The sequence below is a fragment of the Perca fluviatilis genome, chromosome 1 (genome assembly GCF_010015445.1).
Source record: "Perca fluviatilis chromosome 1, GENO_Pfluv_1.0, whole genome shotgun sequence".
Classification (NCBI taxonomy): Eukaryota; Metazoa; Chordata; class Actinopteri; order Perciformes; family Percidae; genus Perca; species Perca fluviatilis.
In genome coordinates this window covers 2,990,309-3,134,487 of record NC_053112.1, presented here as the reverse complement: position 1 = coordinate 3,134,487, position 144,179 = coordinate 2,990,309, and the positions used below count along the sequence as shown (strand labels likewise).

Genomic DNA, 144,179 nt, shown 5'->3' with positions numbered 1-144,179 from the left:
AAGGGAAGCTAAAATTGGAGTGATGTGTTCGTATTTACGAACGTCCTTTTAAAAGTCTTGGCCGCCGCATTCTGGACTGTTTGAAGACGTGTTAAAGTTGTAGAATTTATTCCGTAATATAAAGCATTACAGTAGTCCAGTCGGGAAAATGATAAAATTCTATGTATCCCCCCCCACAAAGCTTCAGCTGGGGGGGAGAATAAAAACGGCTTAACTTTAGTCAGCATACGTAAATGAAAGAAACACGAACTAACAACAGAGTTAATTTGTTTATCCAATTTCAAAGAACTATCTATTGAAACACCAAGATTTTTCACACAAGTATTTGTAGGTATAGAGAGTGTAAACGCTTCAGGGATATGATTTAGGCTACTTTTAGGAGGACCAAAAAGTATAAGTTCCGTTTTATTATCATTTAATTTTAAGAAATTTGTAGACATCCACTTCTTTATTTCGTCTAGACAAGCCGACAGATGCTCAGGTGAGTTTTTTCCTACCCGTTAAATGGGAACCTTTAGTGTTGTCCCATTAAAAGATACAATGAAATATTTACTAAAATGTGAGGGGTGTACCCACTTTTGTGAGATACTGTATACCCGTAGATACTTCACTGACCACTGCAGTTCATTACAGTGATACGTCAAGGTGGTCGTCAGTTTGGGACGGACATGTCGCGCCGCTTAATGCATGCAAGTCTATCGAGGCAGGGGTCTATCCACAATGAATTTCGAATAGATTTTCAAATGGTTTGCTTTGCTACAAATACCAGACATGTATTTATGATACAGGATACTTTGTTAAATAAAATATCCGGGTTTTCATACTGAAATACCTAATCTTGTGTAGATAGTAACAGTATGCAGATTTAAGCCTTAAAAGGTCCAATATGAGACACAGCCAGTAAAGTGATCCCGACTGGTGCTGGCTAACACCCCCATGCTAACTGCTAATGTTACGGGATGACCAGGCAAGCGGGCCATGGCTGTTTACAACATGTAGCCTGTTCAGCAGCCATAGCCAACAACGGTGAGTTATTTGAAGCCAAAATAGGGGGGCTGTAAATCAGGAAGAGAGGACCGTGGGTTTGCAGTGTGTTTAGCCAATTTTGATGTAATTCTAACACAAAGTGTGTTCAGTCGGGTGGAGAAAGCGGCAAGGTAGTGTCATTTGTAGCAGTTCTCAACGTAATTCTAAGCCGAGGAATCGTGTCTGTCCGTCGAGTAGAGAGCTCCGCGTGAGCACGGGCTTTTATGACATGTCAATATAGCCAGCATCTAACGTTAGCTACTCAGCTGTGCTGTGGAGTAATGTCCGGCTATGTGAGACTAACGTCTACCAACATTGTTTTGGATGCCGCGGTCTCAGGCTGGCAACCTCCATGAACTTCGAGTCTGGGGAGGAGGGGGCCAGGGAGACGACTCTCTCCAGTATTTTGAATTTGTACTGCAATAACTATTTTAAATACTAGCTGTCAGTATTACATTTTGCATCTTTAATATAATAACAGGTGAATTATATAAAAATGCAGTCATGAAAAAGGAATGTCTATAGCGACTAAAACGTTTGTTTTGTCCCAGGCTGTAAACACGTTAAATTCTCCTGTGAAGTTTGGATGGGGAATGACTCGCCTCAAGCAGCCGCTTGAGGAACTCCTAATATCTGAAATAAAATAAAAACATTTCACCTGGCACAAGCTAGCATTAGCTTAATTCAGTATCTGGACTGCTTCCCCATCCTTCAAAATAAAAGTTGGTTCAGAGCAGAAGATGGTGTGCAGGTGGAGCACAGACAGGAAGTGATGTCATACCATGGTAGCTGTCATGAAGAAGTTCCAGGGCAGCAGCGTTCCCAAACCGAGCATGAAGAAAATCAGCCAGACGCCAAAGTACCTGCAGAAAGACATTTTCAAAGTAAAAAAATAAATATTTTATTATTAAACACATGAACGCCTGAGTGTTTGTCTTTGTTCTGCAGGCGGCTCCTTATCTTCATATTTACAACCATCTAACCCTGAAATATTAAAAACATCCTAATATGTGTAGTTTACTCTGAGCAGATAGAAGGCTGGGTATCTGCTCTTTCATAGGGGGGCACATGAACTAATTTCACAGCATAAGTGAAATAACAAACAACACATCAGTCAATAATTATCAGTCAGTCAGAGTGGCAGGAGAGTCTGATCAGATTTGATCACAGATTTTGACATTGAAGAGAACGTCTCTGCGTCACCCTGTCGTCGATGTATTTGTGTCCGGCTCGCTCTACATTATGCCCGTTATTACACAGGTACCTACCAAATAAATCAATACTACATTATCCCCGTTATTACACAGGTACCTACCAAATAAATCAATACTACATTATCCCCGTTATTACACAGGTACCTACCAAATAAATCAATACTACATTATCCCCGTTATTACACAGGTACCTACCAAATAAATCAATACTACATTATCCCTGTTATTACACAGGTACTTACCAAATAAATCAGTACTACATTATCCCTGTTATTACACAGGTACCTACCAAATAAATCAGTACTACATTATCCCTGTTATTACACAGGTACCTACCAAATAAATCAATACTACATTATCCCCGTTATTACACAGGTACTTACCAAATAAATCAATACTACATTATCCCTGTTATTACACAGGTACCTACCAAATAAATCAATACTACATTATCCCTGTTATTACACAGGTACCTACCAAATAAATCAATACTACATTATCCCTGTTATTACACAGGTACCTACCAAATAAATCAATACTACATTATCCCCGTTATTACACAGGTACCTACCAAATAAATCAATACTACATTATCCCTGTTATTACACAGGTACTTACCAAATAAATCAGTACTACATTATCCCTGTTATTACACAGGTACCTACCAAATAAATCAGTACTACATTATCCCTGTTATTACACAGGTACCTACCAAATAAATCAGTACTACATTATCCCTGTTATTACACAGGTACTTACCAAATAAATCAATACTACATTATCCCTGTTATTACACAGGTACCTACCAAATAAATCAGTACTACATTATCCCTGTTATTACACAGGTACCTACCAAATAAATCAATACTACATTATCCCTGGTATTACACAGGTACTTACCAAATAAATCAATACTACATTATCCCTGGTATTACACAGGTACCTACCAAATAAATCAGTACTACATTATCCCTGTTATTACACAGGTACTTACCAAATAAATCAATACTACATTATCCCTGTTATTACACAGGTACTTACCAAATAAATCAATACTACATTATCCCTGTTATTACACAGGTACTTACCAAATAAATCAATACTACATTATTCCTGTTATTACACAGGTACTAACCAAATAAATCAATATTACATTATTCCTGTTATTACACAGCTACTTACCAAATAAATTAATACTACATTATCCCTCTTATTACACAGCTACTCACCAAACATATCAATACTACATTATCCACATTATTACACAGCTGCTGTAATTACCAAATAAATCAATACTACATTATCCCTGTTATTACACAGCTCCTACCAAACATATCAATACTACATTATCCACATTATTACACAGCTACTGTACTTACCAAATAAATTAATACTACATTATCCCTGTTATTACACAGCTCCTACCAAAAATATCAATACTACATTATCCACGTTATTATACAGCTACTGCACTTACCAAATAAATCAAAAGATTTGACTCAAAATATTGCTTTTGCTAAAGAAAATACACGGTTGAAAAAATGGAGCCTACTCATAATTCACATTAAACTGAAAATGTTTTGACGTACTCCATTTAATGTTTGCTACATGTCTGTTCATTTCTCGGTCATCCAGCTGTGTCTGGTAACCTCTCCTCTGCATTTTCTGGTTCTCCATTTTGTTTCTTTACTTTTTTTGCCCCAGCTGATAAATTACTCAAACTTCTGTGGATTGACAGATGTCCTCCAGAGTGATCATAGCTGTGTCCATAGCAATGGTCTGTTATAGAGAATTACACAGCTTTGTTAAATACTTGATTCTGATTGGTCAATCATGGCATTCTGCTGTACTGCTTGTTGCCATGGACACAGTTGTGATCATAAAGTCTATGAAAGGACCATTTTAAAAATCAATAAAATAATTTTGTATCAAATTATTTATTTCTTCAGTAAGTAGTTGTGTAATAAACATAATGTAGAGGGACCCGACACACAGCGAAGGATTTATGGAGCCAATAAATCTACTGAACACTGAGAATATGAAAAGTTGTTTTTGACTCACTTATCTCTTGGGGAGCTGACGGCCATTTTCCTCTGAAGAACTGATGGACTGAAGAACTGATCAGATTGAGATTTTCTCTCGATGTTCTGCAGATATTTTTCTCGGCAGTCAGAATCTGCTCCTGATTTTTAAACTTCAACACCAACCAGCTGTTCTCTCTCTCTGTTAAATTATTCTCTAACTCTTTAGTGTGTCAGGAGTCAGTTTGTTAAATATTCTGTTTATATTCTGTCCATTTGTTGAATATTCTGGCAGTTAAAGCTTTGTCTCTTTCAGTCTCTTTCCAGTCAGTTGTGAAATACTTCTTCCTGTATCAGTCACGTTTTAAATAAATCCTGCTTCCTCTCTCTTCCTGCTGTGGTTCGTCTCTCTTCTTTCTGCAGTTTCAGCAGAATCAGTTCTTCAGCCAGCAGAGACCTTTGACCTCTGATATCAGTTCAGTGGACTTTGTTACTGTGTAGATGGTGACAATGCAATAACAGAACAACACCAGTTCAGTTACTTCTTTAGAATCTAATTATTGTCAGATTCAAAGGAAACAACTGATTTATTATTCATGATATTAAATGTTAAACTGTTGGTGATCTTTAAATGTCACACAGAAGGTGGAATAAAGGTTTGTCTCATGTTATTAATGTTGAATAAAGTTGTTTGTCTCTACCTGCACATTGATCTGTTTCACCTGTGTGACTCAAGTGGGTTTTATAAAACTAAAGAAAAAACTACAAAAGTACTTTACGTCTCTGTATTTCTGTGTTTATATCTTCATGTTTATATCTTACTTACATACTCATTATCTAATAAAAGACTAATCCTGCAGCATTTGCAGTTTGAGTCAGTATTTGTAATAAAAAGAGAGTTAACAATATCTAACTGATCAATAATTAACAGCAGATCAATGTGATCAGATCATTAATCATTAATGAGAGGGTGAGGCTTCGCTCGGCTGTGTGTTCACTGGGCTCTAACAAACGTGGTCAAAGTGTTTCATTGTTTTGGTTTGAGTTTTTGTGTTTGGACCCTAAGTCACAGAGACGGAGGCGGAGCTGGTTTTAGGGTGTTCATTGAAGAAGAAAAAAAAAAATATTGAGTTTCTGGGGAATCGGCTGGAGGCACTTGGAGGTAATGAAGTCTGTCTGGTGTAGCAGGAGGAGATAGCGGTCCAACCAGAAGACTCAGTCAGGCTGAAAGCTGGGGAACACTGGAGACATGGTGGCTCAGTGGTTAGCACTTCTGCCTCACAGCAAGTTGGCACTGCAGAGTTCAATCCCCAGTCCAGGCAGCGCCTTTCTGTGTGTAGTTTACATGTTCTTCCCATGTTTGCGTGGGTTCCCTTCAGCTGCTCTGGTTTCCTCCCACTATAAAGGCATGCATGCTGGGTAACTAGGACTACAGATGAAAATTAGCCTTCTGGCTAACTGGTGCATTTACAGAAATGTGCATTGTCCTAATAACATTAATAAATCATAAAAGAGTGCTGGCTTGAACAACACTTGTTAGTCCAGAAATCCAAAAATACATAAACAAAAAGTAGAAAACACAAGCGCCACTGACCTCTATCAACTGCAAAAGGATAATGTGATACAGGAGTGGAGTCTGGACCAGGCTTTATCGGAGAGATAACGAGATGAATATCAGGTGTGCCTCATTACACAGTCCCAGCTCCGCCAGCCAGCCACAGACTGCCAGGGAGAGAAACTGAGTGATAAGGAGAGAAATGCTGCAAGGTGTGCCTCGTTACAGAGACTACGCCCTCTGCTGCACCCACTGACTGCCAGGGAGAGAAACAGGAAAACCCACCAAACAGCAGAAAGAAACACCACCATGACACCTTTGCATGAAAGAAGAACTGTTTGAACTCTGTATTGTTTCCCAGGCATCAGTCTGTATTTTCTCTGCCGTGGTCAGTGCATTCCTGTAGATCTCTGAGTGTCTCCTGTAGATTAAACTGAAGTCTTTTATTTCAGTAAGTCAGACTGAAGTCTTTTATTTCAATAAGTCAAACTGATCTTTAATTTCTATAGGTCAAACTGAAGTCTTTTATTTCAATAAGTCAGACTGAAGTCTTATTTCAATAAGTCAGACTGTAGACAAGACTCTCAGTTTGAACAGGAGACAATACGACATGAGGGGGGGTAATATGTGAACTTTTCTTTATTGTCGAGAAACAAAGTGAATAAAACAAACAACCAGCTTCACTTTTGTTTTCTTATCAGTCAGCAGCTGATTTTTTTACAGACGGACCAATCAGAGCACAGTGCGCGGGTCAGCTGGTCACTCAGCTTTGGATCTTCTCACAGCTCCAGGTAACCGGTCCTGCACCCTGCAACACACAGAGACACACACACAGAGACACACAAACACACAGAAACACACACAGCGACACACAGAAACACACAGAGACAAACAAACACACACAGCGACACACAGAAACACACAGACACACAAACACACACACAGCGAAGCACACAAACACACAAATACAGGCATACACAGAAAAACACAGAGACACACACAAACCGACATACATACACAGAGACACACAGAAACACAAACACACTCTGTTAGGGTGGAGCAGCTACACCTGTCTGTAAGACCCCCATTGCCTGCAGATCTGATGAGAACTTACTTCTGCAGCGTCTCCTCCACTCTAGACCGAATCAATTCAATGTACTGATCGATCTGTGTCTAAACACACACACAGAAACACACACACAGACACACACATTTGAATGTTATAATAACTTTTCATTCACAGAATTAGTCAAATGTCTTCAGGAAAGAGAACAACACAACAGTTTATCAGGAACGCCCGTCTAAAGGCCTTTACACAACAGGGACATTTTGTTTTTGTGTGATTGATTCGCACGGCATTATCTTTTTCCGAACTGTTGTTTTTGTCACAAGTACTTTCACACAGAACACAAATATTATGTGCCGATAACACAACGTAATTTTTTTCTGAAACAAGGTTGATTTTTCTGAGCTTTTTGCGATGCCAATAAAGACATCAACCAATCCCGTTGTTTACTTATGAGGATCATGATATAACAACACAGAGGCTGCTGTACGAACTACAGATTGGACAGACAGCTAACTTTATTACTCTTTTCAACATTACAAAGGCAGCGTTTACCAGAGGCAGTCCTTCCTTTCTTACTTTTCACAAAAATAGGCCCTAGACATATGCTATCGAGCTAACTCAGTAGCCAAGGAAACAAGCCAGGACACCTCCAAACTGCAGACTCTAGCTGCTGAACAATCACTGGATATCTTTAGCAGCGTCTCCCGTCTCATACTTTCTCTCTTCAGAAGAACCTCAAACTGTCCCACCAACACCGCAGGTGAGCTGCTGCCAATCTCCAAAACTTTTATTCAAAACTGTTGCAAATGCACATCGTTGCCAGTGTGAATACGTTCGATGCAAAATATTTGCAGGAAATTATTTTGCATTTTAGCGTCACTTATTCATCCGGCCCTGATGTGTAACAGCCTTAACTGTGAGGCTCTTGGTGTTCAGCTGTTATTCAGAACAGGTGTTTCCAATATTTTGTCCATCTCAGGAATGTAAATGTGTGTCAGTGTTTGCCAGCCCAGTATATCCTCTGGTGTGATTCACAATTCATGCAGGTGGAGCTTTAAGAGCTTTAAGAGGTTTATAAATAAATCTCAGAATGTTAATACATCTCCACTTCAAAGAGAAAAACAGTCCGCTACATTCTGTAGGTTTTCATTCTGGATCACCACTGAAAACTGTTTACAAACAATACGCAGATTCTGTTTGGGCTGAAGCTGAATTTTGAATGAGTGAATCACCTGAGCATTTGTTTTAGTAAACACATATATGAGTATTGGTATGGGTATTAGTATACATTTACTTCCTTGTTTTAGTATATATGAGTATGGGTGCACGCTTTGGGAGATGATGCTGACAGAAAGCAGACAAAAGTTCTTTTAATAACATTGTTAATGTTTGTGTCATTATTCTGCCGTACCTTCTTCTTCTGGTAGATGAGCGGTGTGCTGAAGAAAATAATGTCCGCTGGAAACAAGAGAATGGGCATAGCATTAGTTAGAAGAAGAAGTCAGTTTGGGTTACAGACTTAAATCCACAAGTCAGAGAAAAAGAAGTCACACCGAGGATCAGGATGGAGACTCCGTTAAAGATCGCTCCGACGTACGTCATAATCCACATAACCGCAGCAAGCTGAAACATGAAGAAGACATACAACTGAAACATGAACACATACAGCTGAAATATGAAGAATACACACAGCTGAAAGATGAAGAAGACATACAGCTGAAACATGAAGACATACAGCTGAAACATGAAGACATACAGCTGAAACATGAAGATAACATACAGCTGAAACATGAAGAACACATACAGCTGAAACATGAATACATAAAGCTGAAATCAGAAGAATACATACAACTGAAAGATGAAGACATACAGCTGAAACATGAACACAGAGCTGAAACATGAAGATAACATACAGCTGAAACATGAAGAACACATACAGCTGAAACATGAAGAACATATACAGCTGAAACATGAAGAACATATACAGCTGAAACATGAAGAACACATACAGCTGAAACATGAAACATGAAGAACACATAGCTGAAACAGAATACATACAGCTGAAACATGAAGAACACATACAGCTGAAACATGAAGACATACAGCTGAAACATGAAGAACACATACAGCTGAAACATGAAGAACACATACAGCTGAAACATGAAACATGAAGAACACATAGCTGAAACATAAAGAATACATACAGCTGAAACATGAAGACAAAGCTGAAACATGAAGAACACATACAGCTGAAACATGAAGAATACATACAGCTGAAACATAAAACGTGAAGACAGAGCTGAAACATGAAGAACACATACAGCTGAAACATGAAGAACACATACAGCTGAAACATGAAGACATACAGCTGAAACATGAAGAACAAATATAGCTGAAACATAGCATTAACTGCGTGTAATACTTCAATACTGTAAATACATTTGACTGTCTATTCTCTTTACTTATATTTGTTTATTGCTTGTTTATCTTTAGAGTCTTGAACGTTTCCCTCTAACAGCGTTGCTGACAGTGTGCGTGTCCCTGTGTGGTATTGATAAAGGTTTTTGAATCTTTGAGTCTAACATTTGAACCATTAGCATTAGCAGCGTGCTAACAGTTTGTGTGTGAAACCTTGAGAGAGTCGAACATGTCTTCCACCAGCAGCAGCTTCCTCATCGTATCTGTGAAATGATTCAGGAGGACCAGACAACGATCAACGAGCAGACGGATGGCCTCTGGGGACACAGAGATGTCCCTGTCCAACAGAGACCTGGGGACATATAAAGGGTTAAATATAGGGTTATATACAGGGTTATATACATATATACAGTGTTATATACAACATTATATACAGTGGGGGAACAAGTATTTGATACACTGCCGATTTTGGAGGTTTTCCCACACAAAGCATGTAGAGGTCTGTAATTTGTATCATAGGTACTCTTCAACTGTGAGTGACGGAATCACATTGTATGATTTTTAAGTAATTAATTTGCATTTCATTGCATGACATAAGTATTTGATACATCAGAAAAGCAGAACTTAATATTTGGTACAGAAACCTTTGTTTGCAATTACAGAGATCATGTGTTTCCTGTAGTTCTTGACCAGGTTTGCACACACTGCAGCAGGGATTTTGGCCCACTCCTCCATACAGACCTTCTCCAGATCCTTCAGGTTTCGGGGCTGTCGCTGGGCAATACGGACTTTCAGCTCCCTCCAAAGATTTTCTATTGGGTTCAGGTCTGGAGACTGGCTAGGCCACTCCAGGACCTTGAGATGCTTCTTACGGTGCCACTCCTTAGTTGCCCTGGCTGTGTGTTTCGGGTCGTTGTCATGCTGGAAGACCTAGCCACGACCAATCTTCAATGCTCTTACTGAGGGAAGGAGGTTGTTGGCCAAGATCTCACGATACATGGCCCCATCCATCCTCCCCTCAATACGGTGCAGTTGTCCTGTCCCCTTTGCAGAAAAGAATCCCCAAAGAATGAGGTTTCCACCTCCATGCTTCACGGTTGGGATGGTGTTCTTGGGGTTGTACTCATCCTTCTTCTTCCTCCAAACATGGCGAGTGGAGTTTAGACCAAAAAGCTCTATTTTTGTCTCATCAGACCACATGACCTTCTCCCATTCCTCCTCTGGATCATCCAGATGGTCATTGGCAAACTTCAGACGGGCCTGGACATGCTCTGGCTTGAGCAGGGGGACCATGCGTGCGCTGCAAGATTTTCCATCCATGATGGCGTAGTGTGTTACTAATGGTTTTCTTTGAGACTGTGGTCCCAGCTCACGTCCTGCCATGTAGTTCTGGGCTGATCCCTCACCTTCCTCATGATCATTGATGCCCCACGAGGTGAGATCTTGCATGGAGCCCCAGACCGAGGGAGATTGACCGTCATCTTGAACTTCTTCCATTTTCTAATAATTGCGCCAACAGTTGTTGCCTTGTCACCAAGCTGCTTGCCCATTGTCCTGTAGCCCATCCCAGCTTTGTGCAGGTCTACAATTGTATCCCCGATGTCCTTACACAGCTCTCTGGTCTTGGCCATTGTGGAGAGGTTGGAGTCTGTTTGATTGAGTGTGTGGACAGGTGTCTTTTATACAGGTAACAAGTTCAAACAGGTGCAGTTAATACAGGTAATGAGTGGAGAACAGGAGGGCTTCTTAAAGAAAAACTAACAGTTCTGTGAGAGACAGAATTCTTACTGGTTGATAGGTGATCAAATACTTATGTCATGCAATAAAATGCAAATTAATTATTTAAAAATCATACAATGTGATTTTCTGGATTTTTGTTTTAGAGTCCGTCTCTCACAGTTGAAGTGTATGTATGATAAAAATTACAGACCTCTACATGCTTTGTAAGTAGGAAAACCTGCAAAATCGGCAGTGTATCAAATACTTGTTTCCCCACTGTATATATATACACAGTGTTATAAACAGTGTTATATACATATATACAGGGTTATATACAACAGTGGTTCTCAAACTTTTTTCAATAATATTCCCCTTTTGAATTGTTTCTTTAAAGGGATACGCCACCGTTTGTTGAAATAGGGCTTATCACGGTCTTCCCTTGCTGTAGATAGGTGGGCCAACGCATGTTTTGTCTCACTGCAAGTAATTAGGTTGTTATTGTTTTTTTGTTGGCTCACTTTTACTCACAACATGCTAACCGGCAACATAGGATTCCATTCACTACGCTGAGCTAACTAGCGGCGGCGCTGCCGGTGTTGCACCGGACTAAAACAATGCATGCACAAAAAATGCGTTGGCCCACCTATCTACAGCTAGGGGGGATCGTGATAAGCCCTATTTCAACAAATGGTGGCGTATCCCTTTAAGCCATGTACTCCCTGACCAGCGCTAAACATTTTCAGTAGAAAAATTGTATATAAAGAGGAACAGTACAGTGCTGTCAGCGATAGATTTACTAAACAACAGCCTTGTAACTGAAAAAAACATTTAAAGGATAATTAGAAAAGGAGACAGAAACTGTAAAAAAGACAAAATCTTGGAAAAATATCAAGGAAGTAAGGCAAGAATAGGTCAAAATAGTATCAAAAACTTCAAAAACAGTGACATAGGAAGAAAAAAGCGAGAAGTAAAGTAGAAGGACAGTAGAAGGAAGGATAGAATAGGTCCAAAGAAGGAGACACAAATGTCACATTTTTGGAAGGAAAAAAAAATTCTACATAAAGAGGAACAATGTTCTGGACAACAGCCTTGTAAATATTAAACATTTAGTTAAATATCTCACGGTACGGAGGACTGCAGGGGGTACCCTTGCAGTCCTCCAAAGTACCCCTAGAGGGACACGTACCCCCATTTGAGAAACACTGATATATAGGGTTATATACATATATAAAGTGTTATATACATATATAAAGCTTAATATACAGCATTATATACAAATATGCAGCATTATATACAGTGTTATATATATATATATATATATATATATACTACTGGTGAAAAGTTTTAGAGAACACCCCAATCTTTTTAGTTTTTCATTGAAATTTTAGTAGTTCAAGTCCAATGAATAGCTTGAAATGGTACAAAGGTAAGTGATGAACAGCCTGAGGTTAAAAAAAAAGTAAGGTTACCAAAACTGAAAAATAATGTACATTTCAGTATTTTACAAAAAGGCCTTTTTCAGGGAACAAGAAATGGGTTAACAACATAAAGCTGTTCTGCAGCAATGGAGGTTGATCAAGCTTTGAAAGTTGGTGCTACCAATTCCCACAGGTGTTCCAACTTGTCTGGATTACTTACAACCCCCTCTGTTTCTATAAAAGTATTGTTGGAACACACTGTGGTACCATACCCTCGTGAGCATTATTTGAACAGTATTGTACTGCAGAAAGTAGTGTGTTGCTATAAAAATGGCGGGAAAAAGGCAATTAACAATGGAAGAGAGACAGACCATCATAACACTTAAGAATGTTGGTCTTTCCTACAGAGAAATTGCGAAGAAAGTCAAGGTGTCAGTGAGCAGAGTATTTTTCACCATCAAAAGGCACTTAGAAACTGGGGGAAACTCTGACAGGAAGAGGTCTGGCAGACCCAAAGCCACAACAGAATCAGAAGACAAGTTTCTGAGAGGCAACAGCTTGCGTGATAGGCGGCTCACAGGACAACAGCTTCAAGCTCAGCTTAATAGTGGTCGTAATAAGAAGTCTCAGTTTCACCTGTAAAGAGAAGACTTCAAGCTGCAGGTTTGATAGGTCGAGTTGCAGCAAGAAAGCCATTACTAAGATGTCACAATAAGACAAAGAGGCTTGCCTGGGCCAAGAAACATTGTCAATGGACAACTGAATACTGGAAGAAGGTGTTATGGACTGATGAATCAAAAATGAAATCTTTTGTTCATCACGCAGGATTTTTGTACGGTGTCCAGTAGGCAAAAGGACGGTTCCTCAGTGTGTGACATCAACTGTCAAACATGGAGGAGGAAGCATGATGGTCTGGGGCTGTTTTGCTGGATCCAGGGTCGGTGATTTGTACAGAGTGAAAAGCACCCTGAACCAAAATGGCTACCACAGCATTTTGCAGCACCATGCAGTACCCTCTGGTATGTGCCTAGTTGGTCAGGGGTTCATCCTACAGCAAGATAATGACCCAAAACATAAGTCCAAGCTATGCCAGAACTACCTTAGCAAAAAAGAACAAGATGGTAAGCTTAAAAACATGGAGTGGCCAGCACAGTCACCAGACTTAAACCCCATTGAGCTGGTTTGGGATGAACTGGACAGAAAAGTGAAAGCAAAGCAACCTACAAGTGCCACACATTTATGGGAACTTCTGCAACAGAGCTGGTAAGAACTTTCTGAAGAATATTTGATTTCCATTGTAGAAGGAATACCACGAGTGTGTTCAGTTGTTATATCTGCCAAAGGGGGCTACTTTATATGAGTCAAAAATGTAGGATACATTTTGGTTTATAAATTGATTCCATGATTTCTTTTTTAACTTCAATTGTTCCTTTGTTCTATTCTTTCATTTCAGAGTACAATAGGATATTGAACTGCATGAATTTCAATAAAACCCTGGAAAAATTGGAGTGTTCTAAAACTTTTGACCAGTAGTGTATATAGGGTTATATATAGGGTTATATACATATATACAGTGGGGAAAAAACGTATTTAGTCAGCCACCAATTGTGCAAGTTCTCCCACTTAAAAAGATGAGAGAGGCCTGTAATTTTCATCATAGGTACACTTCAACTATGAGAGACAAAATGAGAAAAAGAAAATCCAGAAAATCACATTGTAGGATTTTTAATGAATTCATTTGCAAATTATGGTGGAAAATAAGTATTTGGTCAATAACAAAAGTTACGGACTTTCAACTCCCTCCAAAGACTTTCTATGGGGTTCAGATCTGGAGACTGGCTAGGCCACTCAAGGACCTTGAAATGCTTCTTAAGAAGCCACTCCTTCATTGCCCGGGCGGTGTGTTTGGGAACATTGTAATGCTGAAAGACCCAGCCACGTTTCATCTTCAATGCCCTTGCTGATGGAAGGAGGTTTTCACTCAAAATCTCACGATAGATGGCCCCATTCATTCTTTCCTTTACACGGATCAGTCGTCCTGGTCCCTTTGCAGAAAAACAGCCCCAAAGCAGGATGTTTCCACCCCCATGCTTCACAGTAGGTATGGTGTTCTTTGGATGCAACTCAGCATTCTTTCTCCTCCAACACGACGAGTTGAGTTTTTACCAAAATGTTCTATTTTGGTTTCATCTGACCATATGACATTCTCCCAATCCTCTTCTGGATCATCCAAATGCTCTCTAGCAAACTTCAGATGGGCCTGGACATGTACTGGCTTAAGCAGGGGGACACGTCTGGCACTGCAGGACTTGAGTCCCTGGTGGCGTAGTGTGTTCCTGATGGTAGCCTTTGTTACTTTGGTCCCAGCTCTCTGCAGATCATTCACTAGGTCCCCCCGTGTGGTTCTGGGATTTTTGCTCACCGTTCTTGTAATCATTTTGACCCCACGGGGTGAGATCTTGCGTGGACCCCAGATCGAGAGAGATTATCAGTGGTTTTATACATTTTCAAATAATTGCTCCCACAGTTGATTTCTTCACACCAAGCTGCTTACCTATTGCAGATTCAGTCTTCCCAGCCTGGTGCAGCTCTACAATTTTGTTTCTGGTGTCCTTTGACAGCTCTTTGGTCTTGGCCATAGTGGAGTTTGGAGTGTGACTGTTTGAGGTTGTGGACAGGTGTCTTTTATACTGATAACAAGTTCAAACAGGTGCATTAATACAGGTAACGAGTGGAGGACAGAAGAGCCTCTTAAAGAAGCAGTTAAAGGTCTGTGAGAGCCAGAAATCTTGCTTGTTTGTAGGTGACCAAATACTTATTTTACAGAGGAATTTACCAATTAATTCATTAAAAATCCTACAATGTGATTTTCTGGATTTATTTTCTCATTTTGCCTCTCATAGTTGAAGTGTACCTATGATGAAAATTACAGGCCTCTCTCATCTTTTTAAGTGGGAGAACTTGCACAATTGGTGGCTGACTAAATACTTTTTTGCCCCACTGTACAGCGTTATATACAGCGTTATATACATATATGCAGGGTTTGGGTTATATACAGGGTTATATACATATATACAGCATTATATACATATATGCAGGGTTTGGATTATATACAGCGTTATAAGTAGAGGACACAGATATTTCTCTGTCCATCAGAGACCTGGGGACAGAGTTAGTGTGAAAACAGCACCAGTCTTTCATGTCCAGCTCTATCTGCACAGCGCTGTGGAGGAAGGTTTGGCTACACCACAGATGCATTCTGGGATAGTAGAAAAAAACACTCTGGGTTGGTTGCATTTCTTTCGACCAATCCCAATGGTCTTGGACAGCGCTAAGCTCTGGCCCCAGCGACGGTGGCTCTGATAAGTAGTCTCACACACACAACACAAAGGTCTCACACACACAACACAAAGGTCTCACACACAACACAAAGGTCCCTTAAATGAAACGTTGTCAATATACACAGGGGACGAAGGACAGGCCGCTTGTTACCTGAACGGATGTCCTTGGTCTGATTTCTGGACCGCCTGGATCACTGATTTATAAACCCTACAGACAGGAAGCAGAGGGCTGTTAGGATGACATCACTTCCTGTTTCCATGCTTGGTTCATGGACCTCGGAAAAAACGTTTTTCCGAGTGAAAACGTCACCATTCACGTAACGTCCTGTGGGAATCAGAGGTGGTAAACTCGGGCTGGATTTTGATACCCGAGTTTCCCAGTTGGTGACGCGTTGTTGACAACTGACGTTTGATGGAGGCGACTTTGGTTCACTAAACATATTTCAATGACAATAAACTGTTTATTGTGGACAAATGCCTCTGCCAAGAAACATACACAGACATAATATGTTTCAAATTATTCATAAATAGGCCCATGTATAAAAAAAAAAAACACATTATCCGTGTCCTTTCCCGTTGGTTGTCCTGCAGATAACACAAACAGACACCTGGCGATGTGCTGTTTGGATGCTCGCATAAGAAAACAGCAGAAAATCTTCTGTTATTGTGGCCTCCATGTTTTTAAACACCTGATGCTCTCGACTCCGGCCAACCATTGGTGGCAGTCATGCAAAAAGTTGTTATGCCAAACGCCAATATAACAGAAGAAGAAGAACACGCATCCCGACCATGTGAACGCTGCCAGTCAGAAAAACAACGTAACCAGGGGGGCGGTGCCTGTTATTCCGAGGTGGCATGAACGCAGGGTGATTCCCAGTTTGTGCTCTGCTTGTGTTTTCTGTCTTTCTTGTTTCTTTGTATTTTAAAAAGCCTTTAAACCATCCAGGCCAGGGTCTCTGAGTGTCTCTGAGTGTCTCTGAGTGTCTCTGAGTGTCTCTGATTGACTCTGCTTTTGTTTTCTGTCTTTCTTGTTTCTTTGTCTTTTAAAAAGATTATAAACCATCCAGGCCAGGGGACAACAGAAGAAAGAGTTTTTGACATTTTTAATCCGTGTTTAATCATGTGTTTTACTCATTTAAACTGTCCACTTGTTAAGTTAACTGAACTGAATAATAATAATAATAATAATAATAATAATAATAATAATAATAATATTCAGTCATAAACATAAACTTCTTCTGAGGCCCGTTCCAGAAAGCAGGTTTAGTGAAAACTCTGAGTTTGTTAACCCTGAGATGAGGGAAACTCTGGGTTTTCCGTTCCAGAAAGAGAGGTAACTTCACCTCAGAGTCAGTTACTATGGTAACTGAGTCTGTGAACCTAACCTGGTCGGGAGCAGGTTTTCTTCAAGAAACCTCGAGTTTCTCCCTCTGAGAGGGAGGAGTCTGAGAGAAACGGGGAAAAAACCTCGAGTTTCTCTCATTCTCCTCCCTCTCAGAGGGAGGGGAAACTCATTTCCTCATTCATTCATTCAGTCTGTATCAGGTGCATTTTAATGCAGTTTGTTATCTGCATGAATAGAAAAACGTATTGGTTTATGTTAGGCAGACTATAAAATGTTTTTTTTCTCAAACATGTCATGTCCTTTTGTCGACGATCCTGTTGATGAAAAAGCTGTATTAATTCAGAGAGTTTACGTCGGGAGATGATATTGAGTCCCGACTAGATGTTTTTTTCATTTCCACGTAACCGATTTGAGAGGTATTTTTTATCACAGTCTATTAGATATGTAGATTTATCCTTCCACTAGTTCAACATCGTGGACAGGCTTTAACATCCCAGCAGATTCTTTGTGTCGCATTACGTTTTTTGCAAACGGCAGTTTTCTTTATAACAGCAGCGGATCATACTGTAATAGTAAAGCCACTGTATGTAGAGCCGTCAGAAAAGTGTGATCGCTCTGAAACGTTTTTTAACGTGTTCCCTGGACACAAACCAGTGAGAGCCATTAAAAAGAAAGAAATGATTATACTTATAGTTCTGTTAATGATCATGTTGCTGCAGCCTCAGAATGGGATTAGTATAGTTTACTTTTTCGCCTGCAGGATTGCATCTGAATGAAATTATAGGTGTATCCTACAATTCCAGTTTTCACCAGTAGCCTAATATTATAAGTTAACTGTGATTAAATATGAAATTAATACACTGTTAATGCGTACGCATTGACTCAAGCAGCAATTTTCTCCCACACCAATTCTCTCTTTTGCAGCAGCAGCCGCTGTCTTGCTTTTTTAATGAAAGGCATGTTCAAACTCGCTGTTTGTGAGCATGAGTATTTCCGCCGACCCGTTTGTTTGTGGTTGTTGCCATGGTGAATCGTAGAATCATGGCTCCATTCATACTGCCTTATGTGCACGCGCGTAACCCTGAGTGAACATACTCCGAGTTGATTGAACCAACTCAAATCAGCTGTTCTGGAACTGAAAACTCAGAATTTCCATCTCAGGGTAAATCAACTCAGAGTTCAGGGTTAGACTCAGAGTTTGTTAAACCTCCTACCACCAACAGCTGACTGGGGTGCATTGTGGGAAACACAGACTGTACGTTAACAGAAACAGCAGATCCTGTCTCTGAGTGTCTCTGATTGTCTCTGTGTGTCTCTGTGTGTCTCTGGGTGTCTCTGATTGTCCCTGAGTGTCTCTGATTGTCCCTGAGTGTCTCTGAGTGTCTCTGAGTGTCTCTGTGTGTCTCTGTGTCTCTGAGTGTCTCTGTGTGTCTCTGTGTGTCTTTGGTTAGTTCTGTGTGTATCTGAGTGTCTCTGTGTGTCTCTGATGTATCTGTGTGTCTCTGTGTGTCTATGATTATCTGTGTGTATCTGAGTGTCTCTGATGTCTTTGTGTGTCTCTAAAGTCTCTGATGTCTCTGTGTGTCTCTAATGTCTCTGTGTGTCTCTGAGTGTCTCTCTGTGTCTCTGTGTGTCTCTGATTGTCTTTGATTGTCTCCGTGTGTCTCAGAGGTCTATGTTTGTCTCTGTTTGTCCCTGTGTGTCTCTGTTTGTTTCTGTTAGTCTCTGGTTTTCTATGTGTGTCTCTGTGTGTCTCTGTGTGTCTTTGTGTGTCTATGATTATCTCTGTGTGTATCTGAGTGTCTCTGTGTGTCTCTGATGTCTTTGTGTGTCTCTAATGTCTCTGTGTGTCTCTGTGTGTCTCTGTGTGTCTCTGATTGTCTCTGTGTGTCTCTGTGTGTCTCTCTGTCTCTCTGTGTCTCTGAGTGTCTCTGTGTGTCTTTCTGGGTGTCTGGGTGTCTCTGTGTGTCTCTCTGTGTCTCTGTGTGTCTCTCTGTTTTTCTGAGTGTCTCTGTGTGTCTCTGTGTGTCTCTGAGTGTTTCTAATGTCTCTGTGTGTCTCCCTGTGTCTCTGTGCGTCTCTGATTGTCTCTGTGTGTCTCCTTGTGTCTCTGAGGTCTCTGTTTGTCTCTGATTTTGTCTGTGTGTCTCTCTTTTTCTATGAGTGTCTCTGTGTGTCTCTTTGTCTCTGAGTGTCTCTGATTGTTTTTGATTGTCTCCGTGTGTCTCTAACGTCTCTGTTTGTCTCTGTTTGTCTCTGTTTGTCTCTGTGTGTATCTGTGTGTCTCTCCGTGTGTCTCTCAGTGTCTCTGAGTGTCTCTTTGTGTCTCTGTGTCTCTCTGTGTCTCTGTGTGTCTCTATGTGACTCTGTGTGTCTCTCTGTTTGTCTCTCTGTGTCTCTGTGTGTCTCTGAGTGTCTCTCTGTGTCTCTGATTGTCTCTGTGTGTCTCTGATTGTCTCTGTGTGTCTCTGAGGTCTCTGTTTCTCTCTGTGTGTCTCTGAGGTCTCTGTTTGTTTCTAGTTTTCTCTATGTGTCTCTCTGTGTCTCTCTTTGTCTCGGATTGTCCCTGTGTGTCTCTGATTGTCGCTGGGTTTCTCTGAGGTCTCGGTTTGTCTCTGATTGTCTCTGTGTGTCTCTGATTGTCTCTGTGTATCTCTGAGGTCTCTGTTTTTCTCTTATTGTCTCTGTGTCTCTGATTGTCTCTGTGTGTCTCTCTCTGTGTCTCTGAGTGTCTCTGTGTCTCTGAGTGTCTGTGAGTGTCTCTGTGTGTCTCTGAGTGTCTCTCTGTGTCTCTGTGTGTCTCTGAGTTTCTCTGATTGTCTCTGTGTCTCTTATTGTCTCTGATTTTCTCTGTGTGTCTCTGTGTGTCTCTGAGTGTCTCTCTGTGTCTCTGAGTGTCTCTCTGTGTCTCTGATTTTCTCTGAGTGTTTCTGATTGTCTCTGTGTGTCTCTGAGGTCTCTGTTTGTCTCTGGTTTTCTCTATGTGTCTCTGTGTGTCTCTCTTTGTCTCTGATTGTCTCTGATTGTCTCTGAGGTCTCTGTTTGTCTCTGATTGTCTCTGTGTGTCTCTGAGGTCTCTGTGTGTCTCTGTGTGTCTCTGAGGTCTCTGTCTCTGTGTGTCTCTGAGGTCTCTGTGTGTCTCTCAGTGTCTCTGTTTGTCTCGGATTGTCTCTGTGTGTCTCTGTGTGTCTCTGTGTGTCTCTGAGTGTCTCTGAGTGTAGAGTGCGATATTCCCACTGCTGATGCTATGACTGTTTGAAATGATCCTGATGCCAATATGTGTAATGTAGCGAGGAGTTTAACTGCTGGAATGGGATGTGAGTGCTGAGTGGGAGATCAATTTCATCTTTGAGTTCTTCCAGTAACTCTAATATTGCATGGCTGCTTAATCTGTAATGCTAAATGATGTTGTGTTCACTGACAAAGTGTGATTCTTGTGTTAAAAATATTTTCAGTCAGGCCTATGTCTTCGTCTTGCTCAAATTACTGTTGCCATTTCACCAGCGGCATATAAAGCTCTACGAGGAAACTCGACTGCGGCTGGTTTAGACCTGCTTTAAAGAGGCGGAGAATTTCCCCCGCAGAATAGAGGCGCGCTCTTACTGACAGTCTTTGTAAATACCACGGGATATATAGTTAGGGGCACTTTGCGCTTATCCTCCCACCTTGTTGGGTGGAACTCCCACTTTCCTCACGACCCTCCCCTTGTCTCTTCTCGCTCATGTGGCAGACAATCTGCGACTTTACCCAAGTGCGCCCTGTTTGTAAATAGCCCGCATCGGTTACGTCCGTCTTTGCGACCAATTAGCACCTGGAAACAGGCGCAAACAGCTTGATAAATCTAGCCCTGAGTGTCTCTGTGTGTCTCTGAGTGTCTCTGAGTTTCTCTGTGTGTCTCTGTGTGTCTCTGTGTGTCTCTGGGTCTCTGTGTGTCTCTGAGTGTCTCTGATTGTCTCTGTGTGTCTCTGTGTGTCTCTGAGTGTCTTTGTGTGTCTCTGAGTGTCTCTGTGTGTCTCTGGGTGTCTCTGAGTGTCTCTGAGTGTCTCAGTGTCTATGATTTTCTCTGAGTGTCTCTGTGTGTCTCTGTGTGTCTCTGATTGTCTCTGAGTTTCTCTGCGTGTCTCTGTGTGTCTTTGAGGTCTCTGTTTGTCTCTGGTTTTCTCTATGTCTCTGTGTGTCTCTCTTTGTCTCTGATTGTCTCTCTGATTGTCTCTGTGTGTCTCTGTGCGTCTCTGAGTGTCTCTGTGTGTCTCTCTGTGTCTCTCTGTGTCTCTCTGGGTCTCTGGGTCTCTGGGTCTCTGAGTGTCTCTGTGTGTCTCTGTGTTTCTCTGGGTGTCTCTGAGTGTCTCAGTGTCTATGATTTTCTCTGAGTGTCTCTGTGTGTCTCTGTGTGTCTCTGATTGTCTCTGAGTTTCTCTGCGTGTCTCTGTGTGTCTTTGAGGTCTCTGTTTGTCTCTGGTTTTCTCTATGTGTCTCTGTGTGTCTCTCTTTGTCTCTGATTGTCTCTCTGATTGTCTCTGTGTGTCTCTGTTTGTCTCTGTGCGTCTCTGAGTGTCTCTCTGTGTCTCTCTGTGTCTCTGGGTCTCTGAGTGTCTCTGTGTGTCTCTGGGTGTCTCTGGGTGTCTCTGAGTGTCTCTGAGTGTCTCAGTGTCTATGACTTTCTCTGAGTGTCTCTGTGTGTCTCTGTGTGTCTCTGATTGTCTCTGAGTTTCTCTGCGTGTCTCTGTGTGTCTTTGAGGTCTCTGTTTGTCTCTTATTGTCTCTGGGTGTCTCTGAGGTCTCTGTGTCTCTCTGATTGTCTCTGTGTGTCTCTGTTTGTCTCTGAGTGTCTCTGTGTGTCTCTCTGTGTCTCTCTGGGTCTCTCTGGGTCTCTCTGGGTCTCTGGGTGTCTCTGGGTGTCTCTGCGTGTCTCTGTGTGTCTCTGATTGTCTTTGTGTGTCTCTGATTGTCTCTGTGTGTCTCTGATTGTCTCTGAGTGTCTCTGTGTGTCTCTGATTGTCTTTGATTGTCTCTGTGTGTCTCTGGGTGTCTCTGAGTGTCTCTGAGTGTCTCAGTGTCTATGACTTTCTCTGAGTGTCTCTGTGTGTCTCTGATTGTCTCTGAGTTTCTCTGCGTGTCTCTGTGTGTCTTTGAGGTCTCTGTTTGTCTCTGGTTTTCTCTATGTGTCTCTGTGTGTCTCTCTTTGTCTCTGATTGTCTCTGGGTGTCTCTGAGGTCTCTGTGTCTCTCTGATTGTCTCTGTGTGTCTCTGTTTGTCTCTGAGTGTCTCTGTGTGTCTCTCTGTGTCTCTCTGTGTCTCTCTGGGTCTCTGTGTGTCTCTGAGTGTCTCTGTGTTTCTCTGAGTGTCTCTGTGTGTCTCTGTGTGTCTCTGTGTGTCTCTGGGTGTCTCAGTGTCTATTATTTTCTTTGAGTGTCTCTGCGTGTCTCTGTGTGTCTCTGATTGTCTTTGTGTGTCTCTGATTGTCTCTGTGTGTCTCTGATTGTCTCTGAGTGTCTCTGTGTGTCTCTGATTGTCTTTGATTGTCTCTGTGTGTCTCTGAGGTCTCTGTTTGTCTCTGTGTGTCTCTCTTTGTCTCTGATTGTCTCTGTGTGTCTCTGATTGTCTCTGTGGGTCTCTGAGGTCTCGGTTTGTCTCTGTGTGTCTCCGATTGTCTCTGTTTGTCTCTGTGTGTCTCTGAGTCTCTCATTGTCTCTGTGTGTCTCTGATTGTCTGTGATGGTCTCTGTGTGTCTCTGATTGTCTCTGATTGTCTCTGATTGTCTCTGTGTGTCTCTGATTGTCTCTGATTGTCTCTGTGTGTTTCTGAGTCTCTGATTGGCTGCTGCCAGACCATGTGACTCCTACCTGAAGGTGATGGTGATGCAGAGGACAGTGAGCAGCAGGTAGGACACCACGCTGATGACGGACAGCGTCGCCACGGAGACCAGAACCAGCAGCGACACTCCGAACGCAGCCGCCGACTTCTTCGGTTCTTTCCAGTGCACGAGCTGCAGCGCTGGAGAGAGACATTCATATTTTTATTCATTTGTTCATTAACATTTAGGCATTATAAAAACATCTAACTCTAACCGTGAGTTATAAGCCTCACAGGCTCACCAACCCATCTGCCTGGGGGGGAGGGGTGTTATTGGTCCAAAGACATTGTAAGAAGCTACAAAAACCTAAAAAAACAGCAACAGAAACCTAAAAAACAGCCTCATAAGAAGATATTTTTAGAGCTTTAGAGGAATAAGAAGCTTGTTTCGGCAGCTCTAAATAGAAGGATTTGAAAGCCCCCTAACCCAGTAAAGAGAGATACCAACATGTTCATCAGACACAGCTTTGGTTTAAAAGAGAATTCCGGCCGAGTTTTACTTGAATTTTGATCGCTATATATCTCTGAGTTCTGTCGATAGGAAGAAAAACGAGCACAATCGGTGCTAGGAAACTGGAGTTGCTGCAGCTGTCCAGAGCTCCCAGTTAGCTAAAATGCCAGTTGGCAGGGCATCTAATAAAGAAGTGCACAAATGCAATTAAAATGTCTGGGCAACATGAACAGGCCCTTACGTGACAACAAGATGCGTTTTCAACTCAGACATTGTGAAGAAACCGTTTAAATAATAGCCGCTAGCCGGACACCGATAGCGTTAGAGAAGGCTAGCTGTAGTCTCGCGCTGAAGTCCTGGTGGAATTCACTTTTGCAGGAAATATTAAACAAACAAACGTGAACCATTTCTTTTCCACAGTAAATGAACTTCTGGTTGTCCTCCCACAAGGAAGTTTTGAGCATCAACGACTTAATTTCCTTTGTTCTGATACACTTTTATGCACCATTTTACGGTGGAAATCCCTTTATTTAGCCTATGTGAAGAAGAAAATAACAGATGACAATTCAAAATATATCAAAAATATAATGGAAAGTATGTTGGTGCATATCATTGGGCATTTTTAAGTGGGTATATGTAAATCCTGGAGCTTTCTTAGTGGGTATACTGCGTATAGCTGCGTATCACGTAGACTACACCGCTGGTTTAATTCAGGATATAAAGCTGAATATGTTTTCTGTTAGGGTTAGGCTTATGGGATCAGAATAATTCACTCTTTGTTTCTTTACACGTTGGACTCTGTCTGATGTGAGCAGCACAGCCACTAAATTATAATTCATATATCACTTTTTACAAATCACAACAAAACACTGGATTCACCAAAAAAAAAGCATCTTTCAGCAGATAAACTCTGTGACATTCAGGGTTAAACACAAAGAGACTTAATTAAAATCCTTAAAAACAGAGTGTCATGCTCCCATAACGAGGCCGGTAACAATAGGCGGTCTGTAGCAGAATAATCCCCGTCACCATGCTCAGATCTCAGTCATGTGGACCTCATTAGCAAATACCAAACTCAAACGCTGAGTTCACTCTCACAGGCAGTGTGTTCATCGAAGGAAACCGAGAGTTCATTTTAACTTTACAGAACCAAACACAGCTACGTCACATTCCGCATCACACGGTAACCTTGGTAACCTAAAATGTTAACCCAAACCACCATATGTTTCTTAACTTAGTGGTATTGGGGCCTAAACTTAACCAAACTGGCTGCCTGTTGATCAAACAGCCCATCAGTTGCTGAGCTCAGCTGATGGGTGATGTCATCATGTTACCTGAGTGTGTAAAGTCTCTGATGGAGGTAGACGAGCTGGAGGAAGAGCTGCTGCTGGAGGCCTCCATCTTCTTCTTCTGCTGCTGCTGCTCCGTGTGTTCACAGCTCAGTTCCTCTGCACTTTAAACCTCCCAGCGCAGTAACGTCATCACAGGGCAGGGCCTGAGGGAAGGGGGCAGGTAGAAATGTTTTTATTAAATACATACAGACATACAGACATACAGACATAAAGACATACATACATACATACAGACATACAGATATACATACAGTACAGGCCAAAAGTTTGGACACACCGTCTCATTCAATGTGTTTCCTTTATTTTCATGACTATTTACATTGTAGATTCTCACTGAAGGCATCAAAACTATGATTTAACACATGTGGAATTATGTACTTAACAAAAAAGTGTGAAATACCTGAAAACATGTCCTATATTCTAGTTTCTTCAAAGTAGCCACCCTTTGCTCTGGTTACTGCTTTGCACACTCTTGGCATTCTCTTGATGAGCTTCACGAGGTAGTCACCTGAAATGGTTTTCCAACAGTCTTGAAGGAGTTCCCAGAGATGCTTAGCACTTGTTGGCCCTTTTGCCTTCACTCTGCGGTCCAGCTCACCCCAAACCATCTCGGTTGGGTTCAGGTCCGGTGACTGTGGAGGCCAGGTCATCTGGCGCAGCACTCCATCACTCTCCTTCTTGGTCAAATAGCCCTTACACAGCCTGGAGGTGTGTTTGGGGTCATTGTCCTGTTAAAAAATAAATGATGGTCCAACTAAACGCAAACCGGATGGGATGGCATGTCGCTGCAGGATGCTGTGGTAGCCATGCTGGTTCAGTATACCTTCAATTTTGAATAAATCCCCAACAGTGTCACCAGCAAAGCACCCCCCACACCATCACACCTCCTCCTCCATGCTTCATGGTGGGAACCAGGCATGTAGAATCCATCCGTTCACCTTTTCTGCGTCGCACAAAGACACGGCGGTTGGAACCAAAGATCTCAAATTTGGACTCATCGGACCAAAGCACAGATTTCCACTGGTCTAATGTCCATTCCTTGTGTTTCTTGGCCCAAACAATTCTCTTCTGCTTGTTGCCTCTTCTTAGCAGTGGTTTCCTAGCAGCTACTTGACCATGAAGTCTCCTCTTAACAGTTGTTCTAGAGATGTGTCTGCTGCTAGAACTCTGTGTGGCATTCATCTGGTCTCTAATCTGAGCTGCTGTTAACTTGGGATTTCTGAGGCTGGTGACTCGGATGAACTTATCCTCAGCAGCAGAGGTGACTCTTGGTCTTCCTTTCCTGGGGCGGTCCTCATGTGAGCCAGTTTCGTTGTAGAGCTTGATGGTTTTTGCGACTGCACTTGGGGACACATTCAAAGTTTTCACAATTTTCCGGACTGACTGACCTTCATTTGTTGAAGTAATGATGGCCACTAGTTTCTCTTTACTTAGCTGATTGGTTCTTGCCATAATATGAATTCTAACAGTTGTCCAATAGGGCTGTCGGCTGTGTATCAACCTGACTTCTGCACAACACAACTGATGGTCCCAACCCCATTAATAAGGAAAAATATTCCACTAATTAACCCTGACAAGGCACACCTGTGAAGGTAAAACCATTTCAGGTGACTACCTCATGAAGCTCATTGAGAGAACACCAAGGGTTTGCAGCGCTATCAAAAAAGCAAAGGGTGGCTACTTTGAAGAATCTAAAATATAAGACATGTTTTCAGTTATTTCACACTTTTTTGTTAAGTACATAATTCCATATGTGTATTATTCATAGTTTTTAAAAAAAAAAAAAAAAAAAAAAAAAAAAATTTTTTTTTAAATAATGTATATTTAATACAATTAACTGGATCATAATATAATAAATATAAAATAATATATATAATATATAAAATATATTACACTGTATGATGAGCACTTTTACTTTTGTTACTTTAAATATAATTTGATAATACTTTTGTACTATTACATAGGGAAGATGATGAATGCAGGACTTGTAACTGACAAGTAATCAGTAACTCTACAATACTGGTTTTACTACTTGTACTGCAGTACATGATGGGAGTAAGTCTTCCACCTCTGGAGACACACACACACACACACACACACACACAGTGTATATATATATATATATATATATATATATATATATATATATATATATATATATATATATATATATATATAATCTCCTGATATTTGGGTAATAATTTGTGGATCTGTTGCATAACGTCAGACATGTGAATCATTAAAATAACACATCCCATAATCACACATTATTTAAAAGGAAAGCTGCCGTTTGTTTTTGTCAAACACCTTTCAGTTTAACGAATGAACTCAGAGTTCATCTTCTGTTTCTATCTTCCTTTTCTTTATTACCGTAGATGTGTTTGTGTTCAGCGAAGTTATAAATAAAGTTGTTTTGTTCCGGCGGAACCTTTGTTCCAGCCTCGTGTTTCCTCCGGAGGGTTTAAAGCTCGTGCAGCAGTCAGAGCACGGTAAAGTTCCTCTGTATGGAAGCGTCTCTGTTATTAGTCCGATAGTGTCATTAGATCGATAGATTACTGTATTCCCGTGATGCAGTGCGGCTGGTCTCTGTTAGGTCCGCTGCAGTGGATCCGTTACATCAACAAACAGGTGAAGGTGAAGACGGGAAAAGATGAAGAACACCGCGGCTGGCTGCTCACCGTGGACCCGGTGTCCGCGAGGTAACACGCACGCACACACACACACACACACACACACACACACACACACACACACACACACACACTCACACGCAGAGACAGACACACACACTCACACAGAGACAGACAGACACACACATTTGAATGCTTTTATTTGCATCTAGAAGGCATCGCAAGAAAACATTCCAGATCCTATGAGAAGAGTGATTGACGAGGTGACAGGTCTACATGGTGACAGGTCTACAAGGTGACAGGTCTACAAGGTGACAGGTCTACATGGTGACAGGTCTACATGGTGACAGGTCTACAAGGTGACAGGTCTACAAGGTGACAGGTCTACATGGTGACAGGTCTACAAGGTGACAGGTCTACAAGGTGACAGGTCTACATGGTGACAGGTCTACAAGGTGACAGGTCTACATGGTGACAGGTCTACATGGTGACAGGTCTACAAGGTGACAGGTCTACATGGTGACAGGTCTACAAGGTGACAGGTCTACAAGGTGACAGGTCTACAAGGTGACAGGTCTACAAGGTGACAGGTCTACAAGGTGACAGGTCTACATGTTGACAGGTCTACATGGTGACAGGTCTACAAGGTGACAGGTCTACAAGGTGACAGGTCTACATGGACACATACTGTTACAGCTCTTTCATTTATAATACTCAACACATTAAAGGGGTGATAGAATGATTATATAGGGTATTTATCATGTTAAAGGGGTGATAGAATGATTCTATAGGGTATTTATCATGTTAAAGGGGTGATAGAATGATTATATAGGGTATTTATCATGTTAAAGGGGTGATAGAATGATTATATAGGGTATTTATCACGTTAAAGGGGTGATAGAATGATTATATAGGGTATTTATCATGTTAAAGGGGTGATAGAATGATTATATAGGGTATTTATCACGTTAAAGGGGTGATAGAATGATTATATAGGGTATTTATCATGTTAAAGGGGTGATAGAATGATTATATAGGGTATTTATCATGTTAAAGGGGTGATAGAATGATTATATAGGGTATTTGTCATGTTAAAGGGGTGATAGAATGATTATATAGGGTATTTCACACTGTTCCTTCTGGTCTCCTAATGGGGTATGTAACATTGGTTGGGCTGAAAATGGCCTGGTTGATATTTTATTGGCCCTTATGCATCCCTGTGTTTTGGCCCTATTTGTAACAAGAGCTTTTCTTCCAAATATGGTATGGTCATGAATATTTAGATGAGCTGCGCGCTGATTGGTTGAGCGACTTGTCATACGCACATATTAGAGACCCGCGCTGATTGGTTGAGCGAATCCCCAATACACATACATTAGAGAAGCGACAGAATCTCATATTCCAGACACTGCAATGTTTCATTACCAAATTCACTTCTGAGACTTTTTTAAGCGAGAAATAGACTATATAAAGCTGAAATATGGGCCGTTTTACAAAAATTGATGGCTAATTGCAAATTTGGTAAGACGTGTCGGACTTTAGGAGCTCCACACAGTCTGACGAGAAAGCGGCAGCCTGCTGGGCTCCATACCCAGCGCAAAGTCACCCTTTGTGGATACTGCATACGGGGCTCCGCGGCCAGCTGCCGGCATAACTATCATATATTTACGGTTTGAATTTCGTCACCACTTTGATTTTAAGGCATTTTTATGAACGCGGTAGCCTTTTTAGAGGACGGCAGCTGCTTGCTATATGTCCCATTCATTACAATGGGGAAATACCGCAGCTAGCTAGCTACACTGTCGCCATAAATAAATTATATTTACTGTTTGAATTTTACACGCCACTTATACAACATCATTCCCCAATGTCTTATAAAGCTAACCATTGTGTCCGATTTGATTTTAAGGCATTTTTATGAACGTAGGCGTCTTTGTAGGACCAGCAGCTGCTTGCTATATGTCCCATTCATTACAATGGGGAAATACCGCAGCTAGCTAGCTACACTGTTGCCATAACTAAATTATATTTACAGTTTGAATTTCGTCACGCCACTTATACAACATCATTCCCCAATGTCTTATAAAGCTAACTGTTGTGTCCGATTTGATTTTAAGGCATTTTTATGAACGCGAGGCGTCTTTGTAGGACGAGCAGTTGCTTGCTATATGTCCCATTCATTACAATGGGGAAATACCGCAGCTAGCTAGCTACACTGTCGCCATAACTAAAGTATATTTACAGTTAGAATTTCGTCACGGCATGAATATTACAGGTTCCTCAAGGTCTTACAAAGCTTAGCTAACACTTGTCCGATTTCGGATATCAATTGAATGTATTTTTGTGAATGTCAGAGTTAGGAGGAGGCTAGCTAGCTCTCATTGATGGACTCCATCTCACCGCGGCTCTATCAATGAGACTCGCGGACAAGAGGCGTTTATTTCCCCGATTGTTTGTTTAAATAACTCAACACACATACCCATTATAAGATTAACTGGAACCTGCGGGCTGCGGAAAAGATTGCGGGTGAACAAGCTCGCTGACACTGCGGTCAGGGCGGCGATGTAGCAACCCAGGCAGCACCAACACCGGCACTAAACTCCGACACACAGTCGGAGAAAATTTGCAATTAGCCATCCATTTTCGTAAAGCGGCCCATATTTGAGCTTTATATGGTTGATTTCTCGCATAAAAAAGTTTCAGAAGTGAATTTTGTAATGGAATAGCAGAGATCTGCGTGACCTAGATTCAGAAGACTACCTGATCTCAGGTCAGTTGTGTAGTCTATGTAAATGTACTACCTGATCTCAGGTCAGTTGTGTAGCCTATGTAAATGTTCTACCTGATCTCAGGTCAGTTGTGTAGCCTATGTAAATGTTCTACCTGATCTCAGGTCAGTTGTGTAGCCTATGTAAATGTTCTACCTGATCTCAGGTCAGTTGTGTAGCCTATGTAAATGTTGGGGCGTGACTGTTCTCTTAAGGTTCCGGATTTTGAGACGCTTGCGTAAGCAACTCAGCTTTGTTGGGATTCGCCCGTTTTCAGCGGCAGTTTCAAAATATGAAATTTTCATAGTAAAGGGGTGTCAGTGGGACTTTGAGCTTCTATGTATGTCCTATTTACCCACCGAACTGTCGTTATTCAACTATGACAGGGTAAAATCGGTTTTGCATTCTATCACCCCTTTAAGGATAAACTAAGCATCTCCGTCTCCATGGTTACATGCTCCCTATGATGGCTGAAACAGAGCAACATTTTGCAAGTCTTTTTGCCTCCTTTTTTTTGCAGCCCCCCTAGCTGCACCCCCCTGACCACATTCTTATGGACATGTCCCAGACTTCCAAATACCAGAGTTATTAATTTGCACTTGTATCCACGTTGGTGACTGAGATCTACCCAAGATTGATATTTCAGTAGTTTGGAATAGTAACAGATCTAGATCAATATACAGATCAGAACAGCAGCCCACCTCAAAGATACATACAGACCATAACCTCAATTACAATTACCATGTCAGGAGTGTTTGGGATGTTTCTGAAGTAGTCCCTGTCAGATGTGTTATGATGGAACCAGTTATATGTTACAGAGCTGTGCTTGTAGATGTTATCATGTCCATAGTTTATCTTTTGCAACCAGATCAACCAGCCGGTCATGTCTGGCCACATACAGTCCTTTATAGTTGAAACATCTGTTTAGTATGTGTGCAACAGTTTGATTTTCCTGTTGAGTTGGATGTTATATGCAGTAGGGTTGGTACTTTGATGGGTACCATGTTGCCAGAGTATACCTGGTTGGGAAACAGTGTAATCTTACTTTAATCATGAATATTAATATGTCGCCTGAGATTGAGAGGTTTGTCAGGACAGAGTGGTCAGCAGACTGGAGTAATGAGTTTTCCTTGTAGTCTGAGGCCCGTCCAGTGCTGTCCATTTTGGGTCCGTCTAAGGTGAAGAATTGAGGCTCTTGCACGTTTAATCTGTATCTGGGGGGATGTATTGTCTTTATTGAGGATCGCCAAGGTGGGTCGGTGATTATGTTATCGTTGAGAGCGACTGCTGCTCCGTGGGGTCGCAGCCAGGACAGCTGGATTCCTGTGCAGAGGCAAAGATCATTTAAATCCAGCCAGTTGGAGCGCACTCCGAATCCAGCTGCTCTGCTGTCTAGCTTTCCGTTCTGCTTTAGTTTGAATCCAAGAAACTGGGGCTCGTTTGTGGAAGCAGCAGGGATTTTGCCACGCTCTAGATGTAAAAACAGCGATTGGCGTGATAGCTCTCTAACAGTTGTATCGTCATTGTTAAGCATGTTGAGAAGGTGCCCTGTTCTGGAAGCGGTGTAAAGCCATTCGATGTTTGGAACGCCGAGGCCCCTGTCTCTGCGCGGCTGGAAAATAATGTCATGAGTTGTGTGAGTATTGAGACAGAGCCATTTCCTCAGCAGCTTCACCGTTTCACTGTTCATCGCCAACAATGTGTGTTGTGGAATATGTACATTTGGAAAAACGTGTTGGATTTTAGCCACTGCAATCAGCCTGATGGCCTCAATCTTCATCATTATGGGGAGGGGGGCAGAATCAATCAGTCCAAGTCTTTGGGTGTACTCGTGACACAGTTCTGTGATCTGTTCCTCCCAATCGCCACTGACATTAAATTTATGACCCAGATAAGGATATGTTTCGTGGCGTTCATACAGTCAGATAGGTTTCTGCCTTAATGAGAAGGCGGGGGGGTTGTCAGACTTTGCTTTATACCATCTGTTTCCTCCACTACGTCTTTCATAAAATGCAGCACGTTTTGTATGCTTGCTGTCCAAACCTGACCACTCTATGAACTGATCATGTTGGAGATTACACTTTCATCTCTTGAGATTTCCACAGCGTCCGCGAAGCCTTGCATTGTGTTTGGGGATCGCACATCTGCTGGTGGGCACTGGCACATCCAAATCATCCAGGAGTTAATCACCAGTATAAAATGAATGGTGCTCCACAGACAAAGACACACACACACACACACACACAGACAAAAACACACTCACACAGACACACACACACACACACAGACAAACACACACTCACACAGACACACACAGACAAAAACACTCACACAGACACACACACACACACACACACACACAGACAAACACACACTCACACAGACACACACAGACAAAAACACTCACACAGACAAACACACACACACACACACACACACAGACAAACACACACTCACACATACACAGACACACACACACATTCCTGTGACCTTATTTCAAAGTGCTAGAGGTGGAAGACTTACTCCCATCATGTATTGCAGTACAAGTAGTAAAACCAGTGTTATAGAGTTACCTGATTACTTGTCCGTTACAAGTCCTGCATTCATCATCTTCCTTATGTAATAGTACAAAAATATTATCAAAATATAAAGTGCTCATCATGCAGTGTAATATATTTTATTGTATTATAATCCAGTTAATTGTATTAAATATGACTGATCATTTAAATAAAATGTTTTATTTAATTCAATTAGCCTACTTGAACATTAGTATTTTCTAAAAGCCCGTACACACCGGGACGAATATCGGCGCGCGTTATTCGCTAACGTTTTTCAGGGTGTTCACACCCAAGCGATTTTCGCTGATGATGAGCCGAGTGAACATGCAAATTCATTCCCTGACGTTAGATGCCGCTTTTTCTTGTATACGTATCTCGCAGGCTTTTCCATTTCTGTTTTACCTCCTCCACTACAGCACACAAACGATGGCGATTGTCAAACGTTTGTGGGAAAAAGTTACAAGCCTATGTACATGAAAGACAATTAAGTGAAATGAAACTCACCATCAAGGCCCATTTGCTCTGCAATACCACTCCATAAGCAGTTCTCTTTTGTCAAGATTTTTGTTTGCGTTTGTCATAAAGCGCTTTATGTTCCGACACCAACGAGACCAGCAGCTCTACATTCATCTTATTTCTTCCCGGCAGTGTAGACGCTACTTGGCGTATATCTTCTTCGCCGTTACGTATGTGTGCTCGGCAAGACCATTTTGTGTTTGAGCGCCCCCAAGTTGTGTTTTACTGTAACTTCAGAAGCTCCAGACACGTGAGCAAAAGCGCCAATCTCAAAAAAACGAACCCGAGACGTTTAAAAAAAAAATGACGCTTTTACGCGTGGCGTTTTTCGCATCGGTGTGCACACTCCCATTGGCGTTAAACGTCGGCGAATATCTCGTGCGAAATTCGTCCTTGTGTGAACAGGCCTTAAGGTTTAAAATGTATACAGATGTGACATTTAATGGCACATTACTTCAACCAGAACTTCACCAAGAAATCAGCAAGTTGCTACTCAACAAAAGGTTTTCAAGGTTGGCAGGTCTCCTATGCCCATAACATAAATATATATATATATATGTATGTGTGTGTGTGTGTGTGTGTGTGTGTGTGTGTGTGTGTGTGTGTGTGTGTGTGTGTGTGTGTTATATGTATGTATATGTGTGCCCATAACAGGGTCCAATATTAAGGGCTGCCTAATATTCCTTCAAATATCATTTTTAAATATTCAAATTATATTCGAATAACGAAGTTCGGAGTCAAAGCCCTTCTGTGTGTGTGTGTGTGTGTGTGTGTGTGTGTGTGTGTGTGTGTGTGTGTGTGTGTGTGTGTGTGTGTGTGTGTGTGTGTGTTAACCTATGTATTGATTAATGATCCAGATGTTCTGTGTGTTGCAGTCTGGTTCTGGTGAACTTCCATGACGATGCGGTTGGGGGGGGCCGGGCCTCGGTTCAGGTGGTCATGGGTCACGCTGTGCAGGAGGTGCAGGTCCTGCAGGATGCGGACCAGGAGACCACGGAGCGCCTGCAGAGCTCCTTCCTCCCCCCGAGGGCCCGCCCCCTGGCCCCGGAGCAGCTGGGCCAGCGGCGGGCCGGCGTGCGCCGCTGGCTGGAAGAGAACCGGGTCCCGGTGCAGGAAGACGGAGAGGAACTGCTGGTCGCCGGCGCTCTGACCATAATGGCGCCGTATGGACCCGAGGACTGCTGCAGCTCCAACCAGATCATACTGGACCGCGTCCAGAGACTGATCCAGAGTCAGCCGGCAGCAGCACGCCGCGCAACACGCAAGCGCAAAGCGCAGCAGCACCGAGCGCGCGCCAATCACGCAAGCAGAGCACAGCGCCGCCACCACGCGGCGCAGAGCTGCCCAATCATGGCGTAGAGTCGCCCAATCACAGAGCAGAGGCGCCCAATCACAGCGCAGCTCTGCCTGCCAATCAACCCATTCAGAGACTGATCCAGAGTCAGACGGCGCCACCAGCCGACCAATCAGAGCGCAGCAGCTGTGACTGACTGTCTGGGACAGTTTGAGTTCAGATTAAGTTTTGTTTTCTGTCTTTTGTCCAATAAAAATCACTGAAGGTTGAAGTCCCGCCTCCTGCCTGCTGATGTCATCAGTCTGATGAAAGTTACAAAATAAAAGTGTTGTTTGTGGTTTACAGGAAGGTTCAAAGTTTAATATTTAAACCAGTCAGATTATGGATGTTTTTGTTTAATAAAACACTGAAGCAGCAACAACTGGAAACATGAATATAAATATATATATATGTGTATATATATATATATATGTGTATATATATATATATGTGTATATATATATATATATGTGTATATATATATATGTGTATATATATGTGTGTATATGTATATATATGTATATATGTATGTATATATATGTATGTATATGTATATATGTATGTATATATATGTATATATATATATATATGTATATATATATATATGTATATATATGTATATATATATGTGTGTATATATATATGTGTGTGTATATATATATATATGTATATATGTGTGTATATATATGTATGTGTATATATGTGTGTATATATATATATATGTGTGTGTATATATATATATGTGTGTGTGTATATATATATATACAGTGCCTTGCGAAAGTATTCGGCCCCCTTGAACTTTTCGACCTTTTGCCACATTTCAGGCCTCAAACATAAAGATATAAAACTGTAATTTTTTGTGAAGAATCAACAACAAGTGGGACACAATCATGAAGTGGAACGAAATTTATTGGATATTTCAAACCTTTTAAACAAATAAAAAACTGAAATATTGAGGTGCAAAATTATTCAGCCCCCTTAAGTTAATACTTTGTAGGCGCCACCTTTTGCTGCGATTACAGCTGTAAGTGGCTTGGGGTATGTCTCTATCAGTTTTGCACATCGAGAGACTGACATTTTTGCCCATTCCTCCTTGCAAAACAGCTCGAGCTCAGTGAGGTTGGATGGAGAGCGTTTGTGAACAGCAGTTTTCCGTTCTTTCCACAGATTCTCGATTGGATTCAGGTCTGGACTTTGACTTGGCCATTCTAACACCTGGATATGTTTATTTGTGAACCATTCCATTGTAGATTTTGCTTTATGTTTTGGATCATTGTCTTGTTGGAAGACAAATCTCCCCGGTTTTGTTGTTTTGTTGTCTTGTGAATCTGTCCCAGTCTCAGGTCTTTTGCAGACTCCATCAGGTTTTCTTCCAGAATGGTCCTGTATTTGGCTCCATCCATCTTCCCATCAATTTTAACCATCTTCCCTGTCCCTGCTGAAGAAAAGCAGGCCCAAACCATGATGCTGCCACCACCATGTTTGACAGTGGGGATGGTGTGTTCAGGGTGATGAGCTGTGTTGCTTTTACGCCAAACATAACGCGTTTTGCATTGTTGCCAAAAGTTCGATTTTGGTTTCATCTGACCACAGCACCTTCTTCCACATGTTTGGTGTGTCTCCCAGGTGGCTTTTGGCAAACTTTAAATGACACTTTTATGGATATCTTTAAGAAATGGCTTTCTTCTTGCCACTCTTCCATAAAGGCCAGATTTGTGCAGTATACGACTGATTGTTGTCCTATGGACAGAGTCTCCCACCTCAGCTGTAGATCTCTGCAGTTCATCCAGAGTGATCATGGGCCTCTTGGCTGCATCTCTGATCAGTCTTCTCATTGTATGAGCTGAAAGTTTAGAAGGACGGCCGGGTCTTCGATTTGTAGTGTTCTGATACTCCTTCCATTTCAATATTATCGCTTGCACAGTGCTCCTTGGGATGTTTAAAGCTTGGGAAATCTTTTTGTATCCAAATCGCGCTTTAAACTTCTCCACAACAGTATCTCGGACCTGCCTGGTGTGTTCCTTGTTCTTCATGATGCTCTCTGCGCTTTACACGGACCTCTGAGACTATCACAGAGCAGGTGCTTTCTATAACGGAGACTTGATTACACACAGCTGGATTCTATTTATCATCATTAGTCATTTAGGTCAACATTGGATCATTCAGAGATCCTCACTGAACTTCTGGAGAGAGTTTGCTGCACTGAAAGTAAAGGGGCTGAATAATTTTGCCCGCCACTTTTTCAGTTTTTATTTGTTAAAAAAGTTTGAAATAGCCAATGAATTTCGTTCCACTTCATAATTGGGACCCACTTGTTGTTGATTCTTCACAAAAAATTACAGTTTTATATCTTTATGTTTGAGGCCTGAAATGTGGCAAAAGGTCGAAACGTTCAAGGGGGCCGAATACTTTCGCAAGGCACTGTATGTGTATGTGTATATATATATGTGTATATATATATATATATATATATATATATATATATATATATATATATGTGTATATGTGGATGTATGTATATATGTGTGTGTGTGTATATATGTGTATATATATATTGTGTGTATATGTATGCAGTACTGTGCAAAAGTCTTAGGCAGGTGTGAAAAAATGCTGTAAACTAAGAAATGCTTTCAAAAATATAAATGATTGTTTATTTTTATCAATTTAAAAAATGCAAAGTGAGCGACCAAAAGAAAAATGTAAAATCAAATCAGTACAGTAGTTAAACTGCATCAGCAAGGTCTCTCCCAGACTAATATTTCAAAGCAGACTGCTGTTTCCAGATGTGCTGTTCAAGCTCTTTTGAAGAAGCACATGAAATGGGCAACTTGAGGATCGTAGACGCAGTGGTCGGCCAAGGAAACTGAATGAAAAACACATCAAGCTGATTTCCCTTCGAAATGGGAAGATGTCCAGCAGTGCCATCAGCTCAGAACTGGTAGAAACCAGTAGGACCCAGGTACACCATCTACTGTCTGGAGAAGTCTAGGTAGAAGACCTGCGTGAAGCTGGCCCCCCCATGTCATCCAAAAATGATTAAAAACACTGCTATATTGTGCTGTAAAAGTTATCGTTTGTGCTGTTAAGGGTTTTAAGTAATTCAACTTTACATTTTCTGGCCAGTGACATCACCCAGCCCCCCACTAATGTCCAAAATGGTCTCAATCGTTTGTGATTGGCATGGGGTACTTTCCATAAAATCATCTCTCAATGCAAATCAAACCAGCTATTAGGCTAACTGACATAAAACCATGCCAATCTCTAGGTATGGTGAAGGGTATGTGATGATGTGGGGCTATTTTAATTCTAAAGGCCAAGGGAACTTTATCAGGATGCATAGTATCCTGGTTCCATGAAATAACTGGCCTTTAAAATAAAAATCTGCCTGCCTCTATGGGAATCTAACATAGGGGTGGACTGACTTATGGCCCCTGTATTTTAAGGAAGAACATTTATTTATTTCCGATACATTATTCATTCACAAACAAAATTGGTGTCCTTAAAGGTTGGATTTTTCCTCATTTCTTTAATTAAAGCATTAAGATCAATTTCCAAAAGATTATTTTTTTCTTTTTAGTCAACTTTAGCATGGGTGTCCTAATTTTATATATATATACATATATATATATATATATATATATATATATATATATATATATATATTAATCAGGTTTATAATAATATTATATATGTCTGCTGAAGAAAACAGAGGGATTAATTTATTTATTATTTCATCTTTAAATGGACAGCAGATGGATTTAATTTGTTTGAGTTAGAGTCTGAACTTTAACTTTGTATTCCACTTCCTCATCATCACTTAAATAAACAGAAAGTTGAATTAATGGACGTTTTCTCCACAAACACAAACTAAAATATGAGGTGAAAAGTCACTGTTCCATTATCTTTATTGTGACTGTTATTGCCACTGTTCATCACACCCCCAACCGGCACCATCAGACACTGCCTACCAAGAGCCTGGGTCTGTCCCGTCAGACACCTCCTATCAAGAGCCTGGGTCTGTCCCGTCAGACACCGCCTACCAAGAGCCTGGGTCTGTCCCGTCAGACACCTCCTACCAAGAGCCTGGGTCTGTCCCGTCAGACACCTCCTACCAAGAGCCTGGGTCTGTCCCGTCAGACACCGCCTACCAAGAGCCTGGGTCTGTCCCGTCAGACACCGCCTACCAAGAGCCTGGATCTGTCCCGTCAGACACCGCCTACCAAGAGCCTGGGTCTGTCCCAGGTTTCTTCCTGAGAGGGAGGTTTTCCTCGCCACTGTCACACTGAATGCTTGCTCTTGGGGGAATTACTGGAATTGTTGGGGCTTTGTAAATTACAGAGTGTGGTCTAGACCTGTAAAGTGTCCTGAGATAACTCCTGTTATGATTTTATACTATAAATAATATTGAATTGAATTTAAAAAATGTTTAGTATATAGTACCCATGTTTAGTATATAGTACCCATGTTTAGTATACTGGAGCTGTTAAGTCTCATTTGAGGGGCTAAGACATTTGGAGCATAGAAAAAATAATTCAGAATGTAAATTATCCACTATTCACCCTATGATTATAATGTGGAATGTAAACCCTAACACTATTCACCCTATGAATATGTAGGTGTACGGTAAGTGTATTGTCACTTCCGGTGTTCCCGTGTTCCAAACGCTAGTTTGCTGCTCCAGCAAAAACTTACTCAACTCTGCTTTATTGTCTAAATTAGCGGCCATTTGCCTGGATTGCATTTTAATTACAATTGTTCTACTCAAGCACTTATACTTCGCTTCCCTTACAGCGACTGCCTCGCTTATCTTACAGTTGTTAAAACGCTGTTAGCTACTTTAGCTTAGCCATTAGTAATGGCTAATTCCTCTCCCTCTCCTGCGCTCTCTTGCTCTGTGTGTCAAATGTTTAGCTATTCCTCTGCCTCCTTTAGTGATAACGATACATGTAATAAATGTAGTATATTCGCTGCTCTGGAGGCAAGGCTTAGTGAATTTGAGGCACGGCTCCGCATCATGGAATCAGAATCATATGCTTCCGTAGCTAGCCAGTGCCAAGTAGCTGAAGCAGGCCAACAAACTGTAGCTTCTGCTAGCTGTCCCCCAGCAGACCCCGAGCAGCCGGGCGAGTGGGTGACTGTCCGAGGGAAGCGTAGCGTTAGATCTAGACCAGGGAGTGCACATGATGACGGTCGCTCTAAACCGGATCATCTTCGCCTCTCTAACAGTTTCTCCCTACTCAGCGATACACCCGCTGAGAAGCCAATTCTGGTTATTGGGAGCTCTATACTGAGACATGTGAAGCCGGCGGCCCCAGCGGCTGCGGTCATATGTGCCCCCGGGGCTAGAGCGGGCGATATAGAAACCCATCTAAAGCTGCTGGCAAAAAAGAACCGTAAATACAGTAAGATCATACTTCACGTAGGTGGTAATGGTCGTAAATCGGAGATCACTAAAATTAATGTTGAGTCACTTTGTGCATACACAAAGACAATGTCGGACTCTGTAGTGTTCTCTGGACCCCTGCCAAACCTGACCAGCGATGAAATGTACAGCCGTACGTCGGGGTGGTGCCCAGCTAATGATGTGGGCTATGTGAATAACTGGAGGGCGTTCTGGGGAAAGCCTGGTCTGATTAGGAGAGACGGCATTCATCCCACCTGGGACGGAGCCGCTCTCATATCAAAAAATCTGACTGAGTCTATTATCGGTCATAAACTATGACAACCCAAGTTTGATATTAGTAATCAGAGGTTCAGTGCTACGCGCCCCTCTGTGCTTCTGTTGGAGCAGTCGCCCACTCATGGTCTAATAAGCACGGTGTCTGTTCCCTGACTCAGATCGGTTAAATCAAAGGTAAACAAAAGATGCGCTATACTTAATAACGTAATTAAAATTAAAACGACTGCAACGATAGAACAAAATAGGAAAATTAGATGTGGACTATTAAATATTAGATCTCTGTCTTCTAAAGCAGTATTGGTAAACGATTTGATATCAGATAATAAAATTGAATAATTTTGTCTTACTGAAACTTGGCTGGGCCAGGAAGAATATGTCAGTCTAAATGAAGCGACTCCTCCCAATCATATTAATACTCAAATTCCTAGAGGCTCAGGCCGAGGAGGGGGAGTTGCAGCCATCTTTGATTCAAGCCTGTTAATTAATCCTAAACGTAAACTAAATTATAACTCGTTTGAGAGTCTTGTTCTTAATCTTCAACATCCAAAATGGAAAACATTACAGCCAATTATATTCGTTGTTATTTACAGGGCTCCAAGTCCGTATTCTGAATTTTTATCTGAGTTCTCAGAGTTTTTATCATGTGTAGTCCTTAAATCAGACCAAGTACTTCTTGTAGGTGATTTTAATATCCATGTGGACGTTGACAATGATAACCTTAGTACTGCTTTCAACTCATTATTGGATTCAATCGGTTTCAGTCAGAGTGTGCACAAGGCAACGCACTATTTTAACCACACCCTCGACCTTGTGCTGGCCTATGGTATTGAAATTGAGGATTTAATAATATTTCCGCAGAATTCGGTATTATCAGATCATTCTTTAATTACTTTCGAATTCTTACTACCTGACTATACTAAATTAGATAAAAACTTCTACACTAGATGCCTATCTGACAGTGCTATAGCTAAATTTAAGGAAGATATTCCAACAGCATTTGACTCTTTGTCATGCCTTAACATAACAGTGGACCTTTATGTAAACTTTAGTCCCTCTCAAATTGATACATTTGTAGACGGTGCTACGGCCTGCCTACGGATGACTTTACACTCCGTTGCTCCCCTGAAAAAGAAGATGATTAAGCAAAGGAAATTAGCACCTTGGTATAACTCCCAAACTCGCAAATTAAAACAAATCTCGCGAAACCTCGAAAGTAAATGACTTTCCACCAAAGTGGAAGAATCTCGTTCGGATTGGCAAGAAAGTCTCAAAACCTATAGGAAGAACCTAAGAAAGGCCAGATCAGACTATTACTCATCACTAATAGAAGAAAATAAGAACAACCCAAGGTTTCTTTTCAGCATTGTAGCCAGGCTGACAGATAGTCACAGCTCTACTGAGTCATCTATTCCTCTAGCTCTGAGTAGTGATGACTTCATGAGCTTCTTTAATGATAAAATTATAACAATTAGAGGTAAAATCTATCACCTTTTGCCGTCAACTTCTAACGGTTCATCTTTAAACGCAGGAACTCTAGAAAGAACGACTATTCCCGACATATACTTAGACTGCTTTTATCCTATAGACCTTCAACAATTAATGTTAAAGATATCCTCAGCTAAGCTATCTACCTGTCTCTTAGACCCCATCCCAACGAGACTACTCAAAGAAGCGTTACCCGTGGTTAACACTTCATTACTAGATATGATCAATATGTCCTTATTAAAAGGTTATGTTCCGCAGTCATTTAAAATAGCTGTGATAAAACCTCTTCTGAAAAAACCCACCCTCGATCCAGAGGTCTTAGCAAACTATAGACCTATATCTAACCTTCCCTTTCTAGCCAAGATCCTTGAGAAGGTAGTTGCTAATCAGTTATGTGATTTTCTACATAGCAATAGTTTATTTGATGACTTTCAATCAGGATTTAGAAAGAATCATAGCACAGAGACGGCACTGGTGAAAATTACTAACGACCTTCTAACTGCTGCAGACAAAGGACTTGTCTCCATTCTTGTTTTACTAGACCTTAGTGCTGCATTTGACACTATTGACCATACCATCCTGTTACAGAGACTTTAATGCCAACACTTAGTTGGCATTAAAGGAATTGCACTAAGATGGTTTAAGTCCTAGTTCTCTGAGCGATCCCAATTTGTTAACATTAACGATAAACCCTCCAAGCACGCTAAAGTTAGCCATGGCGTTCCTCAACGCTCAGTGCTTGGACCAATTCTATTTTCCTTATATATGCTTCCTCTAGGTAATATTATTAGGAAACACTCAATTAACTATCACTGTTACGCAGACGACCCCTAATTATATCTGTCAATTAAGCCAGACAAAAGTGGTCAGTTAGCTAAACTTCAAGCGTGTATTAAAGATATAAAATCCTGGATGACCCACAATTTCCTGATGTTAAACTCAAACAAAACTGAATTTATTGTGATGGGACCAACGCATCTCCGAACTTCATTACCTAAAGATATAGCTATTCTGGATGGTATTGCCCTGGCCTCCAGCACTACTGTCAGAAATTTAGGAGTTATTTTCGATCAGGATATATCCTTCAATGCCCACTTAAAACAAACCTCAAGAACAGCCTTTTTCCATCTTCGTAACATTGCCAAAATTTGGAATATCCTGTCTCAAAACGATGCTGAAAAACTAGTCCATGCATTCGTTACTTCCAGGCTAGACTACTGTAATTCCTTACTATCAGGTTGCTCAAATAAGTCCTTTGAGACTCTCCAGCTGATCCAGAATGCTGCAGCACGTGTTCTGACGAGAACTAAGAGAAGAGATCATATTTCTTCTGTATTGGCTTCTCTGCACTGGCTTCCTGTGAAATCTAGGATTGAATTTAAAATCCTCCTCCTGCACTACAAAGCTCTAAATGGTCAAGCACCATCATACCTAGAAGAGCTCTTAGTACCTAGTTGAGCACTACGCTCCCAGAATGCAGAGCTACTTGTGGTTCCTAGAGTCTCTAAAAGTAGACTGGGGGCCAGAGCCTTCAGCTATCAGGCTCCGCTCCTGTGGAACCAGCTCCCAATTTGGCTTCGAGGGGCAGACACCGTCACCACATTTAAGAGTAAACTGAAAACCCTCCTCTTCGATAAAGCTTATAGCTAGGGAGTGAGGAGTTGCAGCGTCCGCCTAACCCGGCCCATCTGCTTTTCTCCGTAGTCATCAGTTTTATTTATTATATAATCAATAATATAGCGAGAGTAGAGGGAGGCAGGCCAGTACAGCCCAATCCGGTTGGGGAGAGTTCTAGCCCGACAAGGCACCTCTCTTTAACCTGCCTCTCTTAGTTATGCTATTATAATTCTAGACTGCCGGGGAAGTTCCTTCCTTCCTATGACACACTGAGCTGCTCTCTCATCTCTACTTGTTTCCTTTTGTAGGCATCCTGTCCGAGAAATGCTTGTTACTAACCTAGCTCTGGGGAGTTTACTCCCCGGAGTCCTTATGTTTCTTCTTCGCAGAGCATAGCTCTGCGATTCTCTGCAATTCACCGCCTACCAAGAGTCTGGGTCTGCCGAGGTTTCTTCCTAAAAGGGAGTTTTTCCTTGCCACTGTCGCAACAGCCACTGCTAATGCTTGCTCTTGAGGGAATTACTGTAATTGTTGGGGTTTTGGAATTCATAGAGTGTGGTCTAGACCTACTCTATCTGTAAAGTGTCTCGAGATAACTACAGACCCTTTCCAAAAAATTAGAATATCATGGAAAAGTTTATTTAATTCCATAATTCCATTCAAAATGTTAAACTTCCATAGATTATAGATTCAGGGCCCACAACTTAAACGATTTCAAGTATTTAGTTGTTTATTTGTACATAATTTGGGATTCCAGTTCACAAAACCCACGAAAACAGGATTTCAAAAAATTAGAATACTGTGAAGAAATCACCATTTACTTCTCAGTTTTTGCAGAAAAAAAAGAAATTAGGATCACATCAAATCAATCAAAATATGGTACTTTCAAAACGATACGTCAATCTTCAATACTTGGTAGGGAATCCCTTTGCCTTAATCACTGCCTCTTCGCGCGTGCATTGAGGCAGCCAGCCTGTGGCATTGCCTGGGAGTTATGGAAGCCCAGATTTCCTTGATGCTTGCTGTCAGCTCTTCTTTGTTTTTGGGTCTGGTGCCCCTCATTTTCCTCTTGATAATACCCCATAGATTCTCAATGGGGTTTAGGTCCGGCGAGTTGGCTGGCCAGTCAAGCACTGTGATGGCATGGGCATCAAACCATGTTTTGGTGCTTCTGGCGGTATGGGCAGGGGCCAGGTCCTGTTGGAAGATGAAATCTGCATCTCCATACAGATCCTCAGCAGAAGGAATCATGAAGTCCTCTAAAACTTTCTGGTAGACTGATGCGGTGACCTTGGATTTAAGAAAGCAGAGTTTACCAACACCTGCACTAGACATTGCACCCCAAATCATGACTGACTGTGGATATTTCACACTGGACCTCAAGCAGCTTAGGTTCTGTTCCTCACCCGTCTTCCTCCAAACCCTTGGACCTTGATTCCTGAATGAAAGGCACACTTTACTTTCATCGGAAAAGAGGACCTTGGACCACTGGCCAACAGTCCAGTCCTTCTTCTCCTTGGCCCAGTTGAGATGCTTCCTACGTTGGCTCAGGCTCAGAAGCGGTTTGACCCGAGGAACCCGACAGTTGTAGCCCATCTCCCGGATGAGTAGTGTGTGACACTCAGTTTAAAACATTCATGCCCTGTAAAATTTGGGCTGATTTCTTCACAGTATTCTAATTTTTTTAAATCCTGTTTTCGTGGGTTTTATGAGCTGGAATCCCAAATTATGTACAAATAAACAACTAAATACTTGAAATCGTTTAAGTTGTGGGCCCTGAATCTATAATCTATGGAAGTTTAACGTTTTGAATGGAATTATGGAAATAAATAAACTTTTCCATGATATACTAATTTTTTGGAAAGGGTCTGTATGTTATGATTTGATACTATAAATAAAATTGAATTGAATTGAAATGATTATAATGTAGAATGTAAATTATCCACTATTCACCCTATGATTATAATGTAAATTATCCAGAAGACTGGAAAAATGTTGCCTGGTCTGATGATTCTCAATTTCTGTGGAGACATTCAGATGGTAGAGTCAGAATTTGGCATAAACAGATTGAGAACATGGATCAGTCATGCCTTGTTACCACTGGGTAGGCTGGTGGTGGTGGTGTAATGGTGTGGGGAATGTTTTGACACACTTTAGGCTCCTTAGTACCAATTGGGCATCGTTTAAATGCCAGACTACCTGAGCATTGTTTCTGACCATGTCCATCCCTTAATGACCACCATGTACCCATCCTCTGATGGCTACTTCCAGCAGGATAATGCACCATGTCACAAAGCTCAAATAATTTCAAATTGGTTTCTTGAACATTACAATGAGTTCACTGTACTAAAATGGCCCCCACAGTCACCAGATCTCAACCCAATAGAACATCTTTGGGATGTGGTGGAACAGGAGCTTCGTATCCTGGACGTGTATCCCACAAATCTCCATCAACTGCAAGATGCTATCCTCTCAATATGGGCCAACATTTCAATTGGTCTATATAATAAGATCAGTCTATATATATAATAAGATCGGTCTATATATATATATATATATATATATAAATATATATATATATATATAAATAAGATCGGTCTATATATATATATATATATAATAAGAGTTTTCTATATAATAAGAGTCATCAGTTGGAGCAATATAACACTTAGGAAGTTATTGCTATATATATGGGTGTATATAGTACTCATGTTTAGTATACTGGAGCTATTAAGTCTCATTTGAGGCCATAAGACATTTGGATCATAGAAAAAATAAGAGTCTGTCTATATATTAAGAGTCTGTCTATGTAATAAGAGTGTCTATATAATAAGAATCTGTCTATATAATAAGAGTCTGTCTATATAATAAGAGTCTGTCTATATAATAAGAGTCGGTCTATATATTAAGAGTCTGTCTATGTAATAAGAGTGTCTATATAATAAGAATCTGTCTATATAATAAGAGTCTGTCTATATAATAAGAGTCGGTCTATATAATAAGATTCTGTCTATATATAATAAGAGTGTCTATATAATAAGAATCTGTCTATATATTAAGAGTCTGTCTATATAATAAGAGTCATCAGTTGGACCAATATAACACTTAGGAAGTTATTGCTATCGACTCCATTAACCATCAATAAGAGTTGTCTATATAATAAGAGTCTGTCTATATATAATAAGAGTCTGTCTATATATAATAAGAGTCTGTCTATATAAGAGTCGGTCTATATAATAAGAGTCTGTCTATATATAATAAGAGTCGGTCTAGATAAGAGTCTGTCTATATAATAAGACTGTCTATATATTAAGAGTCTGTCTATATAATAAGAGTCTGTCTATATGTTAAGAGTTGGTCTATATAATAAGAGTCTGTCTATATAATAAGAGTTGGTCTATATAATAAGAGTCTATCTATATATAATAAGAGTCTGTCTATATATTAAGAGTCTATGTAATAAGAGAGTCTATATTATAAGAATCTGTCTATATATTAAGAGTCTGTCTATATAATAAGAGTCATCAGTTGGACCAATATAACACTTAGGAAGTTATTGCTATCGACTCCATTAACCATCAATAAGAGTTGTCTATATAATAAGAGTCGGTCTATATAATAAGAGTCTGTCTATATATAATAAGAGTCTGTCTATATAAGAGTCGGTCTATATAATAAGAGTCTGTCTATATATAATAAGAGTCTGTCTAGATAAGAGTCTGTCTATATAATAAGACTGTCTATATATTAAGAGTCTGTCTATATAATAAGAGTCTGTCTATATATTAAGAGTCGGTCTATATAATAAGAGTCTGTCTATATAATAAGAGTCTGTCTATATATAATAAGAGTCTGTCTATATAATAAGTCGGTCTATATAATAAGAGTCGGTCTATATAATAAGAGTCTATCTATATATAATAAGAGTCTGTCTATATATTAAGAGTCTATGTAATAAGAGAGTCTATATTATAAGAATCTGTCTATATATTAAGAGTCTGTCTATATCAGTGGTTCTCAACCTTTTTTGTGCCAGCGCCCCCCTATCCATTATCCAGGTCCCTAACGCCCCCCATCAAATATTATGTAGGCTAAATGCCCCGAATATTAATGATTACGCCCTAATATAGGCCTATTATTGTTGTTACTATTGTTATCAAAAATAATAAAAAAATCAAATCATTGAATGACAATCAACACATGAATAGAAATTATATATATTTACAGGTTTTTTTAAATGTCAAATGCAACCATTTGACATTCAAATTAAATAACAGCAGCCAATCAGAACGACTAGATATGTAACATTCAAACTATAAATAGGTATTATCAAAAGACCTGCTGCATGGTGTGAACCTCAGCACCTTTAGAAGAGGACTATAATTTGAAGTGACCTTGGGTGTCATGAAATTAGCTTTAAATAAAATGTATTATACTTATTATTATTATTGTTATTATTATTACAAACACTGACAGTAGCCAATCAGAAACAGCTAGCAATTTAACAATCAAATCTATTTTTCATTCAAATCTAAAATTGAATTGTGCCAACGGAAAACAAGCTGGCACTTATCAAGGGGTAAAAGCAGAAGGAACGCGCGCGCGCACACACACAACACACACACACGTATTTTGGTGATGACAAACGACTTGAAGAACGACACCTACTGCCGAATGGACATAAGTTTACAACCTTTGAAAGTTAGTGAGAGGCGTTTTTTAATGCTTAGAGGAGTCTAGCTATGTTTGCTATCGCCTGTCTTGGGAGTAAATAGCAGAAAAAAACGTTTGGAGAAAACGCACCCCCACATCGCGCTGTGTTTTGTGGAGGTGTGAGAGTCCCGTACAGTAAACAGTGACATCACTTCCTCTATCGCTTCCATAAGAAAGTTTTAAAACACCAAATATAAGCCCTGAACTGCCCGCGGGTTTATGGAACAGCTGACTGTTTGCCAAACAACAAAGCACAGTCGATATCTCTCGCACGTCTCTTTTTTTCTTTCTTCTTTTTCGTGAAATGAAGCTGCATTCAGGTACAGTAGGAAACGTTGTGTAAACAATCTGACGAAAAACTGTTACTGTGGTGTGCTACATTGGGGGTAAAGAATACAACAGGACGTCGCAGCGATTGCTTTTTTCTTTATCTGAACGCAGCTTCACGTAGTAGCTACAGAGCTCATTTAAGACGATACTCTGACGGCCGTTTCCATGAAGGCAGCACGGAGCTGCACCAATCAAAGCTGACAGAAGCACAGAGAAGATACCCGTCTGGTCCAGTCGCAGTGCTGTAAACTGGCAGCTTTTAATGTTGCAGACTACTTATTCTTTAGTAGTTTTTAAGTGTAAACATGTATTGTTATTGTGAATCTTTGGTTTAAACTAGCTTTCAAACAAACGCCCCCCAACGGCACCTCAACGCTTTTCCAAAATATTGCTTCCAACGCCCCCCATCATCTTCTGAACGCCCCCTGGGGGGCGGTACCGCCCCCGTTGAGAAACACTGGTCTATATAATAAGAGTCATCAGTTGGACCAATATAACACTTAGGAAGTTATTGCTATCGACTCCATTAACCATCAATAAGAGTTGTCTATATAATAAGAGTCTGTCTATATATAATAAGAGTCTGTCTATATATAATAAGAGTCTGTCTATATAAGAGTCGGTCTATATAATAAGAGTCTGTCTATATATAATAAGAGTCTGTCTAGATAAGAGTCTGTCTATATAATAAGACTGTCTATATATTAAGAGTCTGTCTATATAATAAGAGTCTGTCTATATATTAAGAGTCGGTCTATATAATAAAAGTCTGTCTATATAATAAGAGTCTGTCTATATATAATAAGAGTCTGTCTATATAATAAGTCGGTCTATATAATAAGAGTCGGTCTATATAATAAGAGTCTATATATTAAGAGTTGGTCTATATAATAAGAGTCTATCTATATAATAAGAGTCTGTCTATATAATAAGAGTTGTCTATATAATAAGAGTCTGTCTATATATAATAAGAGTCTGTCGATATATTAAGAGTCTGTCTATATAATAAGAGTCATCAGTTGGACCAATATAACACTTAGGAAGTTATTGCTATCGACTCCATTAACCATCAACCTGCCAAAGACTAGTAGGCGGCTGCATATATGAAAAAAAAACACCTAACCCTAAAAAAATTCTAACAAAAGGTTTCTCAGCTGTTTTTTGTAGTATTAGGTGTCCTTAATAACATACTAAAAGTTTACCAAAGTTTGACCACTATAAAAGTGTAATTTTCAAGATGGCGTCCAAGATGGGCAGGAAGCCCTCAAAATATCCTAACTCCTTCATTATTTGACTTAGCCAAGTAATCTTGGTGTCTAACCCCATGTTTTCTGGGTCTATGAATCCATTGGACTTGTCTAAATTGCACTGACATGATGACATACTTATGGAATACATTTTGTGAGATAACGGTAGTTTTATCTTTTTGGGGTGAATCAGAGATGTAAACGATTTAACCTATGTCATGTAACTCCTATTCAGTATGCGGTTTTTGGACACATACCCTTTTTTGCTAAAACACAGACTTGACATTCAATGTAAAAGTGTTACCCACCCAAAAGTAACTTAAATTACTTTTACTCCCCACCACCACACCCCTCCTCCGTGTGGTGGGTAAAAAAAAAAATGTACACTACGGTCAAAAGTTTTAGAACACCCCAGTTTTTCCAGGTTTTAATTGAAATTCATGCAGTTCAATGTCTCATTGTACTCTCAAATTAAAGAATAGAACAAATTTAAGTTAAAAAAGAAATCATGGAATCAATTTAACCAAAATGTATTCTAAGTTTTTGACTCATCAAAGTAGCCCCCTTTGGCAGATATAACAGCTGAACACACTTGTGGCATTCTTTCTACAATGGAAATCAAATATTCTTCGGAAAGTTCTTCCCAACTCTATTGCAGAAGTTCCCATAAATATGTGGCACTTGTAGGTTGCTTTGCTTTCACTTTTCTGTTCAGTTCATCCCAAACCAGCTCAATGGGGTTTAAGTCTGGTGACTGTGCTGGCCACTCCATGTTTTTAAGCTTACCATCTTGTTCTTTTTTGCTAAGGTAGTTCTGGCATAGCTTGGACTTATGTTTTGGGTCATTATCTTGCTGTAGGATGAACCCCTGACCAACTAGGCGCATACCAGAGGATACTGCATGGCGCTGCAAAATGCTGTGGTAGCCGTTTTGGTTCAGGGTGCCTTTCACTCTGTACAAATCACCGACCCTGGATCCAGCAAAACAGCCCCAGACCATCACGCTTCCTCCTCCATGTTTGACAGTTGATGTCACACACTGAGGAACCATCCTTTTGCCTACTGGACACCGTACAAAAATCCTGCGTGATGAACCGAAGATTTCAAATTTTGATTCATCAGTCCATAACACCTTCTTCCAGTCTTCAGTAGTCCATTGACGATGTTTCTTGGCCCAGTCAAGCCTCTTTTTATTATTCTGACGTCTTAGCAATGGCTTTCTTGCTGCAACTCGACCTATCAAACCTGCAGCTCCAAGTCTTCTCTTTACAGGTGAAACTGAGACTTGCTTATTACCAGAGATGGGAGTAAGTCACACATGTGCAAGTCGCAAGCAAGTCTCAAGTCTTAACCTTCAAGTCTCAAGCAAGTCCAAGTCATTTTTTGTGACAATCAAGCAAGTCAAGTCAAGTCATAGCTTTGGTCAAGCAAGTCACAAGTCAAGTCATACAAAAGTTTCCATTTTTAAACAAGCTAAAGACAGTGGTTATGAACTGCTGGAGTTTTATTTGCATTTTTTACTCAAAAGACTTTGTGTCCACATACATACATGAAGAGTTTAAATTAACACAGATAAAAAAAATCACAGCCTAAAACTGAAATTAGGCCAACAATAAATCAATATTGTGCAATATGCCTCAAACATGACATTAAATCAAGAAATTCCTTCAAACAATTAAAGTATAATGGTTCCTAAGTCAAATAATATTCTTCAAACATGCCTCACTTTTATGAGACAGAAACACATCCTTTAACCTTTCCTTCTCTTAAAGAACAAAACATATTCTTTGAGAATAGCTGAATACCACCACCTTTGCTTATCACATGGAATGGAAAGTATATGTTGATATTTGACAGTGTATTTGTGAGTGAATGTGTGCGTGTTTGAGAGTGCAGTGTGTTGTATGTGTGCCTAGCTTTATTCACATACTTACGTCTGCATGTGTGTGTGTTTATGAGAGAGAGAGAGAGAGAGAGAGAGAGAGAGGTTTGTGTTGTGTGTGTAGGCCTATGTGTGCCTAGTTTTATTCGCTCTTACCGCCACCTTGAACAAAGAGGGGAGGGTGTGCTTATTCATGGCCAAAAACTGAAGGGACTTCTGTCCATTACAAACGTCCAAATAGTGGTTCAGCTGAATATGGGGACTGGAACCTGAATCTCTCCCGATTTGAAGTGTCTGATGAAATTCGACGTCGGAAATAAGTACTGCAGACCTTGCAAACTGCCGTTTCTTTTTTTTTCTTTGCCTGGTCATATGTGTAATCCTTATAGCCAAACTTTATTATTTGCTGTGCAGAGGGATAGGCGCCAATTTATGTTTTCCTCCGTGGGTGCTCACACGCGCACAGTAGGCCTAGCCTATAAGCTATCTTTCAACTCAGGACAGCGCCACTTCTCACAAATACAGATAGGATCGGAGATGAAAAGTTTAACTGGCACGTAACCGCGATCAGCTTCGTGGGAAATTAAGAATCAATGCCACCGACACAACCAATCACACTATGACAGACGCTCCACAACTGCAGTGTTTAATTTTAGATTAACGTAAAAATGAACTGGCAGTCTGGCACTCGTGGGCGGTCAGTATTTTCCGTGGGTGCTCCGGAGCTCGAGCACCCACGGTATCGGCGCCCATGAGAGGGATCCATGACGTTAAGTTACTCGCCATAGCCAGTGTTGTTTACTGACGGTCTGCCGCCGCGCGCCGCGTCGTCATATCAACGGTTCCTGCAAATGCAACAGCACTCAAATCGTAAAGTTAACTCCTCCTCAATATCAGAGGGGGAAAATATATATTTATTAAACAGGAAATCAAGTCATTTCAAGTCATTTGACTCAAGTCTAAGTCAAGTCTCAAGTCATGAATATCAAGTCAAAGTCAAGTCGAGTCTTTTATGAATGTTAATCAAGCAAGTCTCAAGTCCTAAAATTTCAAGTCATGTGACTCGAGTCCCCCATGTCTGCTTATTACGACCACTATTAAGCTTTGCTTGAAGCTGTTGTCCTGTGAGCCGCCTATCACTCAAGCTGTTGACTCTCAGAAACTTGTCTTCTGATTCTGATGTGGCTTTGGGTCTGCCAGACCTCTTCCTGTCAGAGTTTCCCCAGTGCCTTTTGATGGTGAAGAATACTGTACTCACTGACACCTTGACTTTCTTCGCAATTTCTCTGTAGGAAAGACCAACATTCACAAGTGTTATGATGGTCTGTCTCTCTTCCATTGTTAATTTTCTTTTTCCCACCATTTTTATAGCAACACACTACTTTCTGCAGTACAATACTGTTCAAATAATGCTCACGAGGGTACGGTACCACAGTGTGTTCCAACAATACTTTTATACAAACAAACAGAGGGGGTTGTAAGTAACCCAGACCAGTGTGAACACCTGTGGGAATTGGTAGCACCAACATTCAAAGCTTGATCAACCTCCAGAACAGCTTTACGTTGTTAACCCATTTCTTGTTCCCTGAAAAAGGCCTTTTTGTAAAATTCTGAAATGTACATTATTTTTCAGTTTTGAGTGACCTTACTTATTTTTTTAACCTCAAGCAGTTAACTACTTACCGTTGGACCATTTCAAGCTATTCATTGGACTTGAACTGCTCAAATTTCAATAAAAAAACTAAAAAGATTGGGTGTTCTAAAACCTTTGACTGGTAGTGTATATTACAGCACAAATGTCTTATTCTCAGACACATGCTCAGTGTCATTTTATGGGGGTGTCAAAAGAACATTAGAAAGATTTCTAACACATGAGAAAGGCCAACAATTTGAGTGTATTAAGAGAGGATGACATTGTTGGATTAGCTTGAGGAAAAAGTACACTCCAACTTTGAACATGAGTCATATTGTTGTAAACCAAGAAACTTGCCACATTTGCTGTAAAAACTTAAGAGATGGCTCTGATGTGGTAGAGGTTCATCAGAAGGGAGCTGATGGACAGAAACCACCAACACTAGGCAAAATGATATGAGAAATATGCAATTACTTAAGGGAAATTTTATAATTACAATTTTATATATATATATATATAAATAAAATTGTGCTTATTTATCATACAAATATGGTAATTAGAATATTAAATGGCCAAAACATGTATAAGGTACCAGTGTTCATGGTGTAGTAGGAATACAAAGGAGTAATGGTCTTTTTAAGGACCTGGCGGCCGCCATTTTGAAAATGGGGCCTTTCTTGAAGTCAAACTTTGGTAAACTTTTAGTATGTTTTTAGGTACATCTGATACTACTGTAGACCACTGAAAAATCTTTTGTTAGAATTTTTTTGGGGTCTAGCCATATTTGCAGCTGTCTATAGGACGGGTCGTTCTACACGGCCGGCATCAAGTCCATCCCAGCATACTATGTCTGAGTAGCCAGATCCTCCTTCAGAGAGCTTTGGAGGAGGGTCTGGAATAACTATAATACAACTACTGTGGCAATAAACCTTTTTCTTATTATGAAAAAACAAACACTTAAAGCTTAAATTTTCCCTTAAACAACAGTGATGATAATGAACGCTCTGACCAATCAGGAGCAGCGTAGCAGGCCAAGTTTAAAAGAAGAACCCAGAACTCTTCATATTACAGATCTGAAGAATAAAACAGTTTTATTTCAGATAAATAATAAAATAAAGACAGTGGCGCGCTGTTTGTTGTCCATCCAGCTCGGTTTACAAACACGTTTATTCCCTTGTTTTAAAGAATTTATCTCCTTGAACATCAGAGAGCAACAGAACCAGCACAGTACCTCTCTGGTTCTGTTCCCACAATCCTCTCTGCTCCACACAGCGCGGTCCGACACGCTGACAGACAAACACACACAGACACACACACACACACACACACACACCCACCCACACACACACACACACACCAATGTTCTCCAACGCTCCGCAGGAAACAAGCAGTTGGGTTTTCACAATAAGAGCACATGATCTTTAGTTTTCTCAGTCCAGACTGGATCAGAGTTTTTCTGTGTGTTCTGATCCAATCAGTTGTCCAAACAGCTCAGAGCCTTGCCCCCTCCAGCCTGTCCAATCAGCTCAGAGCCCGGCCTCCTCCAGCCTGTCCAATCAGCTCAGAGCCTTGCCCCCTTCAGCCTGTCCAATCAGCTCAGAGCCTTGCCCCCTCCAATCAGCTCAGAGCCTTGCCCCCTCCAGCCTGTCCAATCAGCTCAGAGCCCGGCCTCCTCCAGCCTGTCCAATCAGCTCAGAGCCTTGCCCCCTCCAGCCTGTCCAATCAGCTCAGAGCCCGCCCCCTCCAGCCTGTACAATCAGCTCAGAGCCCGGCCCCCTCCAGCCTGTACACAAACCCTCAGAGCCTTGCCCCTCCAATCAGCTCAGAGCCTTGCCCCTCCAGCCTGTCCAAACAGCTCAGAGCCCGGCCTCCAGCCGCCTCCAATCAGCTCAGAGCCTTGCCCCCTTCAGCCTGTCCAATCAGCTCAGAGCCTTGCCCCTCCAATCAGCTCAGAGCCAGCCCCCTCCAGCCTGTCCAATCAGCTCAGAGCCCGCCCCCTCCAGCCTGTACAATCAGCTCAGAGCCCGGCCCCTCCAGCCTGTACAATCAGCTCAGAGCCTTGCCCCCTCCAGCCTGTCCAATCAGCTCAGAGCCCGCCCCCTCCAGCCTGTCCAATCAGCTCAGAGCCCGGCCCCCTCCAGCTTGTCCAATCAGCTCAGAGCCCTGCCTCCTCCAGCGCGGGGGGCGTGTCCAGCAGCGGCGGAGCGTGGCTCAGAGACTCCCTCTTGTACGTCTTGGGGGGAAGTTTAGGGACGCTGTGTCGGGGGGGCACGGGGGGGCCGTCCAGGGGCAGGAGAGGGAGGGTTGTCTTTCTGGATGGGGGGGTGGGGGTGATGGGTGTTGGAGGGGGCAGAGGGGGGGGGAGGAGGGGAAGAAGGCCTGCAGGTCACAGTGGGGGGGGCGGCCCTGAGGGGGGGGCAGAAGGTGCAGAGGAGAGCTGACGGGTTCCCGAGGAGGCAGCGAGGGGGGACTGTCGGGGGGGGAGGAGGACAGGGACGAGGAGTAACGAGGGGGGAGGAGCTTACAGGTGGGCTGGCGAGGGGGGACGGCAGGGGGGCTGTCCAACTGTGACATCATCTGAGGAGGGAGGAGGAGAGATTAGAGACGGTTAGAGACAGTGTGTAAACATGAGAGTTACCTTTGAGGGTTAGGGTTACAACAGAACTGGTGTGTAAACATGAGAGTTACCTTTGAGGGCGAGGACTCAGCGGGAGCCGACTCTGGACGCCTGCGAGGAGGAACAGGAGGAGGAACCTGAACGTCCTCAGAAGCCCGACTGAAACTCACCATGGAGGAGACCGAGGACGACCCTGAGACCAGAGAGACAACCGTTAGACCCACAGGGACACTAAACCAACCCTGGGACCAAAGAGACAACCGTTAGACCCACAGGGACACTAAACTAACCCTGGGACCGGAGAGACAACCGTTAGACCCACAGGCACACTAAACTAACCCTGAGACCGGAGAGACAACCGTTAGACCCACAGGAACACTAAACTAACCCTGAGACCGGAGAGACAACCGTTAGACCCAGAGGAACACTAAACTAACCCTGGGACCGGAGAGACAACCGTTAGACCCACAGGGACACTAAACTAACCCCGGGACCGGAGAGACAACCGTTAGACCCACAGGGACACTAAACTAACCCCGGGACCGGAGAGACAACCGTTAGACCCACAGGAACACTAAACTAACCCTGGGACCGGAGAGACAACCGTTAGACCCACAGGGACACTAAACTAACCCTGGGACCAGAGAGACAACCGTTAGACCCACAGGGACACTAAACTAACCCTGGGACCAGAGAGACAACCGTTAGACCCACAGGGACACTAAACTAACCCTAGGACGAGAGAGACAACCGTTAGACCCACAGGCACACTAAACTAACCCTGAGACCAGAGAGACAACCGTTAGACCCACAGGGACACTAAACTAACCCTGAGACCAGAGAGACAACCGTTAGACCCACAGGGACACTAAACTAACCCTGAGACCAGAGAGACAACCGTTAGACCCACAGGGACACTAAACTAACCCTGAGACCAGAGAGACAACCGTTAGACCCACAGGGACACTAAACTAACCCTGAGACCAGAGAGACAACCGTTAGACCCACAGGGACACTAAACTAACCCTGAGACTAGAGAGACAACCGTTTGACCCACAGGGACACTAAACTAACCCTGAGACCAGAGAGACAACCGTTTGACCCACAGGGACACTAAACTAACCCTGAGACCAGAGAGACAACCGTTAGACCCACAGGGACACTAAACTAACCCTGAGACCAGAGAGACTACCGTTAGACCCACAGGGACACACAGGAACACTAAACTAACCCTGAGACTAGAGAGACCACCGTTAGACCCACAGGGACACACGGGAACACTAAACTAACCCTGAGACCAGAGAGACCACCGTTGACCCACAGGAACACTAAACTAACCCTGAGACCAGAGAGACTACCGTTAGACCCACAGGGACACACAGGAACACTAAACTAACCCTGAGACTAGAGAGACCACCGTTAGACCCACAGGGACACACGGGAACACTAAACTAACCCTGAGACCAGAGAGACCACCGTTGACCCACAGGAACACTAAACTAACCCTGAGACCAGAGAGACCACCGTTAGACCCACAGGGACACACGGGAACACTAAACTAACCCTGAGACCAGAGAGACCACCGTTGACCCACAGGAACACTAAACTAACCCTGAGACCAGAGAGACCACCGTTAGACCCACAGGAACACACAGGAACACTAAACTAACCCTGAGACTTCGTGAGAGGGATAAAAGGGCACACAGGAAACAAAAACCTTGAAAAAATGAAATATGACCCCGCCAAATCACAGACACGTCGATTCGCACAGAACTAATATTAACACAGGACCTCGGTGTTCGGCGAAATACGTTTGCGGGGGAATTTTTACTTTACGCTAGGTAAAGTAAGCTACAGACATGGCTGATTCGCACGGGGATTAGGATCACAGACAACGTTAAGGGTCAAGGTTTAAGGTACCTTTATTATCCCCGAACGGCAATTCATCCATAAATATTACACGTTACTAGAAGTCACCAGGTAATGTTAGTCCCGTGCAAATAGGGCTAAAGAGGTCCCAGGTGACATCATCCTGCCTGTAGCTGATTGGTTCTGTACAACAAAACACACAGTGAGCTGTCAGCTGATGGTTTCCATGGAGACAGACTGTAACTATGGAGACAGTGTGGGCAGGTGAGTCTTGTTCTGACAGGTGTGAGGTAGAGATGCACCAATCAGATCTACCAGATCAATATCAGCTGTGAAGTATTACCAGAGGAACTGGGATTTAGAAATGTCCCCACGTCTGTGTTTAGTGCGGCGCATTCACAGGGGATAAGCAAAGTCTTTTACTCCGATCTACTGACATTAACCTCCACATATGATGTGAAAACTTTCATTTATAATCTCCAATGCTACCAATACATTTCGACTACATGTTTTGAGAAAGTTCCCTGTAAAAATCGACTGAAATAACCAAATGCACAGGTGAAAAAATCTGTGTGGGAATTTTCTTTCGTTTTCACACCGACAGATTCCAGACATGGCAGATTCCCACGGAGTTAAGATCACAGACGACCTCCGTACATATTGCAGATTGCTACAGGTCCCCAATACTAGGCCTATGTGAACCGGGCTTCAGCTGATCCGATCACGGCTGTCATTATAAAAAAGTAAATAAAGTGTCTGTGCGCACAAAAGCAAAAAACTAACGGCAGACAATGTTCCATTTATCAATGTCTACTTAATGTGCGCCTGTGGATCGGCCTCTTAACTCGGCGTCCACACATTCAGCCATCAGCGGTCAATGCATGAATGTGTTAATGTAGAAAAATGAGCTGATCAATGGGAATGTAATGGTGACACAGCGCTAAGTGGAGTTGGCTGAAATCTCTTACATTTGAAACGTGCGAGCACTAATCACACCACTGGTTTGAATGTTTATGAGGAAGTGAATCTATAAGTAATGTGTCATATGAAGTGAAATTAAATGTGACAGAGGAATCTTCAGTTCACCACCTCACTATCTGCGTCTCTAAAATGTTCGTACGCAGGTACACATCCTCCCGTTGGGTTTGTTTTTATAGATCAGAGCTGTTGCATAGTGAAAGTGGCGCCTCGGTCAGGCCCAGTGTTGTGCGTACACAACGGTTATAAATGAGACTGTGGTGTTGGTAATGTTATTAATACGTTTAACCTGGTTCTGGAGGTCTGTGTGGTTCCAGGTGAGGGTTGGCCTCCGCCAGTGCTTTGGCACCAACCCTTTTGGGGTTTTGCGTTTACATTCACTTCATCGCACCGTTGTGACGAAAAGAAAGTCTGGGGTTGTATCGCTATTTTGATATGATCAGTAAATGTATCTCAGAGCGGAAACATGAGCCCACCAGTTAGACACAGTGAGTTTACAGTAGAGAGCTAGACAGGTGAGAGGCAGACAGGTGAGAGGCAGACAGGTAAGAGGCAGACAGGTGAAAGACAGACAGGTCAGAGACAGACAGGTGAGAGGGAGACAGGTGAGAGGCAGACAGGTGAGAGTCACGAGGGTCATACTAACGTGGCCCGTGAGGAACAGAGAAGATACTTTCGCAGGCTGCAGGGAGAGGAGAAAACACTGTGAGAGGAGGAAGCTAGCTGTCTCCAGGCTTTATGCTAAGCTAACGTGTTCCGTTAGTAGTGAACTGTTGTTATAAAGAAGGTAGCTGTTTCAGATGAGGTTAGTGCAGGTTAGTCTGAATGCTCAGTAGAGTCTGACAAGATTTAATCTCACAGTTCATGATGATTATTGATAAGAAAGTCTTGATATTGTTTTAGGGACAATGACATTGCTGATAGCTAGCTTGTCTTGTTACATTATATTTACTACTTACGATTGCCAACCGTACACAATGGGCATCATTCACCAATATCTTCCGAAGTTTTCTCTTAAATATGTTCTTAAGAAAGTTTCTAAGAGAAGTCTACGTCGGATTCATGACGTGTTCTTAAACAGCAGAATTGTTCGCATCTGTGTTCTTAGGATTGATGAATCCCACGTCTTCCTAACTGAAAGCGCGTGCCAGTTGTTCCTAATTAGCATAAGATAACATCCCGCAAATTCCCATATAAGGACATGACGCTTCCTGTGCACCTCCTGGGAAGCGGCAGACTGCATTAGAGATTGTCGGAGCCGCGGTGGAGGAAGTACTGAATCTCAGTACTTAAATAAAAGTACAAATAACCACAGACATATTTACTTGAGTAAAAGTAGAAGATGCCCACTACCACAAACAAGACCTGGCTTTTATAAGAAGTTCCTATCCTAACCAGCATAAAACGTAAATGTGTTGTTAGAATTGGAATGTGGTTGGTTTTATTCATGGATGTATTTTATTTTCTTTAACCATGCAAGTAAGCAAATAAAGTGTGTGAAGCAGGGCGTGGGGAGACGTAACGGGAAGGGGAGTGAGAGGGTCCACAAAAAAAATAAATAAGATATGAACGCGTCTTACGCAGCCTGGCAGAGGAGTAAACGACGCTGTGGAGAGAAATAGATGGCAACTATGATTTAAAAACGGGAATAATAAAAAAACATTTTCACTTTTACCGGAGGCTGTATTACCGAGGGTCAGCGGCGCTGCGCCCGGGCTCTGGAACTGATCAGAAAATGTAACAGAACATTGTAGAAATGTAGTGGAGTAGAAAGTCTAGATATTTGCTGCAAAATGTAACAGTCAAAAGTAGGCTACGCACTATTGAGTCTACTTAAGTAAAGTACAGATACGTGAAAAATGTACTTAAGTACAGTTACGAAGAATTTGTACTTTGTTACATTCTACCACTGGATTTTGGCCCTATAAATAGCGATCAATCACCAAATAACGCAGGATTTAATCAGTTTAACTGCTGATGTAAATTGCATTGTTATTGTTTTTTTGCATAATATGATTTTTTTTTCAAAACATTATCAGAAATACATTACAGTACAATACTATCATTGTAAACGACTGTAGAATTGAATAAAATGCAGTAACCAATAATTTGGAGCAAATTGTCATCACTCAAATGTGCGTAAGAGTGCTTTTCAGTGTTTGTAGATTTTGTTCTTAGCTAAGAACAAATCCAACAAGAAAACATTAGTGAATGCCAGAATCTTCATAAAAAGTGCGTAAGAAGGGTTTAAGAACACATTTGTTCGTAAGAACGGTTGGTGAATGAGGCCCAATGTTATTAACTTTGAATCTTGCTAGCATAGCAATAGCTTTCTGAGCAGACTATACGTTGGTGGGGGGGGCCTACTGTCAGCCCTGTGGTTTGTGGGAGGGGGAACTGTCAGCCCTATGGTTGGTGGGAGGAGATAATGTCAGCCATGTGGTTGTGGGAGGAGCTACTGTCAGCCCTGAGGTTGGTGGGAGGAGCTAAAGTCAGCCCTGTGGTTGTGGGAGGAGCTAAAGTCAGCCCTGTGATTGTGGGAGGAGCTAAAGTCAGCCCTGTGGTTGGTGGGAGGAGCTACTGTCAGCCCTTTGGTTGGCATACGGGGCTACTGTCAGCCCGGTGGTTGGTGGGCGGGGCTACTGTCAGCCCTGTGGTTGGCGTACAGGGCTACTGTCAGCCCTGTGGTTGGTGGGCAGGGCTACTGTCAGCCCTGTAGTTGGCGTACAGGGCTACTGTCAGCCCTGTGGTTGTGGGAGGAGCTACTGTCACCCCTGCAGTTGGCGTACGGGGCTACTGTCAGCCCTGTGGTTGATGGGCGGGGCTTACTGGAGTGGAAGGGGCTGCTGGGAGCCTTTTGGTTGTGGGAGGAGCTAATGTCAGCCCTGTGGTTGGTGTATGGGGCTACTGTCAGCCCTGTGGTTAATGGGAGGGGCTACTGTCAGCCTTGTGGTTGGTGGGCGGGGCTTACTGGAGTGGAAGGGGCTGCTGGGAGCCTGCGGCGAGTCGAACACGCTGCCTACGTCTGTGGAGCTGGAGGCGGCTGAGGCTGGGGGCGGAGTCAGCGGGGTGCGGGGGGAGTTGGGGGCGGAGACAGCCCCCCCCTCTGCCTCGCTGTCCGGGATGCGGCTGTAGCTGATCTTCCTGGGCTCGTTCTGCAGCGGCGTCGGGTGGCGCATGGTCCCGGGCCTCGCCGAGGTCGGACGGATCCCCGGAGACTTCAGAGGACACGTGTACCTCTTCACCTGGACACAGCAGGGGGGACATTATGGAACTGTCAGACTCACGATGGACGGTTTAAAACTAGAGATGTTCTGATACCGGCACCAGTATCCGAAAAGCCTCAAACACTGCCTAAAACGCTGGTATTGATATCGGTGAGTACTGGGGTTTATGCAGCGATCAGATACCACGTAATTTAACCAAGAAAATCTGCTTTGAAGTAGTTTATTCATCTTCTTTCTCCATTATGACTCGCTGCCAAACTGGATAATGAGAGAAAGCTCTGTGGCGTTTATGGTCTGTGTTTGTTCATGTTTCACAAAGATTTTAACAACAATGTGAAATCATATCACATCCATACAGGGATAGTAGTATAATCCTAACCCTGTAAAACACAATCCAATATATGTATGTTACCAGCCTGTTGACATATACATATATGTTACCAGCCTCTTAACATATATGTATCTGTCAACAGGCTGGTATCAGATTGGTCCTTGGTATTCTACCTCTTGTAGTCTTCACACCAGGACTTTAGTCTGGATCAACAGAACATATTTCTCCTGCTGTATGGTAACATCAGCACAGAGGAAGACTAGCCCGGACTTCTTCTCATTTAGCAGTTATTTGGGTAAAAATTCCAGGTATGGCTGTGAGTGCTCAGGTGTTTGTGTTTCCATGGTGATACATACAAATCGAGGTAAGGACCGGGCGTTTCGAGGTTCAATCTCCAGAGATTTGTTGAACAGATGATCAGCAAAGTCTTTCTCCGACATGTCCTCCATTGGGTTCAGGTTCTCAAAGAACTTCTGCTCCAGAAACAGAAAGACACGTCACACTCTGACAGACAGACAGACACACACACACACACACACACACACAGACAGATAGACAGACAGACAGACAGACAGACAGACAGACACACAAACACACACAGTGCTGCTGCCAGCGGGAGCAGGAAGTGACATCACTGACCCTGATGTCTCCCTCCACCCTCAGGCAGTATGGCTGGTTCTGGTACTGTTGGATCTCTCCGGTGATCTCGGCCACTTTCCTTCTCTTGCTGAAGTTGATCAGTTCTTTGCCGTGTCGGCGCAGGAAGTCGGGGTTACCCTCCTCCGTCTTCAGGATGTTGGTCAGGTAGATTCCTGACCGCAGAGACAGACTCTTTATTTAACCTCTGACCCTTCACGTTTCACCTCTGACCCTTCACGTTTCACCTTCACGTTTCACCTCTGACCCTTCACGTTTCACCTCTGACCCTTCACGTTTCACCTCTGACACTTCACGTTTCACCTCTGGCCCTTCACGTTTCACCTCTGGCCCTTCACGTTTCACCTCTGGCCCTTCACGTTTCACCTCTGACACTTCACGTTTCACTTCTGGCCCTTCACGTTTCACCTCTGGCCCTTCACGTTTCACCTCTGACCCTTCACGTTTCACCTCTGACACTTCACGTTTCACCTCTGGCCCTTACGCTTTCACCTCTGGCCCTTCACGCTTCACCTCTGCCTTCACGTTCCTCTGACACTTCACGTTTCACCTCTGGCCCTTCACGTTTCACCTCTGGCCCTTCACGTTTCACCTCTGACACTTCACGTTCACCTCTGACCCTTCACGTTTCACCTCTGACCCTTCACGTTTCACCTCTGACACTTCACGTTTCACCTCTGGCCCTTCACGTTTCACCTCTGACCCTTCACGTTTCACCTCTGACACTTCACGTTTCACCTCTGGCCCTTCACGTTTCACCTCTGACCCTTCACGTTTCACCTTCACGTTTCACCTCTGACCCTTCACGTTTCACCTCTGACACTTCACGTTTCACCTCTGACACTTCACGTTTCACCTCTGACCCTTCACGTTTCACTTCTGACCCTTCACGTTTCACCTCTGACACTTCACGTTTCACCTCTGACCCTTCACGTTTCACCTCTGACCCTTCACGTTTCACCTCTGGCCCTTCATGTTTCACCTCTGGCCCTTCACGTTTCACCTCTGACCCTTCACGTTTCACCTCTGGCCCTTCACGTTTCACCTCTGGCCCTTCACGTTTCACATCTGGTCCTTCACGTTTCACCTCTGGCCCTTCACGTTTCACCTTCACGTTTCACCTCTGGCCCGCTTCTTCACCTCTGGCCCTTCACGTTTCACATCTGGTCCTTCACGTTTCACCTGACCCACGTTTCACCGCCCTTCACGTTTCACCTTCACGTTCACCTCTGGCCCGTTTCACCTCTGACCCTTCACGTTTCAACTCTGGCCCTTCACGTTTCACCCTCTGGCCCCTTCACGCTTCACCTTCACGTTTCACCTTCCGCCCCGTTTACTTCTGACCTTCGCTTCACCTCTGGCCCTTCACGCTTCACCTCTGACCTTCGTTTCACCTCTGGCCCTTCACGCGTTCACCTCTGGCCCTTCACGTTTCAATTCCGACACTTCCACGTTTCACCTCTGACACTTCACGTTCACCTCTGACACTTCACGTTTCACCTCTGACCCTTACCGTTTCACCTCTGACACTTCACGTTTCACTTCTGACACTTCACGCCACCTCTGGCCTTCACGTTTCAACTCCGGCCCTTCACGTTTCACCTCTTGACACTTCACACGTTTCACCTCTGACACTCCACATTTCACCTCTGGCCCTTCACGCTTCACCTCTGGCCCTTCACGTTTCACCTCTGGCCCTTCACGCTTCAATCTGGTCCTTCACGCTTCACCTCTGACCTCTGACGTTCACCTCGGCCTTCACGTTTCACCTTCACGTTTCACCTCTGGCCCGGCTTTCACCTCTGGCCCTTCACGTTTCACCTCTGGCCCTTCACGTTTCACCTCTGGCCCTTCACGTTTCACCTCTGGCCCTTCACGTTTCACCTCTGACACTTCACGTTTCACCTCTGACCCTTCACGTTTCACCTCTGACACTTCACGTTTCACCTCTGACACTTCACGTTTCACCTCTGACACTTCACGTTTCACCTCTGACCCTTACGTTTCACCTCTGACCCTTACGTTTCACCTCTGACCCTTCACGTTTCACCTCTGACACTTTACGTTTCACCTCTGGCCCTTCACGTTTCACCTCTGGCCCTTCACGTTTCACCTCTGGCCCTTCACGTTTCACTTCTGACACTTCACGTTTCACCTCTGACACTTCACGTTTCACTTCTGGCCCTTCACGTTTCACCTCTGACCCTTCACGTTTCACCTCTGACCCTTCACGTTTCACCTTCACGTTTCACCTCTGGCCCGTTTCACCTCTGACCCTTCATGTTTCACCTCTGACCCTTCACGTTTCACCTCTGACCCTTCACGTTTCACCTCTGACCCTTCATGTTTCACCTCTGACCCTTCACGTTTCACCTCTGGCCCGTTTCACCTCTGACCCTTCACGTTTCACTTCTGACCCTTCACGTTTCACCTCTGACACTTCATGTTTCACCTCTGGCCCTTCACGTTTCACCTCTGGCCCTTCACGTTTCACCTCTGGCCCTTCACGTTTCACTTCTGACACTTCACGTTTCACCTCTGACACTTCACGTTTCACCTCTGACACTTCACGTTTCACCTCTGACACTTCACGTTTCACCTCTGGCCCTTCACGTTTCACCTCTGACACTTCACGTTTCACCTCTGGCCCTTCACGTTTCACCTCTGGCCCTTCACGTTTCACCTCTGACCCTTCACGTTTCACCTCTGACCCTTCACGTTTCACCTCTGACCCTTCACGTTTCACCTCTGACACTTCACGTTTCACCTCTGACCCTTCACGTTTCACCTCTGACCCTTCACGTTTCACCTTCACGTTTCACCTCTGGCCCGTTTCACCTCTGACCCTTCACGTTTCACCTCTGACCCTTCACGTTTCACCTCTGGCCCTTCACGTTTCACCTCTGACCCTTCACGTTTCACCTCTGGCCCTTCACGTTTCACGCCGCCCTTCAGTTTCACCTCTGGCCCTTCACGTTTCACCTCTGGCCCTTCACGTTTCACCTCTGGCCCTTCACGTTTCCCTCTGACCCTTCACGTTTCACCTCTGGCCCTTCACGTTTCACCTCTGGCCCTTCACGTTTCACCTCTGGCCCTTCACGTTTCACCTCTGGCCCTTCACGTTTCACCTCTGGCCCTTCACGTTTCACCTCTGGTCCTTCATGTGTATGTTTATGTAACCTCTGACCCTTCATGTGTATGTTTATGTAACCTCTGGTCCTTCATGTGTATGTTTATGTAACCTCTGACCCTTCATGTGTATGTTTATGTAACCTCTGGTCCTTCATGTGTATGTTTATGTAACCTCTGACCCTTCATGTGTATGTTTATGTAACCTCTGGTCCTTCATGTGTATGTTAATGTTACCTCTGACCCTTCATGTGTATGTTTATGTAACCTCTGACCCCCTAACGTTAAACCCTCTATAACCAGAAAGGTGGGTGTGTGTCGGAGCGTACCAAAGAAGGGCACACAGGGGGGATTGATGGAGCGCAGCTTGGCTAAATACTTCTTGTAGTGATCTTCACTCAGCTCGTGAGCTTCCTCCAGGATCTTTCTCTGACGACTCGGGATTTGCTGGAAAACAAAAATATCAGTGCAGATCATTTTCACATTTACAAGAAACTCTGTTAAATTTGTCTCTACTTATGAACAAGCTGCACCTGTGATCCTCGAGTTTCAGTGTATTTTACCTCGAAGGTGTGGTCCAGTCTGTAGACCGGAGATGAGTTCATGGCGCTGACGACCTCTAGAACGCCGTTAAAGTTGTTAAGTTCCTGAAAAACCTGCAGGATCTCGATGATCCGAGACACCACGGCGACTCGTTCTTCCAGGTTCTCGGTTTCTACGATACACCTGAGAGAGAACCACAGGTTAGAGTTAAAGAGGATAACAGACACCAATCAGATAACAGATCATCTGTTTCTAGGATACACCTGAGAGAGAACCACAGAACCACAGGTTAGAGTTAGACGTTATAAAATTCCCGACAGCTGACTCCCATGATGTTTTGTTCTGAACACATTTTTGTTATATTTATTGTGCAACCAGGTCTGGTGTTTGAAAAATGTCCCCTGACCTCTTGGTTTTGGGGTTGATAGTGGTTTAATTTTGGCTGTGACCAGGTAATCTTTAAAAAGCTTCTTCTTTTAAAAGCAGGTTTTTTATTCTCCTGTAAACTGCAATAATCCTGTGGTAATAGTTGGGTTTCTCTTGTAAAATTAATACTTTATTTTTAATACTCTGACTGAATACTCAGTTTCACCGTTGATGAAGAATATGAGGTAATAAAAGGGAGAAGACGTCGTCTGGGTTTAGTCTGCTGAGATGTTTTAATGCACGGTCTCAGAAGAGACCGAGGATGCCCTCTAGTGGTCAGAACGGAGAATAACACATTTACAGCCTGCTTGAAGTCTGTCTTTTGAGATGTTTTAATGCACTGTCTCAGAAGAGACAGAGAGGAGTGGCGCTGTTCTATGGCGACACGCAGCAGCAGTTGTGCGCGTTATGTTTGTTTGTTTTCTAATGATTGTGTGTGACTACTAACATAGTTCATTGTTATTTTGGCTCATACGTGATTTTGGAAACAATGAGTCACCTCAGACTGACTGGTTTTCTGCTCATTTTGACGCTCTTTGGTCACTTTGCGCGGGTTCTCTGTTTGGACTACCACCTCCGTTACAATCGGGAGTTCCTACTGCTACTCCGGGATACAGGTGGAGGGGGAATCGTGGACCCAGCTGGAAACTTCCCGACGGAGATCATCAGGCATGGTCCTTCCAAGGGAGACCAGGGGACGAGGCCAACAAAGGCGAGGAAAAGAGGCAGCCATGGCGGGGTTCGCCAGAGGCTCAAAAGAGAGGGCCTCCGGAGGATCCCTCTCCCCTCAATAATCCTCGCCAATGTACAATCCCTCCGGAGCAAGGTGGATGAACTCCAAGCAAATGCCAGATTCGTATCGGACTACAGGAATGCCTGCCTTATTGCACTGACTGAGACGTGGCTCAAGGAGCAGGATCTACAACCCGACTTAGAAATTGATGGTTTTGGAGTACCGTTGCGACTTGATACTTTTTGAAACAGGAAAATCACTCGGTGGTGGTCTGTGCTTGTATGTCACTAAGACCTGGTGCAATACAGTTGCGGTCAGAGAAACTGCGCCCCTGACATCGAACTCATGTCGGTCTCTCTCCATCCTTATTATTTACCGAGAGAGTTTCCACAAATATTTGTCACACTTGTATACATCCATCCGAGAGCGAACGCTGATATCGCATCAAGGGTAATAGTACAAACAGTGCAAAGGCTGCAGAGTATTGCCCCTGACGTGCCAAACCTTATAATAGGTAACTAGGCCTGGGCGAAAAATCAATTAAATGAATTAATTCAAATTTTTTGTTGTCGAAACAGCAACAGCAAGTGACAACATGGCTACCGGTGAGAGTGGGAAGTTTGTTCCCAAGAAAGGAATAAAATCATCTGTTGTGAGACACAAACAACATGGCAGCGACAGGGACTAACATTAATTATTTTCTTAACCAGTCGTTTCATTACTTACTTATCCGTAATCTCCGCCGAAATGACCGGCAGCTCGCGGTGCACTGTCCCCGGCTGACAGTCACCTATTCTGGGATAACTGAACCAACTACAGTTGGCGTGAAGGAGCACCACGCGGGGCACCAGAGGCGTGTTGAAGAACTCTGTTGCGGCTCAACGCATCTACTAAATGCCGTTGATACAACAGAGCTGTGACGGAGGTCTGTAGCGGCTTAAACAACTTGCAATCGCCGCTCTGCAGCACGGAGCACCACTTCAACGTTTGTTTTTATCGCTACGAAGGAGCTTGCTACAGGTATGCTACATTCAAGAGGATGTTACCGTATGTTACACAGCAACAGATGGAAATAGGGGCAAGGTTGCGCAGTAACGTTAAAATGATTTGACCTTTTAGCGAGGAATGAGAAGTGAATTACCTGTAGGCCTATGTGCGAAAACAGCTTTATCTCACACATCCGTTTTGTTGTTGTTGAATATATAGCCCCCCACCCCCAAAAAAAAAAAACTGGTAGGAAAAACACTCAAACCAATTTATATTTCCACAAAATTGGCATGAATAAACATAATGGTATACATGCCCCATGTATGTGTGTGTGTGTGTGAGTCAAAATAAAACTTGTTTTGAACATTTTCTTTGTCATCTGCAGATTGATTTTAAGTAGAGGGAGAAAAAAAATCAATTTAAATCTTAAATCGGATTTTTTTTTTTTTTTTTTAAATCGGGGATTTTTAGGCCATATCGCCCAGCCCTATAGGTAACTTTAACCACTGTAGGCTTGGAAAGTCGCTAAGTAACTTTTCCCAATATGTCACAAGACATGTCCTACAAGACATATGAAATGTTTAGACCTCTGTTATGGTACAGTTAAAAGAGCCTACAGGTCATTTAGTAGAGCTCACTAACGTTGTCTATTTGGTTCCGGTCTACAAAACTGTCCTGAGGAGAACAAAGCCTGAGTGACGTTTGGTTCCGGTCTGGTATGAAGAATCTACACAGGAGCTATTGGACTGTTACTCATGTACAGACTGGGACTTATTCAAGGAAGCATGTCCTAACTTGGATGAACTTGTTGATACTGTTTCTGCTTATATAAGTTTCTGTGAAAATGAAATAATTCCCAAAAAGGCTATTTCTATTTTTCCTAATAATAAACCATGGGTGACCAAATCCGTTTAAAGTATCATTAACCAGAGAAATATTAGTTTTAAGTAAGGGGATGCCATAGTCTATAATGACCTGCAGAAGCAAGTAAAGAGGGAGCTCAAATTAGCCAACCCGTTCTCATTCCGAACTCGTAAAATAAGTACGTTTGGGCAGTGTCCTTCAGCGTCTGATGCGACGAAAAAGGCACCCTTCGGCGTATTTGTGTAACGTACTGGGGAGAGCCGCAGTTGGATGAGATTTAGCGAGTGGTATGTAATGGGAAATTGCTGCGTAAGGACAGTGGTTGGGGTGGCGGATGGGTAAAACACCGGACTTTCACTCAGGAGACTCGGGTTCGCGTCCTGCTTGTGGCTTTTGTCTCCCCGTCTCCGGCGTGCGTTTCCCGGCTTTTGAGGCGTCCTTTCCCCGTTGTTTTTCTTTTGTCTCCCCGTCTCCGGGCGTGTGCTTTCCGGCTTTTGAGGCGTCCTTTCCCGTTGTTTTTTTTTTTGTTTCCGCCTACGGCGCGTGTGTTTCCCAGCTTTTGAGGCGTCCTTTCCCGTTGTTTTTCTCCTAAACCCAACCTCCGCGATTCCATTATTGTCGCGCTTCACCCGTCCCGACCAAGCGCGTCAAAAGGGACGAAAAAGGGACGGCAATAGTGGCGACCAAGCACGTTTACATGAGACGCTAAAGGAGACTTTTAACGTCAAATAAGAAGGAGAAAGGCTCCTGACCGAACGTCCTTATTTTATGAGTTGGGTGTGAGAATGTGTTGAATTAGCTAAACTTAAATATAAGTTTAGTTTACAAAGTTGAGTAGTGGAAAGTCACGCCCTGCATGGGACGGTATGAAGTCAATGATGGGCTTACAATCCAATCATAAAAAAAATCTCTCCTTTGATGGCAAGACAGATTCTGAGCTTGCAGATTAATTGAATATTTTTTAGAATCGCTTTAATATTTATAATTTCACCAAGGAATTGTCCACGTACAGGGAATCATGGGCACAACAAGATGTGGCTATCACTATTGATAAGGACAGAGTTCACAGAATTCTTAGGGGGGTGAAGAAAAGAAAGAGCCCTGGTCCAGACAATATTGGTGGACACCTATTAAAAAGCTGTGCAGAGCCACTGTCGGACATACTCGCCTTTATATTCAATAAGTCCCTTCAATCACAGCGGGTCCCTCATCTCTGGAAGGAGTCAGTGATTGTGCCTATGCCTGAGACCAAAACACCTAAATCACTTTTAGTCCATGAGCCAGGGCCCCAAATTTGGGCCATCGGTATCATCTGGGGGGACAAAGGCTCATAGTGATTTTTGGCAAGGTATACACCCCTAGTACTAGAAAAATCACGATAGCAGTGCAGTGGTGGTAGCGAATCACTTTTTTTCAGCTCATGAAGTTACTTACCCCCTAAGATAAATTCAGTTTTTGAAATCTGGTGTATATCTGGTTTAGGCTCATGGTAGGGATATTGTCAATATTCTATAATATGATGCTTGGTATCGTTGGAAAGGGGACCTTTTAGGCTTTCATTTAAGCCCAGTACTGAATCTGTCTGATCACAGAGGTCACATGACTTCTTTAAACCAGAAATAACACACATTTTCTCCCAATTTCCGCCTAAACTGTGTGCTTTCTTTTATCCCTGGGGCATGACAGAACACCAGGGACACAAAACTCAACAACTTCAATACTCAAGGCACTCTGATGATTCAGAAAATGTACAATATACCCATACTATTTATATGTGAGAGCCTTAAATTAGACTTATGCAGCCAGCACAGGTCTTCAAAATAGAATTTAGCCAATAGAATGGACAAATAGAATACCCTATTAGTCCAGGGCCAAATGGCCTCTTTATTCATGTACAGTTGTAATAAAAAGTAATTGTTTCAATAGTGTTGTCAACATAACACTTGTAAGTGGTTTAACAAAATGCTTCTATCATGTATTTTGATATTCAGCCACTTTAAGTTAGAATGTCAGAAAGTAGCTCATGCACGTAATGATGGATTTTGACAGTTTGACAAGGTTTTGTCAGTTTTGTGAAAAGATCGCTGGTTCAGTTGACTGGTTATAACAACACTACCAACTATGCCATCTTCAATCAACTTCCAGTGAGTTCCAGGGGTATTAAATGTAAGTACAAAATACTTTCTATCTTGTGCTTGTGAATTGATGGGGAATAGACAGAGACATTATACCTATAGTAGGGGTGGGCGATATATATCGTCTACGATAATATTGTCAATTGACATTATCGAGTATTTAAATTACTTAGAAAATAACACTTCAAAACACGCATTGGAACGCTAAACATTCACTAATGTTAACAAAGATGGCTGCTTGCGATTGTGCAGCGGCTGCTAGCTCTCCTGTCGGTGTATATTTATACAAGTACAGCCACACTGAAATAATCAATAAAGGACTACGATACAACACAGCCGTTACAGGAGCCTTCCAGGCGGCTCATAACATCCCGGAGGACCTAGCCAGCCCGGACGCTCCGTGGATTGTTGTCAGCATCTAGCACGCTGAGCTAGCTACCGGTAGCCTGGTTGACACCAGACCCTTCTCAGTTGTAACTGAGAGTGGGTCTGGGAAAGGTTCATTGACAGTTCATTTCCAAAGGGGGCGTCACCAACGGACGCCGCTCAAATGCCTCTGGGTGCATTGGATAGTCCTTCAACCAATCAGACCAACGATCTGGTGACGCTTTTCACATCCAATATCAAACTAAAAAAAAGGTTATTTGGGTTTTTGGTGTCGTCCCTCCACGCCCTACTTTCTCCTTGCAGCAGGTGTTGCATATTGCAAACTTATCTTCTGCACACATGCTGAAGAATTTCCAAACAGCTAACTTGTTGCAGGTTAATTCACAAGGTTCCCTACATGTGGGAGAATAGCGCCGACACATGCTTCACACCGCGAGCGGTTACGTGCCACAGACGGCGGAGAAGTTGAGAGAAAGGAAAAAGAGAGAGTGTCTCTGTCCGTGTGTGCGTGCGTGCGTGCGTCCTTGAGAACTGTAACTCATATAACTACTGTCGTCAGTTAATTGTAGCATTGACCTGCATGAAATCGGCATATGTCAGACTGACCTGCCGCTCGCCGGTCATGGCAGAGCACGTGAAGCACAGCTTCGGTAGCCGTCGTGTTAAATGTAAACAAAAAGCTGCTCGCCGTGGGTACGCTATCGTTGTCGCGTAAAGCCCGCCTCAACGGTTGTGATTGGTGTAAAGCCCGCCTCAAAGGTTGGGATTGGTTCCTCAATTTTGAGGACATTGGAAATGGGTTTGAATGGGCTCTTCGCCAGACTGACTTGCAGAGCAAATCTCAAAGTTGCCGGAAGTTCGTCAGGGTTTACCCAGGCTAAGCTACTCCTGATCCCAGCATGCATCAGTCAGATCACATCCAACTACTCCTGATCCCAGCATGCATCAGATCACATCCAACTACTCCTGATCCCAGCATGCATCAGATCACAACCAACTACTCCTGATCCCAGCATGCATCAGATCACATCCAACTACTCCTGTTCCCAGCATGCATCAGTCAGATCACATCCAACTACTCCTGATCCCAGCATGCATCAGTCAGATCACATCTAACTACTCCTGATCCCAGCATACATCAGATCACATCCAACTACCCTGATCCCAGCATGACAGATCACATCCAACTACCCTGATCCCAGCATGCATCAGATCACAACCAACTACTCCTGATCCCAGCATGCATCAGATCACATCCAACTACTCCTGTTCCCAGCATGCATCAGTCAGATCACATCCAACTACTCCTGATCCCAGCATGCATCAGTCAGATCACATCTAACTACTCCTGATCCCAGCATACATCAGATCACATCCAACTACTCCTGATCGGCCGGCCGGATATTACATAATTTTGACGTCACGATGTCGCGCGCCACCTTGGATGCGTCTAGTATATAATGGCTTTAAATATACACCGACAGGAGAGCTAGCAGCCGCTGCACAATCGCGCGACGCCATCTTTGTTAATATTAGTGAATGTGTAGCGTTCCGATGCGTGTTTTGAAGTGTTATTTTCTAAGTAATTTAAATACTCGATAATGTCAATTTGCACATCGTTAACACAACAACGACAATATTATCGTAGACGATATATATCGCCCACCCCTACTATAGGTATAATCTCCCTCTGTCCATCCCCCATCAATTCACAAGCACAAGATAGAAAGTATTTTTTACTTACATTTAATACCCCTGGAATTCATTGGAAGTTGATTGAAGATGGCATAGTTGGTAGTGTTGTTATAACCAGTCAACTGAACCTACGATCTTTTCACAACACTGACAAAACCTTGTCAAACTGTCAAAATCCATCATTACGTGCATGAGCTACTTTCTGACATTCTAACTGAAAGTGGCTGAATATCAAAATACATGATAGAAGCATTTTGTTAAACCACTTACAAGTGTTATGTTGACAACACTATTGAAACAATTACTTTTTATTACAACTGTACATGAATAAAGAGGCCATTTGGCCCTGGACTAATAGGGTATTCTATTTGTCCATTCTATTGGCTAAATTCTATTTTGAAGACTTGTGCCGGCTGCATAAGTCTAATTTAAGGCTCTCACATATAAATAGTATGGGTATATTGTACATTTTCTGAATCATCAGAGTGCCTTGAGTATTGAAGTTGTTGAGTTTTGTGTCCCTGGTGTTCTGTCATGCACCAGGGATAAAAGAAAGCACACAGTTTAGGCGGAAATTGGGAGAAAATGTGTGTTATTTCTGGTTTAAAGAAGTCATGTGACCTCTGTGATCAGACAGATTCAGTACTGGGCTTAAATGAAAGCCTAAAAGGTCCCCTTTCCAACGATACCAAGCACAATCTTATAGAATATTGACAATATCCCTACCATGAGCCTAAACCAGATATACACCAGATTTCAAAAACGGAATTTATCTTAGGGGGTTAGTAACTTCATGAGCTGAAAAAAAGTGATTTGCTACCACCACTGCACTGCTATCGTGATTTTTCTAGTACTAGGGGGTGTATACCTTGCCAAAAATCACTATGAGCCTTTGTCCCCCCGATGATACCGATCAACCCCCCTCATGGACTATTAATGATTTTAGACCAGTGGCCCTCACTTCTCTCATTATGAAAAAAATATCAAACAGGAGAGTTTAGCAATAACACAGCCACAACTCGACCCCTTACAATGTGTCCTCTCCCATCTCCTTTTTGTCTTATACACAAATGAATGTCGTTCACAATATGACGGAAAACAGGTTTTTAAATTTGCAGACATTCTGTCATTGTGTCTCTACTTTATGAAAGTGTGATTGACCACGGACCAATAGTGAAGGATTTTAACGATTGGTGTAAGTGTTCCTTTTTAAACATAAATGTCTCTAGACTAAAGAATTAATTATTGATTTTAGGAAACAGTGCCCCCCTCTTCCCCCCACTATCATTGATGGCCAACCTGTTGAGACAGTACAAGAATATAAGTACCTTGGCACAATAACTGATAGCAAGCTATGTTTTGAACCGCACACTGATGCTGTCTGTGCCAAAGCCCATCAGCGTATGTACTTTTACCGAAAACTGAGGAATTTCAACATTGACCCCACGTTTATGAGAATGTTTTATTACTGTTTTATTGAGTCTGTTTTAACCTTCTGTTTTATGTGCTGGTTTGGTTCTTTCTCCATGAAAAACAAAAAACGACTAGAGAGTATCGTTAGGACATGTGGCAAGATTGCAGGCATCACCCTCCCCACTCTCTCCCACATCTACTCCAACAGAGTGGCAAAGAAGGCCCGATCCATTGAAGCGGACCCTAGCCCCCCCTTGTCCTGCCAGTTTAAGTTACTTCCCTCAGGCCGTAGGTACTCCATGCCCAGATGCAGGTCAAATAGACTCAGAAACTCTTTTATTCCCACTTCTATTTCCATTTTAAACAATTTGCCAGAACGGTTTTAAATGAATGTATTTGTATTTACTATTGTGGTTTAGATACTGTGGGCATTTCATCTTTTGCTGTATTGTTGTTTGTCTTGTCTTTATGTGTGTCTGCTGGCTGTACAAATAATTGCCCCTCAGGGACAATAAAGTTACCTTGACCTTGACCTTGAGAGTACCCTCAAGTGGTCAGAACGGAGAATAACACGTTTACAGCCTGTGTGAAGTCTGTCTGTTGAGTGCAGATTCTGTGAAATCTCAACAGTTGTGATTTAACAAGTCCAGCATAAGTGTACTTAGGGTGGTAACTTGTTTTAAAGAGCAGAGGATTAGAGAAGAGGCAGACACGGCTCAGATAACAGATCATCTGTTTCTATGACTACACCGCAGGTGCCATCTCCACGTTTTGGTTTTTAAGCGTTTGAGTTTTGAGCCCAAACTGATCTCTGTTCAACAAGTGTTTTTATCTCCAGTAAAAGAACTAATCTCTGTTTAAACTAACACAACCAAACCTCATATCTCATCATTATTCTGGTATACTGGACATAAACAGGAGGCAGAGTGGAGGCTCCGCCCCACTGCTGTTAGTTACCATGGTAACGTTAGTAGCTTTAGTCTCAGAGAACGAGACGTCGTGACCAATAAGACCCAATCAGGAGAAACGTCGGCATCAGTGTCGGCGTTGCCAAAGGTCTCCGTTTGGAACCGTTGAGACTGAAACACAACCCCGCAGATTCAGAACCAAAACGGGTCAGAAGTGTTTCCTAATGTCTCTGGTTTAGGGGCTCAGACACGCCAGAGCAGGGGGAATGAGGGGTGGTGGTGGTGGGGGACGCAGGGGGAATGAGAGGGGGAAACACCAGAGCAGGGGGAATGAGAGGGGGAAACAGAAGATAGCAGAAGATATTCCTTTTTAAACCAAAACGTAGCGGTGGAGATGTAGCCTGAGAGAAACACAGAGTAATGTCGGAGTGATGTCAGAGTGATGTCAGAGGGAGGTCTTACTTCTCGAGCCACAGCGTGAGGTTGGTAGTGTGCCGGATCATCCTCAGCAGGTTGGGAGAGTGGATCTCTTTATCCTCTTTGGTCCAGACGCTGCCGACCAGCTCTGACGGCTGCACCGCCCTGAACACAGACCGTACAATATTATAAAAGGCTGTATACATAAAGGACTTTTAGGGTTAGGCTGTATAAATAAAGGGCTGTTAGGGTTAGGCTGTATAAATAAAGTTTGGAAGACTACCTGTAGAAGTCGGACTCGAGCAGCGTGAGCTGGCGGCCGACCTCGATGGGGTGCAGCGTCATCAGGTCGAAGGCCTCGCTGCCTCCTGGTTTGCAGATGTGCCACTCGAAGGGAGGCGGAGCGTTCTGGAAGGTGATGCTGTGGCTTGCCACGCTCACCTGAACCTGCTTCTTCCTCTGGATGATCTTAGTGATCGACTCTACCCACTTCCTCATCGCTTTACCTGAGAGACATCACAGCATGACGTCATTCATAACAGCATGCATGACATCATGCATGACATCATTTATGACATGTATGACATCATGCATGATGTAATGTATGACGTCATGCATGACATGATGCATGATGTAATGTATGACGTCATGCATGACAGCATGTATGACATTCTGCATGACATCATGTATGACATCTATGACATCATGCATGAAAGCATGTATGACATTCTGCATGACATCATGTATGACATCTATGACATCATGCATGACAGCATGTATGACATTCTGCATGACATCATGTATGATAACATCCATGACATCATGTATGACGTCATGCATGACAGCATGTATGACATTCTGCATGACATTATGTATGATAGCAAGCATGACGTCATGTATGATGTCATGCATGACAGCATGTATGACATCATGCATGACATCATGTATGACAGCACGTCTGTCAGCATTAAGAGGTTCTCACAGCTGCAGATCAACAGACACTAATGCTCTGGGTACACTGCAGCGTAACGTATACGGACCTTTGGCAGAGCGGATGAACTGCTGCATGCATCTTTTTAACTGTCTACACCTGGAGCGCCACACGGCGAAGGATTGTATGAGTTACAGGCGACACAGCGACCACTTGTGCCCTGAGTTGCCATTATCACGGACTATGGAAGTGGAAGTTTGTGTAACAGCTGAATTTTTCCTGCAACAATAAAGCTCTCGCTCCGTCTCGCCGGTGTCTTTTCTTTCTCTCTTATTTTCAGTTAACATTATGGATATAAAGCATTGATTGGTTGGTATCTGTAATCTATAACATGATATAAAGTATTGAGTGGGTGGTATCTCTGATCTATAACATGATATAAAGCATTGATTGGTTGGTATCTGTAATCTATAACATGATATAAAGTATTGAGTGGGTGGTATCTCTGATCTATAACAAGATATAAAGCATTGATTGGTTGGTATCGATGATCTATAACATGATATCAAGTATTGATTGGTTGGTATCTCTGATCTATAACATGATATAAAGCATTGATTGGTTGGTATCTCTGATCTATAACATGATATAAAGTATTGATTGTTGATATATGTGATCTATAACATGATATAAAGCATTGATTAGTTAGTATTGGTGATCTATAACATGATATAAAGTATTGATTGGTTGGTATCTCTGATCTATAACATGATATAAAGCATTGATTGGTTGGTATCTGATCTATAACATGATATCAAGTATTGATTAGTTGGTATCTCTGATCTATAACATGATATAAAGCATTGATTGGTTGGTATCTGTGATCTATAACATGATATAAAGCATTGATTGGTTGGTATCTCTGATCTATAACATGATATAAAGTATTGATTGGTTGGTATCTGTGATCTATAACATGATACAAAGCATTGATTGGTTGGTATCTCTGATCTATAACATGATACAAAGCATTGATTGGTTGGTATCTCTGATCTATAACATGATATAAAGCATTGATTGGTTGGTATCTCTGATCTATAACATGATATAAAGCATTGATTGGTTGGCATCTCTGATCTATAACATGATATAAAGTATTGATTGGTTGGTATCTGATCTATAACATGATATCAAGTATTGATTAGTTGGTATCTCTGATCTATAACATGATATAAAGCATTGATTGGTTGGTATCTGTGATCTATAACATGATATAAAGCATTGATTGGTTGGTATCTCTGATCTATAACATGATATAAAGCATTGATTGGTTGGTATCTCTGATCTATAACATGATATCAAGTATTGATTAGTTGGTATCTCTGATCTATAACATGATATAAAGCATTGAGTGGTTGGTATCTGTGATCTATAACATGATATAAAGCATTGATTGGTTGGTATCTCTGATCTATAACATGATATAAAGTATTGATTGGTTGGTATCTGTGATCTATAACATGATACAAAGCATTGATTGGTTGGTATCTCTGATCTATAACATGATACAAAGCATTGATTGGTTGGTATCTCTGATCTATAACATGATATAAAGCATTGATTGGTTGGTATCTCTGATCTATAACATGATATAAAGCATTGATTGGTTGGTATCTGTGATCTATAACATGATACAAAGCATTGATTGGTTGGTATCTCTGATCTATAACATGATATAAAGCATTGATTGGTTGGTATCTCTGATCTATAACATGATATAAAGCATTGATTGGTTGGTATCTCTGATCTATAACATGATATAAAGCATTGATTGGTTGGTATCTCTGATCTATAACATGATATAAAGCATTGATTGGTTGGTATCTCTGATCTATAACATGATATAAAGCATTGATTGGTTGGTATCTCTGATCTATAACATGATATAAAGCATTGATTGGTTGGTATCTCTGATCTATAACATGATATAAAGCATTGATTGGTTGGTATCTCTGATCTATAACATGATATAAAGCATTGATTGGTTGGTTGGTACCTCTGACGGAGGCGATGAACTCCTCCAGGCGTCTCAGCAGGTGAGCGTCTCTCTCAAAGTCGTAGAAGTGATGCTCCACCCAGTGACGACACACGTTTAGCACTCTGCAGGACGACACAGGTCACATGATCAGCTGAAGGGTTACATCACACTGAGCTTGTTACATCATCAGCTGAAGGGTTATGCTGCGTTCATGCCACCTCGGAAAATAACAGGCACCGCCCGCCCGGTTACGTTGTTTTTCCAACTGGCAGCATTCACATGGTCGGGATGCGTGTTCTTCTTCTTCTGTTATATTGGCGTTTGACATAAAAACTTTTTGCATGACTGCCACCAACGGTTGGCCGTAGCCGAGAGCATCAGGTGTGTGAAAACATGGAGGCCACAATGACAAAAGATTTTCTGCTGTTTTCTTATGCGAGCATCCAAACAGCACATTGCCAGGTGTTTGTTTGTGTTATCTGGAGGACAACGAACGGGAAAAGACACGGATAATGTGTTGTTTTTTTATACATGGGCCTATTTATGAATAATTTGAAACATATTATGTCTGTGTATGTTTCTTGGCAGAGGCATTTGTCCACAATAAACAGTTTATTGTCATTAAAATATGTTCAGTGAACCAAAGTCGCCTCCATCAAACATCAGTTGTCAACAACGCGTCACCAACTGGGGAACTCTGGTATCAAAATCCAGCCCGAGTTTCCCACCTCTGATTCCCAACAGGACGTTACGTGAATGGTGACGTTTTCACTCGGAAAAACGTTTTTCCGATGTCCATGAACGCATGGTTAGATCACACTGAGCTTGTTACATCATCAGTCCGATGTAGAGTTGTTCTGATACAGATACAAGTTTCAGAAAATCCTCCAATACTGCCTAAAACTCTGGTATCGGTAACAGTGGGTATGTGAGTCTGCACTGATCGGATTAGAGCTGTAAACTCTCCTTATGACCTGTCTCTCTTAGTTACGCTGTTATAGTTCTAGACTGCCGGGGGGACTTCCTTCCTTTGACACACTGAGCTGCTCTCTCCTCTCCCTTTCCATTACCATTTGTGTGCATCCCGTTCCAGAAATGCTTGTTACTAATCCTAGCTTCTGGGGTGTTTACTCCCCGGAGTCCTTATGTTTTTTCACCCAGCGTATTTCCTTGGAGAACGTTGGCACCAAGATCCTGGTTGCAGCTGTCACCGTGGTCCTGCTGCACTCCCTGCTAAGCTCTGTGGTGCCCTGCAATGTCATGCTGCTTCCTGCTGAACCCTGCTGCTTCCTGCTGAACCCTGCTGCTTCCTGCTGCTTCCTGCTGAACCCTGCTGCTTCCTGCTGCTTCCTGCTGCTTCCTGCTCAACCCTGCTGCTTCCTACTGAACCCTGCTGCTTCCTGCTACGTCCATCCATGCTCTGCTGGGCCACGCTACATCCTGTAACGCCCTGCAGCGCCCTGATGTGACAGGAACTACTACGACTACCATTTGAAGTCACTGTTCCATTATTAATGTGACTATTATCACCACTGTTCATCACACCCCCAACCGGCTCGTCAGACACCTCCTACCAAGAGCCTGGGTCGTCCGAGGTTTCTTCCCAAGAGGGAGTTTGCTCTTGAGGGAATTACTGTAATTGTTGGGGCTTTGTAAATTATAGAGTGTGGTCTCGACCTACTCTATCTGTAAAGTGTCTCGAGATAACTCGTGTTATGATTTGATACTATAAATAAAAAACTGAATTGAATTAAACATGAACTGATTAATCGATCAGTAGTGTGTACCTGAGTATAATAATGATACATCTATCAGTAGTGTGTAGTATAATAATGATACATATATCAGTAGTGTGTACCTGAGTATAATAATGATACATCTATCAGTAGTGTGTACCTGAGTATAATAATGATACATATATCAGTATTGTGTAGTATAATAATGATACATATATCAGTATTGTGTAGTATAATAATGATACATATATCAGTATTGTGTAGTATAATAATGATACATATATCAGTAGTGTGTAGTATAATAATGATATATATCAGTAGTGTGTAGTATAATAATGATACATATATCAGTATTGTGTAGTATAATAATGATACATATATCAGTATTGTGTAGTATAATAATGATACATATATCAGTAGTGTGTAGTATAATAATGATACATATATCAGTATTGTGTAGTATAATAATGATACATATATCAGTAGTGTGTAGTATAATAATGATACATAGATCAGTAGTGTGTACCTGAGTATAATAAAGATCAGCAGTGTGTATCTGAGTATAATACAGATAATTATGATCATGATTACCGGAGCTTGACCGGCTGTAGTATAATAAAGTAGTATGTATTATAGTAGTATTAGTATAATTACCGGAGCTGGACCGGCTGGACGAACTCTTTGCGGAAGCGTTTGAGTTCTGCGCTGATCGGCTGCTCTCCTCCCTCCATCTGATCCGCCTCGCTGGGCCGCGGCTCTGGGATCTCAAACCTACACACACAACATCAGATCAGCTGATCTCAGACCTACAGACTCAACATCAAGCGCTCAGGTAACGTTACAGCCAATCACAGACCTCAGATCAGACTTTTAACTAACATAAATCAGCAGGAAACTTCCCAGCTGATCGCTTACATTTAGACAGTTATTATGATGTTTTTTATCAGCTGAATCTGGTATTTTACATTCACTACCCTAACTCCCTAACTCTAACCCCCTAACCCTAACCCATTTACTACTTATAGACCAAAAAGATGAAGAAGAAAAGCTTCATGTTGGGAAAATAACATTTACAGAGAAGAAATGATTATGAGACAGTTGGTTTGTAAAAATAAAACCTTAAAACAAAAACTGATTTTGAACAGATTTGTTTTAGCAGTGGGGGCAGGTCCAGGAATGTTGCCGTGGGGGGCCGCCACGGTCAAATCAACATAGAGGAAACACTGCACTCCCTCCTGGTTTCTCTTCTGACTCCTGAGACCACCAGACACACACTCCCTCCTAGTTTCTCTTCTGACTCCTGAGACCACCAGACACACACTCCCTCCTAGTTTCTCTTCTGACTCCTGAGACCACCAGACACACACTCCCTCCTAGTTTCTCTTCTGACTCCTGAGACCACCAGACACACACTGCCTCCTGGTTTCTCTTCTCTTCTGACTCCTGAGACCACCAGACACACACTGCCTCCTGGTTTCTCTTCTCTTCTGACTCCTGAGACCACCAGACACACACTCCCTCCTGGTTTCTCTTCTGACTCCTGAGACCACCAGACACACACTCCCTCCTGGTTTCTCTTCTGACTCCTGAGACCACCAGACACACACTGCCTCCTGGTTTCTCTTCTCTTCTGACTCCTGAGACCACCAGACACACACTCCCTCCTGGTTTCTCTTCTGACTCCTGAGACCACCAGACACACACTCCCTCCTGGTTTCTCTTCTCTTCTGACTCCTGAGACCACCAGACACACACTCCCTCCTGGTTTCTCTTCTGACTCCTGAGACCACCAGACACACACACTCTTCTGGTTTCTCTTCTGACTCCTGAGACCATCAGACACACACTCCCTCCTGGTTTCTCTTCTCTTCTGACTCCTGAGACCATCAGACACACACTCCCTCCTGGTTTCTCTTCTGACTCCTGAGACCATCAGACACACACTCCCTCCTGGTTTCTCTTCTGACTCCTGAGACCATCAGACACACACTGCCTCCTGGTTTCTCTTCTGACTCCTGAGACCATCAGACACACCCCAGATGGAGAAGGGCTTTTAAAGTTTCTGCTCCATCATCTCTCTTTGTTTGTTCTTTTATTTGTTGGATGGTTTATTTAGGATCCTATTCTTCCTGAGGTCCTTACAACTCTCTTGCAAATGTGGCAATGCAATAATAAATACACATAACAACATCATAAGCAATAACAGAGTTGTAAGATAAAAACTAAACATACACTATCATTTCATGACACAACTCCTATAAAATAACAAAATACACACATAAGACAAGGCCAGACACACAGACAGCTGCACCACGCAGTCATCGGGCATTCCTTACATTTAGGTTGAACACATTATTAAGACCGTTTTATATCCACATACTATCATCAGATAACATCTCTCTTATATCCTCTCTGGACATATCTCATACGTCTATTACATATGTTGTTAAACCTCAACCAATGGTGTTTCTTTGTCTACTCAACTTCTCTAATGTTTTAACTAAACTTTGGGTTGCTATGGAAACACAGAGCTCACCTCTCCATGAGCAGGTCCAGCAGCTCCTGAGGTTTACAGAAGGACCGGTATGTCGTCAGAAACGTTCGCACAAAGTTTGGGTCTGAAAACACAGGAAACGGCTGATTAATTAACACAGGAAAGAGCCGATTCATTAACACAGGAAAGAACTGATTAACACAGGAAACAGCCGATTAATTAACACAGGAAACAGCCGATTAATTAACACAGAAACAGCCGATTCATTAACACAGGAAACAGCCGATTCATTAACACAGGAAACAGCCGATTAATTAACACAGAAACAGCCGATTCATTAACACAGGAAACAGCCGATTCATTAACACAGGAAACAGCCGATTAATTAACACAGAAACAGCCGATTCATTAACACAGGAAACAGCCGATTAATTAACACAGAAACAGCCGATTAATTAACACAGAAACAGCCGATTCATTAACACAGGAAACAGCCGATTAATTAACACAGGAAACAGCTGATTCATTAACACAGGAAACAGCCGATTAATTAACACAGGAAACAGCCGATTCATTAACACAGGAAACAGCCGATTCATTAACACAGGAAACAGCCGATTCATTAACACAGGAAACAGCCGATTCATTAACACAGGAAACAGCCGATTCATTAACACAGGAAACAGCCGATTCATTAACACAGGAAACAGCCGATTCATTAACACAGGAAACAGCCGATTCATTAACACAGGAAACAGCCGATTCATTAACACAGGAAACAGCCGATTCATTAACACAGAAACAGCCGATTCATTAACACAGGAAACAGCCGATTAATTAACACAGAAACAGCCGATTCATTAACACAGGAAACAGCCGATTAATAAACACAGAAACAGCCGATTCATTAACACAGGAAACAGCCGATTCATTAACACAGAAACAGCCGATTCATTAACACAGAAACAGCCGATTAATTAACACAGGAAACAGCTGATTAATAAACACAGAAACAGCCGATTCATTAACACAGGAAACAGCCGATTCATTAACACAGGAAACAGCCGATTCATTAACACAGAAACAGCCGATTCATTAACACAGGAAACAGCTGATTAATTAACACAGAAACAGCTGATTAATAAACACAGGAAACAGCCGATTAATTAACACAGAAACAGCCGATTAATTAACACAGGAAACAGCCGATTAATTAACACAGGAAACAGCCGATTAATTAACACAGAAACAGCTGATTAATAAACACAGAAACAGCTGATTAATTAACACAGGAAACAGCCGATTAATTAACACAGGAAACAGCCGATTAATAAACACAGAAACAGCCGATTAATAAACACAGAAACAGCTGATTAATAAACAAAGAAACAGCTGATTAATAAACACAGGAAACAGCCGATTAATTAACACAGAAACAGCTGATTAATAAACACAGAAACAGCTGATTAATAAACACAGGAAAAAGCTGATTAATAAACACAGGAAAAAGACGATTAATTAACACAGGAAACAGCTGATTAATCAACACGGAAACAGCTGATTAATAAACACAGAAACAGCAGATTAATAAACATAGGAAACAGCCGATTAATAAACACAGAAACAGCTGATTAATAAACCACAGAAACAGCTGATTAATAAACACAGAAACAGCTGATTAATAAACCACAGAAACACCTGATTAATAAACACAGAAACAGCTGATTAATAAACCACAGAAACAGCTGATTAATTAACACAGAAACAGCTGATTAATTAACACAGAAACAGCTGATTAATTAACACAGGAAACAGCTGATTAATTAACAGTGTGATAAACGCTCATATTATTATTATTATTATATCTGAGTGTGTTTCACAATGTGTTTATTTGGCCAGTTGATATCGCCATGATGGTAAAACACGATATATTGTGCAGCCCTACCTGGTTAAAAGGTGCAGTGTGTAGGATTTATATTCTGTTGGCAGAATGAGAAGCTCATATCTAGAGTCTGCCACATATTGTTCTACAGGACAGAGGCCCTCATTTACGAAACAAACGTAACAGAAAACAAGCGTAAAACCGGGGTACGGTCATTTCCACGCAAAGGCAAGGCAAGGCAAGACAGCTTTATTTGTATAGCACATTTCAGCAACAGGGCATACAACATTAAAGAGCAGTTAGAAAACAATTAAAAACAATTTAAAAACATTAACTGGCGCATTTACAGAAATGTTGATTAATGTGCATTGTCCTAATATAAATAAATAAATCTTCTTCTTCTTCTAATAAACAAATTAAAAACATTAAAAGACAAGAATAAAATTGATAGTGCAGTATAAGAACTTAAAGTTAATAAAATAGATTATTTAAAGAAAAGCAACATCAAAAAGATAGGTCTTTAGCTTAGATTTAAAAGAACTGAGAGTTGGAGCGGACCTGCAGGTTTCTGGGAGTTTGTTCCAGATATGTGGAGCATAAAAACTGAACGCTGCTTCCCCCTGTTTAGTTCTGACTCTGGGGACAACAAGTAGACCTGTCCCAGATGACCTGAGAGGTCTGGGTGGCTCAGAATGTTGCAGCAGATCAGAAATGTATTTTGGCCCTAAACCGTTTAGTGATTTATAAACCAGTAAAAGTATTTTGAAATCAATTCTTTGAGGCACTGGAAGCCAGTGTAAAGACTTCAGTACTGGAGTGATGTGATCCACTTTCTTGGTCTTAGTGAGGACTCGAGCAGCAGCGTTCTGAATCAGCTGCAGCTGTCTGATCGATTTTTTAGGGAGATTTGTAAAGACACCGTTACAGTAGTCAAGTCTACTGAAGATAAAAGCATGGACAAGTTTTTCCAGATCCTGCTGAGACATAAGTCCTTAAACCTTGACATATTTTTAAGGTGATAATAGGCTGATTTTTTAATTATGTTAATGTTAAAAAAAAGCTCAACATTTATCAATATGGACGTGATCGGAGGCTAGGATCAAATCTCAAGTTGTTTTGGAGTCAGTGTGGACTTGCGGTGCAGCATATAATCAGTTTAACAGGAGAAGGAGAAGTCATCAGTTGATCCCTTATCAGCAGTGGCAGATCTGGCTCTTTTAGAAGGAGGACACGTGATCTCCCTCAGCTGTTGCCTGGCTCGGAGTCATGAAAAAAACACGAGTAAAATAAAAGACGCTGCATAAACTCCACTACTGTGCGTTTATGTAAATATAGGTACACCATGGAGGCCTAAGAGATTGCAATATAAGCCTGTATATTACTATTAGGACTATAGCATACATATGTCAAGGATGTATGAATTAAATAAACTTCAGCTGGAGTCCGATTTACTACGGCAACACTGTTGACCGCATCAGTGATCTCTTTCCATCCCGCATTCTTTCTACAGCCTTTAATACCAGTTTTCAGGCTTCCAAATAATGAACCTGAGATATCAGGGTTTCAATCGGCACCTCTGAGAAGTGCCGCTTCTCAGCCGGATTACGTCTCACCATGTCCTAAATTGTAGGGGCGAGGCCTCAAAACCCAGAATATATTGGAGCGTGATGAGGTTTCCAGTCGCTGCATTTATCAATGTAGGACCATTCTTACGCTCTGATTGGTGTGATACCAACGTTTCATGAATCACACGTGAAGCCTGTCGTAAGAGGATTTCTGCGCTCATATCTGCGCGGGTTTCTACGATTGACTGATAAATGACGGCCAGTATCTTTGTGCAAATAAACTGAACTAAATGTTTCTACAGGAGCCCAGAAGGGCCAAACCAAACTGCGGCTCAGTTCTCCTACATTTCTGGCCACGGGAGGACGTTTACCGTAAAACCTACACACTTTTAAAAAACTAATAGAAATAAAATGAACAATGAATAATTCAGTTTGAGTTTTTTTAGTAATAAGAAATCACTACAGAAAGGAGGAGGCAGCGTGAAGGTTCTCATGGAGCCGTTGAACCACAGAAGAGAAATATTAATTATTATGTAATGTAGCTCCCTTGGTCGGCCACTAGGCGTCGCTGCTGTCTAGTCTATTACAGGAGAGTTCAGATATTCCCTCATTAGGTTTTTAATGTGGTCTGTTTACGTTGCTATGTTATCCAAACTAATCCATGAAGGTAATTAGTATAATCAGCTATCTGTATTATTAGAAAATATCCATTTAAAACCACCGTTCACTTCAGGTGTTCACACATTAAGTTTAATTTATTTAAGAATGGAGCTCCAGTTAGTCAGTCAGCAGTTCAGACCAGTGGTTTGATTTCCTGTTGTAAAGGGTTTCACTGACAGACAACTGTGGCAGATTGAAGCATCACGTGTTGTAGATTTACTTCCAACTGTATTTTGCCCCCAATAAAGACGATGAAGGCAGTGTTCACTGTGAGACGATAAAACTGATAAAGGTCTCAACCCACACCCAGAGTCTAGAGGGTTAGTGTACTAACCCCCCACCCCCCACACATCACTTACCCAGAGTCTAGAGGGTTAGTGTACTAACCCCACACCCCCCACACATCACTTACCCAGAGTCTAGAGGGTTAGTGTACTAACCCCCCCCCCCACACATCACTCACCCAGAGTCTAGAGGGTTAGTGTACTAACCCCCCACCCCCCACACATCACTCACCCAGAGTCTAGGAGGGTTAGTGTACTAACCCCCCCCACACACACACACACACACACACATCACTAACACTAACAAAGAGTCCAGAGTAGTGTGAGAGGCACAGGACGTGAGTTCCAGATATAGAGAAAAGATTCTCTGTTATAAACATGATTAAAACCAAGAACTTGTCCAGGCTCAGCAGAGAGCAGCTACACATGAAACAGGACGCAGTGCAGACAAGATGAGGACCAGACCTTTACTGGGAGGACATTCCAATTCCTGCACCTCGCTGCTGTAGATCATCACAGTAACCTCTAGACGCTCAGTCTGGATACTGCTCTCTGAAACGTTTCCTGCATCTGCTCCGTCTCATTCAATTTGACGTGGTAACTAAATGCTTGCTACAAACGTAATGTTGGACATAAGTTAGCTTAGTGTCTCCCCATTCTCTCTGCTGATTCCTCACATCTGTATCCACTTCAGTCTTCATAAATGCTCAGTTTTTTCGGCACGGCAGCTTATAAAAACTTAAACAATACAAGTCAACAGAGAGCAAAAAATATGTTTTCCCCTCCGGTGGGCGTGGCTTGTCTCGGTGTCTATGTAGAAGGTTAGTGTTAGTGTAAAGGGTCCTGTCTTACCTGTCTCTATGTAGAAGGTTGGTGTTAGTGTAAAGGGTCCTGTCTTACCTGTCTCTATGTAGAAGGTTAGTGTTAGTGTAAAGGGTCCTGTCTTACCTGTCTCTATGTAGAAGGTTAGTGTTAGTGTAAAGGGTCCTGTCTTACCTGTCTCTATGTAGAAGGTTAGTGTTAGTGTAAAGGGTCCTGTCTTACCTGTCTCTATGTAGAAGGTTAGTGTTAGTGTAAAGGGTCCTGTCTTACCTGTCTCTATGTAGAAGGTTAGTGTTAGTGTAAAGGGTCCTGTCTTACCTGTCTCTATGTAGAAGGTTAGTTTAGTTAGTGTATGTTGTGTAACGGGTCAAAAAAAAAAAAAGTTTTTTTTGTTTTTTTTTTGAAAGAAGGAAAAAGTGAGTAAAAAGGGGGTTTTTTATTTTTTTTTATATAAAAAAGTAGTTTTAGGGAAAAAGGGGCTTTTTTTTTTTTTTTTTGGAGGAGGGGGGTGTTTTTGTAAAGGGGTTTTTTTTTACTTGTCTCTATGCAGAAGGTTAGTGTTAGTGTAAAGGGTCCTTCTTACCTGTCTCTATGCAGAAGGTTAGTGTTAGTGTAAAGGGTCCTGTCTTACCTGACTCTATGTAGAAGGTTAGTGTAAAGGGTCCTGTCTTACCTGACTCTATGTGGAAGGTTAGTGTAAAGGGTCCTGTCTTACCTGACTCTATGTGGAAGGTTAGTGTAAAGGGTCCTGTCTTACCTGACTCTATGTAGAAGGTTAGTGTTAGTGTAAAGGGTCCTGTCTTACCTGACTCTATGTAGAAGGTTAGTGTAAAGGGTCCTGTCTTACCTGACTCTATGTAGAAGGTTAGTGTAAAGGGTCCTGTGGGAAGGGGAAGGGGGGTTTTTTTTTATGGAAAAGGGTGGAAGGGGGGGGTGTTTTTTTTTTTAAAAAAAGAAAAAAAAGGCTTACCTGACTCTATGTGGAAGGTTAGTGTAAAGGGTCCTGTCTTACCTGTCTCTATGTAGAAGGTTAGTGTTAGTGTAAAGGGTCCTGTCTTACCTGACTCTATGTAGAAGGTTAGTGTAAAGGGTCCTGTCTTACCTGACTCTATGTGGAAGGTTAGTGTAAAGGGTTTAGTTTTAGTTTATTTGTTTATCTCGAACAATCAACAATGTTGCAAAACATAAAAAACACAAGATAAAACACAAACAATCAAAATCTAACAAAACAGCAACAAAAAAAGAAAAAATATAAAAACGATTCGTTCGAGAAGGAGCAGGCAGAAGCAAATAGCTTATTTGGACCTGCCCCTTATTTCCCAAAATTATATTATACAAAGTAAAATAGATATGCAAATATAGCATATAATCTTTCAGTCTTACAGTAATTTACAACAATACAATAATATACAACAGTACCATTAAATTACAAATTACAATCCTCTGTTTCAGTTTATTCTTTTCTGTATTGATCAAGTAATGATGTCTTTAATCTATTTTTGAACTGAATGATATTATGGCTCTGTTTAATATCATTGTTCAGTCCATTCCATAAGGTCACCCCACAAACTGAAACACACATGCTTTTAACAATAGTTCGCACAAGTGGTTGCTTAAACATACAATGACCTCTTAGATGATATACCCCATTTCTTTCATTAAACATTGCACATATGTTAAACGGTAAATTTTTTTCTTTAACTTTAAACATAAATTGAGCAGTTTTAAATGTAACAATGTCCATAAATTTCAGCAAATGTGAATTAAAGAACCAATGATTAGTGTGTTCATAATACCCAATGTGATTGATTATCCTAATTGCTCTTTTTTGTAATGCACAAATTTTTTTCAAATTGCTTTTATAAGTATTTGCCCACACTTCCACACAATATAACATATATGGTACAATAAGGGTGCAGTACAGAGTATGTAGTGTTTTTTTGTTCAAAATGTATCTAGTTTTACTCAATATACCAATACTCCTGGCCATTTTTGAGCACAAATATTTAATGTGTGGCTTCCAGCAGAGTTTATGGTCAAGAACAACACCCAGAAATTTATTTTCGTAGACTCTTTCAATTATTTCATTATCAATTACCATTGTAACATCTCTATTTATAGTATGATTTCCGAATATCATGAATTTAGTTTTGTTCAAGTTTAAAGATAACTTATTTGAATCAAACCATAGTTTTAATTTATTCATTTCATTAGTGACCATTTCCATCGTCTGCTGCAAGTTATCCCCACAACCAAAAATATTTGTGTCATCTGCAAAAATAGTAAATTTTAGTACATGTGATGATTTACAGATATCATTTAAGTAAAGGATAAACAATTTGGGGCCCAAAACTGACCCCTGTGGAACTCCACAGGAAATATTAAGACTGGTTGACCGGTGATTACCCATTTGAACAAACTGACTCCTGTTTTCAATATAGTTTTTTATCCAGTTATAGGCCAAACCTCTGATGCCATACCTTTCCAATTTTTTTAACATGATTTCGTGATCAACAGTATCAAAAGCTTTTTTTAAATCTATGAAAACCCCCACTGCATAGTTTTTATTTTCAATACAATTTGATAATCTTTCAACTAACTCAATAAGTGCCATAGACGTTGATCTACCAGATCGGAATCCATACTATCAATTAGTAAATTGTTTTTATCAATGAAGTTATCTAGCCTTTTGACAAATAGTTTTTCAAGTATTTTTGAGAACTGTGAAAGCAGAGATATTGGTCTATAATTATTGAAAATATGTGAGTCACCAGATTTATGCAATGGGATTACTTTAGCTACTTTCATCTTATCAGGAAATACTCCTGTTTTAAATGATAGATTATATATATATATATATATATATATATATATATATATATATGATAATGGGTCAACAATCCCGTCTATTACTTTTTTTAATATAGACATATCAATGTCATCACAATCTTTGGAAGTTTTATTATTACATTTATTTACAATCTCTATAATTTCCCTGCCTTCTACAGTTCCCAAAAACAATGAATATGGGTTATTGTCCACATGGTCCATCACAAAATAATTCGTCCCTGTGTAATTTATGTCTTTGGCCAAATTAGGACCCACATTAACAAAGTAATTGTTGAATCTGTCAACCACTTCATTCATATTTGACCACGTCTTATCATTCTCGTTAAAGTTTTCCGGATAATTAATTTTATTAAGTCCTTTAGTAATAATTGCATTTAATGTTTTCCATGTTCCTTTAACATTATCTTTGTTATTATCTAGTAATTTGTTATAATAATCCTTCTTACATATCCTCATTATGGTAGTTAATTTATTTTTATATTTCTTATATTTTAACTCAGATTCTTTCGTTCTATATTTTATGAAATTCCTATAAAGGGTATTCTTTTTTTTACAGGCATTTTGAATTCCTTTAGACATCCAGGGTGTTTCAGAATGTTTCCTTTTATTACAGTATTGTTTTATTGGACAGTTTTTATTATATAAAGTTATAAATATATCTAAGAATAGTTCATATGCCTCGTTAGGGTCAGCTTCCTTCATTACTTCCTTCCAATTATACTTTATTAACTCCATTCTAAATGCAGAAATAGTTTCTTCAGTCCTTAATCTCTTAAATATAGTCTCATTACACTCAATTTTCCTAATAAAATTACAGTCATGAGTCACAAAGATTGGTAGGTGGTCCTGTCTTACCTGACTCTATGTGGAAGGTTAGTGTAAAGGGTCCTGTCTTACCTGCGTACATGTGGAAGGTGAGTCTCTCGATCAGCTTCAGCACCGTCCCGGCCTTGACGATGGGGATCCCAGACTTGGATTGGACGCTGTCCTCGAACACGACGTTCTGCTCGGAGTCGGGCTGGGCGAAGCGGTACAGCTCGGCGCCGGGCAGCCTCACCGTTTGCTCCTTGTCCTCCTGCAGCATGGCCGAGTCCAGCATGCGCTCCAGCGTGCTGCGGTACTGCAGTGAGATCAGCGCCGCCATCCAGCCGCTCTTCTCCTCGGCAGACTTGGCGGCGAACACCACGCTGTTGCCGTCCTTCAGGATAATCTCAAAGGCGTGGCGGTACTCTCCCTCCTTGTCATCTTTGTCATTGATCTGGACTTTGCGCATGAAGAACTTCTCTTTGAGGCGGTACTCGGCGGCCGAGCCGGCGCCGGGCAGCCGCGGCGGCCCGTGGTTGGACTTGCAGCAGATCATCAGGCCGTCGAACAGGAAGATGTGGCGCTCGTGCTTGGCGCCGACGCGCGTCAGCGTACCCTCCATGATGAACTCATTGCAGCACTGGCCGATGTCCTTCCCCTCCCAGCCGTCGATGTTCTTCTGGATCTCGTTCATCTTCCTGATGGCCAGGTGCTTCCCCTTCATCTGGTGGCTGTAGAAACGGCACGCGGACTCGCTGCACACCGTAGGAGAAGAACAAGAGGGAGTCAGAACAACCACAGAACAACAAGTCAGAAGAAGAAGAGTCAGTCAGTCAGTGTGCTGTGTCGTGTTTAAAGGGATTGGTCTGTTTTAAAGAAGCAAAAAAACTCATATTCAGGGTGGGAAATTAGTATTTTTTCACTGACTTTGCCTTGTTTACCAGCCACAGTGGCTGGTGAATTGTAAAACATTCCTTGTAACGGATTGGACAGTTTTTGTCATAGAATGCTGTTGTTAAGTAACAATGCACAATGCTTATAGGAGTCGCGTTACGTTACTGCTAATGAATCCCCAAAATGTCCAGATTTTGCTGCTTCATAATAAAAACATTCAAATACCAACATAACGGAGGACCTTTATTGTGAAGAACTTATAGGAAATGAAACCGTTCACAGCCGGGGCTTTGACCACGCATAGTCGAGTAGCTAGTTTTCAGCGCTAGTCCGTGACACATGTAGCTAGCTAGCTGAGCTGAGGTACAGACGAAAGGAAAATGATCTGTTAAAAAATGTGGCGACATATCCCCGGTGTTAAGAGGGCCGCCGCGGAGTCAGCAGTAGCTATGGATGTACAAACAGTTGAGAGCGAAGTAAAGAAAAAGAGGAGGTACTTCTCGAACAAGTGGCGCATTGACAACCGTACAGCGAAAGACCATGCAAAACATTTCAGACCGTCCTGCCAACCTGTAGACATTTTAACATCAATGTAGACTAACGATGTTTAAGGAGCTGCTGCCGTTTTAATCCTGTCGGCTTTCTGCTGCTCAATTCTATCCCGCGACTGACGAGACACACACACACACACACACACACACACACACACAGGATGCAGGAAAAACCGGAGATGAGACTACAGGATGACCTAAATTGAGGACAGCTACACTTGTTATTGTAAGATCAATGATAAGTTTAAGTCCAATAAGTCCTTTATCAAACCGTATGAATGTGTGTCTCAGGCCAGTATAGGAAATTAACTAACAATGTAAAGATCAACAAGCTACTCACACATAAATAAATTTATATTAATGAAATATGTATTAATAATAAGTAATTTAATAAAGCAATTAAAAGTATGCTAGGGCACTTTCTTTTATAAATTTGAATTCCGGAAAAAGTGTCTGGTAAAAAATTTAGGTGGCTGGTAAAATTGGGCATCCACCAGCCACTTTGGCTTAATTTCCCACCCTGCTCATATTACAGCTAAACACTATTTATTAGTTAGCCACAGAGTTAGCATGCATAGCATACAACAGGGGCCTATACCATGAAGCTGGTTTAGGTGGCTAGCCAGCTATGTTTCAGTTTAGTTTCCACCAACCCTGGGTTTTAGGTACTATGAAAGTAGCTCGGCTTTAATCGGTGTTCGTTGCCATGGTATCTTACGCTGCACGGCTAACCTGCTCCGGGGCAGGTTATGTTCTGGATTTGAGATCTCAGTCTGAAGTTTGACCAATCAGCGGTGAGCAAAGAAACATATAGGTGACGTAATTAATTCCCAGCTGCTGTTCTCTGTTGCAATCATTGCAATGGCTTCACCTTTTGCTGCAAAGAAGTGTTTGTGATAAAATATTCACAAAAATAATAAAAGGTTGTGATAAATACTCACCACTTTGAATTATATTTTTATATTTTGTCTTGATCTGCTGCCAAGAACGCGTTTGGAGTTGGGGTTGGGCACTAAAATCAATTAATATTAATCTTTCTTAGGATGTCAAAGCTAATACATTCACATTTTACAAACATACATATATATATATATATATACATACACACATTTTCATTTTATTTAATACATTTTTAATATGATTAGCCTATATTCATAATTTCACATTAATGGCCTATAGAATGTATTTCTTTAACTTCCGCATTAACGGAATCAGCAATCTTCCTCCAAGATTGTTCTCTTGCTTTGGCAGCAGAGACGGTATTACTGCGTGCTTGAAAAACATTTTTATATTCTAAAATAATTTCTTGCTCCTTCGCAGAAAAATATATTGCTCTCGCTCTATCCATATTGAACGTGATTGGTTGTTCGGTGCCGACGTCACTCTTTTATGTGCACGCGCGCGGGGAGTAATCAGAGTTTAAGGATCAAAGCCTGAGTTAACAGAGAAAGTTGATAAGCTGCGTCATGGTACCAATAAAGCCTGATTGCATCGGTTTGGTTTTGTCAACTCTAAACCAATCCTGCAACCCTGAGTTTGTTCAACTACCATCATGGTACAGGCCCCAGGTCTGATGGAGGAACAGTAGAAGCTGACTGCAACAACAACACAAAGATGAAGTGAAAGTCCAGTGTGTGTGTGTGTGTGTGTGTGTGTGTGTGTGTGTGTGTGTATGTGTATGTACAGTGGGGCAAAAAAGTATTTAGTCAGCCACCAATTGTGCAAGTTCTCCCACTTAAAAAGATGAGAGAGGCCTGTAATTTTCATCATAGGTACACTTCAACTATGAGAGACAAAATGAGAAAAAAATCCAGAAAATCACATTGTAGGATCTTTAATGAATTTATTTGCAAATGATGGTGGAAAATAAGTATTTGGTCAATAACAAAAGTTCATCTCAATACTTTGTTATATACCCTTTGTTGGCAATGCCAGAGGTCAAACATTTTCTGTAAGTCTTCACAAGGTTTTCACACACTGTTGCTGGTATTTTGGCCCATTCCTCCATGCAGATCTCCTCTAGAGCAGTGATGACACGGACTTTCATCTCCCTCCAAAGATTGTTTTGGGAACATTGTAATGCTGAAAGACCCAGCCACGTTTCATCTTCAATGCCCTTGCTGATGGAAGGAGGTTTTCACTCAAAATCTCACGATAGATGGCCCCATTCATTCTTTCCTTTACACGGATCAGTCGTCCTGGTCCCTTTGCAGAAAAACAGCCCCAAAGCAGGATGTTTCCACCCCCATGCTTCACAGTAGGTATGGTGTTCTTTGGATGCAACTCAGCATTCTTTCTCCTCCTAACACGACGAGTTAAGTTTTTACCAAAAAGTTCTATTTTGGTTTCATCTGACCATATGACATTCTCCCAATCCTCTTCTGGATCATCCAAATGCTCTCTAGCAAACTTCAGATGGGCCTGGACATGTACTGGCTTAAGCAGGGGGACACGTCTGGCACTGCAGGACTTGAGTCCCTGGTGGCGTAGTGTGTTCCTGATGGTAGCCTTTGTTACTCTGGTCCCAGCTCTCTGCAGGTCATTCACTAGGTCCCCCCGTGTGGTTCTGGGATTTCTGTTCACCGTTCTTGTGATCATTTTGACCCCACGGGGTGAGATCTTGCGTGGAGCCCCAGATCGAGGGAGATTATCAGTGGTCTTGTATGTCTTCCATTTTCTAATAATTGCTCCCACAGTTGATTTCTTCACATCAAGCTGCTTACCTATTGCAGATTCAGTCTTCCCAGCCTGGTGCAGGTCTACAATTTTGTTTCTGGTGTCCTTTGACAGCTCTTTGGTCTTGGCCATAGTGGAGTTTGGAGTGTGACTGTTTGAGACTGTGGACAGGTGTCTTTTATACTGATAACAAGTTCAAACAGGTGCCATTAATACAGGTAACGAGTGGAGGACAGAGGAGCCTCTTAAAGAACAAGTTACAGGTCTGTGAGAGACAGAAATCTTGCTTGTTTGTAGGTGACCAAATACTTATTTTACCGAGGAATTTACCAATAAATTCATTAAAAATCCTACAATGTGATTTTCTGGATTTTCTTTTTCTCATTTTGTCTCTCATAGTTGAAGTGTACCTATGATGAAAATTACAGGCCTCTCTCATCTTGCACAATTGGTGGCTGACTAAATACTTTTTTGCCCCACTGTATGTATGTATGTGTATGTGTATGTGTATGTGTGTGTGTGTGTGTGTGTGTGTGTGTGTGTGTGTGTGTGTGTGTGTGTGTGTGAGAGAAGAGGACGGTGTGTTCCTCAGCAGCAGCTAATCAGTTTACAGCTAAACCCCTCAGCTATGTTAACACCTCAGAAACTAACCGGATAGAAAGGCCAGTCCTATTCACAGCTACGCAGCAGAAGGGTCACAGCCACAAGTTTTTCGTGTTTACTGTTACGATGGCACTAACTGCTTTATAAACCGAGTGGCCGCGAGTTACGAACAAACGAGCAGCGCAGAAGTAACGCTACGAGGCAGAGAGCCAGCTGTTAAATTAGCTTGCTTCATCCACACAAAGCACATAGACAGAGATACTTTATTTATCCTGAAGGAAATTAAGGACATTGCTATTACATTGCTATGACATTGCTATCTCCAGATCAGTGAAAGCTTTGTTTGGCTTGTTTTCTGTGAGCGATGTGGTGAGTGGGTCCGCTGGCTGGTTCTCTGTGTTTTTACGCTGCATGGCTTACAGAGAAAAAGAGCCCAACAGCGGGCTGGAATGCTGTGTCCTAGTTGACTAGGAATCTACTTTGGAGAAAAGGTAGAGCAGGGAACAGCCGGCCACTTTGTTATAACCCAGGGTAACCGCTAGCCTGACAGGCCAGCCCCACATCCAGATGTTGGGTCTGGGAACTCACTATTGACGGAGCTCAATCTGAGGGGCAGGATAAAACGGTTGTCTTTCAAATTCCCTTCTGCACGCAATAGGATAGCGCTCCAACCAATCAGAGCAACAAAGAAGGTAGCGAAGCTAGTTGATAGATTAAACTTTTGCCGTATCGGCACAACTCCAAACACATCTTCCTTTATTAAGAATTACTTCAGTGCCGTTCTTTGTTCTTTTCTCAAAGAAAAGCTGAACTCCAAGTCTTCCAGAAGACCGCTGTTCACCAGCAGCAGCAGCCATAAGTAGAGATGTTCCGATACCGATACCAGTATCGGTATCGGCTCCGATACTGCCTAAAACGCTGGTATCGGTATCGGGAAGTACTGGAGTTTATGCACCGATCCGATACCACGTAATGAAGCCCTAAAGAAAATCTACGTTAAAGTAGTTTATTTATGTTCTTTTTCATTAAAACTATAAAAGAAAGTTCTGGGGCATTCCTTGTTTGCGTTTGTTCATGTTTCACAAAGAGTTTAACCTGAGCCAGACCGACAACAAAGAAAGAAATCATTTCACATCCATACAGAGATAGTAGTATACAGATGTTAAAACATAATGAAATGTATGACACGCTGGTATCGGATCGGTACTCGGTATCGGCCGATACGCAAGTTCAGGTATCGGAATCGGTATCGGGAAGCAAAAAAGTGGTATCGGACCATCTCTAGCCATAAGCCCCGCCCACCCACTCTATACACGATGTGATTGGCCTGACCAAAATTTGGTTTTTCCAGCTCGCAAGCCAACGGAGAGTGCCTAGACCCCCTGGCTGCAAAATAAATTTGCTGCCACTAGGGTGCGTCTAGATTTCTAGGCTAAGTGGCCGCTGGGTCTAACCGTGAAATCCCACCAGGCACAGGTGCACGGCGTTCCAGCTGCGGCGTGGTTTTGTTCTGCCGTCCATCGTGCGTCATGCCACACCGGGAGCGTCTCAGAGCGTTCTGCTTACATTATTCCTGGATATTTGGGCTTCTAGTCTACAGAGTTCAATGTTTTTTCCGTTAAGTCTAGTTGTGAACGACGCGGATCACAGATTAGTGTCTCGGTTTCAGTTGTTAAATAGTGATGTGAAGTGATCTATGATCTGGAGTCTGCACAGGGAGTTTATTTTGAAAACTGACAGGATGTTCTAGCCCTTCCACTTCCTGCCAGGCCTGTTGAACGCCCCGAGGCTCACTGCTAATTTCCACCGGTTGCCGAACTTCTGCGGATCCGCTCCTGAACGGCGGCGGAGTCAACAGGTTTCCATTAAGTCAATGTGTGTATTTCCACTGACTGCAGAACGGCTGCAGAACAGCTCCAGCACAGCTCCGGCGGTCCGCAGCCCTCCGGAGCTGATATATGCAGAGCTTCTATTGTTGCCGGATGCCGGAGAGCTCCGCAGCAACTCAGCACAGGGCAGACAGTGCGGGACAGGAACGGCGGATCATATTTCCTGCTCTACACCTTGAAAACACAGCACAGAGCTGTTTCCCCTCTAATGTGGTGGTTTGGTGGTTCTATTCTACGTGAATTCACGAGATCTCGTGGGTCCTCGCGAGATCTCGTGGGTCCTCGTGAATTCAGCCGTCAGTCACGGCCGCAGCCGTGCGGCAACAAATCCGGACCTGGTGGGTGTTGACGGACGGCAGAGCACGCAGCAGACACGCAGCGGAGCCAACACGCAGATGTTCTGCATTCAGTGGAAATCCCCAGTCAGCCAGAAACAGACCTGAGGAGTACTTCTTACGGAACCGGGAGGCGCTACTACCACACGCTAAGTCGCGGTGACTGTCTTGCATTTGGAAGCGGTTGCGCCTTAAAAAGGTGAGCGGCAACAAGGTCAGCGTTCGGCGGCAATTCAGAGCGCAACGCAGAACAGTTTTACCGTGGATCATCGTCACTCCCCACCGCCCAGGGAACATCTCCCAGAGAGCTGCGACACACTATACAGGTACGGCTGACAACTACCAACAATCACCTTTTAGTTCTGTAGTCATCACAGGACCATGGCAAACAGGTCACTGGCCGTTCTATCCATTTGATTTCTTTCTTATTCACAACAGCCTGTATCTAACTGAAGTCCACTTCCAGGAGAAAGACGTACATGTCAGGCTCTGTCCCTCTCCCTGATCTCTATCTGCTCTTTGAGTCATTTTTCTAAACACCACACCGTCGCTAATAAGTTAAAAACTCAGTTAAAAAAAGGGAATAAAACCTTCATTGTCCAGGAAAGCGTGGGGTTTTTGTGAGGTTTATTTCATCAGTTTTGGCAGGCTAACAGTGCAAGGAAAGAACAATGGCGTCTCTCTTGCCCTGGTAAAAACCATAATCCCTCCCCGGTGTCTCCCTGCTCACACAGATATATAACTTCACCTGGTGGCTCAGGCTGCCCACTTCCTTCAAAACAAAAGCTCTAACAGACACTCAAGTCCTAGTCTGGATCAATGGAAGGACATTTCCAGGATAAACTTCCTCTCTCTCTCTCTCTCTCTCTCTGAGTGTTACCGTTCTCAAACTCCGTTCTCTTCGGAAAACAACAACCTCGTAGCTAGAGAGCTACACTCTGAAAATATCAAGTTATGAAGAAGATGTAGATGGAGCAACAAGGCAGACCTGACAAGGCAGGGAATGACTGTAAAGATTTATAAAGAATATGTTAGATCACTTCCTCTCTAACTGGGAGGTTTAATAAAGAATATGTTAGATCATCTCCTCTCTAACTGGGAGGTTTTATAAAGAATATGTTAGATAATTTCCTCTCTAACTGGGAGGTTTTCTAAAGAATGTTATATCATTTCCTCTCTAACTGGGAGGTTTTGGGACTGATTGGTGGGATTGCTGTGGACCAGATCCACACGGAGATACACAGGTAAGAGCCAATAAGGTTTAACCATGTATCAACTCATTTAAATAGCTCACGTTACTGTATTGTGTCAACAGTTAACTTCATGTAATATTGGATGAGGAGTTTTCTTTAGCGGGGTGTAAATGTTCCACCAGAACCAGTTCCTTCCTGAGACTATTAAGCAGAGCCACCATCGCTGCGTCCGGAGCTTAGCGCCACCCACGACCGTTGGGATTGGTTTAAAGAAATTCAAACAACCCAAAGCATTTCTTTTCCTATCCCAGAATGCATCTGTGGTGTAGCCAGATTTACACCACAGCGCCGTGGAGACAGAGCTGGCAGTGAGAGACTAATCTACACCCAACCGTCGGCTCAAACAACCTGCAGCTAAAATACAAAGAGAGAAGAAAGTGAAGTCACCTACGTCCTCATATCCACCTGACGATTATCCAGCCATTTGTCCTCTCCTTCTTCTCCTTCTTATTCCTCCTCTCCTTCCTCTCAGTATCAGAGTGTAGAAACTTTAAACTTTATAAAACATGAATAGCAGACGTTTTCCTCTCCGAGTTCTTTTCTTTCTGTCAGAGAACAATAAGCTGCAGAAGCACCGCCCAGGTACTGACGAAACTTCCTCTGACCCCCTCAGACCTACAACCTCGTCGACCCCGGGCTATTTCTGTCCAGAGGGAAACAAGGAGGATGGGAGGAGTCCACACACTCAGACTGGACTCATGTGCTCAGCTCTTATTGTTCCACTCAGCTGAACTCTGTTACATGCATATCTTTGATTCTTTAAGATATATTATATATATTATGAAATAATTTCTGTAAATCTAGTTGTTCTCAGTTGTCCAGTCCGATGACACAACAAAAGATAAAAGGAGCTGGAGACCTAACTAAATAGTCCCTAGACTAAAACTCTATGGATCCTTAACCCAAGCATTTTCTCTAAGGAGACCTAGAAACTCCGTCTGAAATCAACTTTTTGAATCCACCGGCCAGAATATTAAATTGTATTGGTTTTCTTGTAACAAACATCAGGTGTGTGTAGGGGTGTACAGGTGTGTACAGGTGTGTGTAGGAGTGTGTAGGGGTGTGTAGGGGTGTGTAGGAGTGTACAGGAGTGTGTAGGAGTGTACAGGTGTGTGTAGGGGTGTACCGGTGTGTGTAGGGGTTTGTAGGAGTGTGTGTTTGTACAGGTGTGTGTGGGAGTGTGTGTTTGTACAGGTGTGTGTAGGTGTGTGTAGGAATGTGTGTGTAGGTGTGTGTAGGAGTGTGTGTTTGTACAGGTGTGTGTGGGAATGTGTAGGAATGTGTGTTTGTACAGGAGTGTGTATTAGTGTGTGTTTGTATAGCTGGGTACCTGAGCCTCCTCTTAGCCAGGCTGCGGGAGCAGATCCTCTCTATGCTGCTCTGCAGGTTGAGCAGAGCGGTGATGGCCTGTTTCAGACACTCTTTGTCCTCCTCATCCTCACTCTTCTCCTCCAGTTGCTGCAGAGAATAAACATCACAGAGAAAAGAGTCAGACACACCACTACACTACACAAAACAATACACACAGAAGGCTTCAGGGCGCTTTAAACACTACACACAGAAGGGTTTGTGCGTGTGCGTGTAACTCTAGAGTCATAGGGAGAGAAACAAAGTGTCTCCCCTGTTCTTTCTGACCGGCATCAGTAAGCCAATCAGCATGCAGCATTGCTTCTACAAAGATCTAATAATGTCTGTGATTGGCTGTATAACGTTACACGCCGTAGAGACATGCAGGAAAAACTCTGTTACACAGAGACAGCTCACCCAGACTGTTTATCTGACAGAGCTGGTCCAGAACTGATCCAGGACCAGAACTAGGTGTGACCCAGACCTTGGTCCAGCAGCAGCAGCATGTGAACAGTAATCCCTACCCCCCCTCCCTCCCCCCAGCCCTGACATAATCTGCACAACATGACTGGAGGTATTTCACAGATTTAACTCAACTGGGCCAAAGAGCTTAAAACTTAAAGACTCAGAGCAGGACCAGGTCTACAGGAGACTGGTCTAGTACCGGGAACCAGTCTGAGACTGAGAACCAGTCTGGTACTGGCATACATGGAGGGCTGGGTTAAACCAGTCTGGTACTGGGACACATAGAGTGTGTTACAGTGTGATACAGTGTGTTACAGTGTGTTACAGTGTGTGTGTTACAGTGTGATACAGTGTGTTAGAGTTGTGTTACAGTTAGTCCATGAGCCAGGGCCCCAAATTTGGGCCATCGGTATCATCTGGGGGGACAAAGGCTCATAGTGATTTTTGGCAAGGTATACACCCCTAGTACTAGAAAAATCACGATAGCAGTGCAGTGGTGGTAGCGAATCACTTTTTTTCAGCTCATGAAGTTACTTACCCCCTAAGATAAATTCAGTTTTTGAAATCTGGTGTATATCTGGTTTAGGCTCATGGTAGGGATATTGTCAATATTCTATAATATGATGCTTGGTATCGTTGGAAAGGGGACCTTTTAGGCTTTCATTTAAGCCCAGTACTGAATCTGTCTGATCACAGAGGTCACATGACTTCTTTAAACCAGAAATAACACACATTTTCTCCCAATTTCCGCCTAAACCGTGTGCTTTCTTTTATCCCTGGGGCATGACAGAACACCAGGGACACAAAACTCAACAACTTCAATACTCAAGGCACTCTGATGATTCAGAAAATGTACAATATACCCATACTATTTATATGTGAGAGCCTTAAATTAGACTTATGCAGCCGGCACAAGTCTTCAAAATAGAATTTAGCCAATAGAATGGACAAATAGAATACCCTATTAGTCCAGGGCCAAATGGCCTCTTTATTCATGTACAGTTGTAATAAAAAGTAATTGTTTCAATAGTGTTGTCAACATAACACTTGTAAGTGGTTTAACAAAATGCTTCTATCATGTATTTTAATATTCAGCCACTTTAAGTTAGAATGTCAGAAAGTAGCTCATGCACGTAATGATGGATTTTGACAGTTTGACAAGGTTTTGTCAGTTTTGTGAAAAGATCGTAGGTTCAGTTGACTGGTTATAACAACACTACCAACTATGCCATCTTCAATCAACTTCCAGTGAGTTCCAGGGGTATTAAATGTAAGTACAAAATACTTTCTATCTTGTGCTTGTGAATTGATGGGGAATAGACAGAGGGACATTATACCTATAGTAGGGGTGGGCGATATATATCGTCTACGATAATATTGTCGTTGTTGTGTTAACGATGTGCAAATTGACATTATCGAGTATTTAAATTACTTAGAAAATAACACTTCAAAACACGCATTGGAACGCTACACATTCACTAATGTCAACAAAGACATTTGTTCCTGTCGGTGTATTTTTATACAAGTACAGCCACACTGACCTAATCAATAGGACTACGATACAACACAGCCGTTACAGGAGCCTTCCAGGCGGCTCATAACGTCCCGGAGGACCCAGCCAGCCCGGATGCTCCGTGGATTGTTGTTGGCATCTAGCACGCTGAGCTAGCTACCGGCAGGATCGAGACAAGAACTCCGGCAAGACCAGAGGAGGAAGACTGCATTTTTAGGTGCAGAATGAATGGAGTACCGACCGCAGGATCGTTGCCCAGCACTGCTCACCTGACCTGGAAGCCCTGTTGGTAATACAGGCCATTTTATTTACCACGAAAACAGCACACCGCTGTCTACACAGCCCCCGATGCAAACGTTAGCACAAATTTGGCTCACCGCTAACCATAGTGAACAAACTGCAGCGCGATCACCTGGAGGGGAAACATATTGTAGCAGGGGACTTTAACAAGGTGACCTTAAAGTCTGTACTCCCCAGCTTTTTCCAGCATGTAGATTGTAGAGGGAAGAACACACTAGACCATGTATACTCTAACATCAAGACAGCATACAGAACTGCTCCTCTCCCTTACCTGGGCCAGTCAGATCACATCCAACTACTCCTGATCCCAGCATACATCAATCAGATCACATCCAACTACTCCTGGTCCCAGCATACATCATTCAGATCACATCAACTACTCCTGATCCCAGCATGCATAAGATCACATCAACTACTCCTGATCCCAGCATGCAATAGATCACATCCAACTACTCCTGATCCCAGCATGCATCAGATCACATCAACTACTCCTGATCCCAGCATGCAATAGATCACATCCAACTACTCCTGGTCCCAGCATACATCAGATCACATCCAACTACTCCTGATCCCAGCATGCAATAGATCACATCCAACTACTCCTGATCCCAGCATACATCAGATAAAATCCAACTACTCCAGATTCCAGCATGCATCAGATCACATCCAACTACTCCTGAGCCCAGCATGCATCAGATCAAATCCAACTACTCCAGATTCCAGCATGCATCAGATCACATCCAACTACTCCTGAGGCCAGCATGCATCAGATCACATCCAACTACTCCTGATCCCAGCATGCAATAGAACTACTCCTGGTCCCAGCATACATCAGATCACATCCAACTACTCCAGATTCCAGCATACATCAGATCACATCCAACTACTCCTGATCCCAGCATGCAATAGATCACATCCAACTACTCCTGATCCCAGCATACATCAGATCACATCCAACTACTCCTGATCCCAGCATGCAATAGATCACATCCAACTACTCCTGGTCAGAAAGGAATATACAGCCAAGTAGGATTATCCAACCCTGAGCTGACACTGCCCTATCCAGCTCAGGACTGCTTCCAATAAGGACATGGTTGTTTGCAATATATATAAGAACTGTTTTCATTCAACATTGAGCTCATTATCTTATTTATTTTCTTTAAAATGTAAGTATTTAAGTAAAAACAATTCAAAGACATAAAATACTAATACTATACTAATACTAATTGAACTAGTGTAGTACCATTGAATTCTGAGTAAACATTCAGTTGTACACCTCTGCTGTAATGTAAATTGTGCAGCATACAAGCCGATGAAGTCATAAAAATAACAAAAGGCTCTGTTCTGTAGATCAGGAGTAGTTGGATGTGATTTGACTGATGTATGCTGGGACCAGGAGTAGTTGGATGTGATCTGTGGCTTGGATCCCGGAAGTTAGAGTAGATGTATTCTGGTGTATTCAGGATCAGGAGTAGTTGAGCAATGTGATCTGGATCAGGAATAGTTGGATGTGATCTGACTGGCCCAGGTGAGGGAGAGGAGCAGTTCTCTATGCTGTCTTGATGTTAGAGTATACATGGTCTAGTGTGTTCTTCCCTCTAGTAGCACACTCTACATGCTGGAAAAAGCTGGGGAGTACAGACTTTAAGGTCACCTTGTTAAAGTCCCCTGCTACAATATGTATCCCCTCCAGGATTTTGTGCTGCAGTTTTCGTGGTAAATAAAATGGCCTGTATATTACCAACAGGGCTTCCAGGTCAGGTGAGCAGTGCTGGGCAACAACCCTGCGGTCAGTACTCCATTCATTCTGCACAAAAATGCAGTCCTCCTCCTCTGGTCTTGCCGGAGTTCTTGTCTCGATCCTGCCGTTAGCTTAGCATGGGTAAACCCTGACGAACTTCCGGCAAATTTTAGATTTGCTCTGCAAGTCAGTCTGGCGAAGAGCCCATTCAAACCCATTTCCAATGTCCTCAAAATTGAGGAACCAATCCCAACCATTGAGGCGGGCTTTACACCAATCACAACCATTGAGGGTGGGCGATTGCACGACGATAAGCGTAGCGACGGCGAGCAGATTTTTGTTTACATTCAACATGACGGCTACCCAAGCCGTGCTTCCGGCCTCTGCCATGACCGGGGCGGCAGGTCAGTCTGACATATGCCGATCTTTACGCGGTCAATACTACAATTAACTGACAACTTAAGTTATAACGAGTTACAGTTCTCAAGGACGATACGTACTACGGACAGAGACATTGTCTCTTTTTCCTTCTCCTTCTTCTCAACTTCTCCGCTGTGTGTGGCGCGTGTCCACGCTATTCTTGCACATTAGGGAACCTCGTGAATTAACCTGGAACATGTCAGCTGTTTGGAAATTCTTCAGCGTGTGTGCAGAAGATAACTTTGCAATATGCAACACCTGCTGCAGGCGTTGAGGGACGACACCTAAAACCCAAATAAAAAATTTTTTAGTTGGATATTGGATGTGAAAAGAGTCACCCGGATCGTTGGTCTGATTGGTTGAAGGACTATGCAATGGCGGAGGCATTTGAGCGGCATACCTTTGGAAATGAACTGTCAGTGAACCTTTCCCAGACCCACTCTCAGTTACAACTGAGAAGGGTCTGGTGTCAACCAGGCTACCGGTAGCTAGCTCACGTTTGCATCGGGGGCTGTGTAGACGGTGGTGTGCTGTTTTCGTGGTAAATAAAATGGCCTGTATTACCAACAGGGCTTCCAGGTCAGGTGAGCAGTGCTTGGCATCTTGATAGAGTATACATGGTCTAGTGTGTTCTTCCCTCTAGTAACACAATCTACATGCTGGAAAAAGCTGGGGAGTACAGACTTTAAGGTCACCTTGTTAAAGTCCCCTGCTACAATATGTTTCCCCTCCAGGTGATCGCGCTGCAGTTTGTTCACTATGGTTAGCGGTGAGCCAAATTTGTGCTAACGTTAGCATCGGGGGCTGTGTAGACAGCGGTGTGCTGTTTTCGTGGTAAATAAAATGGCCTGTATTACCAACAGGGCTTCCAGGTCAGGTGAGCAGTGCTGGGCAACGACCCTGCGATCAGTACTCCATTCATTCTGCACAAAAAATGCAGTCTTCCTCCTCTGGTCTTGCCGGAGTTCTTGTCTCGATCCTGCCGGTAGCTAGCTCAGCGTGCTAGATGCCAACAACAATCCACGGAGCGTCCGGGCTGGCTGGGTCCTCCGGGACGTTATGAGCCGCCTGGAAGGCTCCTGTAACGGCTGTGTTGTATCGTAGTCCTATTGATTAGGTCAGTGTGGCTGTACTTGTATAAAAATACACCGACAGGAACAAATGTCTTTGTTGACATTAGTGAATGTGTAGCGTTCCAATGCGTGTTTTGAAGTGTTATTTTCTAAGTAATTTAAATACTCGATAATGTCAATTTGCACATCGTTAACACAACAACGACAATATTATCGTAGACGATATATATCGCCCACCCCTACTATAGGTATAATGTCTCTGTCTATTCCCCATCAATTCACAAGCACAAGACAAAGTATTTTGTACTTACATTTAATACCCCTGGAACTCACTGGAAGTTGATTGAAGATGGCATAGTTGGTAGTGTTGTTATAACCAGTCAACTGAACCTACGATCTTTTCACAAAACTGACAAAACCTTGTCAAACTGTCAAAATCCATCATTACGTGCATGAGCTACTTTCTGACATTCTAACTTAAAGTGGCTGAATATTAAAATACATGATATAAGCATTTTGTTAAACCACTTACAAGTGTTATGTTGACAACACTATTGAAACAATTAATTTTTATTACAACTGTACATGAATAAAGAGGCCATTTGGCCCTGGACTAATAGGGTATTCTATTTGTCCATTCTATTGGCTAAATTCTATTTTGAAGACTTGTGCCGGCTGCATAAGTCTAATTTAAGGCTCTCACATATAAATAGTATGAGTATATTGTACATTTTCTGAATCATCAGAGTGCCTTGAGTATTGAAGTTGTTGAGTTTTGTGTCCCTGGTGTTCTGTCATGCCCCAGGGATAAAAGAAACACCGGTTTAGGAGTGGGAGAAAATGTGTGTTATTTCTGGTTTAAAGAAGTCATGTGACCTCTGTGATTGACAGACAGATTCAGTACTGGGCTTAAATGAAAGCCTAAAAGCTCCCCTTTCCAACGATACCAAGCACCATATTATAGAATATTGACAATATCCCTACCATGAGCCTAAACCAGATATACACCAGATTTCAAAAACGGAATTTATCTTAGGGGGTTAGTAACTTCATGAGCTGAAAAAAAGTGATTCGCTACCACCACTGCACTGCTATCGTGATTTTTCTAGCACTACGGGTGTATACCTTGCCAAAAATCACTATGAGCCTTTGTCCCCCCGATGATACCGATCAACCCCCGTGGCTCATGGACTAAGTGTGTTTTACATTGTGTTACAGTGTGTTACAGTCTGATAGTGTGTTACAGTGTGTTAGGTGTGTTAGAAGTGTGTTACAGTGTGTGTTACAGTGTGTTACAGTGTGTTAGAAGTGTGTTTTACATTGTGTTAGTGTGTTACAGTGTCTTACAGTGTGTGTTACAGTGTGTTACAGTGTGTTAGAAGTGTGTTTTACATTGTGTTAGTGTGTTACAGTGTGTTACAGTGTGTTACAGTGTGTTGGGTGTGTTACAGTGTGTTACAGAGTGTTGGGTGTGTTACAGTGTGTTACAGTGTGTTGGGTGTGTTACAGTGTGTTAGGTATGTTACAGTGTGTTAGGTATGTTACAGTGTGTTGGGTGTGTTACAGTGTGTTGGGTATGTTACAGTGTGTTGGGTGTGTTACAGTGTGTTGGGTGTGTTACAGTGTGTTGGGTGTGTTACAGTGTGTTAGGTGTGTTGGGTGTGTTACAGTGTGTTAGGTGTCTTACAGTGTGTTGGGTGTGTTACAGTGTGTTGGGTGTGTTACAGTGTGTTGGGTGTGTTACAGTGTGTTGGGTGTGTTACAGTGTGTTGGGTGTGTTACAGTGTGTTACAGTGTGTTAGGTATGTTACAGTGTGTTACAGTGTGTTGGGTGTGTTACAGTGTGTTAGGTATGTTACAGTGTGTTGGGTGTGTTACAGTGTGTTAGGTGTGTTACAGTGTGTTACAGTGTGTTAGGTATGTTACAGTGTGTTACAGTGTGTTGGGTGTGTTACAGTGTGTTAGGTATGTTACAGTGTGTTGGGTGTGTTACAGTGTGTTGGGTGTGTTACAGTGTGTTGGGTATGTTACAGTGTGTTGGGTGTGTTACAGTGTGTTGGGTATGTTACAGTGTGTTAGGTGTATTACAGTGTGTTGGGTGTGTTACAGTGTGTTGGGTGTGTTACAGTGTGTTGGGTGTGTTACAGTGTGTTGGGTGTCTTACAGTGTGTTAGGTGTGTTACAGTGTGTTACAGTGTGTTAGGTATGTTACAGTGTGTTGGGTGTGTTACAGTGTGTTGGGTGTGTTACAGTGTGTTGGGTGTGTTACAGTGTGTTGGGTGTGTTACAGTGTGTTAGGTGTGTTACAGTGTGTTAGGTGTGTTACAATGTGTTACAGTGTGTTAGGTATGTTACAGTGTGTTACAGTGTGTTGGGTGTGTTACAGTGTGTTAGGTATGTTACAGTGTGTTAGGTGTGTTACAGTGTGTTGGGTATGTTACAGTGTGTTGGGTGTGTTACAGTGTGTTGGGTATGTTACAGTGTGTTACAGTGTGTTAGGTGTATTACAGTGTGTTGGGTGTGTTACAGTGTGTTGGGTGTGTTACAGTGTGTTGGGTGTGTTACAGTGTGTTGGGTGTGTTACAGTGTGTTGGGTGTGTTACAGTGTGTTGGGTATGTTACAGTGTGTTAGGTGTGTTACAGTGTGTTACAGTGTGTTACAGTGTGTTACAGTGTGTTACAGTGTGTTGGGTGTGTTACAGTGTGTTGGGTATGTTACAGTGTGTTACAGTGTGTTAGGTGTATTACAGTGTGTTGGGTATGTTACAGTGTGTTGGGTGTGTTACAGTGTGTTGGGTGTGTTACAGTGTGTTGGGTATTTTACAGTGTGTTGGGTATGTTACAGTGTGTTACAGTGTGTTGGGTGTGTTACAGTGTGTTGGGTGTGTTACAGTGTGTTGGGTGTGTTACAGTGTGTTAGGTATGTTAGTGTGTTAGGTATGTTACAGTGTGTTACAGTGTGTTACAGTGTGTTAGGTGTATTACAGTGTGTTGGGTATGTTACAGTGTGTTGGGTGTGTTACAGTGTGTTGGGTGTGTTACAGTGTGTTGGGTATTTTACAGTGTGTTGGGTATGTTACAGTGTGTTACAGTGTGTTGGGTATGTTACAGTGTGTTGGGTGTGTTACAGTGTGTTGGGTGTGTTACAGTGTGTTGGGTATGTTACAGTGTGTTGGGTGTGTTACAGTGTGTTGGGTATGTTACAGTGTGTTGGGTGTGTTACAGTGTGTTGGGTATGTTACAGTGTGTTGGGTGTGTTAAAGTGTGTTAAAGTGTGTTAGGTATGTTACAGTGTGTTAGGTATGTTACAGTGTGTTGGGTGTGTTACAGTGTGTTGGGTATGTTACAGTGTGTTGGGTGTGTTAAAGTGTGTTGGGTATGTTACAGTGTGTTGGGTGTGTTACAGTGTGTTGGGTGTGTTACAGTGTGTTGGGTGTGTTAAAGTGTGTTAGGTATGTTACAGTGTGTTGGGTATGTTACAGTGTGTTGGGTGTGTTAAAGTGTGTTAAAGTGTGTTAGGTATGTTACAGTGTGTTAGGTATGTTACAGTGTGTTGGGTATGTTACAGTGTGTTGGGTGTGTTACAGTGTGTTGGGTATGTTACAGTGTGTTGGGTGTGTTAAAGTGTGTTAAAGTGTGTTAGGTATGTTACAGTGTGTTGGGTATGTTACAGTGTGTTGGGTGTGTTACAGTGTGTTGGGTATGTTACAGTGTGTTGGGTGTGTTAAAGTGTGTTAAAGTGTGTTAGGTATGTTACAGTGTGTTAGGTATGTTACAGTGTGTTGGGTATGTGACAGTGTGTTGGGTATGTTACAGTGTGTTGGGTGTGTTACAGTGTGTTGGGTGTGTTAAAGTGTGTTAAAGTGTGTTAGGTATGTTACAGTGTGTTAGGTATGTTAGTGTGTTGGTTTTTTGTTGTTTTTTTTTTTTTTTTTTTTTTTTTTTTTTGTATGTTACAGTGTGTTGGGTATGTTAAGTGTGTTGGGTATGTTACAGTGTTGGGTATGTTAAGTGTGTTGGGTATGTTCATGTGTTGGGAGTAATGTGTTGGGTAGTTAATGTTGGTTTTTTGTTTTTGTGTGTTTATGTTACATGTGTTGTATGTTACAGTGTGTTGGGTATGTTACATGTGTTGGGTATGTACATGTGTTGGGTTTTAGTGTGTTGGGTTTTTTTTAGTGTGTTGGTATTTCAGTGTGTTGGGTATGTTACAGTGTGTTGGTATGTTACAGTGTGTTGGGTGTACAGTGTGTTGGGTGTGTTACGTGTGTGTGGGTATGTTACATGTGTTGGGTATGTACAGTGTGTTGGGTATGTTACAGTGTGTTGTTGTGTTACAGTGTGTTAGGTATGTTACAGTGTGTTGGTTGTACAGTGTGTTGGGTATGTTAGTGTGTTGGGTTTTTTTTGGTATTTAGTTGTTAGTTTTTGTCATTTTGTTTTAGGTTTGGGTATGTTACAGTGTGTTGGGTATGTTACAGTGTGTTGGGTATGTTACAGTGTGTTAGGTATGTTACAGTGTGTTGGGTATGTTACTGTGTTGGTATGTTACAGTGTGTTGGGTATGTTACAGTGTGTTGGGTATGTTCATTGTGTTACGTGTGTTGGGTGTGTTACAGTGTGTTAGGTATGTTACAGTGTGTTAGGTGTGTTACATTGTTGGTTATGTTACAGTGTGTTACGTGTGTTGGGTATGTTACAGTGTGTTAGGTGTGTTACAGAGTGTGGGGTATGTTACAGTGTGTTAGGTATGTTACAGTGTGTTAGGTGTGTTACAGAGTGTGGGGTATGTTACAGTGTGTTGGGTGTGTTACAGTGTGTTAGGTGTGTTACAGTGTGTTGGGTGTGTTACAGTGTGTTGGGTGTGTTACAGTGTGTTAGGTGTGTTACAGTGTGTTGGGTGTGTTACAGTGTGTTAGGTGTGTTACAGTGTGTTACAGTGTGTTAGGTATGTTACAGTGTGTTACAGTGTGTTGGGTGTGTTACAGTGTGTTAGGTATGTTACAGTGTGTTAGGTGTGTTACAGTGTGTTGGGTATGTTACAGTGTGTTGGGTGTGTTACAGTGTGTTAGGTGTGTTACAGTGTGTTAGGTGTGTTACAGTGTGTTGGGTGTGTTACAGTGTGTTAGGTGTGTTACAGTGTGTTGGGTATGTTACAGTGTGTTGGGTGTGTTACAGTGTGTTAGGTGTGTTACAGTGTGTTGGGTGTGTTACAGTGTGTTAGGTGTGTTACAGTGTGTTACAGTGTGTTAGGTATGTTACAGTGTGTTACAGTGTGTTGGGTGTGTTACAGTGTGTTAGGTATGTTACAGTGTGTTAGGTGTGTTACAGTGTGTTGGGTATGTTACAGTGTGTTGGGTATGTTACAGTGTGTTAGGTGTATTACAGTGTGTTGGGTGTGTTACAGTGTGTTGGGTGTGTTACAGTGTGTTGGGTGTGTTACAGTGTGTTGGGTGTGTTACAGTGTGTTAGGTGTGTTACAGTGTGTTGGGTGTGTTACAGTGTGTTAGGTGTGTTACAGTGTGTTAGGTGTGTTACAGTGTGTTAGGTGTGTTACAGTGTGTTGGGTGTGTTACAATGTGTTGGGTGTGTTACAGTGTGTTAGGTGTGTTACAGTGTGTTGGGTGTGTTACAGTGTGTTAGGTGTGTTACAGTGTGTTACAGTGTGTTACAGTGTGTTGGGTGTGTTACAGTGTGTTAGGTATGTTACAGTGTGTTAGGTGTGTTACAGTGTGTTGGGTGTGTTACAGTGTGTTGGGTATGTTACAGTGTGTTACAGTGTGTTAGGTGTATTACAGTGTATTGGGTATTTTACAGTGTGTTGGGTGTGTTACAGTGTGTTGGGTGTGTTACAGTGTGTTGGGTATTTTACAGTGTGTTGGGTATGTTACAGTGTGTTACAGTGTGTTGGGTGTGTTACAGTGTGTTGGGTGTGTTACAGTGTGTTGGGTGTGTTACAGTGTGTTAGGTATGTTAGTGTGTTAGGTATGTTACAGTGTGTTACAGTGGGTTACAGTGTGTTGGGTATGTTACAGTGTGCTGGGTGTGTCACAGTGTGTTGGGTGTGTTACAGTGTGTTGGGTATGTTACAGTGTGTTGGGTGTGTTACAGTGTGTTGGGTGTGTTACAGTGTGTTGGGTATGTTACAGTGTGTTGGGTGTGTTACAGTGTGTTGGGTGTGTTACAGTGTGTTGGGTGTGTTACAGTGTGTTGGGTATGTTACAGTGTGTTGGGTGTGTTAAAGTGTGTTAAAGTGTGTTAGGTATGTTACAGTGTGTTGGGTGTGTTACAGTGTGTTGGGTATGTTACAGTGTGTTGGGTGTGTTAAAGTGTGTTAAAGTGTGTTAGGTATGTTACAGTGTGTTAGGTATGTTACAGTGTGTTGGGTGTGTTACAGTGTGTTGGGTATGTTACAGTGTGTTGGGTGTGTTAAAGTGTGTTAAAGTGTGTTGGGTATGTTACAGTGTGTTGGGTGTGTTACAGTGTGTTGGGTGTGTTAAAGTGTGTTAGGTATGTTACAGTGTGTTGGGTATGTTACAGTGTGTTGGGTGTGTTACAGTGTGTTGGGTATGTTACAGTGTGTTGGGTGTGTTAAAGTGTGTTAAAGTGTGTTAAAGTGTGTTAGGTATGTTACAGTGTGTTAGGTATGTTACAGTGTGTTGGGTGTGTTACAGTGTGTTGGGTATGTTACAGTGTGTTGGGTGTGTTAAAGTGTGTTAAAGTGTGTTAGGTATGTTACAGTGTGTTAGGTATGTTACAGTGTGTTGGGTATGTTACAGTGTGTTGGGTATGTTACAGTGTGTTGGGTGTGTTACAGTGTGTTGGGTGTGTTAAAGTGTGTTAAAGTGTGTTAGGTATGTTACAGTGTGTTGGGTATGTTACAGTGTGTTGGGTATGTTACAGTGTGTTGGGTATGTTACAGTGTGTTGGGTATGTTACAGTGTGTGGGGTGTGTTACAGTGTGTGGGGTATGTTACAGTGTGTTGGGTATGTTACAGTGTGTTGGGTATGTTACAGTGTGTTGGTTGTGTTACAGTGTGTTAGGTATGTTACAGTGTGTTGGGTATGTTACAGTGTGTTGGGTATGTTACAGTGTGTTGGGTATGTTACAGTGTGTTGGGTATGTTACAGTGTGTTACAGTGTGTTGGGTATGTTACAGTGTGTTGGGTATGTTACAGTGTGTTGGGTATGTTACAGTGTGTTAGGTATGTTACAGTGTGTTGGGTATGTTACAGTGTGTTGGGTATGTTACAGTGTGTTGGGTATGTTACAGTGTGTTACAGTGTGTTGGGTGTGTTACAGTGTGTTGGGTATGTTACAGTGTGTTAGGTGTGTTACCGTGTGTTGGTTATGTTACAGTGTGTTACAGTGTGTTGGGTATGTTACAGTGTGTTAGGTGTGTTACAGAGTGTGGGGTATGTTACAGTGTGTTAGGTATGTTACAGTGTGTTAGGTGTGTTACAGAGTGTGGGGTATGTTACAGTGTGTTAGGTATGTTACAGTGTGTTAGGTGTGTTACAGTGTGTTGGGTATGTTACAGTGTGTTAGGTGTGTTACAGTGTGTTAGGTATGTTACAGAGTGTGGGGTATGTTACAGTGTGTTGGGTGTGTTACAGTGTGTTAGGGTGTGTTTACAGTGTGTTGGGTGTGTTACAGTGTGTTGGGTGTGTTACGTGTGTTAGGTGTGTTACAGTGTGTTGGGTGTGTTACAGTGTGTTGGGTGTGTTACAGTGTGTTGGGTGTGTTACAGTGTGTTGGGTGTGTTAGGTGTGTTACAGTGTGTTGGGTATGTTACAGTGTGTTAGGTGTGTTACAGTGTGTTAGGTGTGTTACAGAGTGTGGGGTATGTTACAGTGTGTTGGGTGTGTTACAGTGTGTTAGGTGTGTTACAGTGTGTTGGGTGTGTTACAGTGTGTTAGGTGTGTTACAGTGTGTTAGGTATGTTACAGTGTGTTAGGTATGTTACAGTGTGTTAGGTGTGTTACAGAGTGTTGGGTATGTTACAGTGTGTTGGGTGTGTTACAGTGTGTTAGGTGTGTTACAGTGTGTTGGGTATGTTACAGTGTGTTGGGTGTGTTACAGTGTGTTGGGTATGTTACAGTGTGTTACAGTGTGTTAGGTGTATTACAGTGTGTTGGGTATGTTACAGTGTGTTGGGTGTGTTACAGTGTGTTGGGTGTGTTAGTGTGTTGGGTGTGTTACAGTGTGTTAGGTGTGTTACAGTGTGTTAGGTGTGTTACAGTGTGTTAGGTGTGTTACAGTGTGTTAGGTGTGTTACAGTGTGTTGGGTGTGTTACAGTGTGTTAGGTGTGTTACAGTGTGTTACAGTGTGTTAGGTATGTTACAGTGTGTTACAGTGTGTTGGGTGTGTTACAGTGTGTTAGGTATGTTACAGTGTGTTAGGTGTGTTACAGTGTGTTGGGTATGTTGCGGTGTGTTGGGTGTGTTACAGTGTGTTGTTGTGTTACAGTGTGTTACAGTGTGTTAGGTGTATTACAGTGTGTTGGGTGTGTTACAGTGTGTTAGGTATGTTACAGTGTGTTAGGTGTGTTACAGTGTGTTGGGTATGTTACAGTGTGTTGGGTATGTTACAGTGTGTTAGGTGTGTTACAGTGTGTTGGGTGTGTTACAGTGTGTTGGGTGTGTTACAGTGTGTTGGGTATGTTACAGTGTGTTACAGTGTGTTAGGTGTATTACAGTGTGTTGGGTATGTTACAGTGTGTTGGGTGTGTTACAGTGTGTTGGGTGTGTTACAGTGTGTTAGGTATGTTAGTGTGTTAGGTATGTTACAGTGTGTTACAGTGTGTTACAGTGTGTTGGGTATGTTACAGTGTGCTGGGTGTGTTACAGTGTGTTGGGTGTGTTACAGTGTGTTGGGTGTGTTACAGTGTGTTGGGTATGTTACAGTGTGTTGGGTGTGTTACAGTGTGTTGGGTGTGTTACAGTGTGTTGGGTGTGTTACAGTGTGTTGGGTATGTTACAGTGTGTTGGGTGTGTTACAGTGTGTTGGGTGTGTTACAGTGTGTTGGGTATGTTGGGTATGTTACAGTGTGTTGGGTATGTTACAGTGTGTTGGGTGTGTTAAAGTGTGTTAAAGTGTGTTAGGTATGTTACAGTGTGTTAGGTATGTTACAGTGTGTTACAGTGTGTTAGGTGTGTTACAGTGTGTTAGGTATGTTACAGTGTGTTACAGTGTGTTAGGTGTGTTACAGTGTGTTGGGTATGTTACAGTGTGTTGGGTATGTTACAGTGTGTTGGGTATGTTACAGTGTGTGGGGTGTGTTACAGTGTGTTGGGTATGTTACAGTGTGTTGGGTATGTTACAGTGTGTTGGGTATGTTACAGTGTGTTGGTTGTGTTACATTGTGTTAGGTATGTTACAGTGTGTTGGTTGTGTTACAGTGTGTGGGGTATGTTACAGTGTGTTGGGTATGTTACAGTGTGTTGGGTATGTTACAGTGTGTTGGGTATGTTACAGTGTGTTGGGTATGTTACAGTGTGTTAGGTAGGTTACATTGTGTTACAGTGTGTTGGGTATGTTACAGTGTGTTGGGTATGTTACAGTGTGTTGGGTATGTTACAGTGTGTTAGGTATGTTACAGTGTGTTGGGTATGTTACAGTGTGTTGGGTATGTTACAGTGTGTTGGGTATGTTACATTGTGTTACAGTGTGTTGGGTGTGTTACAGTGTGTTGGGTATGTTACAGTGTGTTAGGTGTGTTACCGTGTGTTGGGTATGTTACAGTGTGTTACGGTGTGTTGGGTATGTTACAGTGTGTTAGGTATGTTACAGTGTGTTGGGTATGTTACAGTGTGTGGGGTGTGTTACAGTGTGTTAGGTGTGTTACAGAGTGTTGGGTATGTTACAGTGTGTTGGGTGTGTTACAGTGTGTGGGGTGTGTTACAGTGTGTTGGGTGTGTTACAGAGTGTTGGGTATGTTACAGTGTGTTGGGTGTGTTACAGTGTGTGGGGTGTGTTACAGTGTGTTGGGTGTGTTACAGTGTGTTGGGTGTGTTACAGTGTGTTAGGTATGTATAGGGTTGGGCATCGTTTGGATTTTAACGATTCTGATTCCAATTCCGATTCTTCCTTTCGATTCCGGTTCTTATCGATTCTCGATTCCGATTCTTTGAGGGGTGGAGCTGAAACGGGCCACATGCCTATTTTCACAAATAAGAGGAAAGTTTTATTTTGATTCAATGGTGGTTTGCAGTTTTACAGCTTTTTCAACGTAAAATAAAGCCACACTAGAGCGCCGCTTACTGTGCTCCAAGGCTGCAACACAACAAGCACCTGGCCGCTATGGAAACCAAAACTTGCGCATGTTAAATTGGGAAGTTATGACTGGATTTGAAACCAAATCCTCCAAACGATTCCAAAATGATTCCAATACAGAAACGATTCCGATGGAATCGTAATTCTTGAAACGATTCCGATTAGGAATCGGTTCTCAATGCCCAACCCTAGTTACATGTGTGTTACGGTGTGTTACAGTGTGTTAGAGGTATGTTACAGTGTGTTACATGTGTGTTACGGTGTGTTACAGTGTCTTAGGTGTGTTACAGTGTGTTGGGTGTGTTACAGTGTGTTAGGTATGTTACAGTGTGTTGGGTGTGTTACAGTGTGTTGGGTGTGTTACAGTGTGTTGGGTGTGTTACAGTGTGTTAGGTATGTTACAGTGTGTTGGGTGTGTTACAGTGTGTTGGGTGTGTTACAGTGTGTTACAGTATTAGGTGGGTTACATTGTGTTAGGTATGTTACAGTGTGTTGGTTGTGTTACAGTGTGTTAGGTATGTTACAGTGTGTTGGTTGTGTTACAGTGTGTGGGGTATGTTACAGTGTGTTAGGTATGTTACAGTGTGTTAGGTATGTTACAGTGTGTTGGGTATGTTACAGTGTGTTACAGTGTGTTGGGTATGTTACAGTGTGTTAGGTATGTTACATTGTGTTACAGTGTGTTGGGTGTGTTACAGTGTGTTGGGTATGTTACAGTGTGTTAGGTGTGTTACCGTGTGTTGGGTATGTTACAGTGTGTTAGGTGTGTTACCGTGTGTTGGGTATGTTACAGTGTGTCACAGTGTGTTGGGTATGTTACAGTGTGTTAGGTGTGTTACCGTGTGTTGGGTATGTTACAGTGTGTCACAGTGTGTTAGGTGTTTGTTACAGTGTGTTAGAGGTGTGTTAGAGGGGTGTTACAGTGTGTTAGGTGTGTGTTACAGTGTGTTAAATGTGTGTTACGGTGTGTTAGGTGTGTTACAGTGTGTTAGGTGTGTGTTACAGTGTGTTAAATGTGTGTTACGGTGTGTTAGGTGTGTTACAGTGTGTTAGAGGTGTGTTACAGTGTGTTACAGTGTGATACAGTGTGATACAGTGTGATACAGTGTGATACAGTGTGTTAAATGTGTGTTACAGTGTGTTAAAGGTAGGGATGGGCGATATAGACGATATGCAATATAAACGATACAAAATTGTACGCCTACGATAGAGATTTTAATTATATTGCGATAATTCTTGTTGATGACGCAATCTACCCGCGAAGTTTAGAGCCACGAGCTGCAGCGCGTCATCGTCATCTTGAGTAAACATGACTAAAAGTGAAACAAGGAGCTGGTGAAAAAGGCCGGTGCAACATCCATTATTTGGACCTGGTTTGGATTTAAGCCGCTACAACGGAGCTGTGGTCGAGCCGTACCAGCCTGACCATTCACTATATAACAGACGACCACGGAGCCTTTCACCAGCCTGACCATTCACTATATAACAGACGACCACGGAGCCTTTCACCAGCCTGACCATTCACTATATAACAGACGACCACGGAGCCTTTCACCAGCCTGACCATTCACTATATAACAGACGACCACGGAGCCTTTCACCAGCCTGACCATTCACTATATAACAGACAACCACGGAGCCTTTCACCAGCCTGACCATTCACTATATAACAGATGACCACGGAGCCTTTCACCAGCCTGACCATTCACTATATAACAGACGACCACGGAGCCTTTCACCAGCCTGACCATTCACTATATAACAGACGATTGGAATCTTGGCAGCCGGTGAACTTCCCCACTGAACATACAGCCGTGAGTGTGTGTGTGCGTGTGTGCTGCGGCGGAGTGGGACCATAAAAATTTACCGGGACGTTTACGGCCCCCGCCGTACGGGTTGAGCAGAGGCTGCACCGTTTGACCAGCAGGCAGCGGCGCCAGGCCGCCGGATGGTGTTGCTAACAACTTGCAATGTATACCTATTATCAGACCGGCCCACCGGGAAAAGTCCCAACTCTTCTGTGTGTGTGTGTGTGTGTGTGTGTGTGTGTGTGTGTGTGTGTGTGTGTGTGTGTGTGTGTGTGTGTGTGTGCTCAAATAGGTTACATTAGGCTGCAGGTAAGAAACTTTGTTTGAAATATGTTTTTATGTAAAGTATGTGTGCATCTTTGCCTAATACTGAAAGTATTTCCAGTACAGTGTCTGTTCCTTAACTAAACAGACACCAGTTTGTCCTGTTCTCTGCATCTTGGGTGGCATTTAAGAACCAAGGACTTAAACTTACTAAGTGTAGTGCCTTTTAGAATGGTTTGCACTAAAGAGAAGACACCCAATACTTTAAGCTTTAAGTCTCTGCAACTAGTTTACTTGAATTTTATTTATCTGCAACATTATGTTGTATAATTACTGTTTTGAACAATAAATGTTCTCAAAACTACATACTACGTTTCTTTCTCTTTTAAAAAAAAAAAAATACATTTAGCAGTTTGGTTTTCCTTAGGGTCTATGTAACCTGGTCTGAAATGGTTCTATTATAATTTATATATCGCGATATATATCGTTATCGCAAGAGGCTGCAATGTATATCGCAATATGGATTTTAGGCCATATGGCCCATCCCTAGTTAGAGGTGTGTTACAGTGTGTTACAGTGTGTGTTACAGTGTGTTAGAGAGTGTGTTACAGTGTGTTATGTGTGTTACAGTGTGTTAGGTGTGTTACAGTGTGTTAGGTGTGTTACAGTGTGTTAGAGGTGTGTTACACTGTGTTACAGTGTATTAGTTGTGTGTTACAGTGTGTTAGAGAGTGTGTTGTCTCACCTTGAGGATCTCGAAGAGGTGCAGACAGTGGTAAACAGGAGTGAGCAGCAGTCTGGGCAGAACGTACTGAACAGCTTCTTTAAAACCTTCACAGATGGACTGAAGACAGACAGCAGTTAAGCATCATCATCATCATCATCATCTGCAGCAGAGGAACAGGAACAGCTGGGTGGAACCTACAGGTGTGTGATGTCAGAGAGCAGGACAGGGCTTACCTGCAGGTGGAAGGCAGCTCCCGGTTTGGACACCTGACTCAGGAAGTGTTCATGGAAACCAGAGCGCAGGGTGTCCTGAGCGTACGTCTCATAAGGGTCAAAGGCCAACTCCTGCCAGTCAATCACACAGCAAACAGAAGCACAGATTGGTCACATGGATACAGAAACATGAAGTTTAACAGTTCAGAAGGTAAAAGATAATAAATACAAATATATGCAATATAGCCGGGGTTCAAGCCAACACAGGCCGTTAGAATCTAAAAGCTGCGAAGGATCGGGACCGTTGACAGTTTCCAACACCTGCATCGAAGATAACTAACAACTTTCACTACAACCGGAAAATCTTAAATGGCAGAAAATCGAGTAGGCAGAATTTAGTGGTTCTTGAGGCAAAGTAAGTATAGATGGATGTCTTTGATTTATCTAATTGTAAGAGAGTGCCTTACACATGATAAAAGGACATCAAATACAATCGAGGATAAAAACACAATAAAGTCCAAGACTTATTTCCATTGTGGTCCTCAACACACATCAGGACAAGACAAGATACTCAATGACATAACATAAAAACAATTTTCTTAAATAAATTAAAATAGTAACTTGCCCTTTAATCTATTCCGCAACCCTCTCTAGTAACCAGAGCTTGATGCTCTTTTTAAAAGAGTTCAGGCTGGAAATGACTTTAATATGACGATCTAACTTGTTCCACTGAACAGCCCCCATATAGGCAAAGGTTCCTTTCCCTAACACTGTCTTAAATTTATAAGGACACAGGTCAGATATGCTGCCACGAGTATTAATATTGTGTGTGTCCTTTACCTTAGTTATAAGACACGACAAAAAAATTGGGACACTACCAAACAATATTTTCTGAATCATGGTCAGTCTTAACATAGTAACACGAGACTCCACAGGGAGCCAGTTGAGCTCAACAAATTGTGACCTACCTATGTGAGACCCTTGGCCCAAATTCAGAATTACTCTTATTAATTTATTATGTGCTGTTTGCAGCCTCCCTTTGGGTCTAATTGTTAGGCCTTCAAACCAGGAGGTACATGCAAATTCAAAGTGATTTAAAATTAAGGCATTAGCTAAGATGATCATTGTTGACCGTTTTCTGGCTAAAAACTATGTGAGCCCCATGACTTTACTCAAAACCTTATTGGCCATATTCCTGCCATCCAAGTTGTTTTCTAGGATGCAACCCAGGTATTTTACTGACGTTTTTGCACACTGACCACAATATTATTCAAAATGACCCTAAATTCCGAGCATCTGTTCAATCTGTATTTTGAACCGAACAAGATGGCCTCTGTCTTACCAAAATGTAGTGACAGCATATTGTCAATCAGCCAGTTGTTTACAGAAGATAGCTCTGAGCTCAGGGTACTCTCTAGTGTGGATTGTTGTTTATGAGACATTAAAAGTGCAGAGTCATCAGCGTACAAAAATAGTTCACATGAACAGGAGTCTGCCATATCATTAATGTATGTTAAAAATAAGGATGGCCCGAGGATACTTCCTTGTGGAACGCCACATTCAACTACACTAGGGTCAGACAGCATTCCCCCTAAGACCACCAATTGTTCCCTCCCTGATAGGTAAGACCTAAACCACCTACAGGTGGAGCTGTCTGCCCCCAAGGCCTCCAGTTTGGCAATCAGTCTGTCATGATTGACCGTATCAAATGCTTTTTGAAGATCCAATAACACCATTCCGCAGAGATTTCCATTATCTACTTCGATGCGTATGGTGTCGGATAAATACAATAGGCATGATTCAGTGGAATGTGACTTCCTGAATCCAGATTGGAATTTAAACATGAAGTTGTTTTTATTCATGTATTCATTAAATTACTCGTTGACCAACTTTTTAAAAATGTTTTGAGACTGTGCACAAAACAGATACTGGTCTGTAGTTACCAGGATCATGGCTGTTTCCCTTTCTAAAAAGGGGAATTACCTTGGCCCTCTTGGTCATTGGGAAAAACACCCGATTCAACAGACAGGTTTAAATCGGAGTCATGGCACAGGAGTTATGACTTTTCAAAGTTGACCTTAAATCACGCCCCCATCAGGCTGAGTGGGGTCATATTTCATAGGCAGCGTTTGCACAAAACTTCCAAACATTGGTGAACATTTCCTATGGTTCATCGTATAAGATAACATCGTAGGAACATGAACCATTGAATCCTCAAACCACACACACACACACTCATATAGACATAGACACACACATACACAGGTGCACAGACAGATAGACAGACAGGTAGACAGACAGGTAGAGAGACAGGTACCTCCGCCAGGTCCTCGAAGCAGCTCCCCACCAGAGGATGAGGACTCCCTTCGTCCGTCATCTCCACCGTGTCCTCGATCAGACCCAACAGCTTCACCGTCACCTCATGGATATCTACGATCCGGCTAAAGATACTGTCCACATCCTGACAGACAGACAGGTTACAGACAGACAGGTTACAGACAGACAGCTAACCCAACAGCTTCACCGTCACGTCATGGATATCTACGATCCGGCTAAAGATACTGTCCACATCCTGACAGACAGACAGGTTACAGACAGACAGGTTACAGACAGACAGCTAACCCAACAGCTTCACCGTCACGTCATGGATATCTACGATCCGGCTAAAGATACTGTCCACATCCTGACAGACAGACAGGTTACAGACAGACAGGTTACAGACAGACAGCTAACCCAACAGCTTCACCGTCACGTCCTGGATATCTACGATCCTGCTGAAGATACTGTCCACATCCTGACAGACAGACAGGTTACAGACAGACAGATTACAGACAGACAGGTCCACATCCTGACACAGAGACAGGTTACAGACAGACAGGTTACAGACAGGTTACAGATAGGCAGACAGAGAGAGACACAGAGAGACAAACAGACAGACAGACAGACAGACAGGCAGGCAGGCAGGCAGGCAGACAGACAGACAGACAGACAGTACGTACGTGCTGGGAGAAGAGCCTGTGGCTGCAGCTGATTGGCTCTCTGAACACCTTGATCAGCAGGTTGAGAGTTCTCAGGTACTGGCGGCCCTCAGACATGAAGCTCCGCACCAGCTCGTAGTAACTCTGCTCCTCATTGGCTGACGGCTCCTCGTCCATCAGAGGGAAGCCACTGATGTCTTCCTCATCCTGGTGGAACATGTCCATCAGCACCTGAGACATAGACAGACAGGTGAGAGAGAGACAGGCAGACACACAGACAGGCAGGTGAGAGAGACAGGCAGACACAGACACACAGACAGGTGAGACACACACAGACAGGTCAGAGAGAGACAGAGAGGTGAGAGAGAGACAGGCAGGCAGATAGAGAGACACACAGACAGGTGAGAGAGAGAGAGACAGAGATGTGAGAGAGACCGGCAGACAGAGAGACACACAGACAGGATAGAGAGAGACAGGTGAGAGACACACAGACAGACAGACAGACAGACAGACAGACAGGTAAGAGAGAGACAGCTGAGATACAGACATTCAAAAGACCCTTTTCTTTTTCCATTTCTGTTTCTGCAAGCCATCCACAACATTACAGCTGCATGGCATGTAAGGATTTAGTGTTAACTGGTTATTATAGCGTTCATTTTGACAGCTGTACTTCATTCATAAAGTCAAATCGCTGATAGTTCAAATGTTAAAGTTCGTAACATTGGACACTAATTATTCCACTTTTATTCAGAATGTGATAATAATCTGAGTTTGAAACAGGTCATGGAAACGGCATGTTCTGTTTGGATATTAAGAATAAAACCTTTTTCTGAATATATAGTCTTCAGATTAAGACGTGATATTTTGGTATTATTCAGGTTTTGGAAGCATTCTTTGGGCATGTATACAGCTCATTCAGAATCTGTCTCATTAAGGGTCTTTACTGCAGTTTGTGACAGTTTACTGTCTGTCTGTCTGTCTGTCTCTGCGTGTCTCTGTGTGCGTGTGTGTCTCTGTGTGTGTGTGTCTCTGTGTGCGTGTGTGTGTGTGTGTGTGTGTGTGTGTGTGTCTGTGTGTGTGTGTCTCTGTGTGCGTGTGTGTGTGTGTGTGTGTGTCTCTGTGTGTGTGTGTCTCTGTGTGCGTGTGTGTGTGTGTCTCTGTGTGCGTGCGTGTGTGTGTGTCTCTGTGTGCGTGCTGTGGCTGTGTGTGTCTCTGTGCTGCGCGCGTGTGTGTGTGTCTCTGTGTGCGTGTGTCTCTGTGTGCGTGTGTCTCTGTGTGCGTGTGTGTGTGTGTGTGTGTGTGTGTCTCTGTGTGCGTGCGTGTGTGTGCGTGTGTGTGTGTGTCTCTGTGTGCGTGTGTTCTTGCGTGGTCTCTGTGTGCGTGCGTTGTGCGTCGCGTGTGTCTGTGCGTGTGTCTCTGTGTGCGTGCGTGTGTGCGTGCGTGCGTGTGTGTCTCTGTGTGCGTGTGTGTGCGTGCCTTGTCAGCACACATGGCCACGGTGATGTCCTGCTGCGAGATCTCGTAGTGCCGAATGTTCCTGACGTAGTTTCCTGCCAGTTTGAGGATGTCAGCAGAGATGTACTCCAACACGGCCACCATGTAGACAGACACCTGGTGGTCGATCTTATAGCCCAGCACCTCCTGACAACACAGGGACACAAGGCATCATGGGTAACACAGCCTGACAACACAGGGACACAAGGCATCATGGGTAACACAGCCTGACAACACAGGGACACAAGGCATCATGGGTAACACAGCCTGACAACACAGGGACACAAGGCATCATGGGTAACACAGCCTGACAACACAGGGACACAAAGCATCATGGGTAACACAGCCTGACAACACAGGGGAAAAAGGCATCATGGGTAACACAGCCTGACAACACAGGGACACAAGGCATCATGGGTAACACAGCCTGACAACACAGGGGAAAAAGGCATCATGGGTAACACAGCCTGACAACACAGGGACACAAGGCATCATGGGTAACACAGCCTGACAACACAGGGACACAAAGCATCATGGGTAACACAGCCTGACAACACAGGGGAAAAAGGCATCATGGGTAACACAGCCTGACAACACAGGGACACAAGGCATCATGGGTAACACAGCCTGACAACACAGGGGAAAAAGGCATCATGGGTAACACAGCCTGACAACACAGGGACACAAGGCATCATGGGTAACACAGCCTGACAACACAGGGACACAAAGCATCATGGGTAACACAGCCTGACAACACAGGGACACAAGGCATCATGGGTAACACAGCCTGACAACACAGGGACACAAAGCATCATGGGAAACACAGAGAGAGGAGAGTGACACCTGACAACTAGGGTTGGGTACCGTTTGGATTTTTACGATTCTGATGCCGAACCGGTACTTTTAAAATTATTCAGATTCCTAAAGCGATTCTTGAAGAACTGAAAAATGACATCAAAGAAAGGCTTTTTATGGAGTTTTTTTTAAATTGAAAATTATTTCAATTTAACAATATATTAACGTTTTAAAGTACTTAAATAAGTACACCTAAGTCATCTAACACATAACTACAATAATTTAACAAATAACAGTTACACTATTAACAAGTAACAACAAAATAAATGTTGAGTTGGTATGCCAACCAGCTTCAAACTTTAGCCGTTCTTTTGCAGAAAAATGACCATATTTGCCTTCTCTGGCCAGATACTACACCTCTCCTGACTTATGGCATGTCCTGCACAGGAGAAACTCTCTCAGACTGTGTCCCAGAGGCCTGTACACACACAGGTAGGAGTCTGAAAGGGCAGACCCCCCCACCACCAGGCTACAGGGTCTGGTCCTGAGCGATAGACTAGCAGAGCAAGTGTAATATGTTTACTAGCGATCACGTGCAGTCAGTGAATGGTTAATATGCCTTTACGTCCATTTTGGTGAGCCCAGAGGGAAAATATGCCATTTTAAAAGTAGCCTACATTTACGATAGCGTGATATTTTTACATCCGTTCCGCAGCGTGTACAAAAAGCCGTCTATCAGCTGTGATTGTAGAGTGCACGTCCGAGGATAGCACAGACACGCGCTTCACACCGCGAGCCGGCACGTGGCCACTCGGCAGAAAAGGGAGAAAGAAAAAAAAGAGTCTGCCGCTGTCCGGAGCAAGGTTATTATAGTTTTGCATTTTTCATTAGTTTTTATTTTTATTTCGTTTTGACTTTTTGTTTTCAAATTCAGTTTAGTTTTAATTAGTTTTTAAAGCGGTTTTGCTAGTTTAGTTTAGTTTTTATTTTTTGAAAATGCTTAGTTTTAGTTTAGTTTTTATTAGTTTTAGTCTTTTTTTCTAATATGGGTTATTTATTGGGGGCAAGACTCAGAAAGGTCAGAAAAAAGTATGGTGTAATAATAACTCAACAAAAACATCATACAATTTTAGAAATATGTATTCACAATATATTCAACAATAACACCAGTACATAAAATGTACATATGATGATGAGCACAAATACAGTATCTCACAAAAGTGAGTACACCCCTCACATGTTTGTAAATATTTCATTATATCTTTTAATGGGACAACACTGAAGAAATTACACGGTGTCCAGCTTGTATAACAGTGTTAATGTGCTGTCCTCTCAAAATAACTCAACACACAGCCATTAATGTCTAAACCGCTGGCAACAAAAGTGAGTACACCCCTATGTTAAATGTTAAATTAAAATAGCCCCATATCATCACATACCCTTCACCATACCTAGAGAGTGGCATGGTTTTATGTCAGTTAGCCTAGTAGCTGGTTTGATTTGCAGTGAGAGATGATTTTATGGAAAGTACCCCATGCCACTCTCTAGGTATGGTGAAGGGTATGTGATGATGTTGGGGGGTATTTTAATTCCAAAGGCCAAGGGAACTTTATCAGATGCATAGTATCCTGGATCTATGAAATAACTGGCCTTTAAAAATAACCATCTGCCTGCCTCTATGGGAATTTAACATAGGGTTGTTCTCACTTTTGTTGCCAGCGGTTTAGACATTAATGGCTGTGTGTTGAGTTATTTTGAGGGAACAGCACATTGTTATACAAGCTGTACACTTAATACTTTATTGTAGCAAAGTGTAATTTCTTCAGTGTTGTCCCATTAAAAGATATAATGAAATATTTACTAAAATGTAAAAAACACTTTTGTGAGATACTGTATGTAAACAGTCTACACAAGACGCAGCAGTAAGTGCAAAATGTGTTAGTAACTGTGCCAGGAAAAAACCTAAATAGCCAACAGACTAAAGAAGACAGACATAAACAAGTGTTTTGAACTTTGGTTCGAGTAAAGTGGCAAACTTTTTGAAGTCAGTTAACTCCCACAGTTGTGTAGCTAGACATCCCAGTATCAACACACATATTAACCCACGCTTCCTCACGCTTTTAGTGTTCCTGCGTATTTACTAACCAGCAGCTATCGGGTCGCAGGTGAAAGCCCTCCTGTAGTGTTCTCTGTCCTGCGGTTGTCTCCGTCATGCTGCCTGGCCCTGGCCCCATACATCCATGCCCTGTACCGGGGTTATATTAGCTTCTGTTTCGGGGGAAGGGGGCTTTGCGTTCTCCTTGCCCTGTCACTGCTTGTTAAGGTAAGCTAGGTTAGCCTCCTTGTGCGCACTTCTCAAATGTACTTTCAAATTCGTGGGATTTTTCCCTTAATTGTCCACTTATTTTACCACATTCCACTGCAAGGCACTTGCTTTTATTTGACACAGTCATAATCAGATAGGACTCTGCCGCTTTCTTCAGACTTTTGGTACCGCTATGATACCAGGCGAGGGGCACGGACATGTTGTGTTCAATTTGACGTGGAATGTCGGAATTTCTGGGTTCCCAGTCGGAAACTATACATGTCTACGGCATAGACTGAATAAAACAGGTCGGAAATGTCAACTCTGAAAGATATGTTATTTGATCTGTGAAAGACATTGACAAAGACGAAAACTAAGGACATTTACTCGATAATTTTATTTCATTTTAGTTAGTTTTGCAAACAGACATTACAGTTTTAGTTTAGTTATCGTTTTTTTGTAATCCCTCGTTTTTATTTTTATTTCAGTTAACGACAATGTTTTTTCCCATCTAGTTTTCGTTATTTCGTTCGTTTTCGTTAACGATTATAACCTTGGTCCGGAGGACTGAGGGAAAATACTTCAGTCGGAACCGAAATTTGCGTTCTAATCCGGTCTGAATACTACCATTTGCGTAGGAACCGGTTCCATAGTGGAACCGGGTTTCGGTACCCAACCCTACTGACAACACAGGAACACAAAGCATCATGGGAAACACAGAGAGAGCAGAGTTGTGGCGCTGCTCCAGAAGGTTGGAGATCTCATCCTGGATGTTGATGGGTGCGCCATCTGCCCATCCTGAGGTCCACACCCTTGGTGTAATCCTGGACTCCACCCTCTTTCCATACTCACATCACATCTATCACCAAACCTGCCTTTCTTCATCTCAAAAACATCTCCAGACTCCGGCCATCACTCTCTGACTCTGTGGCAGAAACCCTCATTCATGCTTTCATAACCATCTGGTTGGATGGTCCTCCTTCTCACCGAAAAATCCCTCCATACCCTGGCCCCACAGTACCTCTCAGACCTCCTCTATACCCTGGCCCCACAGTACCTCTCAGACCTCCTCTATACCCTGGCCCCACAGTACCTCTCAGTACCCTGGCCCCACAGTACCTCTCAGACCTCCTCTATACCCTGGCCCCACAGTACCTCTCAGAACTCCTCCATACCGTGGCCCCGCAGTACCTCACAGACCTCCTCCATACCCTGGCCCCACAGTACCTCTCAGACCTCCTCCATACCCTGGCCCCATAGTACCTCTCCATACCCTGGCCCTGCAGTACCTCTCAGACCTCCTCTATACCCTGGCCCCGCAGTACCTCACAGACCTCCTCTATACCCTGGCCCCATAGTACCTCTCAGAACTCCTCCATACCGTGGCCCCGCAGTACCTCTCAGACCTCCTCCATACCGTGGCCCCGCAGTACCTCACAGACCTCCTCCATACCCTGGCCCCACAGTACCTCTCAGACCTCCTCCATCCATACACCCCACCCCGAAACCTGCGGTCCTCAGACACTGGCCTGCTCTCTGTTCCCCACACCAGACTCTGTACCTTCGGAGACAGAGCCTTTAGTGTTGCAGCCCCATCCCTCTGGAACACCTGCAACACCCTCCCTACAGATATCCCAAACGCTAGGTTTCATGAAAGGCTCTATATATATATATATATATATAGTGGGCAAACGGCCCGTGGATCGTTGCCATGCCGGGCATATGCCTTGTGTTTGGCAACACAAGCACATGGCTCAGCAGCCAGCCTGTAACGAGACACGGCTGGCAGCCACTAATTACCGCCTCCAGCTGCCTCTCGTTTACCCTTGTCAGGGAGGTAGTAGTGATGAAGATGAAGGTAATAGTGATGAAGATGAAGGTAGTAGTGATGAAGATGAAGGTAGTAGTGATGAAGATACCTTGAGCAGTGGGTGGATCTTGTCGACGGGCAGAGCCAGAGGGTTACGTTAGGGTTAGTGATGAAGAGGAGGGTACTGATGAAGATGAGGGTAGTAGTGATGAAGATACCTTGAGTAGCGGGTGGATCTTGTCTACGGGCAGGGCCAGAGGGTTCCTCCTCTTCCTCTTCTCGATGGCAGCCTGAGCGTCAGCGATCGCCCACTTATCGATCGGGTGAGGAAAACTCTTCTGCACGCGCTCCTGAGAGACGGGGGGGGGGACATCTGGACGTAAAACATCTGGATCCTGGTCCAAACATCTGGACCCAGACATCAGGACCCAGACATCAGGGCCCAGACAACAGAACCCCGACATCAGGACCATCGGGACCCTGACATCAGGACCCTGACAACAGGACCCTGACAACAGGACCATCAGGACCCTGATATCAGGACCCTGACAACACCAGCAGAGGTAACGCTGGTCTCTACAGACAGCTTCAACACCAGCAGAGGTAACGCTGGTCTCTACAGACAGCTTCAACACCAGCAGAGGTAACGCTGGTCTCTACAGGCAGCTTCTACACCAGCAGAGGTAACGCTGGTCTCTACAGACAGCTTTAACACCAGCAGAGGTAACGCTGGTCTCTACAGACAGCTTCAACACCAGCAGAGGTAACGCTGGTCTCTACAGACAGCTTCTACACCAGCAGAGGTAACGCTGGTCTCTACAGGCAGCTTCTACACCAGCAGAGGTAACGCTGGTCTCTACAGACAGCTTTAACACCAGCAGAGGTAACGCTGGTCTCTACAGACAGCTTCTACACCAGCAGAGGTAACGCTGGTCTCTACAGACAGCTTCTACACCAGCAGAGGTAACGCTGGTCTCTACAGACAGCTTTAACACCAGCAGAGGTAACGCTGGTCTCTACAGACAGCTTCTACACCAGCAGAGGTAACGCTGGTCTCTACAGACAGCTTCTACACCAGCAGAGGTAACGCTGGTCTCTACAGACAGCTTCTACACCAGCAGAGGTAACGCTGGTCTCTACAGACAGCTTCTACACCAGCAGAGGTAACGCTGGTCTCTACAGACAGCTTTAACATAGGGTTAAACTAGGGACTTGGGTTGGGAACCGGAGGGTCGCTGGTTCACATCCCAGTACGGACCAAAGTACAGAGTGTGGATTGGTAGCTGGAGAGATGCCAGTTCACCTCCTGGGCACTGCCAGGTGCTCTTGAGCAAGGCACCGTACCCCCCCAACCGCTCAGGGCGCTGGTCTATGGCGTTATATGTGTCACATTCCTGAGCGAGTAATTGTATGTTTTGAGCGCGGAGAACTATATTTTGCAAGCACATTACATTACATTTTGAACAGAAATTAACACTCGCAAAAAATAATTTAGTTTGAGTAAACAAAAACCTATTTCGGGCACAATAAATGTATTTGCATGTCTTTCTCTGCTCGCAGGTAAAAGCTGCTGCGCTCCGGTCCTGTCTCCCTCGCTCTCAACCTCTTCTCTCTGCGCGCTCAACTCTAGACACGCTCGCTCAGATTTTCACAGCGTTACAAGTGTGCCACAAAACCAACCAATCGCAGAATCAAAAGGTCAATTCTGATTGGCTGTTCACCTCCAATTAGATCGCAAGTAGCAGGAAAGATATATCTACAGGGAAACAGTCTTTGACACAACACCTGCAGTGATTCCCCAGCAAGGGGTATCTCTGCTGTAGCTAGTGGGTACTTGGAAAGATTGTGGAGCAGCTTAACTAATCAAAATAATTTAATTATGATTGATTTAAAACAATATATCAGCTGAAACAGCTCAACACATATGTTTAAACATATAGCGAAGTAATCAATGGTAGAAATAAAAAGCTAAAAGTGGCCTACTGACTTAGCTAACTGTTTAAATGATTAGTTAAAAGTAATGTATGACTTTTGAAACATTAACCACACTTCAAGTAAAAGGCCAAGCTAGTAGAATTTCTGACCAAACCAACCTAAATGTCTATAGTTCAATTGCATGAAAATGTAAGAATATTCACTTTAATAGGATAGTGTGAACACATTGGGAATTGACGGGGTGGGTATGTGAGTTAATATGACAGGGATGTGGGGGAACCTCAGACCAGAAGGGTTGGAAAGCACTGATCCACAGTATTTTATATTATTGACCGACCGGTATATTACAGACATGCCTTAATAGTTGTGTTAATCACAACACCGTTTTTTTAATTACATATCTCCGTGTGTGACTAACATCATCCTTCACAAGAAATCTAACCTTAGCTAGCCCAGCATGGATACGGTCTATGCATCCAACATATTCATCTGAACAAACCTAAAATGTCACAATACAGCCACTTAAAAGAAGTTTGTAATACTGGTTACATCGATGTGGTGTTTTATTAACCTTAATTCTTTAAGGTTGGTTCAATTGACTTGCAAAGTAGCTATCCGTTGCTAACGTTAGCTAGCTAGCTTATTTATGTCAAAAAGCAGTAGCTAACGAACGTTACTGCCAAGATATGATTTCATTTTAAGACAGATGACAACACTTGACGAGTCTTATAACACCTCTCTGGTCTCGGTTGAAATCATATCTTGGCAGTAGTTACCTAACGTTTCTGCTTTTGAGATAAATTAGCATTAGCAACGGATAGCTCATTCGCAAGCTAATATAGCAACATAATTCAGGTTAATAAAATCGCGGATATGTAACCAAAGTATTAAAACTACTTACATGTGGCTATAGTGTGACAGGCCTACTGCTGTTCAGTCTCGCATGCGAGACCTAACTTAGCTAGTTAGTGCTGCGAGGCCTGTTCAGATGACATGTCGTCTGCTGTTGTGGGCGAGCTAGATTGCTTGTGAAGGATGAGTCAAACATAAGGAGATATGAATCAAAAACAAAGGCATATTATAGTACACACAAATATTAAGACATTTCTGTGATATAGCTATGTCAATAATACAAAATACTGACCGGAATGTGTTTTAATCCAGTAACATTAGTCGAACAGCTCCACTGTAGACGGTATTTGCCGTACCAACAAGTGTTGACTGAAAAAGACGGTTCCTCCTAGATTTTTGTTTCCTGATATTGCAATCTAATTGGAGACGAACAGCCAATCAGAATTGACCTTTTGATTCTGCGATTGGTTGGTTTTGTGGCACACTTGTAACGCTGTGAAAATCTGAGCGAGCGTGTCTAGAGTTGAGCGCGCAGAGAGAAGAGGTTGAGAGCGAGAGAGACAGGACCGGAGCGCAGCAGCTTTTACCTGCGAGCAGAGAAAGACATGCAAATACATTTATTGTGCCCGAAATAGGTTTTTGTTTACTCAAACTCAATTATTTTTTGCGAGTGTTAATTTCTGTTCAAAATGTAATGTAATGTGCTTGCAAAATATAGTTCTCTGCGCTTAAAACATACAATTACTCACTCAGGAATGTGACACATATATAACGCCATACTGGTCCAGCACTGGCAGCCCACTCACTCTGACATCTCTCCATTTGTGCATGAATAGGTCCTGAGCATGTCTGTTTGTATTTCAGGCCTGTGTGTAGTGATTTCTAACAAAATACATTGTAATTTCCCCACTGGGGATCAATAAACAGTATAAATTATTACATTTTATAGTTGTAGCATTGTAGCAATGACAGCTAGCTACTTGCTAGAAATACATATTTGAACTAAACAACTTTCTAAGGTGCAAGGTGTGTGACAGGAGTAAAAAACTTAGCAAATAGTTTGTGATAGATCAGAACTTAAGGGATAGAAACGTATCAACATCACCAACACGCTGTTAGCACAGAGTGACCAGCGTCGGCATCCCGTTGGGCTGACACAGTTCTGCTGCGTGTGACGATACAGAGGAGCTGCAGTAAAACGCTGCCTGTGGAGCAGCGGCACTAAACTTTACCCTAGCAGAGCAAAACTTAACCCTAACCCTAACCCAGTGGAGCTAAACTTAACCCTAACCCTAGCGGAGCTACAGTAAAAACGCTGCCTGTGGAAACTCAGCGTTAGACAGCTGGGATGGAGTTTAATGACCACCTTACACCAGACCACTAAGACTCTAGACTCAGGACACACACACACACACATATACATACCCGAACCGAGCCCGCCGGGCCGGGCCGGGCCGAGACAGATATTTAAAAATGATGGTCGGGTTCGGGTCGGGCTCGGTCACATCAACGTGATAAGGCATTGTTGTAAAATGGTGCTGCGGCTCCTTTAAGAGAGCTCTGTGCGTGTAGAAAGTGATCAGAAGAGAGAGAGAGAAAGCAGACGTGTTGTAGCTGCAACCAGAGCAGAGTTGGTGGAGAAAGTTTAAGTTTTGTACACAGTGTGTGTGGTGTCAGACTGAAAGCCAAGCTCATTCAGTGTCTCACCAGAAACAGGATTTTAACCTCAACGTTATTCATGTTATACCGTGGGCCCTGGAGGTAACGAGTCTCTGCTGGTTTTCTGATCACGGTGGAAGCGAAGCGATCAGGAGAGGTTAACACGTTGAACATTTTAACAGCTGATTAACATGTGCTTGTTGCCCCGTGTGCGCTGATGACCTCATCTGTTGACATTTCTGAATGCCTTCCTACAGTTGCTTAATAAAAGCTTTCACACAAACGGACATGTGTCATTAGTATGAGAACAAAATGAGATTTGAACTGTGTCTGGCTCGGAAACGGCTCCGTCGGACGCGGGCCGGGCTCAGACAGAAAAATATGGCCCGATCCGGACTCTAACACACAGACACAGACGCACACACACAGACAGACACAGACTGAGGAGCAGTGAGGGGTCAGAAGTCAGGGGGCAGGGTCAGAAGGTAAAACACGCGCTGCAGTGGGCGGTGTTTTATCGTCATCTCACTGCAGCCTCCATCAGCTGGGAACAAGAAGCAGACCAATCACACTGCAGCCGCATTGTGATGTCATCAGGCAGAAACTCTACTGTCTGCGTTCAAAACAACTTTATTCAAACAAAGTACGTTTGTCTACTGATCACTAGGCCTGTCACGATAGTCAATAAATCAATTAATTGCACAATAAAAAAAATTAGCCCAAAGATTTTCTGGCCGCGATAATTTCCATTTGCATGCTTGTTTGTTTTCCTCGTCTCTCCAGAGAGACTGGAGGACCACTCTCGGTGCCTTAGCGTAACGAGGAGTGAACCCTCTTGTCAGTCGCATGGTCTTTGTGTTGGGGGCGGGACTCCAGGCGGAGAGAGAGAGAGAGAGAGAGAGAGAGAGAGAGAGAGAGAGAGAGAGAGACACACACTAGTTGAGAGTTGGAGCAGGATTTCCCGCAGCGCTTTGCAGTTAAGGCGCCGTCAAAAAAAAAATATATGAGCGATATCCACCGTGTTACTCGTCGTCCCGTTTTCTCCCTTTCATTCTAAAGCACACACCTGACAACCTGCAGGTGGAGACGGGCTCGGACATACACGCCGCTGTGGACTGGTCAGTGGTTTAGGAAAGTGGCTGCACGTGTCCCACAATGTACAGAACATTAACGGTAGGCTACAAGTCTACAGCTGGCGCCGGACACGGAGTGTGGAAAGTATGTCAGAGTTGCACCAGTGTTTGTGTGTGTGTGTGTGTGTGTGTGTCTGCGCCCACGAAGCTCCGACCTGCAGAGGAGCAGAAGCCGCACCTTCGCCAAAATGAAGACTGAAAAACCGAACTATTTTGGTACAAACATTTACTCGCCATGTGGCAGATAGCCATATAGATAGATTAAATGTATTAATTATATATTATTTAAATTTAATATTTAGTGTTAAATAATTGTTAAATGTAGTACAGAGTCTGTAGTTTATCCCCCTAACACTGGAGGAATGCTGCAAACATTTGACAGCCAGTAGGCTATGAATTGCCTGGGAGAACATACGTGTCACAAACGGCAATTCCACAACTGTACATCAGTGTGAAAGACGACATACTAAAGGAGGTCAAAGACATATTGTTGATATTTCAAATGTCTTCCAGTTCCAGTGTTAAATATTCTTTAGAAATAAAAGTGTGTTGATCTTTGAAAAGGTGTACCTGCATTATTATTATTATGCCATTATCATTATATTAGATGAAAATGTTCTCTCAACAACAATATTATCGTTTATCGCAATCATTTCTGGAACAATTCATCATCCAGCAAAATTTGTTATCGTGACAGGCCTACTGATCAAGTTTTACTTAAAGTAACAGAACCTTATTTATAATCAGACCCAAACAGAATCTGACGCAGACGCAGAATTTTTGGCAGATTTTAAACAAATAAAACTCAGAATGTCGCTACATTCTGCAGATCCTGGATCACCACTGAAGACTGATTCTGATTGGGTCTTCTTATAACTCATGTAGAGATGAAATGATGAATATTTTCAAGACTTACAATGTGTGTGTGTGTGTGTGTGTGTGTGTGTGTGTGTGTGTGTGTGTGTGTGTGTGTGTGTGTGTGTGTTACCTCCACATCCTGTACAGTGCGAGGCTGAGCCTGACACAGCATGCTGAGCAGCAGCAGGATCAGCTCCTCGATGTACTGCAGCGCCTCCTGCTGGGACACCAGGTTAGGATGCACCTGGTTCAGTACCTGACACACACACACACACACACACACACACACACACACACACACACACACACACACACACACACACACACAGTGACTCTCTGAATGAAACCAATAGTCCCATTCTGAATGTTCCCAGCATGCACTGCTCTCTGCTACCCCCAGGTGGAGGAGAAACAGTATAGATATAGATATAAATAGACTTCAGCCGAGAGAATTACATATCAGCGATCTGTCGGTTTCTTGAGCCGTGTGTTGCCAAGGCGACACGTCGGTTTGAATTATGTTTTTATATTTTTATTTGCTCTCACAGCTGACCACTGCCGGGGTAGTAACTGGAATAATAGGCTAAAGCAACGACAGTTTATGGAAAGGACAAGTGTAATTATGGTCAGATCTTGGTCCTGACTGGTGGGGAAGTGATATTAATAAGAGTTGTGATTTACATATCTACAGCGTCGGCTTTCCTCCTGTTTTAGGAAGCAGCGACTGTATAGTGTTTCTCTGTAAAACCGTGTCCGTTTTCTTCTTATTTATGTAGAATTATAGTTTGCTCTTCTTATGTAAAACATGTGGCTCTGGTAGAGGTTTGTGATTGGTCGTGCTGAGCAAACCCCGCCTTTTTTTATGTGAACGCGCACGCCGCTGGATTGGGAAACCCTGGTTTGTCTGTCTGTCTGCCTGCCTGTAAACTAACCCTGGGTTGTCCGTCTGTCTGTCTGTCTGTCTGTCTGTAAACTAACCCTGGGTTGTCCGTCTGTCTGTCTGTCTGTCTGTCTGTCTGTAAACTAACCCTGTCTGTCTGTCTGTAAACTATCCCTGTCTGTCTGTCTGTCTGTAAACTAACCCTGTCTGTCTGTCTGTCTGTAAACTAACCCTGTCTGTCTGTCTGTAAACTAACCCTGGGTTGTCCGTCTGTCTGTCTGTCTGTCTGTCTGTCTGTCTGTCTGTAAACTAACCCTGTCTGTCTGTCTGTAAACTATCCCTGTCTGTCTGTCTGTCTGTAAACTAACCCTGTCTGTCTGTCTGTCTGTAAACTAACCCTGTCTGTCTGTCTGTAAACTAACCCTGTCTGTCTGTCTGTAAACTAACCCTGGGTTGTCCGTCTGTCTGTCTGTCTGTCTGTCTGTCTGTCTGTCTGTCTGTAAACTCAACCCTGTCTGTCTGTCTGTAAACTAACCCTGTCTGTCTGTCTGTCTGTAAACTAACCCTGGGTTGTCTGTCTGTCTGTCTGTAAACTAACCCTGGGTTGTCTGTCTGTCTGTCTGTAAACTAACCCTGTCCGTCTGTCTGTAAACGAACCCTGGGTTATATATATATATATATATATATATATATATATATATATATATATATATATATATATATATATATATATATATACATATATACACATATACATATACATATACATATATACACATATACATATACATATACATATATACACATATACATATACATATATATATATATATATATATATATATATATATATACATACATATACATACATATATATATATATATGTATATGAATGACCTTCACTGTTTACTGTCTAATATTTAATGGTTTAAATGGGGAGGATTTGGGTGGTTTTGGTGTGAAGGAGAGCTTTGCTTCTGTCTGTCAGTATGTATGTATGTCTGATGATGATGTGTGTGTCTGTGTCTCTGTGTGTGTGTGTGTGTGTGTGTGTGTGTCCTGAGTCTAGAGTCACAGTGGTCTGGTGTAAGGTGGTCATTAAACTCCGTCCCAGCAGTCTAACCATGAGTTCTCATAATGTTCCAACTTTTTCATAAAATATATATTGGACATAAAGTAAGCTGGATTTAACTTTATGCAAATGAGGACGCCCCGTCTCTGGACAGTCGCCGCAAATTCCCAGAATGCATTGCCCAACATAGACAACCAATGGGAAGCGTGGAAATAACTCTGCCAGAGGACACATAATGACCATTCAGACGTGTCTGCAGCTCCATACTGCAGCCACAGCTGGACCGTGCATCACATGCTGCCCATGCTCTAAAACCGTGTGTCCGTTTCTTTGTCCCGTCTGAAGGGACAGCAGCAGACATTCACCCAGTGAGGTGGAGGGCTGGACCAAGAGTCCCACACATCCCGTGTCGCTGTCTGTCATAAAGACATTCTCAGAGAACTTCTGCTGTAAACTACAAGCAAGAAGCAACCCTCAGGTATCTTAATAATGCACCAGCTTAATGTTTACCATTAAGAACTGAGCCCCAAACAGTTAGTTTAAAAGGACTTTTTACTCATCCAAACAAATATTAAAAGATCCATTTCTGTCTGTCTGTCTGTCTGTCTGTATCTGTCTGTGTCTGTGTGTGTGTGTGTGTGTGTGTGTATGTGTACCTTCTCCAGTGAGGACACCAGCAGGCCTCTCCACTTCGGGCCATTCTCCTCGCTGAAGAAGTCGTACTGCAGCTGGGCCGCCTGCATGGCTGCTGCTGCGGGACCGACACGCACAGTTCACCGCTTTACATGAAGGCTGAGAGTCCGGCAGGGAGGGAGAAGCTGTGGGAACATCCAGCGAGGACAGGCCGCTCCTCCAGAACAGTTGCCGGCGTCACTGCGACCATCCTCGACCGCTACACGGAGACCTGCTGCGGCCAGATGTGGCACCACTGAATGTTAGCTCCGCGGCTAGCAGCTGAATGTTAGCTCCGAGGCTAGCAGCTGAATGTTAGCTCCGAGGCTAGCAGCTGAATGTTAGCTCCGAGGCTAACACCTGGATGTTAGCTCCACGGCTAAGAGCTGAATGTTAGCTCCGAGGCTAGCAGCTGAATGTTAGCTCCACGGCTAGCAGCTGACGGTTGGGTGTCGTACCGTTCCCCGGGATGGTAGCATGGTGAGAGTTAACCGGTCCACACCAACAGGACCGGGCAGACCGGTAACGCTGCTGAGCTGGCCGGTTGATGCGTTAGCCTGTTAGCATGTAGCCTGTGTGGCTAATGTTTTCAGCGGTCTGCAGCCTGCAGATGATCCATCAGCCGCCGACAGGTGAGTCCCGGGGTGTGACACCTGCACTGCCTCACACCGGGAGGCTTACCGGGTTATCCGTGTAAATCAGCGGGCTGTTCTGCGCCCTCCGCTCCGCTGCTAACAGAACACAGGGCGGCTCCTCCCCCGCTGTGTGTCCGCTGCTCCGGCTCTGTCCCCCGGTCTTGCCCGACAGTCTCGCCGGCCTCGTCCCCCTGACAGCGGACTCTCTCAGACAGTAGCCCCGGTCCCGGCCACCTGACAGCGGACTCTCTCAGACAGTAGCCCCGGTCCCGGCCACCTGACAGCGGACTCTCTCAGACAGTATCCCCGGTCCCGGCCCCCTGACAGCGGACTCTCTCAAGACAGTAGCCCCGGCCCCTAACAGTCGGTCACAGTGGACGGCTCTCGGTTGTTGTGACTCGAATGTGCGGTACGGTACTGTGGAGCGGCTGCGCATGCGCAGTGGGCTCTGACGTACATGGGTGGTTTTCCTTTTTTCCCCCCCCCCCAAGATCTTCTTCTTCTTCTTTTAGTTTTTTGGCAGATTACTACTTTTGTATTATACCGCCACCAACTGTACAGGAGTGTATACCATGAACTTCATAGAAACGTCATAGAGTCTAGGCTTGAATTAATTCAAAATAAACAAACAAACAAACAAACAAACAAAAAAATAAATAAAAATAAATAAACTATATTCTTTTTACTAAACCAGTATTATGAAGAAAAATAAATAAAGCTTCAAGTCTTTCCCTTGCCATACCCTGTTCTTCAAGAATATCACGTATTGCATTCTCTCCTTCCATTTCCTGCCAGTGTATTCTACTATCATCATACTTCTTACACACAAAAAGCACATGTTCTACATCTTCTTTATCTTGACATTCTATGCATAAGCCATTGCTAGAACCTATTATTTGTAAGGTAGCATTCAATCCTGTGTGACCTAATCTAAATCTGGTATAGACCACTTCTTCCCGTCTGTATAAACTCAGTGAAGTAACCCTTTTCCCGGTCACAGTCTTCTGTGATTTATGATAATGTCTAGCATTAACCTCAGCCTCCCATTCAGTTTGCCATCTTTGCATATTTTCAGACTTAATTAGAGATTTAGCTTCACCCTTCCCCAGTGGGACATTAATTCCTATACATTCGTTTTTCAGCATCTTTTTCGCAATTTTATCAGCCTCTTCGTTTCCTGTTATACCTATATGAGCTGGAACCCAACAAAACTGAATATTGATTCCAAGGTTCCTGAAATGCAATAGTAAATGTTTAATTTCTATAATCAAATCTTCTCTTGATGAATGACCTGTATCTAGGCTATGAATAGCTGCCATGGAATCTGTACAGATCACAGCTCTCACTGGCTTAACCTCTTCAATCCACCTTAGAGCTGTTATTATCCCAGTCATCTCAATAGAGTATACTGAAAGAAAATTATTTAACCTATAGCCATCTCTTTTATTAAATTCTGGAATAAACAACCCAATCCCACAATGACCATTTTGTGGATCTTTTGAACCGTCTGTATAGATTTTAACATATCCATAGAATGTTATAAAATTTTATATAACCCTGGCATTATGCTGCAAAACTTTGTTCATTAGGATACTCTCCTTCCAACAGTTCACTGTTAACCTGTGGTGATGGAAGAATCCATGGGGGAATAGCACTCAGAGCCAGTGATGGACTAAATTTCAGATCTTTAATTCCATACTGTTCTGCTATACTGTTGATGTTCCACCCAAACCCTTGTGATTTTGTTTGATATTCCCAGCAAACATTAAGAACTGAACTTGCTGGATTATTAATACTTCCCAGCAACCTAACCCAGTATGTCAAAGACAATTTATCATACCTCAAACTAAGAGGAGATTCCTCCGATTCTACTAATAAAGCACACGTAGGGGTTGTTTTTATAGCTCCTAAAGCAAGTCTTATAGCTTTGAATTGAATCCTCTCAATTTTCCTTAAAGAAGTTTTGCATGCTGAACTATAAACTATACATCCATAGTCTATGGTAGATCTTATTAAAGCTTTATATATATACATCAAAGACTGTTTATCTGCTCCCCAACACTGTCCAGTTATCATCCTCATTAGATTTAGAACCTTTTTACATTTGGTTTCAATATGGTCTATATGATGTTTCCATGTAAGACGTTCATCCAACCACATGCCCAAATATTTAAATTTCTTCTCTCTTTCAATTGATTGATTGTACAACATAACTGTATACCTATCTGGGACCTTCCCAAGATCTTCATAAACTGTTTTGTTATTTTATTGCATCCCCCCGGCATAATGTATGTTGGTGTTTTGTTTTTATGTTCTGACTGCCTGTCTGTGAATGTTGCATATCTTAAATAAAGACTTAAATAAGGACTTAAATAAAGACTTAAATAAATAAAAAATTTAAAATTTAAAAAACATGTATTTGTTTCTACTTTATTGGGTGGTTCTCCCGAGTGGGGGTGCGCGTGGCAGAGTGCCCCCGCGGCCACCAGCGGTACTGCAACTAAAATATTATCCAAGTAAGAAGCTGATAACAACATGTCTTTTGTCCAGTGGTGGAAGAAGTATTCACATTACTGCAGTAAAAGTACTAATACCACACTGGAAAATACTTTGTTACAGTGAAAGTCCTGCAGTGAAAATGTCCCTTAAGTAAAAATGTTAACATCTGAAAAGCATCTGCAGACCAGTAGGTGGCGTTGCTACGGCGATACGCTCCACTAAAGGCACATGCAGCACAGACAACGGCTCGACGTTAAAGCACAGCACACATTACAACCATTTCACCACAATGTGTGAAAAACTGTCTCTGTCTCTACACACTGCTCTCTACTGTTGTCTCTCTACATACTACTCTCTACTGCTGTCTCTCTACATACTACTCTCTACATACTACTCTCTACTGCTGTCTCTCTACATACTACTCTCTACTGCTGTCTCTCTACATACTACTCTCTACTGCTGTCTCTCTACATACTACTCTCTACATACTACTCTCTACTGTTGTCTCTACATGCTACTCTCTACTGTTGTCTCGACACTACCACTCTCCTGTTGTCTCTCCACATACTACTCTCTAAACTCACTCCACTGTTGTCTCCTCTACATACTCACTCTATTGTCTACATACTACTCTCTACTGTTGTCTCTCTACAACTACTCTCACTGTTGTCTCTCTACATATTACTCTCTAACTGTTGTCTACATACTCACCTCTCACTGCTGTCTCTCTACATACTACTCTCACTGCTGTCTCTACATACTCACTCTCTACATACTACTCTCACGTTTCCTCTCCATACCACCTCTACTGCTGTCTCTACATACTCACTCTCACACTACCTTCCTGTACTTTCGTCTCTATAACTCACTCTCTACTGCTGTCTCTACATACTCACTCTTCCACTACTCTCTACTGTTGTCTCTTACATACTACTCTCAACTGTTGTCTCTAAATGCTACTCTTACTGTTGTCTCCGACATACCACTCTCTGCTGTTGTCTCTCCACATACTACTCTCTACATACTCACTCTCTACTGTTGTCTCTATACATACTACCTCTCACTGTTGTCTACATACTACTCTCACTGTTGTCTCTCACATACTCACTCTCTACTGTTGTCTCTCTACATATTACTCTCGACTGTTGTCTACATACTCACTCCACTGTTGTCTCTATACCACTCACTTACTGTTGTCTCTCTACATACTATTCTCTACTGTTGTCCGCTACATACCTACTCTCTACTGTTGTCTCGCCACATACTACTCTCTACATACCACTCTCCTGCTGTCACTCTACATACTACTCTACTGTTGTCTGCTACATACTCACTCCTCTACTGCTGTCACCCACACACACTCTACTACATACTACTTTCTACTGTTGTCTCTACCACACTACTCTCTACATACTACCTCACTGCTGTCACCTCCATACTACCACTTCACTCTTGTCCGCCACCACTCCTCTACATACTACTCTCTACTGTTGTCTCTCTACATACTACTCTCTCCTTTTGTCTCTCTACATACTACTCTCGTTGTCTCTACATACTACTCTCTACTGTTGTCTCTACATACCACTAGCTACTGCTGTCTCTCTCATACATACTCTTACTGCGTTCTCTTCATACTACTCTCTATATACTACTAAATTCAATTCAAATTCACTATGTAGCTTTATTAGCATGACTGG

General features: G+C 42.6%; 5 protein-coding genes across 15 annotated transcripts in view; 1 reads left to right on the top strand and 4 right to left on the bottom strand.

The window, feature by feature from the left end:
• LOC120557752 (equilibrative nucleoside transporter 1-like) overlaps positions 1 to 6,399 on the bottom strand; it is a 29,050-nt gene extending 22,651 nt beyond the window's left edge. For 3 of the 5 annotated variants that reach the window (XR_005639016.1, XR_005639017.1, XM_039798348.1), the window contains exons 1-2: positions 4,302 to 6,399; positions 1,808 to 1,889 (exon numbers count right to left, since the gene is read on the bottom strand). Coding sequence is in view for 3 of the 5 variants with exons in the window: in XM_039798348.1 (XP_039654282.1) it covers positions 1,808 to 1,889; positions 4,302 to 4,327 (108 nt within the window). In the remaining 2 variants the exon portion in view is untranslated. The remainder of the gene's footprint in view (positions 1 to 1,807; positions 1,890 to 4,301) is intronic. The other 2 variants (XM_039798356.1, XM_039798365.1) reach the window with 2 other exon arrangements.
• A 38-nt stretch (positions 6,400 to 6,437) lies between these two features.
• On the bottom strand, positions 6,438 to 24,897 carry LOC120557776 (reticulon-3-like). Of its 2 annotated transcripts, XM_039798383.1 has the most exons (8): positions 24,765 to 24,897; positions 22,970 to 23,120; positions 15,933 to 15,989; positions 9,517 to 9,655; positions 8,439 to 8,508; positions 8,297 to 8,343; positions 6,931 to 6,989; positions 6,438 to 6,624 (listed from the first exon to the last, which is right to left on the bottom strand). In XM_039798383.1, exons 1-8 carry the CDS (start codon positions 24,829 to 24,831, stop codon positions 6,576 to 6,578), a joined length of 639 nt encoding a protein of 212 aa, XP_039654317.1. In that variant the 5' UTR covers positions 24,832 to 24,897; the 3' UTR covers positions 6,438 to 6,575. The 2 variants fall into 2 exon arrangements, with proteins under 2 accessions (XP_039654317.1, XP_039654324.1); XM_039798390.1 differs by lacking the exon at positions 15,933 to 15,989.
• A 2,312-nt stretch (positions 24,898 to 27,209) lies between these two features.
• On the top strand, positions 27,210 to 34,819 carry gemin6 (gem (nuclear organelle) associated protein 6). The gene is made up of 3 exons (XM_039798424.1): positions 27,210 to 27,481; positions 34,130 to 34,499; positions 34,595 to 34,819. The coding sequence occupies exons 1-3, from the start codon at positions 27,351 to 27,353 to the stop codon at positions 34,742 to 34,744; spliced, it is 651 nt and encodes a 216-aa protein (XP_039654358.1). The 5' UTR covers positions 27,210 to 27,350; the 3' UTR covers positions 34,745 to 34,819.
• A 20,231-nt stretch (positions 34,820 to 55,050) lies between these two features.
• LOC120567073 (son of sevenless homolog 1-like) lies at positions 55,051 to 139,459 on the bottom strand. The gene is given in 24 exon segments (XM_039813872.1): positions 55,051 to 55,532; positions 55,535 to 55,751; positions 55,863 to 55,984; positions 59,285 to 59,320; positions 61,610 to 61,883; positions 62,553 to 62,669; positions 62,836 to 63,008; positions 66,312 to 66,429; positions 66,546 to 66,708; positions 76,536 to 76,655; positions 76,774 to 76,996; positions 79,478 to 79,581; positions 81,850 to 81,966; positions 83,732 to 83,813; positions 92,650 to 93,311; positions 102,088 to 102,215; positions 120,711 to 120,809; positions 120,926 to 121,036; positions 123,222 to 123,365; positions 123,904 to 124,113; positions 125,359 to 125,523; positions 130,505 to 130,636; positions 136,854 to 136,979; positions 139,333 to 139,459. Coding segments are annotated over 24 exon segments (3,933 nt in total). The 5' UTR covers positions 139,420 to 139,459; the 3' UTR covers positions 55,051 to 55,329.
• Positions 63,015 to 66,090, bottom strand: LOC120567079 (neuroblast differentiation-associated protein AHNAK-like). Of its 6 annotated transcripts, none has more exons than XM_039813918.1 (11): positions 65,961 to 66,090; positions 65,692 to 65,775; positions 65,243 to 65,536; positions 65,143 to 65,184; positions 64,946 to 65,092; positions 64,654 to 64,842; positions 64,522 to 64,542; positions 63,994 to 64,035; positions 63,668 to 63,961; positions 63,466 to 63,633; positions 63,015 to 63,303 (listed from the first exon to the last, which is right to left on the bottom strand). In XM_039813918.1, the coding sequence occupies exons 1-11, from the start codon at positions 66,045 to 66,047 to the stop codon at positions 63,070 to 63,072; spliced, it is 1,602 nt and encodes a 533-aa protein (XP_039669852.1). In that variant the 5' UTR covers positions 66,048 to 66,090; the 3' UTR covers positions 63,015 to 63,069. The 6 variants fall into 6 exon arrangements, 5 of the variants coding, with proteins under 5 accessions (XP_039669852.1, XP_039669828.1, XP_039669820.1 ...); XM_039813894.1 differs by having other exon boundaries at positions 65,243 to 65,662; positions 65,713 to 65,775; XM_039813886.1 differs by lacking the exon at positions 65,143 to 65,184 and having other exon boundaries at positions 65,243 to 65,662; positions 65,713 to 65,775; positions 65,898 to 66,089.
• Positions 139,460 to 144,179: the final 4,720 nt, after the last annotated feature.

Excerpts from the sequence above, each read along its gene's own strand:
- LOC120557776 (XM_039798383.1), bottom strand. The coding sequence starts at position 24,831 with ATGGAGGCCTCCAGCAGCAGCTCTTCCTCCAGCTCGTCTACCTCCATC. Across the intron at positions 8,509-9,516 it reads ACATGTTCGACTCTCTCAAG|CTTGCTGCGGTTATGTGGAT; the intron begins GTTTCACACACA and ends TTCATGTTTCAG. Across the intron at positions 6,625-6,930 it reads GTGGAGGAGACGCTGCAGAA|GGTGCAGGACCGGTTACCTG; the intron begins GTAAGTTCTCAT and ends TGTGTGTTGCAG.
- gemin6 (XM_039798424.1), top strand. The coding sequence starts at position 27,351 with ATGCAGTGCGGCTGGTCTCTGTTAGGTCCGCTGCAGTGGATCCGTTAC. Across the intron at positions 27,482-34,129 it reads GTGGACCCGGTGTCCGCGAG|TCTGGTTCTGGTGAACTTCC; the intron begins GTAACACGCACG and ends TGTGTGTTGCAG. Across the intron at positions 34,500-34,594 it reads TCCAGAGTCAGCCGGCAGCA|CTGCCCAATCATGGCGTAGA; the intron begins GCACGCCGCGCA and ends CGCGGCGCAGAG.
- LOC120567079 (XM_039813886.1), bottom strand. The coding sequence starts at position 66,047 with ATGAAGGGTCAGAGGTTACATAAACATACACATGAAGGACCAGAGGTG. Across the intron at positions 65,093-65,242 it reads TGAAACGTGAAGGGTCAGAG|GTGAAACGTGAAGGGTCAGA; the intron begins GTGAAACGGGCC and ends TGAAACGTGAAG. Across the intron at positions 64,543-64,653 it reads TGAAACGTGAAGGGCCAGAG|GTGAAACGTGAAGGGCCAGA; the intron begins GTGAAAGCCGGG and ends GAAGGGCCAGAG.